The following is a 141211-nucleotide window of genomic DNA, read 5'->3' on the forward strand; positions in this document are numbered from 1 at the left end:
CTAAATCACAAATAACAAAATTGAGTGCATCTACCAAGTGAAACACCATTGTCTATACTAATGTTCTTGTATGCCTATGGTGTCAAACTCTAGTGAAAGTTTGAGCAACTAGACACAAGGTTGCGACCAAACGCTTGGGCTTGAATCCTATTTCACAACCAGGTAACTACTAATAGTAATAACAATCCAACTATAAAACTATATATATATATATATATATATATAAGGAGCATTACAATCCACTTGCTTTTAACAATCACATGACTAATTAGTTTATTGCACGTATTATAATCTTGTGACCAAATTTCTAGAGACTAGCAATTTCATATGAATGTTAAAAAAAAAAAGGCAATGACAATGAATATCACCAAGAAAGTTCACACAATGTCTTAAGTACTAACTCCTAAAACTAGACTATTTGAACAAACTCATCCATATCACAAAAACCAAACATTTTAGCCTTACATCATTAGCCAACATTTCTTTTCCTCACGATCATTTCAGTATTTTCCTTCTTAAACAAACATTGATGGTATTTAATCAACAATGGCAAGGAAAAAAAATTGTTGAGTCCAAGTCCAAATAGTATTAGAAATTATAGACAAAATTTAATTATGAATATTAAAATAAAAAAGGCCGTTGTTACAAAGGTGTAACCAAATTGACGAGGGAGTCTTGTCCAAGTCCATGTAGAACTTGACATGGTTTAAAGAGCTGCCAATTTATCTACCTATAAAAAGAGAATTGCTTCTCTTTAATTAATTCACGCAGCAAATGCAAAAATTGAGAAGAGATTTGGCCATGGCCCATCAGCATGTCCCACACTCTTGGTGTTGGAGTGTCAACATTTGGCCTTTTATTTCATAAGTGTGTAGTGGTGGGTTTGTGAGCAAGCGACAGAAATAATTAGTTGTAATTTATTCTTCTATTGATAGGAGTAAGATTTTGCCAAACCACTTGGAATCTTGTATTCCTCAATTTCATAATGTAATTTCATAACAAAAACATTATTATATCTTATGTCAACAAATATATAGCATAAGAATCAGCACGAAAATTAATACAGTTTAAGCAAACAACAAGGCCACCGCTAAGTGCTCAAGTAATAATCTACCCAACTCCCTACCAATGGATATATGAGGCTTTTGGAATTTAGAGACTCCATTTGTTTAATATTAAAGCTTCACGGGCTTCACCACTATGATTTCTCAAGTATAGGATCCAATACTCAAAAAAATAAGTATCATGATCAAGGAAAAAAATTGCTATTCGATTTCCCAAATCCTAAAACCTAAATTAAAGCCGAGGATGCGTGTTAGCGATGGCTTCTCTGATTTTGTCTAGAATAGTTCATGGCTGGATGTTAAAACCCTAACAAGAGAAAGACCTTCCTTTCAAATTCCTTTCATTTCACGTAAACGAAAACATTAAACACTCATGCCCAAATTAACAACCAAATGAAAATATGGCACATATGATATAGAAAGAAAACTAAAATCAGCATATGAAACTAAAATCTCAGTTAAAATCGAAAAGCAAGAAGCAGCAAACGATTGAAAAAAAGAAGCTTGCCTATCTCGAAATCAAAACGAAGACGTGTAAGAATAATGTGAAAATGGGGCTATTATCGCTCGAGTTCTACTGCGAATGCATTAACTAAACAAAACCAGCATCGGTGCTTCACTCTCTCCTCTCTCGTAGAGGTACTGCATCCAAAATCAATGAATAAGAGTAATCAGGCCTCCTTTTCTTCTCCCCTGAGTTTGGAGGGAAAAAAAGAGAAAATTGAGCATGAGAGGACAAGGAAAATGAAATAAAATGCTATCTTTATGGGTAAAAGGCAAAAAAGGGGGAAAAAATTACCGACATGTATAGTAGATTCAATCATAAATACGTTTCGAGAAGCAAAAATCATAAGTACGTTTCGAGAAACAAAAATCATAAATACGTGATGGAGTCCATATAAAAATAATATTATTTAAATTAAAAATTTTGTAAAAAATAATTTAATTAGTTTTTCATTAATCTTCTAATTTAAAATGATAAATTTTAATTATTTTAATTTTAAAATAAATTAAAATTATAAATAATTTTACAAGTTATTTATTTCATTTTTTTATTTTAGTTCTTATGAGCAAATCCTTAAAATAAAAAGTAAAAAAAATCATTATTTGAGATTTAGGTCCATCATGAATGTAAAAATTGTTTTATATATATTTTGTTTGGATGAAATACTAAATATGAAATAAATATATTTTTTAATAAAATAATCGTTTTTTATTTTTTAATTTAAAAGGATTTATTGATTATAATATAAATAATATTTTTATTTTTATATTTATTCTATTTCGCATGTTTTACATAAAGTACTTTAGATTAATTAAGAACATGTGAGAAATAAATTTGTATTCTATTATCTTCATTTCTGTTAATAATAAAATTAGAAAAATTAAACTTGTTTTATTTTTAAGCGACGTCTATATTTAAGTAAACGGTTTATTCCGACTAGATAATCTGTTAATTAAAAAATATTTCAAAATGAATATATTTACATATATATTTAATTATTATATTTTTTTTATTGAAAAAAAAAAGGAGAGAAAAAAAAAGGGAATCGAAGCGAAAACAAAAAATAGGAGAAAGAGAGAGAGGAAATCGAGGAGGAAACGAAGGGTTTATTCATTTCGATTTTGTTTTTTTTTTTTAATTATTTGTTTTTTTTTTTATATGAGTTTTATGTCTATTTTTTGCTTTTAGGTAAAGGCGATCTATAGTTTTAGTTGTGGTTCTCATCACTCGTCGTGGTCGGTCCTCTTTATAGTCGGTGGTTGTTATATTTTTTTTTATTTTTTATTTTTTTCTTTTTTGCAGATTATTGGTGCTTTTTAAAGGGTTCTGCTTGGAATCTGTAAGAAGGTGTGCTACTGCTTTGGCTTTCGAAGGAATTTTACCGCTGCGTCCAATGATTCACATTTTCATTAAGTCGTTAAACGGCTAAAATTTCTAATTGTCGTTATCAAAATCGTTTGGATTGCTTCTATCTTGCTTTATTTTGGTGCTTCAAGAACAGTAATTAAAGTTTTCATGCTGACTTCAATTGATATGGATTTGAATTGTTGCTTTTAAATCAATTTAATTTTTAATTTGATTAGTTTAATTTCATAAATAAATATTTTTTAAATAAAAATTGAGAATAAAAAAATAAAACTTAAAATTTTTTAAATTTATTTAAATACATTTATTATTGTACTATATACTAAATTTGTAAATGCATTTCATGAATAGACTTATAGTTTATTATATTTTTTTTTAAATTTGTCCCTGTGACATATGAAATGCAGCTTTTGGTAAAATATATATATATATATATTTTTTATTTAATTCAATTATGGGAAATTAATATTAATACAAAACAACTAATGACAATTAAAAAAATGCAATTTAGATAATTAACAGAATAGATAATTAATTTTATTGACGTGTTAATTGAATTATTAAATTAATTTTAAATTTATCATTTTATGCACAGTAACGGATTTTTTTTATATATTTAATGTGTTATGTGATTTAATATGTTAACATTTATTTTTTATTTGTATACAAATTCTAATTTTAAGTATTTTGTTATAAATAATCAAATATTATTATTACCACTCAAAAAATAAATATTATTAATTAATTTTTAAATTATTTTCCAAAAATATTTATATTTTTTTGAAAGCAAAAAAAATATTTATATTAATAATTAACCACAAATATATGAAAGTATTATTATAATAACCCATCATTGTTAATTTAATAATTTTCTTTTATAAATTGTGGTAATACATAAAAAATAAAGACAGTTTAATCTGAAATTATATTAAGCATAAACAAATAGTACTTCATTTATTTGCGAAAAATAATTTATATTTAAAAATATTTTTTATAAATATTTTTTGAGAAGATTATTTATTTTTGTTGTTTAATTTTAATTTAAAAAACAAAAATTTATTAATAAATTTAAATATAAATGTTTTATTAAAAATTTTAAAATATAAAAAATGATTTCTTCACTTCAAAATAGAAAATTATTTTTCTTAAAATAACTTTTTTTAATCAGGAAATTTATTTTTCTTAAAATAACTTTTTTTTAATCAGGAAAATATTTTTCATTGGGTAAATTTTTTTAGTGTTCAAATATAAAAAAATATAAAAAGTATTTTTATAAAAAATATTTTTTTGAAACAAACAAAAATTAAATTTAAAATTATGTATATATAATTTATTGTTATTTAAAAGAAAGTGAGCATATATTTCAAACCAAGGCATTGAATAATTTTGAACTAATATTTTTTTTATTAATATACACCCTCCATTAAATAATTTTTTACCATCATTATATTTTTAATTACTTTAAAATATTATTCACTTAGATTAATATATAAATTGATTATCATTATTTTATTTTATTTTTGATATATTTTTTATTAATTAATTATTTTTAATTTAATAGATAAAAACATATTATTCACTTGAAAAACTCAAAGTTCGAATTTTCATATCCCAATCTCTTAAAAAAAATATTTTAATTATTAATAAGTTGATTTGTATAATAAACAAGTTTATATATATAATTTTATTGAAAATATATTTTATGAGATATATACTTCTCAAAACGTATAATATTTTAAACCAAACAATTAAAAAGGGAAAGCTGTTAAAAATATGTATACATATTTATATATTATCCCATATGTAAATTATTTGAAAGTGTATTTCATGAGATATATATTTTTCAGAAAATATAATATTTTAAACCAAAAAAATCAAAGGGAGTAAAGCTGTAAAAAAACATTGAATTATATTTGTTTAATTGAAAATTAATTAATGAGATTGTTAATTTACATCAGGAATTTAAGATGGAAACTGAACAATGTCGAAAAAATAAGTTTATAGTTAAATTTTTTATTAATTAAAAAAATATTATTAATATAGTCAAAATTATAAATTTTATATGATTTTTCAGTACACTGTATCAATTTATTACTGATGTAACTAAAAAATAGAGTTGTGCTATGATTGGCTAGACCTATAATGAAAATAATGTGAGGTGGTGGTGGGTGTTCATAATAATCATTCCGACTCTCAAGTCAACATATTGAAAAATAGAGAAAATACAGTGAATTATGTGGAACTTGAATAGCGTAAGAGAATGATATACTTTTGTTTCTATGATCCTTTTTCTTTTATACCGTAAAAAGGTATAGATAAATATAGCACTTTCTAACAATCCAGCGATGATATGACTAGTTGTTTGATAAGGGATATCGCCAACTAATAGGTAGGTGATCCTGCGATTATAGATAAAATGAGTATACACTAGACCATGCCTGATAATGGTAACTTGGTGTCAAGACTCGTCCTATTCAGGGAAGGGCGAGTCTTGATGATGATATGGATGTTAAGGTGTGTGGATCTTTCTTTTCTCGGACGGGACCGCGTTACTTACTTATCAGATTCCTGCCACGTGGACCTGTCTTGTGATGGTAGCTCATGGCTTATTTTGGTGCGATTGTTATGTAGTATCAGAAGTCCCCCGCTAGTTTTCGATTCTTTAGGTTTGAAAGTGATGGTTTTACGGTTTGGGACACATGGCACGATTTGGTTGGTCTTCACTATTGGCGTCGTTTTGTCTGCCTTTGGTTATGATGGTTGTCTTATTTTTCGAGTCATATTTAAAGTTTTACTGCTTATGCCACTGCATAAGAATCTTCATTTCTCTTATTTTATTTATGACTGTCCTCTGTAGAAGAAATGAAAAGGGCTATTTCCTTTTCTGTTCCTGAAGATAACCAGATCCATATGGAGGATGACATCATGGTCTACGAAGAGCAGCTTAAGGCGGGTATTCATGAAAGTGCAAGCATACTGTTTAGCCCTGATGGCTGTAACCAGTCTGACTATAACGACTTTTCAGCACTCCGGTGTAACGACCCGAAAATCGGACCGCTACCGGCGCTAGGATCCAGGTCGGCTTAAGGCCGCCGGGACCCGTAGCAAGCCTGACATGCAACCTGAAAACCTGTTTAATCCCATACATGATCAACAACATACATAAAGATTAAAACTTTTCTTTCATGCAAACACCAAACTCAACCTGTGCATGCACTGAACATAGACATAATCATAAACATTGACCCCTCTGTGGGATCTCAACAATGCCCCAATGGGCAAATACAACATGTGTTGAGTTGATTTACATAAACATCATAAAAGATCTAGGATCATGTATTAAAAGGAATACATTACACATAGGTCAAGCACAACCTCTAATCCTCAATATCATTACATTACATAACTATTCATAACTTTACATTTTATCATGCCCACATTCTATCTATTACATACAAATGACTTCAATACTCTTGCTGACCTCCTGGTCTACCCTGTACCTGCAAACCTGGGGAATTTGGGAGAGGGGTGAGCTACTAGAGCCCAGTGAGCAGAATCATAAAGCATTTAAAACACATGCTATCATGGAATGCATCACATCACAACTAATCATATCAAGGATGAACTTGTCACCATTTAGCCCTCTACATAATCCAATCATGCCAGGGGCGTAGTGCAGGCCACACCTGGTCTTTCTCTTATACATAACATAACATACATAACCAATGGTGCCGGGGGCGTAGTGCAGGCCACATCCGGTCTTTCTCTTACATAGTGCCAGGGGCGTAGTGCAGGCCACACCTGGACTTTCATATCATATCATCACGTCATAACATATGAGGGCTAATGGATCATTCAACATTCATCCACATCAACAACATATTATGCAATGCAACATATTCGTGAGTTCTAATGCAAGCACCCTATTATATCTCATGGCATTCATGATGCGTGAATCATGCTAAAACTGATTTATTTATTTAAAAGCATAAGAGTTATTCCACTCACCTCTGGCTAGCTCTGACACTGACTAAGGCAACTGACTCACTGCCGGGGTCCTCGATTCCTCGGGTCCGAACCTACACAGGTAGACTCAAATGAGGGACCAAACAACTAGAACATAACTCTAGAAACATCCCCCCAAAACCCCCTAAAACATCATGAAACAACCATAGAAGAACATGCAAAGGAGGCCTGGACATGGCACTTTCGGCGGCAGGTTCGGCGGCCGAAAGTCCCTCCAGAGCCGAAAGTCAGGCAGGTTCGGCGGCACCTTCGGCGGCCGAAACTCCCAGACAGAGACGAAACTCATGCATGTTCGGCGGCACTTTCGGCGGCCGAAACTACCAGACAAAGACGAAAGTCTCCTTTCGGGGGCAGGCTTCGGCAGCCGAAAGGCTTGCCTCCCCAGCCATGTTCGGCGGCCGAAAGTCCTTCGGCTGCCGAACCTAGTTTCTGCCAAAGGGCAGAAACTTGGCTCCTTTTGCACATTTCGCCTCCAACCCTTCCAAACATGCATCAAACCTATTCTACAACACACAAACACAAGCATACATGTTCCTAGGGGCCACAAATCATCATAAGCCCCATCTACAACACATCAAGCATCCACATTGTTCATGAGCATACATTTATACCCATAAACATAACTATAACCTAAACATGCATTCTACCCCCATAGATCTACTTAAAACTTACTTAAAATATACAATGAGCTTAAGATCGGCTCTTACCTCTTGAAGATCGAGAGAGAGACGACCTAAAACTCGGAGGTGGGAGAGATTGGGTTCTTGAACCTCCAAGCTCCAAAACTTTGCTCAAAAGCTCAAATCTTCAAAACAAAGTCAAAACAAATGAAAAACTTGAAAGATCTAGAGGAAAAACATCAAAGATCGGTGAGGGACGGCGGAGAGCTCACCTGGACTTCCCTCACTTATGCCTTCGGGGGCCTAAGGCACACCCGAAATGCATGCATGTTCGGCGGCCGAACTTTGAGTTTCGGCGGCCGAACCTGAGCTTTCCTCCAAGGTTGTTTTTATTCAAAAACTCATTTCCTCTTTACTTAAAATCGTCAAAAACATTAAAACATTTCATGAAAATATGGTTTTACCTTCTAGAGGTCTCCGACATCCGAGATTCCACCGGATGGTAGGAATTTCGATACCGGAGTCTAGCCGGGTATTACATCCGACCCCAGGGAGAGGGGTTAGATTGTGCAAGATTGATTATGAGGGTCAGATCAGGAAGACAGTTGGAGAAGCGGTCCTTCATGCGATTTTTCCTACACAGACGACCTACTCCCGGAGGATGAGGTTAAGCGAGAGACTGAGGAGAATCCCGCCAACCGGGTCTCTACTAATGATATAATAGATGTTTAGAAAATTATGATATAATAGAGGCTTTGCGAGGGATACTAAAGTCCTCCTCTTTTTGATCTTTTATAATGAAAATACATATTTTGCATATCTATTCATTTATTTGTTTCGTTCGTGCCCTCGTTAGCTACCAATGATTTAAATAATTTAGCGACTGGGCTACTGCCTAACCAAACTATGAATCTGGTGAACACTGTTTTTTGCCAAAGAATGGAGCTAATGCACATTCTCCCGATTAATAGTTATAAAATAATTTGAAGAAATTATGCAAAATAAGATTAATATCTGGACTCGTAGCCTGGCGGACTTTTGCCTTTCCACCATAAAATGTCTTGAGAAAATTTTGTAATAAGGGACTTTCACCCAGTCACTCATCTTAATTATTTGACATAAGACTCGCCTTATCGACATTAGTATTTGAGTGACACCTTCATCTTTTGGGGATTGGTATATTCGCCTCATGTAGATGACTTGATTGGTGGGAACAAAGTTTAGATTATAGTCTGGCGGAACTCACCTTGTGACTGGCCTAACCAAACCCCCCTTGTGGCCTTGTTTAGTGGGAACAATGCTCAAATTATAGTTTGACGAAACCTGCCTTATGCCCTTGTTTAGTGAGACAACACTCAAATTGTGGTCTGACGGAACCCGCCTTGTGACTTGACCTGGCAAAACCCACTTTATGGTCTTGTTTAGTGGGACCAACACCCAAATTGTGGTATAGCGGAATCCACCTTATGGTCTAACCTAGCGAAACCCACCTTATGGCCTTATTTAGTGGGACCAATGCCCATATTATGATTTGGCGGAACTCGCCTTGTGGCCTAACCTACCAGAACTCGCCTTGTGGCATTGTTTAGTGGGACCAATGCCCAGATTGTGGTCTGACGAAACCTGACTTGTGACCTGGCCTAGTGGAATCCGCCTTATGGCCTTGTTTAGTGGGATCAATGCCCATATTGTGGTATGTGAATCCCTCTTGTTATCTGGCCTAGCGAAACCCGCCTTGTGGCCTTCTTCTTGTCTCCTTAAGCTTTTTGAGGAAGGAAATCCTATCGTTTCTAATCACTGAAGAACACAACATGTGAAATAATACCTCGTTAACTTGTTATTGATAAAACTTTTTCAGATTATAGATATCTCAGGAATGAGAAATGACTCGACTATCTAGCTTGACCAGCATTATATGACCCTAGACGAATAACCTTCAAGATCCTAAACGGTCTTTTCCAGTTCTCGAACTTACCAGACTCAGCACTACCACTTGTTACATCTGTTCTTTTAAGGACTAAATCTCCCATATTAAAAGTACGCGGTCTGACCTTGCTGTTGAACATTATAGATATTTTATTTTTGTAAACCGCCATTCTAGTTGCGGCCTTTTCTCGTAGGAATTTGGCTTGATCTAAATCGAATTATATTTTCTTAGGATTTTCTAAAATCTCAGGGTATTGTGTCCTAAAACTACTTATTTTGATTTTTACAGGATGACTGTCTTGACCCCATATACAACAAAAAATAGGGTTTCTTTTATAGCTGTCCTGGGGGTGGTCCTGTATGCCCACAGTATATGAGGTAACTCCTCGAGCCAGTTGCCCTTGGCTTGATCGAGCATTTTCTTTAGACCATGTAGGATGGTCTTGTCTGTCACCTCGGTCATACCATTGGTCTAGGGGTGATAGGTCGAGCTGAACCTCAAGTCAATTTCTCATTTCTTATAGAAGTTTTTAAACCTGGAGCTTGCAAACTGAGTTTCATTATCGGTGATCACTATCTTTGGTATTCCGAATCGAGTTAATATGTTTTTGCTAATGAAGGAAATCGCTTGTTGGGTGGTGATGGACTGCGCTGCCTCAGTCTCGACCCACTTGCTGAAATTATCTACTATCATGATTATGAACTTCCTTGACCCGGGTGCCTTAGGAAACAGGCCAAGAATATATATCCCCCATTGAAAGAAAGGTCAGAGACTTCCAATGGCTGCTTGCATTTCTCTTAGGGTCCTCTTGGGGTATTTGCATATATTTGGCATCTTTCTTCTGGATAAGTTGTTTTCTATCTTGCATTATCATCGGGCAGTAGTACTCTTGTCTGAATATTTTCTAGGTGATTGTTTGAGCTCCTTCATAGCTCCCGTAATCACCTTTATGGATATCCTCCAGGATTTCCTGGCCTTCCTCCTATGTAACACAATGCAGCCGTAGCTGTCTTGAGGACCTCCTATATAACCAATCATCAATTAGTGTGTATTTAAAAGACTTTCGTATTATCTATTTGGCTGATAACTCATCGGCTGGAAGATCATCTTGTGCCAAAAATTTATATACGAGTGTCATTCATGATTCCCCCTCCTCTGTGGTAAAAGACTATTCCACTTCCGTTACCGGAGTGTGTAATTACTCGAACTAAAATGGTTGAGTTAAGTGTTATTCACCCACTTTTGCCATCTTAGCTAGAAGATCTGCTTCTTCATTATTATAGTCTCGTACTCGGCTACATTGTTGGTGGCTTTGAAGGCAAGTTTTGTCGCAAACCGAAGCTTTATGCCGGTTTGATACTGCAATATGATCCCGATTTCAAAACTCACAGTCCCGCAAGCTCTATCTACCTAAACTTTCCACTCCTATATGGTTGATTCAGGGGACTCTAAAGGATCTAATGACAGAGTCATTTTCGCAACAAAATCGGCTAATACCTAGACTTTTATTACCTTTTTCGGAACATACTTTATATCATAAGCTGACAATATTACTACCTAAGTAGATAATCATCCCAACAACTCTGGTCTGTGTAGAATATTCCGTAGAGGATAATATGTTATGACTTCTATGGTGTGCGATTTGAAATATAGTTATAGCTTTGTGGCTGATATTAGAACTGGAGACACCAACTTTTCGAGAGGAGGATAATTCAGCTCCGTCTCCTTTAAAACTTACCTGGCATAGTATACTAGGCTTTACTCCCTATTATTTTTACGAACGATTACCGAGCAAACTGTTTTCTGTGTCACAAATAAGTATAGAAATAAAACTTCGCCTTCGATAGGTGGGCTTAGCAGTGGAGGAGATGATAAAAAGGTTTTCAGACTTTCAAAAGCCTCTGCACATTTTTTCCCCATTCAAACTTACCTTTGCCTTTTAAGGCTTTAAAACGGGAGACACCTTCTGGCCGAGCATGATATGAATCGAACTAGGGCAGTGACTTGCCCATTTAACCTCTGTACTTCACTAATGGTTTTATGTGCTTCCATATTTTGGATAGTGTTGATCTTCTTAGGGTTTGCCTCTATGCCTCTTTCTGAGATGATATACCCCATAAACTTCTCAGCACATTTTAGGGTTCAACTTCATACCCACCTTGTCCAGGACATCAAAGACTTTCCAAATATATTTTGGATGGTCTTCTAAGGACCGACTCTTTACTACCATGTCATCCACCTATACTTCGACTATTGATCCCATCATGTCTTTAAAAATTCTTGACACCAGTCTTTGGTACGTCGCCTCTGTATTTTTTAATCCAAAAGGCATTACCTTATAGCAGAAAACTCTTTCGTTTTGTTATGAACACGATATTCTCTGCATCCTCAGTGTTAATTATGATTTGGTGATATCCTGAAATGGCATCAAGGAAGGAAACACTGCATGACATGAGGTCGAGTCTACTAACCTATCGATGGATGGCAACGGGTAATGATATTTTGGACATACTTTATTCAGGTTAGTGAAATCCACGAACATCCTCCATTTTCCATTAGCTTTCTTTACTAGGACCGCATTGGCTAGCTACGTGGGATACTTGACTTCCTTTATCAACCCTGCACTCAAAAGTTTATCAACCTCTTCTTTGATCACTTGCTGCCTCTCTAGTGCAAATTTTCTTTTCTTTTGTTGAACTGATTTGACAGTCTTGTCAATAGATATCTTATGAGTGATGAGAGCTGGATCCACACCTGTTATATCTTTTAGAGACCAAGTAAAAGTGGTTACTCGGCTCTTTAGTAATTCTATTAGACGAATCTTTATTTCATTGGTTAACGCAATACTAAACTATACCTTTTGTTCTTTACCTATCTGAATCTCCTCTACCGGGTCTACTGGCTTCGACTTTACGTAAGATTCCAACTTCTTTAACAAGTCGATGGGCATTGTTGCTTTCCCAAGATTTTTTGCTGGGTGTCTATAACCTTCTTTGGCCAACCTTAGATTTCTATGAACCACTACTATTCCCCTTGGAGCTAGTAGCTTAAGACACATATCACCCATATTAATAATGATATTGTGACAGTTTAGGACTGGGCGGCTAAGTATCATATCATACGCAAATGAGATATTTACCAGTACAAACTCTGCATACAACTCTCGCCTATATTTTTCGTCACCCAGTAGTAGGGGGAGGTTGATGGTACCCAACACTGCTACGGTCTTATCTCCTAATCTTACTAAAGGATAGAAAACTCTGACAATATTGTTTTTATTCAAGCCTAACTTGTTAAAAACATTTAAAATGAGAAGGTTAATAGAACTACTTGTATCCACCAATACTCGCCTTACCTCGAACCTATTTAGGAGGATCTTAACGATCCGCAGGTCGTCTTGAAAGAATCCAATCGCTTTGTCAGGAGGACCGAACCTTACCTATTGCTTGACCCATAGTTCTTAATTAACTGACAAGACGTCTTCTGCTACACGCTTATTTTTTTTCTTTATCCATATCAGGTCCTCCCATAATGACATGTACAATTTCGGCAATTTCAAGAGATAGAGAGGAGATATTCCTTTTTTAGAGAGAAAGGGAACAAAAGATCGATTTTAATCCAAATGAACAAAGATAATTCAATGGATCTCCTCGCAGCGGAACCAAATGATTAGCCGAAAAAAAGAGTAGTGCTGTGATTGGCTAGACCTACAAGGAAGAGAATGTGAGGTGGTGGTGGGTGCCCACGGTAGCCATTCTGACGCTCAAGTCAATATACTAAAAAATAGAGAGAATACGATGAATTGCTTAAAACTTGAGAGTGTAAGAGAATAGCATACCTTTGCCTATGTGATCCTTCTCTTTTTATACTATAAGAAGGTGAAGATAAATATAACATTTTTTAATAATACGATAATGATGTGACTGACTGTTTGATAAGGGATATCACCGGCTAATAGGTTGGTAATCCCGTGATTACAGACACAACGAGTATATGCTGAATTGTGTAACTTGATATCGAGACTCGTCCAATCTAGGGGAAGGCGAGTATTGATGATGATTCAGATATTAAGGTGTTCGAGTTTTTTTTTCTCGAGCGTACTGCTATTTATTAAATTTTTATTACATGAATTTATTTTGTGGTGACAACTCATAATTTATTTTAGACGATTGAGGCGATTGTTACGTAATATCAATTACTAAATTGCTAGTAAAACTGATAAATTATATATTTTCAAAGCACATTAAAAATAAATATATTAAAAAAACTAATGAATAACTTATCATCCGAAAATTGTAAAATTATTTATAATTTGAAGATAACCATAGCTCTTGAAAAATAATTTACGATTAACTTGGCTGTTAATTTTTGTCTAAATTATTTAAAATTAGAATTAAAGATGATATCGTGATCTTGATACCTATATTTTTTATATCCTAAAAATCTGCTAAAAAAATGTAAATAGATTCAAGAATTATTTAAAAAGATTCACATGATATACGCCTTTTGGATTGTAATATTATTTTAATTTAATTTCTAAATAATTTAACATATTATCTAGAGAAATATTAGCAATAATTATTTTGAAGTAATTGTTTAATATTTTTTATTCTATTAATTATAAAATATTATTATATTATTTATTTTTATCATTATTGAATCATTAATTATTATATTTTTAATAAATAAAATGAAAAATATTAAATAATCACTTTCAAAGAGTGACTTCCGCTTGTACTCGCTGTGTGTATAATTTTTTCTTTAAAGTGCTAAAACCCGCTAGGGTTCACACCTGAAAATGGTGACGACCCCCGAGACCATTTCAATGAAGCCAAAATCAGCCCAAATACAAAAAGGGCTTTGTCTCCAGTCTCCCACCACCCATCCATAGGCGTTTGGCCACAGCCACCACCCAGAGCACAACACAAACCCTAAACTCTTAATTTTATTATTTTCCTCATTTTCTACTATATTCACTGCTTATATAAATTTAATTTATTATTATATTGCGGATTAGGGGAGAGGAGGAGCAAGCAAACAAGTCAGTAGGGTAGCCACAAGCCCACCTCTCTTCTTCTCTCCATTTCTTCTTGTATCTCTTCATAGCTTGCGCTGTATCTTCTCCTAAATAAAAATGTTAATTTCTTTTTTAATAAAAAAGACAAATCGATTATTTAATTAAATTAAACCAAAGTAACGTCAAAAAATACAAATTTTTCTGTTTTTGGGCTCTGCCTTTGGTCTCTCCTTCTTTCCTTTCTTTTGCTGCTCCTTGGACCTCTCTCTCAATCTCTCTCTCTACCATCTCAGAGCTTGGACATAACCCATTTCTCAAAGCTCAGGTTTGTATATCCATTCGATCTACATGTTGTCGTTTTAAATTCTCCTTCTGTCTGTGTCTTTTTTTTTTTTATATTTTTTTTACTTCTGTTTTTCTTTTGCCGGTATTTTAGGGTTTGGTTTTGATCGGGGTTTTGGGTTTTTTTTTTTGTTCGATCTTAAGTTACTCGTCCCAAATTGTTGAAGGGTTTTAATTAGCGTGCGTTTAATGCAATAGGGTATATGCGATGGCTTTGTTTTGTTCGTTTTGTTTATTTTTCCCCAATCTGTTTTATTTATTTAAGCTTATTTTTTTGTATAATTATATTGACAAATTAGGGTTTATTGCAAATTGATTTTGGGATGTGGGTTTTTGAATTTGAGGATTGTGTTTGTTGGGTTTGTTTGATGGCCGGAAAATCGTTGGATTGAGAATTAAATAGTTTATATGAATGCACTTGACGTTGTTTCCGCGTTTGGGAATTAAAACTCTGAAGCCGAATGGTTGTTTGAAGTTTGGTGAAGTGGATTTTTATTGTTTCATGAGTTCTTAATTGATGGAAGATTGAAAAATGCAAATTTTATCATCCTTTTCAGTTCCCTAAATTTCTGCAGCCAAACAGACGACTACTCAAAATATGGTTTATGCTGGATTTACACATTTACTTATTTTAGTAAAATATGTTTCGTTTGGGGATTTATTCATGCTTTAAAATGAACAAGAGAAGTAATCCTTTAAAACCAGTGTTTATTGTAACTGGAAACTCATGTTCTACAGCTAATTTTTACTTAATGGTTATGTTTGTAAAATTGAGCTGTGTTTTGCTGCCAAACAAATTAATACACGGGGGCTAATTTTATTCATTTTGTTTCTCATGAGGGCTTCCTGTTATGCAGTGAGTGGAGTTGAAGGATTGTGGTTGTGGGGAAAGGAGCTTTGGAGTGGGAAATGTCTGGGATTGTGAGCGAGGAAGCTGGAGTTGGAAGGTCTATAGAGGGGATTTCGAGTGGGCAGCGCTGCCAATCAGGTGAAGCATTGGCGGAATGGCGTTCGTCTGAGCAGGTGGAAAATGGAACACCATCAACTTCGCCCCCCTACTGGGACACTGATGATGATGATGATGGAGGTATGGTCTCTCTCTCTCTCTCTCTTCTGTGTGTGTTTTTCTCTTTTAGTAAATATGTTTCTGATCCATGAAGATAATTTGGAAAGTTGAAAACTAGAACAGTGTCAAAAACCTTGGAGATGTAAGGGAAAGGGAGAGATCACCACCTCATTGGTTTCTCCAGCTGCGGTGGAGATGCCAGAATGATAAAATTCAGCCTTTTGTTCGCATTACTTACTGAAGATGTAAAAAATTTTAAAAGTGGTCCTGTTGAAAAATCCTAACAATGAAATTTATTCTCTTCCACTTCAAAACCTGGGTTTGCACAATTCTTACGGAGGTGCATTCACTAAAATGGCTGGCATACAATTTTTTTTCTTCTTTTACTTCTTCTTTTTGAGATTCTAATTAATGAGGATGAGGAATAGATGAAGATTTCTTGTGTTAATTTAATTATTGAGAATAGAATTGTTATCAATTTGAGACTTGAGTTACAAATGTGATTCATAAGAAATGGCTGCTGTAAATGCTTCCATGTTTAATGTTAGGGTCCCTAGTTTGTTGTCTGGTTTGGGGTTTATGGGTGAGGGGTGTAGATGGTGTTTGGGTGTTTTTCTTGTTTCCATGGGTCATGAACAAACTCAGCTCATAAGGGAGCTAAAACCTTTTCTTTTGAGTTAAAGTACTCAAGAACGGAATTGGGTTTTGGAAGCATGCCCATTCTATTGATGATTATTGTTTAAATACAGGAAGTGTTAACTACTGCTTCCTACATCATAGGAGCATTACCTCAATCATGGAGGAACACCCTCCCTAACTAATTAACAATAAAGAAAGTGGAGGAACCCCCTCCTACAAAACAGGAATCATTTAAAAACAGAAATAACAAAACATAACAGAACTTTGACTAGTTCATAATTTCAATTTGTGGGCTTGGACTCTTGGTTCTGGTTCCTTGACGTGCATATACCTGCAAAGGCTTGGTAACATTACTTCCCTGCCCCACAGGAAGCTTGTCCGCAAGCTTAAAATCTGGGAATCTGTCGACCAAAGATTGAGCCGGCTCCCAAGAAGCATCAGCAGGAGAGGAATTACTCCAGTGGACTAGAACTTCAGGATTGCCCCTCTTGATACGATGATCAAGAATAGCTAAAGGATGAATAGGTGGATCTAGAGGAAAGGGCGGCAGTAGTGGAATTGTGGTGGACTGGTTCTCATGATACCGTTTAAGGTTGGACACATGAAATACAGGATGGATCTTTGAAGTTGGAGGAAGATCCAGCGTGTACGCCATGGAACCAACACGTTCCATAATGGCAAAGGGGCCATAGAACCTTGCCGAAAGCTTCTGATTGCTCCTGTTAGCGACTGAAGATTGGCGATATGGTCGAAGGCGCAACAAAACCTTATCTCCCACCTGAAATTCCAAAGGCCTGTGGGAAAGATCATAGGAACGTTTCATGCGTTGTTGAGCATGTTGCAGATTTTCACGAAGGGAACTCAACATCCGATCCCTTGATTGTAAAACAGTATCAACTGCGTCAATGGAAGAGCTCCCAGGTAAGTAAGATAACAATCTTGGAGGAGGGCGACCATACACTGTTTCAAAAGGAGTGGATTTGAGGGAAGAATGGTAGCTGGTGTTGTAGCAGAATTCAGCCCAAGACAACCAGTCAATCCACTTAGTGGGTGTAGAACTTGTGAAACAGCGAAGGTACATTTCGATGGTTCGGTTGACCACCTCCGTTTGTCCATCCGATTGGGGGTGATAAGATGAACTGAAACAGAGCTTCGTTCCACACAAACGGAACAGTTCTTTCCAAAAAGAACTAGTGAAAGTCACATCCCTATCACTTACAATAGTTTCTGGCAGGCCATGCAGCTTAAAGATGTTGTCAAAGAAAGATCGTGCAACACTTACAGCGGAATATGGGTGGGACAGTGCCAAGAAGTGTCCGTATTTGGAAAATCTGTCGACCACGACCAGTAAAACATTTTTACCCCGAGAAGCAGGAATCCCTTCAACGAAATCAATAGATATGTCAGCCCAAATCTGGCATGGAATCGGTAGAGGATGAAGCAGGCCGGCTGGTTGTAGAGTTTCAGTTTTATGCCTCTGGCAAGTATCACAGGCCTGTACAAAATCCCGGACAATTTTTTTCATACCAGTCCAAAAAAAATCACGAGTGATCCGGTAAAGAGTCTTCTGGTAACCTTCATGAGTTTGATTATGAAGAGCACTGACAACCAGCTGAATGGTTGGAGATTTCTGCGGAATGTAAACTCTGTTTTTGTAGAAGAGTAAATCATTCCGAAAACTCCAGTTGGCTGAAGAAGTACCCTCAAGAATAGCCGCAATTTTTTTCTGAACTTCTGCTGATTCTGTCTGCTCTTTCCTAATATCATCAAATAAACTTAATTGCGGCATAGAAACCGCCATTAGAGCAGCACTGTCAGTATCTCGGCGAGACAGAGCATCAGCCACAATATTGGATTTCCCTGCTTTGTATTCCACTGTAAAAGAAAAACCCATTAGTTTACTGACCCAATGTTGTTGCGTGGATGATAAGTGGCGTTGCTCCAAGAGATATTTGAGTGTATAATGGTCTGTGCGAACCAGAAATTCACGGCCCCACAGATATGATCGCCAGTGTTTAATGGCTTTCACTAACCCAATCAGCTCTCGTTCATACGCCGGAAGATTGAGGTGGCGCGCTGCGAAAGAACGGCTGAAGTAGGCGATTGGTTTGTTTTGCTGAAGCAGGACAGCCCCTATTCCAATACCAGAAGCATCGCACTCAACAACAAATGACAAATCAAAATTCGGCAAGACTAGGATAGGAGTATTTGTCATTGCCGATTTCAATTTTTCAAAGGCAGCCAACGATTCTGCATTCCAGACGAACCCATTCTTGCGCAACATAGCTGTAAGCGGCGCTGCGATTAAACCATAATTCTGGACGAACTTACGATAGTATCCTGTAAGCCCTAAAAATCCCCGCAAAGCCCGAATTGTGGTGGGCTTGGGCCATTCCATTATTGCTGAAATTTTGGTCTGATCAACTTGAACCCCATGCTGTGAAATAATATGACCTAAATAGGAAATCTGAGTTTGGCCAAAAACACACTTCGACCGCTTGAGGAACAATTTATTTGATGCCAGCAATTGAAATACCAGCTGAAGATGGTGGAGATGCTCCTCCCAAGACTTACTGAAAACCAGGATATCATAAAAAAAACGAGCACAAATTTTCTCAAGAAGGGTTGGAATACCTCGTTCATCAAGGCCTGGAAAGTCGAAGGGGCGTTGGACAATCCAAACGGCATCACCAAGAATTCAAAGTGGCCATGGTGAGTCCGGAAAGCTGTCTTTTCCACATCAGTAGGGTGCATGCCCACTTGAAAATATCCAGATAACAAGTCCAGCTTGGTGAAATACTTTGCACCTCCTAGTTCTTCCAACAACTCATCTATAACCGGAATTGGGAACTTATCCTTGATGGTTATTGCATTTAATTCCCTGTAGTCGACGCATAATCGCCAAGACCCATCTGCTTTTGGAACCAAGATCACTGGGGAGGAGAATGGAGATCTGCTCGGCCGAATTATACCCTGTTTCAACATGGCTGCACACTGCTGTTCAATCTCATCTTTTTGGCCATGCGGATAACGGTAGGGCCGGACCACCACTGGTTTTGCTCCTGGCTCAAGAGGAATACGGTGGTCACACGCTCTACTAGGTGGCAACCCTGTTGGAGCATTGAATAAAGGAGCAAATTCTGCCAATAATTGCTGCATTTGTATATCAGAAGCGGTGGAACCGAGCAAACTGTGCAGATCTGACCTTGTTGTATTAAATGAAGAAGTCAGCCCCTGAAGGTCAACCCGATGCCCCTGTTGGAAGAAACTCATACTCATGACTGAAAAATCCCATAAAATGGGTCCCAAAGTGCATAGCCAGTTTACTCCCAGGACGACATCAAAATCAGTTAGAGGAAGAACAAACAGATCAACCATAAAGGAGTTTGATTCGAGTAGAATCGGGGTGTCCTTACAGATTCCTGGACTGGTAAGTTGGTCGCCGTTTGCAACGTGAACCTTTAAGCCATTCTTTTCATTAACCTCGGCATGTAACTCTTCAACTTTTGATGCAGATACAAAACTATGGGTGCTGCCGGAGTCGATAAGAATTAGAACCCGACCACCTTTCCAGCTGCCATACAATTGCATGGACTGGGGCCCTCGAACACCAGTGATGGCGTGCAAAGATATTTCTGGCTGATTTAGATTGAGGTCTGGGAAAGTATCACCATTCTCATCTGGTTCTTCCAAATCAATCCAGAAAAGCTTCTTACATTGATGGCCGCGAACAAATTGCTCATCACAGTTAAAACACAGGCCCTTTTTCCGGCGCTCATCCATCTCGTCTCTAGACAGCCGTTTAACTGACCGATTGGAACGGAAATCAGATGGAAATGTGTTGCGACGAAGGTCTTTCACTGCTGCTGAACGGGGAAACAGCTTGCGTTCATACAGCCGAGAAATACTCATCGCGGTTACTAGATCCTTGGGCTGATGTAGTTCGACTTCTACTGAGATAGAATCTTGTAATCCGCTGAGATATAATTGAACCTTCTGCTGCTGTGTTAAAGTACCTGCGCGAGATACCAATACTTCAAATTGATTCTGGTAATCTGCCACAGTTCCTGTTTGACGAAGCTTAGCCAACTCGCCTAATTTATTGCTGCGAATTGGAGGGCCGAAACGGAGGTTACATTGTTGACTGAACTCATCCCAGTTGGGGTCTGGAAAATCATCCAGCAACTGGAGGTACCATAATTGAGCAATGCCCTCTAAGTGATAGGAAGCAAGGCTCACCTTCTCCTCATCAGGGGTTTGTTGATGACGGAAGAAATGCTGACAACGGCTAAGCCAGCCCAAAGGATCCTCCAGGCCATCATAGCGCGGAAAATCAAGCTTCGTGAATTTAGGCACAAACGAACTTCCTCCCGACTGTTCAGAAGTCGAAGTACCTGAAATTCCCTTATCTCTCCGTGATTTAGCTTGACTCTCTGCACTGGCAGAATGTAACCCCTGCTTTGTTGCGTCTAATTCAGCAGACATGGCAGCCAGTTTAGCGTGAACTTGAGCCATCTGATCATTGCGATCTTTGTTAGCTTGCTGTTCAGCTAGAAGTAACTCAAAGAGCTTTGAAAGCTGTTCCTGAACTGATTCACCCATAACAAATGGCTCTGATACCAAATTGTTAGGGTCCCTAGTTTGTTGTCTGGTTTGGGGTTTATGGGTGAGGGGTGTAGATGGTGTTTGGGTGTTTTTCTTGTTTCCACGGGTCATGAACAAACTCAGCTCATAAGGGAGCTAAAACCTTTTCTTTTGAGTTAAAGTACTCAAGAACGGAATTGGGTTTTGGAAGCATGCCCATTCTATTGATGATTATTGTTTAAATACAGGAAGTGTTAACTACTGCTTCCTACATCATAGGAGCATTACCTCAATCATGGAGGAACACCCTCCCTAACTAATTAACAATAAAGAAAGTGGAGGAACCCCCTCCTACAAAACAGGAATCATTTAAAAACAGAAATAACAAAACATAACAGAACTTTGACTAGTTCATAATTTCAATTTGTGGGCTTGGACTCTTGGTTCTGGTTCCTTGACGTGCATATACCTGCAAAGGCTTGGTAACATTTAAGTAATATCATTATGAGGTCTTCTACTTGGTGCACCATGGATCAAGTTTATCAGGTTGTGTTTGTTTGCTATTTATTTTATTAACATTTTATGTCTTCATACTGTTGTTATTGAATTAAGGCTTAGTTAAGTTGTGTGGTTCTACATCTGAAATTAGGAAAATGTGTAACCTGTAATACTCACAGTATTAATTTTGGTACTTTAACATTATAAACTTGAAGATGCTGACTAATGGACCTTAGTTTGCCTTTCTGTTGCTGGATATATCCTTGACTGCCTCTAATTTTGTTTCTAGAGTCTTTCTACTTCTCTGTTTCTTTCCCCAGAGATATGAACTGATACTTGTTTGACTTTTTTGCAAACTGATTTTTCTTCATTATAGGGCCAAAACCTTCTGACTTGTACGGGAAATACACTTGGAAGATAGAGAAATTTTCACAGATTAACAAAAGAGAACTTCGTAGCAATGCATTTGAGGTTGGCGGCTACAAATGGTATGGCTTTGCATACTCTTGTTTTCTCATGCTTTGTCTTTATTTTGTCCACTTTATGCATCTTGCTTGCTGAAAGTCAGTGTCACATGAAACAGTTGCGTTATGTTTAAGCCTTCTGCTTTGGCTGACAGGTACATTTTAATATATCCCCAAGGTTGTGATGTTTGCAATCACCTCTCTTTGTTTCTCTGTGTGGCCAACCATGACAAACTTCTTCCAGGTTTGATATTAATAGTAAGTTTGATATTGATTAACTTTCTCTGTCCTCTGTAGTGAAAATATTTTCTGTTCTGATTTGGAACCAGGTTGGAGTCATTTTGCACAGTTCACAATAGCTGTGGTGAATAAGGATCCAAAAAAATCAAAATATTCAGGTTAGTTGGTTACTTGGCTGAATGATGTCTTAATTGATAATGGAGCTCTTGATATATTATTGACTAAATGCAAATTGTGCAGATACGTTACACCGATTCTGGAAGAAAGAGCATGATTGGGGATGGAAAAAATTCATGGAATTATCAAAAGTGTCAGATGGGTTTTTAGATGCTGCTGACACTCTAATTATAAAGGCTCAAGTGCAAGTTATCAGGTGTCTGATAATTGATATATTTTTATCTGGTCTTCAGTGTTTTTTGCCACATTGCAATTTTTGTCAGTTATATCATTTTCCATTTAATCCTTTTCTTCAGGGTTTTTGTTAGAGTTTGTCAACCATGTCTTAGCATCTTCCTTTTTATACCTTTTCTTTTCCAACAAAAAATTTAGAGCCAGTTGCCAATGTTTTTCGAGTGGTGAAGAATAATGATTGCATTTGTGCCAATTTCTCTTTCTATCTGAAGTTGGCTCAGTAGGTAGGCATCCATTAACTTCTTCTTCCTCCTCCTGCGGCCTACTTAATTTCCTCTTTCACTTTCTGGGTGTGCCAATAAAATGGATCACTGTGATTTGTTTGAAGTTATAAATTCAGGATCATACCCTGTGCATCTGAGACAATGTTTTGTTCAACTATTTGAAATTTTTTGTTTAAGGAATTAAAGTTCTTTTTTTTTTTGTATGATTGACAATTATGCTTTTTAATTTATTGGTTTCTGGTGGTATTTTCACATTGTGATAAGAAATTTCTAACCTTTTACTTTTATTGTCTTTAGGGAAAAATCAGATCGGCCTTTTCGTTGCCTTGATTGTCAGTATAGGAGAGAACTTGTTAGGGTGTATTTGACAAATGTAGAGCAGATTTGTCGACGTTTTGTGGAAGAGAGACGAGGCAAGCTTGGGAGGTTAATAGAGGATAAAAATAGATGGTCAAGGTATTATATGTTTGAATTATAGAGATATTCAAATTGAACAATGAGTATTTCCTGCAAATCTACATGGTATATGATGAAAATTGTGATGTTTCAATAGCTATTCTATGTTATTGATATTATCTTCTACTTTCTCTTTACTATGGTTTGAAAATTTAGTGGTGCTTATGAGGTTGTTGGCTTGGGATGTTTGTTTCTAGTGTAAGATTTTTGTTGCCTGTCTTGATGGACTTGTAGCCTCATTTATAATTTTCTTCCTTTTGCCTTGCTTATTTGAATGCTACAGTTGTCCATTCTACACAGCATATAGTATTAATTAGATAACAGAATTTTAATTTTGCAGCTTTTGTGCTTTTTGGTTGGGAATGGATCAAAATGCTCGACGACGCATGTCTAAGGAGAGAACTGATGTAATTCTGAAAGTAGTGGTAAAACATTTCTTTATTGAGAAGGAAGTCACATCTACTTTGGTAATGGATTCCTTGTATAGTGGATTGAAGGCTCTTGAAGGCCAAAGTAAGAACAAGAAGGGGAGGGTGAAATTGTTGGACAATGAAGAAATGCCAGCTCCAATTGTTTGTGTGGAGAAAGAAATGTTTGTATTGGTGGATGATGTTCTGCTACTACTCGAGAGGGCTGCAATGGAACCATTGCCTCCAAAAGATGAAAAGGGCCCACAGAATCGTACGAAGGTGGGTTGGGATTTAGAACAGTGTTTTATGTTGAACTGTTTGTGGTAGACTCTACTCATATAAATGGAAATAGATGTTTAGTGGAGTTGTACAATTATATATTTTGTTCAAGTTGTTTGATGCAATATAATCCTTGTTAGAGTTGTCATAAGATTACTAGGCTGTGTTCATGTTTATGCTGCAGTGCAAAGTAGAATGCCCTCCCAGCTATTTCACAAATAGGATCATACGGTGCATATTTCATACATTCTCTATGAATGATAGTTGGTTGTTGTAGGTCTTTAAGCTTTAATACCGTAAACTAAAAGTGCAATGCAGGAGGAGGGGGCTCCTACTAGTGTTACTTGACCGAATTGAATCAAACAGTTACTCAGTGAGAAAAAAATTTAAGCTATTTCAACAGTGGAATGTATTTTATTCCGCTGGTTGCATTAGGAGGTTCACCCTTGCCGTGCCTGTATTGATGGTTCTAGAATCTAGAGTTGTGGTGCTACTATGTGGGTCATGGACTCGTGACAGCATGGAATTAGTGTCATGCAATTGTTTAGGAATGGTGTCTTTGCATTCATGTATTTGGGTGTGGCATCCTGTTAACATAAATCATAAGTTCAAAGGGCAATTCATTATCCTGAGCCAAAAGTGCACAAATATGAATAGCAATTCCATTAACCTATTGATTCAAGCGAATTAAATTACCAATAATGTAAATGATTGTGTCTTATTTCTATTGGGGTGAGCTAAGAGAAATACTTTAATGGTAGGAATTTTGGTCTTATATTCATACACTACTTCCACTCCTGTTATTATCTATAGCATTGATTATTGTGTGGTTCAAATCAATCTGAGGCTGATCAAATGACCATATATATTATTAGAGATTTCAATATTTATTTGGGAGGTATAGTGGAAAGAAAATTAAAATGCTTGCTCTTACCTTGCAGCATTGCAATCTCTTGGATTCCTAGTGGTCTCTGTTCTTTTGATAGTCATTCTTATTTATCAAAAAGCGCTTATGCTTGTATGCAGGATGGAAATTCTGGCGAGGACTTTAACAAGGATTCAATTGAGCGTGATGAAAGACGGCTTACAGAATTGGGTCGTAGGACGGTGGAAATATTTGTCCTTGCCCATATTTTCAAGTACTATATCTGATATTCTGATTATCTATGGATCTCTTATAATATAACATTCCAGTAGAGCAATTGCTTCTCTGGCTTAAGACCATTGATTTTTCCACACTTTAGAATTAGATGCACACTGAAGAGCGCACTCTCATTTACTCAGTCTATCTGGAAGTTCTTCCTTTTCAACAGGATTAACTGTCAGGCTAATATTATCATATTTTGTAATTGTTATTTTTTACTTGCTATTCGTTATTACATTGATATTTGATACTGAGCAGTTAGCACTTGCAAATTGTAGAGAGTTTGAATGACATTGAAAGAATGCGAGTTAAATGCTTTATCAGTTATTTGGGAACCTTCGTAAAATGTGTATCATCTATTTTCTGCGGAGCCTATGTTTAATGCTTTAATTCTGAAGAGGCTTTTTTATTTGTTATTAAGAATGAACTATCATGGTTAGGGTGACATGGTAGCTTTAAGTTTTAATAACGTTTCATATAGGTAGTAGTGATATTTGGCAAATAGGCATTGGCCCTGTTTGCTCATGGATTCTTCTTGGAGATGTGTACCTTAGAATAGAGATGGGAGTACTCTCCCTTCACCTGGCAAATAGGAAACAATCATTTGTGTCAATTTAGCAAGTCAGTATATTCTTGGACAATTGGCATTTCATTGTGAGAATTTGATGTATTTATTAACTTCATTATTATCTGACCTGCATCTTATTTTTGCCTTTCTTTTCTATGGTTGTAATTTCCTAGTAATTATGTTTGCAGGATGAATTTAGTAAACAGTTATGATATCAATGTTTTTTATTGCTTAAACAAGCTATTATTAGAGGATCATATGTTGCAATTTTCTATGTGCTTTGTGGTTTGATGATTAGAGATGAATTACACAGCTTTGTGCATGTATCTCCTAACTCGCAAGTTTATCTCCTTTACTGTAGCCACAAAATTGAAGTGGCTTACCAGGAAGCTGTTGCTTTGAAGAGGCAAGAAGAGCTAATCCGTGAAGAAGAGGCAGCATGGCTAGCTGAAAGTGAGCAGAAATCTAAACGTGGAGGAACTGAGAAGGAAAAGAAATCAAAGAAAAAACAGGTATGACATCTACCTTTATTTTCATGCAAGTACTTCATGCCTCTTATTGAATTGGGTGTCAATAGTTAAGAAGAAAGGAGATTTGGCAGAAACATAATAATATTTTTAAACCTTTGGTTGCTGAAAATTGATTTAGCAGTTTGATTCTTCATTATTTTTTGCTTTTTTTTTTCTTAGTAGAGATTATGTGACATATGTATGATCCATCATGCATATAATCTTGTGCTGGAGTGAATGAGATGGTTAAACCTTGTTTGGCAGATAGTTGCTCAGAAGTTACATTCAGTGTTAAAGATAATTAGATAAAACATTTGCTTACATGAGTATTGGTTTTGCTTATATAACTACAGGCGAAACAAAAGCGGAATAATCGCAAAGGGAAGGACAAAGGGAGGGATGAAAAATCCAGTGCAGCAGTATCAGACAAGCATCAAGAGGAAAATCCAACTAATGAGAAAAAGGATCCTATTATGGTAGAGGTGCAGCCTGTGGTAGAAAAGTCTGATATTCTGGAAGATGTGTCTGATGTGTCTGATTCGGTGGATGGTGTTCTTGAGGTCCTCCAGCCCGATTCAGAAGACAGAGATGCAAGTCCCGTTAATTGGGATACTGATACTTCAGAAGTTCATCTGTCTACAGAAGCCAGCGGCAGTGGAGTTGGTGGATTATCACCTATGCCAAATGGAACGGTTGAGAAAAGGAGCACATCTGCAATGGATGACAGTTCATCTACTTGCTCTACAGATTCAGTCCCGTCTGTTGTTAATAATGGCTCTTATAAGGGGAGTTCTTATTCAAGCTACCAATGTGTAAAATCGCCTAGCAGGTAAGATGGTAAACATATTTCCTCCACTTCTCCACTATCAGGATAGATCTGTAATGAATCCTATGCTTATTATTTGTAGAGTAATGAATCCTATGCTTATTATTTGTAGAGGGAAGTACCCGAGAGGTAAAGGGACAAGTGATGGAAGTTGGACAATTGAGATGGATAATCAGCTTTTTGTGCCTCCAGTAGATGCTGGGGATCTCAATGAGGTTGCTGAAAGTAGCAAGGCTGTTGATTGTGAGCCTGAAGCTATTGTTCATTCCTCACAAGATAGAATCATGTGGACTGAGCAGCACGCAGCTAAGAAGGTGAAGTTGTCGCATCTTTTTGGTTCAAACTTCAGGTTTTTGCTTGTTGATAATATTGAACCTATTTAGTGGGAAATTTAAATATCCAACTCCATTTACGTTGACTTCTCTTTCTTTGAGCATTCTCCCCATAGATGTCTACAACTGTTATCCTATGTGTTGAGATTCTTTGTATAAATAGTCTAGATTTGTAGTGATAATTAGGGATATAATTATGTGATATGATTGGGATTTGATTAGGCTATAATTAGGGAATTAATTGATTTGCTTAGTATGTACTCTTGTAAGTAGTATATATACCCCAATTGGCTTGAGGGGAATAATCAAGTATTTTCTCTTAAATTCTACTTTTTTCCATCATCGGTTTCATGGTATCAGAGCCAAGAAACTTGGTTCACTTGTGAGTGGCAGATCTGCCACCTTACTTTGGAGACTTTCTGAAAATCAGTTGGTCTCACCACTTAGCCCATCCTCCTCGCCCGCTTCCCCTTGAAGCACCGTCGTCAGAACTGGTCCCACGCGCCGCTCAAAGTAATCTATCTCTGGTACACGCACCGGCATGTGAACTGTCCTCCTGCGATCATTTCACGCTAGCGACTCCAACCCAGTAGGTTCGGTCACCTGCCCAGCCCGTCTTTACACGCCCCTTGTGAACAGTAGCGTTGATTTTACTGTTCACAGGCATAGATTTTCCTTGTTTGGCAAATTAAGGTCCCTGTTCTAGAATCTCTCTCAACATGTATGAGAAGCAGAACACCCTCAATACAGGTTCTGTGTCCTTTGAACTTTTCTTTTCAATTGCTACGGTGAAGTTGTAAGAAAGTAATAATTATGCGTCTTGAGTTGCATCCCTAGAATTATGATTTTGAAGATAAGGGTATGATGATTATTTATCAAAAAATGCCACTGATATCACTGCCACTGATAGAACCAACTCGATTTAGATTGATGCTTAATTATGTAGTCTTTTATGGCATTCGTTAGATCCAAAATTGCTTACTCTGTTTTAGTCTTGCAAAACTTGGTGTAAGGTTTGGACTAAGGCCAAAACATTGTATACTAATGACATACAACGCATCTATAATTTTGTATCAGATATGGCTCATTTATAACAGAATCATCAAGATATGGCTAGTTACTTGGGTCAAGTAGAAATTCTGAAAGATGAATTTAATTCTCTTATGCCTTTTACTGATGATGTTGATGCACAAGAAGAATAACATGATAAATTTTTTTTATGGTTTTGGTATCAATTGGACTGCGATCTATCATTTGCTCTGTGAAAGATCAAATTTTGACTTATTCAATTAATCTAACTTTAGAAGATGTGTCAGCTAGGCTCTTACGTATTTCCCTTAGTAAGAGTGATGCTATAGATATGGAATCCTCAGTTTTGGCTATGCAGTAAGGGAATCAAGGACAAGGAGGAAATCGCAAAGGTAAAGGGGATAAGTTTCATTGCTCCTGTTGTGATAAGAAAGGTCACACATGAGATGCATGTTGGGCATTGCATAGGCGACCACCATGGCCCAATCAACCCAATAATACTGGCAAGCAGCTCATCTTGTTCAATTTAATGAAGAAGGCCTGCATCCACGACCTACCAATAAATCTCAGGAACTAGATTCAATCACTTTAACTGGAGAAGACTATAAAGAATACTTGCAGTTCCAAATAGCTAAGAAACATCCTCCATCTTCCAGCATTGCTCACTCCGGTAATTCCTTTGTTTTTCTAACTAAGTCTTCACCTGTTGGTCCATGGATCCTAGACTCTGGTGCTCTGATTACGTCTCTGGTAATCACAATCTTTTCTCTACTCTTGTTTCACTTTCATGCCATCTAAAGTCACCTTAGCTAATGGTTCACAAACTCAAGTTAAAGGAATAGGAAAGTACAACTTCCTTCTATTTCCTTAACTAATGTCTTGTTCACTCCTGAATATCCATAAAAGTTAATTTCCATTAGCAAATTGACAAAAAATCTTAATTGTTCAGTAAGTAACTTTTACTTCTGATTCTGTTGTGGTGTAGGATCGGAGTACTGGGAGAATGATTGGAATAGGATCTGAGTCACAAGGGTTATATCATCTCTCTACCTCTCTAGTTGTTTTTGTTTCTACCACTTCCGCTGAGCTTATTCATAACTATTTGGGATATCCTAGTTTTCTCAAATTGTAGCAAATCGTCCCTAGTCTTTCTTCTTCGTCTTCTTTAGCATGCGAGTCATGTCAACTTGGGAAATAAACTCGGGCTTCATTTCCCAAGCGAGTCAATAACAAGGCCACCTTGATATTTGACATTGTTCATTCAGACATTTTGGAGTTTAAGTCGTGGCAGTACAACCTGTGGATTTCAGTATTTTGTTACTTTTATTAATGATTATTTTCATTGCACTTGGCTTTTTTTAACGAAGAATCGCTCTAAGTTATTATCCATTTTTCAAAAATTTTGTGTTGAAATACATAATCAATTTGGTGTTCACATTAAGGTTGTGCGTAGTGATAATGCACGAGAATATCTTTCCTCCTCTTTTTCTCATTTCTTGTCTACTCAGGTATTACTCACCAGACTTCTTATGCCCATATTCAACAAAATAGTGTTGCCGAGCGGAAAAATCGACATTTGATTGAAACCGCTCGCACCTTACTCATACATCATAATGTTCTGCTGCGTTTTTGGGGCGAGGCGGTCCTTACTGTCTGCTGCTTAATCAACCGTATGCCTTCCTCTTTTTTGTAGTATCAAAGTCCTCATTCGGTTCTCTTTCCTAACCAGACCTCCAACCAGTTGTCTGTGCGAGTTTTTTGATGTATATGTTTTATTTATAATCATACCCTGGTAAAGACAAACTCCAGCCCAAATCAGTTAAATGTGTCTTTCTCGGCTATTCTCGACTTCAAAAAGGTTACAAATGCTATGATCCTACTACTAACAGATATTCTTTCTCTGCAGATGTCACCTTTATTGAAACATCCCCTTATTTTTTTTCTAGTCCAAAGCACAAAACCTTTGTTCCTAGAGTTTTGCCTATACCTGCAACTCTTATCTCTCCTTGACCTCACGTCAGTCCATCTCCCACTTTTACACCACCTCTTCAGGTCTACACACATCGGCCTCATCCATCATTCATCTGCTACTAACAATGATACTTCTCTCCCTGATGCTGGTACTTATAATGACTCACCTCCAGTTCCATTATCACTTACTTCGGTCATGCGTTCAGTAGCAACAGCTACTATTGCTCTCCGAAAAGGTATTCGCTCTTCTCGAAATTCTCATCCCATTTATAATTTTGTGAATTATCATCGTTTGTTTCCTTCCTATTATACTTTTGTTTCCACCGTGTCTGTTGTTTCTATACCCAAGACAATTAGAGAAGTATTGGATCATCCTGATTGTTGTAATGCAATGGTTGAGGAGATGACTGCTCTTCATAATAATGGAACTTGGGAATTGGTCTATTTACCACCTAGCAAGTCCACTGTTGGTTGTCGATGAGTTTACACAGTTAAGGTGGGACCTTTGTAGCTAAAGGTTACACACATATTTTGGGGCTTGATTACAGTGATACTTTCTCTCCAGTAGCCAAAATAGCTTCTGTTCGCCTCCTTATCGCAATGATTGCAATTAATCGTTGGACCCTTCATCAACTAGACATTAAAAATGCATTTCTTCATGGTGAACTCGTTGAAGAAGTCTATATGGAGCAACCTCTAGGGGATGCATTTCTACTAGCTTAAAGGTTTTCATGAGAAGACATTTTATTAGGTTAAAGATTGAGTCGGGATGCATTTCTACTAGCTTTGTTAACTCAAATGATCAACTAACTGATGTTTTCACAAAACCTCTTTTGGGTTCAGACATCAATTATATTTGTAACAAGTTTGGAGCATATGACATGTATGCTTCAGCTTGAGGGGAGTGTTGAGATTGTTTATGTAAATAGCCTAGATTTGTAGTGATAATTAGGGATATAATTACCTGATGTGATTGGGATATGATTAGGTTATAATTAGGGAATTAATTTATTTTCTTACCTAGTATGTACTCTTGTAATAGTATATATACCCCAATTGGCTTGAGGGGAATACTCAAATATTTTCTCTCAAAACTTCTGCCTCTTTCTTCTTCTTTTCATCATCAGTTTCACTATGTTACCACTTGAGACATCTCCTAGAGGGGAAGTGCTTCCCCTATTTCACTGCTCCCTTTTTTTACTAGTGAATCTAGATTATTATTCATTTTCTCTGGTCCTTCATTATTGGTTGTTCTTCTCTGTCTCCTTCTTTGTGGGAGACAAGTGCTACTTTGGAGCATAAAATATATTTCTGTAGGTCTTTTCTTTTTGACAAAGTTTGAAATTAAAAATGAAACTCTTGAAAGCTGTTTTTCTAGCTTCTCTCTATATTTCTTTTATTTTGTAAAGCTTTTTGTTTTCATCTGATGAGCATTGTTTTTATTTAATTTTATAGTTTCAGAATCCATCTTGATAATCATTCTTTCTATGAGGTAGGTAGTGGAAGAAGTTTTGCCACAAAAGAAAATGAGCCCTAAAGACTCAGTTGATGTGGAAAGGTGCTCCAAAGAAAGGGCAATGACTATCCCATCCTCTTCTAGAAGCCCTCCTAGAAGTCCTCCCAAAAATCATCCATCCACGGTTTCATTGAGGTCGGGAAACAAGACTTCAGCTGGCATAGATCCTTCTGTTCAGAGTAAGAAAGCATCTTCAGATTGTGCACATCAGTCTGATAAAGCATCCTCTTCAATTATATGTCCCCAAAATATAGGCATGTGCAAACCTGAGACCCAGAATGCCTTGACTTCAAAACTATCTGAGAAGCCAGTGCTACAGCAAGTCTCAGTGATGTCAAGGCCCTCCAGTGCTCCTCTAATCCCTGGTCATCGGGCAGCTGCTCCTGTGGTTTCCATGGTTCAAACAGCCCCATTACTTGCTCGATCTGTTAGTGCAACTGGTCGGCTTGGTCCTGACGCTTCACCAGTGAATCATAGTTATGCTCCTTTGTCCTATCGAAATGCCATTGTAGGCAATCCTGTTGGCTCAAGTTCAGGTGGCTTAACTCATGCCAACTCTCCTAGTTTGGGAGTTCACCTGTCATCAGCACACACACAACAGCCTGCGTTGGTATCTTCATCAATGTTTTTGCTCCCGAGTTCTGATAGGGTAGATCTGACCTCTGCCCAATCTCACTTTCCTTTTGGGATGGCAACTCCGAATGCCTTACAGAATGGGGCCCAGCGGATGGAGAGCTCACAAGGTGTAGTAACAGATGAGTTTCCACATATTGATATCATCAATGACCTGCTTGATGATGAACATGGTATTGGGATGGCAGTTGAGGCAAGCAGCGTCTTCCAGTCTCTTAACAATAGACCACACTTCTTAAATAGGCAATGCTCTTTTCCAGGTGAAATGGGAATGTCAGGTGAATTGGTTTCCTCGAGCAACAGCTCTTGCAGATTTGAGCGTGCTGGGAGTTATCGTGATAGTGGGTTTCAGCGAAGTTATAGCTCTTTTAGCACGCAGTTTGACAGGCTAAGGGAATTCATTCCCCGGGCAAGTCCATTACCATATTCAAATGGGCATGTTGATGGACTGATTCCAAGCCATTGGCCGGTGGCTGGCTCTGATCTTTCTCTAGTGGGCATGACGAACGGAGAGGCTGATGGTTCTCCATATTTCAGTCCAGAGTATTCAAATTTGGCTTGCAACAGCAATGGCTACACAGTATTTAGGCCTTCAAATGGGCACTGAAGGAAATCCGGGCGAGACTAGCCCTCAAATTTGTGGGTCGTTGTCCATTGTAATAATGTAATTTGGGGAAATTGCTGGGTCGCAGAATTGGAGTGAGGTTGTAATCTTTTCATAAGCTTTAACATTTTATAGAGTGTTGCTGCCTTCATTGCCTACAGCATTTTAGTTTGAATTGATGAGTCTATCATGTATTGATCTGGGGCTTGGTTAAAATGTTCGAAATGTCCGAGTGATGAATTCAACTCAAGTCGCGGGGAGTTAAAAATACGGCTGCTCGTCCACCCATTGAGACGCCAAATAGCACTGGGTTCAGGCTGATGCTCATGTAAAGATGAAATAATTCATCAAAGCTTGGGCTTTTTTTTAATTCAATCTCTCTATATATAAGAAGCATTTTAAGATTTACAGATTTCTTCCACTTGACCTCGCAATTTTATCTAACGTTTGTGAGTTTTTATCCTGCGTATTCTTTCCGGGACAAGACGTTTTCTTACAAAAGTAAACTAGTATTATTTTAATATCGTATATATAAAATAAAATAAAATACAACCGTTATTTGGCATAGGATTATTTTAATTTGTGTAGCAATATTATGAAAATAATTTTTCATATATTTATATATTAAATTGTTTTTATACTAACAAATGGAGCATTTTTCCCTCCATTGCGGCAATTACAAATTTATGTTATACCATATTATGCTCTATCAATTCAAATAAAACCATAAATTTATATTCAGTATTTGTAAATATCATTATTAAAAAAATATATAACATGTCATATCTATACTTATTATTGTACTCCTTTATGAATAATTAAAATGGATTCTATTTATCTTTGGAAAAAGAAAAAAAAAATAATGAGAATTTACTTTTTATTTATTTTTTATTTTTTTATATCAATGATACAAAGCAATTTTTTCACGAACGCATGGTAGAATTGTACGCATGCCACTAATGAGATGAGATAACTGCTGATTTCATCTGCTTAACGTTAGATTAAACATTTCATATAAATGTCAGGATTGACCAAAAACAACCATTTAATCCTAATTAATCAACGGTCAAATTCAGGGTCCAACTAAATGCAATCCCAAGAAATTTCCTTAATCCCGCCCAACACCCTTAATCCCATAATTAATCATTTTCAGATTAAACCTTGACGCTCAAGTACAAAAAAAAAAAAAAAAAATCTTTTCTTGCTTATGACTAGTTCAATTTCTTGAAATTTTATACAGCAAAAAAAAAATAATAATAAAAAAATAGAGGAGCTTTGTAGTCAACAGTCAAAAACATTTTTCACGTAGAATAATGACCTAACTCTTCCAAGCATATCAATATAAATACCTCCCTCAAGCCCTACTCCTCCACAAATTCTTCATACTTCTATTCTTTTGGCCTTCAACAAAATGATGAGGTTTCTGATCAACATCGCTTTGGCCGCAATCTTGCTGCTTTCTTTGCACGTCCACTCATCCAAAGCTACCAGAACACTCTCTCAAGACTTCAACAGTAAAGAACTTGTCCTTCAGTCTCTTCAGAAAGCTCCTGTGCCTCCTTCTGGGGCCTCCGGCTGCACAAACATTCCCGGCACCGGAGGACCACCCTGCCCTAATACCATCAATGAGATGAACTTTGCTGGTAATGCTTTGTCTCGAGCAGCAACTGCTTTTCCTCGTCTCATGCTTGATTTTGGTGTAGCTACCAATAAAAAATGAAGCCATGGCTTGGAAACTTGAAGCTAATTTCAGGTTTCCTTAGCTGGTTGAATTTTACTAGAGAGACTACACAAGCATTCATACAACTCCAACCTTTTCCTCTTCTTTCATTCCTTTTTGTAATTTTATTGGAAATTTATCTATTCTTTTAATGTAAGATTACACATATTGTTATTAAACAATAACATATTGTAAATATTTCCAAGAATAAGTTTTCCGATATTGATAATACAGTATATGTAAAAGTCTCTTTCTCTCCTTGCTTGCCTTGTATTCTGTATTCGAATTTGAGATCTTACCATCTCAGAAGCAATTATCGCTGAAAAAGAATTCATATATATATAACTGATTTCGGCTAATTCGAGCTTAAGACTTGCTTGTAAAGGTTAATTTCTTGCCTAACCAACTATGGATTATGTGGAAGTTGTGTAGTAGTGGATACTGATGAGGCCATAGCTGGTTGTTTAGATGAGATCAAAATTGCGTATTGAAATTGAGGTTGGAAACTGGGAAATTAAAAAGATGGCTTCAAATTCAGCATGCTCTATATTTTTAAAGCAGCTTTTCTTTGACCAGTGATAAGTCAAACCACTATTAACAGTATAATCCAAGAAATAAATTAGTATTCTTCCTTTTCATCTACAAGCTACTGTGGGAGATATCAGACTTATTAAATTAACTTGATTAATTGTGATTAGTTAGGCAATTATCCAATTCAATTATTAAATATATTTTTCTCCTACTATTGTTGATCAGATGTTCAAATTTGATAATTGCTTTAATCCTGGTGTTTATAGTTATTAATTATTGTTTACTAAAATTAATTATAAACTCTTATTATATCGGCAAAATGATTCATGACAAAAGGAGAAAAAATTTTCTACATTCAAAGGCATAATTTCTCGCATGGAAATAAAGTCCTATATTTTGTTGAATTGAAAGTTTGAAAGGAAAAAATATATAAATATTATATTACAATTATGGGATGATCACTTATCCATGGATTAAAAAAAAAGAAAGTCTTAAGATGAACATGCATTTATCAGGTGGAATTTTACGTTAGTATTGCAAGGAAATTGTGGGACTTTGAATAAATTTTATAATTTTGACTAGTTTTATAAAAATTCTGTCCAGCAATAATTTTTATAATATATAGTATTTAGTAACTAAAAGTCGAAAATTTTAGTTAAGGGATAGGATGAGTTGGAAAAGTTTGTTGGGATAGGATGAGTCAACCAAAATTTGATGAGTTGGGATAGGATGAGTCAACCAAAATTTGTTGGAGGGTTGGGCTTCAAGAAGTTAAGGGAGTTCAACTTGGCTATGGTTGGAAAGCAAGCTTGGAATATTGTGACTAATCCTTCTTCTTTGGTGGCAAGGTTAATTAAATCTCGTTATTTTCCAGATGCTAATTTTATCACGGCTCGTCTGGGGTCCAATCCGAGCTATTTTTGGCGAAGCATTTGGGAAGCACAATCTGTTATTAAGGCCGGTATGTGTTGGAAAGTTGGAAATGGACAGCAAATTCGAGTCTGGGAAGATCCTTGGATCCCAAATTTGCCTTCCTCCTGGGTGCAAACATTGCAGCCTGTTAACTCACAGGTAAACTTTGTTCATGATTTGATGATTAATGGTTTTTGGAATTTGCCATTGTTACGTTCAATTTTTAGTATGGAAGAGCAGCAGGCCATACTGTCTATTCCCCTCCCTCGATTTGCTGCTAGTGACAGATTGATCTGGAAGTTGGAGCCAAAGGGTCAATATTCAGTTAAATCAGTTTATAAATTCCTAACTAATATTGGGGATGGAGTTGTGGGAGGTCATATTAGTGCGATGTGGCGGAAATTATGGAACGTCAGGGCTCCTCCTAAGTGTCGCGACTTAGTGTGGAGGGCAGCCAATAATGCCATACCAGTTTTGCAGCTGCTTCAACAGCGACATGTTCCTGTGCATAATTCATGTCCTTTATGTAATTCTGTTAGTGAATCTGTGCTCCATGTGCTGGTTACATGCCCTTTTGCCAAGAGGGTATGGCTTGCGTCTTCGATTGGATGACTTTTTCCTCAGTCGGCGTCATTTTTGGCATGGTTGTGCTCAGTTTTGCAGCTGGTGAGAAAGGAAGACCAAGCTATGGTGGTAATGATCTGCTGGGCTCTTTGGCAGGCACGGAATGATGTGGTCTGGTCTTCGAAGTGGTCGAGCCCTGCTGCTGTTGTGTATCGGGCTAGGACAATCCTCTACGATTGGTGTAATGCGCGACACGTTGATGACAGTTCTTCTGATGCTGTGCCAGCTCCTCCACCGTTACATTTCTGGGTTCCACCGCTTCAAGGATTCTTGAAAGCTAATGTAGATGCAGCAGTCTTCCCTGATGGATTCATTGGAGTTGGTGGAGTGCTTCGCTCATATGATGGCTCTTTTGTTGGCGCTTGTCAACATAGACTCCTTGGTTACTTCTCTCCTAAAACAGCTGAGCTAATTGCTATTAGAGAAGTTCTGAGTTGGATTAAGAGGCTGGGTTATGATCAGATAGTGTTGGAATCAGATGCTCTTACGGTAGTGAAGGCTTTGCTTTCTTCTTCAACTTCTGATTTTTCTAGTTTTGGGTCCCTTGTTGATGATTGTAAATCTCTAATAGCAGAGATGAATTCAGTATCTGTGAGTTTTATTCCTCGATCTGCCAATAGTGTGGCACATCTTATAACTAGAGCTGCCTCTACTATTTCAGACAGGATGGAGTGGCTGAGCACCCCTCCACAATTGATTGTTCATGCTTTGATGTTGGACTTCCAAATTTGAATGCAATTACATTTTTAGTTCAAAAAAAAAAAAGTCGAAAATTTTAATTATAAAAAAATTATTTATTGTGATTTTTGTTTAATCACCATCGATAATAGCTACCGTTAATATTATTATCCAACCGGCCAATACAACTTAAAAATTAAAGTAATTAAAAGCGATAACTTTGTCAAATTCAGTGAGAGCTGCATTTTGTCTTGTGATGTGTGTGTTTCCCAAGTACCAGCACAGTCCACGTATTGAATTTTTCTGTATCAGAAATTATATATATATATAAATTCATCATATGAATATCCATGAAAATACTTTTATTATAAGTATGCTAAGCTTATTACAAAATCATCATGTAGCAGCATACTTTTTACTTATTTTTTGAGAATGAAACATGATGCATGTAAATACAAATGAAACATCCCAGCAGTGAACTCAAAGTTATTTTAAATAATAATTAAATGTTCTTAAGTATGATTAAATTCAAGAACTGGGATCTTGATTTTTAGTCTTAATAACCCCCAGAATTAGCTGGGGTGGAGCTAGGGAAGGAAGGAGGTGGAGGCGGTGCACGGTTGACATGGCGGCCAGTAAAGTCCATCCCATTCAAGCTAGGGCAGATGCTGGCTTTCCCAGGAGGAGGAATATGCGAACACGGGGAAGGACCTGATGTTGGCACTGGAACTTTCTGCAGCTTCAGCCATTGCTCACCATGCAAAGGCCTTTTAGCTACCCCAACTTGTAATGTGCTCATAGCCAACAAAATTGCCAGTAAAGAGAACAAAACTCTTACGTGACTGGTTTTTATACTGAAACCCATTTGCGTGTGATCAAGTTTTGATTAATTGATGGTTTTTTTTTTCCAAAGATAGGAATTAAGGTTGCTATCAATGATCGAAAATGAAAATGAGAAAGGAAGTAGATAGATATATATAAATATATGCATATATATAGAGATTCATAAGATGGGTATGGTAGGACTTGGAGGCAAACAACTTTTTTTTTTTTTCATGTTTTTGCTTGCTCAACTTGTGAACATGCTGCCAACTTATTGACTGGTACGAATTGAAAAGAATTCTTACAAATAACAATTGACTTTGGCTAATATTGAAGTCTAATTCTGAATCAAACACGCATGCAGTCTTTGAACAGTTAACAAACAGTAACTTCTATGAAAAATGCAGGCAAATCGATGACTTAAGACTGGCAGATTAGACTTAATTAATTCAGTGTGATTCTTGACAAAGCTACTAAGAGAAATTGAAATGGGAACGCTCTTAAGCTTCCATCTGTTGTTTATTTGCTATGAAAGATTTTAAAAAATGGTATTTCAAAATGGCCAAACATGTGAATCATGTTGCCATGAAACATTTCTTAGACATATTATGAATCATGCAAAACACTATTTAACGGTTTGTCCAAATCTCATAAAAATTTCATCATAATCAATTATCGATATGTTTTTATATTTAAAAATTTTAATTTATATTTAAAATAAACATTGATTATCTCTATTAGAGAAATTAAAAAAAAATGCTAATTACGAGTAACATCGATTAATAATTAAAGTCGACTTGAATTTTTAAATTAAACTCATAACATCTTAGCAAGATGAGTGACGGACGTTAAGGAGTAAGTTCAACTATAAATTGTTTAGGTACAACTCATTAAATTTTTGTTATATTAATTTAAAGTGTTTAGAACGAGTATTCGATATTTTTTTCCATTAAGCTAAATGTTGTATTTTAGATTTTGTTTGTTTGTGAAAAATAATTTATATTTATAAAATATTTTTTATATTTAATTTTAATTTAAAAAATAAAATTTATTAATAAATTTATATATAAAAATTTTAATAAAAATCTTAAGTATGGAAAATAATTTTATTTTTAAGAGAGAATCTCATTTTTTTTAAATAATTTATTTTTTACTTTTAACAAGAAAAATATTTTTTATTAACTAAATTTTTTTAATGTTTTGAATGTTAAAAAATATAAAAAAATATTTTTTATTTTTCATGAAACAAAGAAATCCTTAATTTATTTTTTTGAACTTGAAAGCCCAATTAACTTATTTATTAAACATATAAACTCGACTTGTCTAGGTTAATTAGTCAAATTATTATCTAAGACATAGAAGCTTAATAAATAATAATAACTAAATTAATAATTATTACGACACCATTAATTAATCAAACTTATAATTAACGGCTATAAATTATTCGTTGATATGTAACAAAAATAATCTACAATTATTAAAATGTAAAAACAAAAATTATTTAATAATTATTATTATATTTATATAATTTTATACATTCATAGGCTTAATCTTCTGATGATAAATATATCTGAATAAATATGAGGATTTTTATATTCTACTCTCTCGATCTCTAAATCCCTATTTCAAAAAAAAAATATTTATATAATTTTATAATTTTAATTGTTTATAAAATGAATTGGATAAATTATATGAATATAAAAATCAAAATGGATAACATCTGATTTAGCATATGTATTGTAACTTCATAAAAAAAACCTAATTCAATCTTATTCTATCAGTTCAATAAATATATTTATTATTAGATTAAATCGGTGTGAATGTAAATTGTAAATTAATTTGGTTTAATTATATATGTTATAATATTTAAATAATTTTAAAATATCTGGAAAAAGAAAGGAGGTTGTTTTGTTTTTTTTACTAAAAATTTAACTAAAACAAATTTTAAGGATTAAATTGTTTAATATTTAAAATATGTATAGACTAAATTGTGGTTAATGATAAATTTAGGAACTAAATTATAATTTTTTAATCAAAGTAAGATATTATAAACGGTCGTTAGAGAGAACTTATTACATGAGATTACAAAGTGTGTGCGTCACCTAGTTTAGAGGGTATTTAGATTATCAGTATTTTTGTGTTTAATTTTTATAAACATTTAAAAATTTCAATTAACTTCGTAATTAATTAAAATATTTATTTAAATAATGGACAAATAGTTGTTATGTGTAGGAAAAAGTAGATATAAACATATTATTATTAAAATTATTTTTAAAAAAATTAAATAAAGTATATAGTACTTTAAAAAAAAGTATATTAAATTGAATTATAAATAAAAAATTGCTTTTGAGCAGCAAAATAACAAACTAATGTTTATATTTTCTCATAAATAAATAAATAAATTTATTTTTAATATTTATAAATCGATTAAACCAGCTTATAACTCATCGCAAACCATTTTGATTGGGTAAAGCAAAAGTTGAAATCCTTAGACTACCACTAGGTTAATTTGAGAAACTGAGAATTCCTTTTATTTGAAAAGAGATTGGCAAAGAAAAAAAAAACAATGGTGTATCGGTTTATGATATGAATGCTTACTATATTACCATCAAAGACGCCAAACAAAACACCGTAAAAGGCCAAACTCTTAACGTCGGATACGCACTTGCGATGGTCGGAGGATAAACTCGTAAAACATCAATTAATAATTGCGATCAAGTATGCATAATTGCATATGGTCCATAAAATTTTTGAGACTCAGACTCCAAGGACATGTCTCTCATCAGATTCTATTGCTCCTACTCCCTTCTTCTCTTCTTCCTCTTCCTCTGTTCAATCTCTGCAATTCCTACTCAAGTTAATGGGGATTCAACAACCAAAACCATGGAGGATTTCTCTGGTTATCCTATTCATGAACCATCTCACTCGTTTAGCCCAACCTTCCTACCTTCTTCACTTTCAGTGGACGCTCAAACTCTGCAAAATCAGGTACTAACTCTAATTGTTTACCATTCTTCGGGCATTTTGCTTCCTGTTTTTTTTATTAGTTCGAGTATCTGTTTGTGTTGTGGGTTAAATTTGTTGTTAAAATGAATTTTGTTTTTCAGATTGATGAGCTATCCACTTTCTCTGATACACCTGCTCCATCAGTTACTAGGGTTTTATACACTGAGAAGGATGTATTAGCTCGCAGGTAATGGATTGATTATCTCTTTTCGCGGATTGTGATTCAATTAATTGTGTGATCATTTTGATCGCTTTCATTTGCACTTAATTTTATTGTTAGTTTCATCCCTACTATTTCTTTTATATTTTCTTTCACCTACAAATACAACATTGGATTGATAAAGTTGGTATATAAATACTGTAAACGTCAGGCTTAATGTTCTCTTGTTCCTATTTTATGGGAGCACTGGTTCACCTATCAAAAGAATATGTTAGTGTGTGGTTGAGCAATTCTAGACTGAAGGCTGGAAGATCTCCAATAGCTGAAACTTTTACTTTTTTTGCATATATTTCAAAAATATGGTTTTGATTTAGCTTCTTATATTGAGAAAATACTAATGCTGCTGCAACTGTGTTGGAAAATCATTTGGCTTTGTAAATTCTCTGTACTTCATGTTTAGAAACAATAGGAAACTTGTTAAATTAAATCATATGTAGGGACTACTCCAGCTACACATTTTCCTGGTTGTCCCTTTACTTCTCTCATGAAGGCACTTCCTTATATCATTGGCAATCACTAATATTTGATGACAGGTACATCAAAAACTTGTTGGGACTCTCTGGTTTATCTGTTAGAGAGGATGCTGTTGGTAACATATTCGGTCGGTGGTGAGTTTTCTTTACGCATATTTACTAAACCCTTTAAACCCTTAATCCTGTTTACTTGAGGTATTTACATGAGTACTCCATCTTTCCTTTTGCAGGGATGGCTCTGAGCCAGAGCTCACTGCAGTTGCAACTGGTTCTCACATTGATGCTATTCCATATTCTGGGAAATATGATGGAGTTGTTGGTGTCTTAGGTGCAATTGAAGCCATAAATGTGCTGAAAAGGTTTGCAATTACCTGTTGATGTGAATATGCATTTTGGCCATACTATCCGAAAGATGCTCTACCATCATATTGAATCTACAATTTTGTATAGGCATAGTAGCATTGCTTTGGAAGATTCAAGCTCTACAAACCCATTGCTGTAAATGTAAAATGTTGATGATTACTTAGCTTTATACACATAGATATTGAAGACTGTTGTCTTAGATCAAGTCTCCTTTGTAGCCGGATCACAATATGTTGATCTAGAAGACATCTATGCGGTCCTTCTTTTGAACCAAAATTGAAACCACTTGATGTCTCATGCTAAAACAGTGTTAGTAATAAATCAACAGGCATTTCCAAATATATTACTCAAAAGAATTGACATAATACACCTAGTCGATTGAGAGTTTATCACAGAACTGTCACTATTTTCAAACTACTCAGAAAGAGAATTACAAGCATTAGTCATCCTGAATGAAACATAGGTCATCTCAAGTTGTTCCAGTTTATGATATGGACGCCTATACATGTATATGTTGGACATAATTTTCTAGTTTAAAGTACTCTTTTATGTTGCATTGTTTGGCAATGAGAACGTTAAACAATCTGCTTGCCTGTATGAATTCTATCAAGTGATAAGTTAATGGTTTCAAAAAATACAAATTCATTCTTATGATACTATGATGATTTCTAATTAATCTGTGCAGTCCCTATTTTCCATCATTGTTGTGCTGATTGGGACTATAACAGGTCTGGGTTCAAACCTAAAAGGTCTCTGGAGGTAATCTTGTTCACCTCAGAAGAGCCAACTCGCTTTGGCATCAGCTGCTTGGGAAGGTGAGGACCAGTATATGCATGGTGACATTCATATGAATCATTAATGCACACAATAGTTGCCTCTGTTTCATTTTTGTATTCTTTTTTATCTTTGCAAGCTTAGAAGCTGTTATTGTTAAGTGGCCATTCTGGTCTCTTATAAGGTTTATGTGGTGTAATCAATATGCAGCCGCTTATTGTCAGGGAGTGAAGCACTTGCAGAAGCTCTGAAGACAACAGTTGATAGTCAAAACATATCCTTTCTGAAGGCTGCTAGATCTGCTGGATATGCAAAAGATCAAGATGATTTGTCAAGTGTTTTCTTAGAGAAGGGAAGTTATTCTGCATTTGTGGAGCTGCATATAGAACAGGGGCCCATTCTAGAGGCAGAAGGTAGGCTATTTTCCACATGTAATCTTATTCCAGTATATGCACAGATTCTTTACTTTCGTGATAAAATTTTAACTTCAATTTAGGTCTACCAATTGGCATAGTAACTGCAATTGCAGCCCCAGCAAGCATAAAAGTAGATTTTGAAGGCAATGGCGGTCATGCAGGCGCTGTCTTGATGCCAAATAGGTGATCCTTGGCCTATGCAAATGCTTGTTGACTCCAAGCTTACTTCCTCTTTATCAACTTTTTAACCTTTTTTCCTGTTGCTATCAAGATGCAATTGTTTTCTCATGGAAAAATAGAATTCTACTTGCTTGTGAGTGCTTGCTCATGCACGCATTTTAACAGATGTTTCTGATGACTATTTTGCATTTTGACATTTGAGGCTCTTGTTTTACTCTCTCTCTCTCTCTCTCTCTTGTTTCCCTTTTTTATTGGTGTTGATTGACCATATCCATTTCCTCTTTGGAAAATGCACAATCTCCTATATTTAGTATAACTTTATTTTTCTTCCAGATTGTAACTATGACCTGATAAAGCAGCAAATCATTTTATCACACCCGTTTTACTGCGTGATTTCAAATGTGTCTGGAGTGAGCATATTTTTCAACATGTTTGGTTTTCTTGCTCAGTCAAGATAAGGTTCTTAGATTTTACATGCCCAATTTGGATCAGAAATGATGCTGGATTAGCAGCTGCAGAATTGGCTTTAGCTGTTGAGAAACATGTTCTGGATTCTGGTTCAATCGATACTGTTGGTACAGTTGGTGCGTCATGTTTTCTTTTAACAAGCCTCAAATTATGGTTTTCATTGCATTTAATTTCGTTTACATTGTTGAATTTCTGCCTTGTTTTACATACCTACATGTCTCATATATATGTGGTAGAAATAATACTTGATGTTTTTCAAGGTATTCTGGAGTTGCATCCTGGAGCAATAAACAGCATCCCAAGCAAATCGCACCTAGAAATTGGTACGGATTTTACTGTGATTAAGATTGCTAAATGAAATTGCCAATTTGCTTGAGAAGTTTATCCATTGTCTTTTGCATACATTAAGTTTGGTGTTAATACTTCCAGGTCCCTTTTAGATATTTCTACTTGCAGATTATTAGAGCTATTTCAGGTTCCTGAATAGCATATTCTTATTCTTTGTTCAATATTTTGGCAGACACTCGTGATATTGACGAAAAGCGAAGGAATAATGTAATTGAGAAGATTCAGCAATCTGCAATGACAATAGCCAAAAACCGTGGGGTCAAGCTATCAGAATTCAAGATCATAAATCAGGACCCACCAGCCCTCTCTGATAAATCAGTAATAGAGGCAATGGAAGCTGCATCAAAAGAGTTAAACTTGACACACAAGTTAATGATTAGCAGAGCTTATCATGATTCGCTGTTCATGGCTAGGTGGGAAATGTTGATTAATTGATTAGATGCTGGATTTAATAAACGTAGTTGATATCCCAACAAAAATTTTGCCATCATTTCTCTTTTTCTTGAACCTCTGCGCAAACATAGGTATAAGGACATGTTTTTCATTTCATGTAATATTCAACTTATGCTAGTGGTTGCCTAGAATAGGTTCACCTTTTTACAGGGTTATGCAATATGCCTTCTCAATATGGTTATATAAAACTAGGACACTGCTCTTCTTGTTGTTTTAACTAGAAAATAGCAACTGATCTCTGATCATGCAATATGACAACCTTGCAGGATATCTCCAATGGGCATGCTATTCATTCCATGCTACAAAGGTCTGAATTTCTTTTACTTTACTAACAGTTAAGACATCTTGTTTCTTAGCCTTTGTTTGGGAGGAGGTTTGGATTTGGGTTTGAAAGAGCCCATAGTTTTTTGAAGTAAGTTTTTTTGTGTTTTTTCAAAATCTGTTCTCTCTACCAAATCAGTGGGTTGAGGATGTTTTTTTTATAAAACCTCTAACAACCTTAGAAAGCTTTCCCTTCCTCTCAAACAATAAAAAATTTATGAAAGTTCAAAAATAATTGAAAAATCTTATTTTAAATAACTTCTCAAAAAACCTTTAATAATTTAATGCTGTCATTGAAAAAAAAAGGTATTATTAGTGTTGAACACTAGTCCTTCATATCTTTTAGTAAGTTTTATTTTTTATTGAAGCATGCCACAAGCCTCTAAATTGTCTTTACTTCTATTTCGAGTTTCATCAATTGCCAATTGTATGCTAGTGCTGCACTTAGTGTAGAAGCAAAGACAGTCGTTGTTTTTGGCAAACAACTTCGTGATTAATTAATACTATTCAACAATCGCTTTTGCAGGATATAGCCATAAACCTGAAGAATATGCTTCCAGTCAGGATATAGCAAATGGGGTAAAAGTATTAGCGCTGACCCTTGCCAAGTTGTCCTTGTCCTGATGTAATCTTTGAAATTTTTCATAAATACTGCTTTTCTGGTGAAAATTCACAACAAAAATATTGATCAAGGAATAAAATTAGATCCAGCAACAAAAGCACTCAGCAAAAGCCTCACTGCCTATGTTTTTATCTTCCTTGATGTCAACTGTGGAGGTCTTTATATCTGTTGCATTTCTCAAAACATAGTTGGCACTGATAATTATCAGTTGTCTACAAAAGATCTTTGTAAGAATGACATAAATGTATGCTTCTTCCTTTCTTAATTGCATGTCCATTGTGTTTCAAAATATCAGAAATTATCAACTGGGTTAGATAACCACAAATGTCCATATGTAAATATCAGGAGATTCAATAGGTGATCTGAATGAGAAATTTTATAGCTCAACTACCAATCTTTAGAAAAAGGCTCCATTAGGATAAATTTAAATTGTAAATGATGAGGTACAAGAATGATGTAAGACTGAAATTTTATAATTTTTTACTTGAAATATGATTCTAACTTTAAGTGCGTTTCTAAAAGATTTGCAAGAAAGTCCATAGAATCAAATTTCACCAACAACATTTAAATCTAGAAAGAATCGAATGCAACAGAGACACATCACCAGTCGAGTGATGTGGTACAAACTGCATTTGACTTCTGAGTCTTTAAAGACAGATTTTTATTTGTTTAGCAGGAAAGAAAACCACAGATAAGACATGATGCTGAACATCATCAATCATGGCCGTTGGCACATTCTATCTTTTGGGATGTGTGGGTCCAACTGATGATCAATCATTCACTTCAGAATGAAGATTAGTGGCTTGATCCTTGATAAGAGGAAAGATAGATAGAGAGAATAAGGTGGGGTCAATTGTAAGTGATTCAAATTGATGGTGTATACTATTAAATGGGTACACTTCCTTTTACTCTACTCACAATTTCTCAACCAACGAACAAAAGTTATAACCTCACAGCTCACAAAAGACACCCCACGGCCTCACCTCTGTCCTCCCTGCTTGGCTGCTCCATGGCCACAACCTTTCTTAAAATGCATTATTGCCCTTCAATCTCTAAGCAATATGTTCTTTACTTTGTATGATAGAACCTAAAAGCTTCCAATTTTGATCACTTTCTCCTATTTAAAAGAATTTCTGATACATAAAAAATGATATGTCATCAACTACTATAATTTATAAAAATAAACATTATTAGAAAAATCATAAGTTGGTTTCTTGTTGATATTCCATATCTTATTTTATGTTTTTCTATAATAGATGATACATTAATGAACATAAATAAGTTGCTTGGACAGTGATTTGAGCAGACCTAGCTGTTAAAAGAATTGGGACTTAATCTGGAAATTAATTAGCTAATAAAACTTAATTAGTTGGTGAGGAGACATGATTGGTGATATAAGAAAAAATAGGGCAAAGGGCAAATTGGGAAGTATAGAGATTAATGGAGTTGGTAATAAATTAATTAAGAGGGTGTTAGGGCTTTTTCAAAAGGGTTAAGCAGGAATAATCAAAGATGGGGCCTTTAGCAATAATGTGGATGCAACATCTCCATCTCTTTTATTGCTTTCTGGTTAAGATATGAACTTCTTCTTCTTCTTCTTCATCTTCTTCTGGATGATGATATGACAAACCCTAGGATGTCTCCTAATCTCTATTTTTTTGCCTAAATGTCTCAATTAATTTACCCATTTACGTTAAAAATATGTATCATGATTAACTAATGTTTAATATCATGAAATATACCTTTTCAAAATATACTTAAAAAATTAAATTGATTTATTATCTCGACTGAATTTATTTAAATTGAATTTACGTAAATTGAATTTAAATAGATCTAAAATATAAAATAATATGAAATCTCATATAAATATAAAATAAATTTATATAAATTTGGTCTAAAACTACCCATCATGTTAGAGTGATTGAATGTACTTTAATTAAGTTGAAAGATAAGAATCTCAATTAAGGAAAAGGGTGGCTATTTTCTGAGAAAACCCTAGGGGCAGTTCTGTCCTTTGGTGATTGAGAGGAAAAAGCAATGTTATTTGCTTTCTAGGTTACCAAGCATTTTCTAATTAATATCGTCAAAATTTTCATCTCCCTATAATTAATAAAAAAATTATGAATTATACTTTTATTAAAATATAAATAACATTCATTATTTTTTTAAGTCACATATTTTATTAATTTGAAATAATCAAGAAAATATAATAAAAAGATATTACGCCTGGTTTAATAAATTCTTCCCATAAAAAAATATTTATTATAAAAATATGAACTGAGAATAAACAATTCTTATTATTAAACTTATTGTTCCTTGGATAAATAATAATTATAATTAGAGTGCTGAAATTAGTATTATTATTTCAATAAATAAATAATATTTCTTTCATATTTCGTAAAATATATCTATATTTTATCCAATGTTTTTCTTTCTAAAGATAATAATTTATTTAATAAATTTTTAATTTATTTTTTTTTAAATAGAAATTTAAAGTTGGTGAAGTAAAATATGAGACCTGATAGTGAGTGTATCTATTTAATAATTGAAATATAAAATAATAAATTATTTATTTATTTTCTATAATTTTAAATAAATTAACTATTTAATATTATTTATTTATTTTCTGTAATTTTAAATAAATTAACTATTTAACCTTTTTAACTGAGGATAAAATATTTTGATTAATAATTTTTTAATAAAAAATTAAATAATTTAATTTTATAAAATATAAGTAAATTTTAATTTAATTTAATATACGGATGCATTATTAAATTTTTTAAAAAATTAAATATTTAATAGTAATTTTTTTTTAAAAAAATATTTTTTATTCTAAAATATAACATAATTAATAAATTTAACATTTTATTTTTAAAATTCAATATTTCAATTCTAAAATTTGATTATGTTAAAATTAAAATTCATCAAAATTATTCGTGATAGAAAAAATATCGAATTATTTCTTTTAAAATCTAACATTTTATTTTATGAATTTTAATTTCCGCAAATTTATAGTTCTTCTCTTAACGAATTATATTAATAAAATTTTATTTATAAATTAAAATAATAAACTAAAAATATCAAATTTAATCTCTAAATACAAATAAAAATTTAATAAATTTAAAATTTAAATTTAATAAATATAATAAAAATTAATAAAAAAGTATTTTTTTCTTGAAATATAACATAAATAATAATCTCTATTTTTTGAATTCTAATGCTTTAATCTATAAAATTTAATTTTATCAAAATTGAAAAAAAAAAAATTCAAATTCAATTACCACAAACAAACAAAAATTTTAATAAATTCAAAATTTAAATTTAAAAGATATAATAAAATTAAAATATATAAAATTTAAATTATTAAACGTAAAAAATTAAAACTTAAATAGAAATTATATTTATAATCTGCTTCTATAAAAAAATTTATTTGTTGGTTTATCAATTTTAAAAATGCATTCAAATATTTATAACATTTTAAAACGTCTGCTAATTAATCATTTTGTTAATTTTAATTTTTAAATATTATAAAAAAATTTAAAATATCTCTAATACAAAGAGACTAATTAGTAAATATTTTAATAATTTAAAAAAATAACTAATAAATTTTTAAAATTATAGAAACTAAATAATAAAATTTTTAATAATAAAACTAATAGAAAAATTAATTAGTAAAATTTTTAAAATATCAAAAATATTTTAATATATTTTTAAAAATTGAGAGATTGGCTAACTAATTTTTTATATTATAAAAATTAAATAATATTTTATTTATTTATTATTAATAAAAGTATTTTTAAATTATATTTAATTTATTTTTTTAATTAAATATAAATGATTTATTTAATAGAAATTTTTAATGAAGGAATTTTAAATTTTAATAAAATTGAAATTGAGAGATGAAAATTTTTAATGCTAAAAATAGAGATAAATTCATTAATTCTAATGTATCTCAAAATTAAAAAAGTAATTTTGTCAAAAAGAATTCAAAGTTACAAAGAGGAGTTGTCGCTGTTGTCGTTTAAAATTTCAAATTTTTACTAGACGGCGTGAGATGACACCGTAAACACCGACGTGATGTTACTTACTGTATAATAGTATAAAACAAAGAACAGAAACAAACGCGGAAGCAACCGCACATAAAAACGCAAACAGCTCGATAAGGCAGATAAAACAAACAAGAAGAAACTACCAGCTCACACTGCACCTCTTCCATTTCTTCTCAGATCGGACCAAATTCCGTGAGTTCTTTTCCCGATTTTCGTTACCTTACCTTCAGTCCTTCTCTCTTCGTCTTCTAGATCTCATCTTGCATTGTAATGTAGCTTCAAATCCTTATGTATCTACTGCTATATTGATCTGTTTTTGCTTTTCTTCTGCTATTTGATCTGCCTATGGATTTTCTTTTAAAGGTTCTGGGTTTGAATTGGAAAATGTGGGTTTTATGTTTGCAAAAAGTTTTTACCAAATCAGGTTTATATATATATATTTGAGTGTTCAGGCTAGCCAACTGTGTTGCTAGTCGGGAAAATGCAGGATAGGAAACTTCTAAAGTCCTGGTGAGCTGAAAGGTTACACCTAATTGTTCTTTTTTAATTTCCCAGCAACAACTGAATGACGGTTTGTGATTCCAGCTTTGAGTTATGCTCCCCCTTGTATCTGGTGCTTTGAGCTGATTCTTATTGGTTTTTAGAAAATTACTGCCTTTAGCTCTTAGTTTGTACATCTGAATTCTAATATAGGTCATTTGAAGTTCAAGCGCAATTTCGAATGTGTTATTCGAGTTTTTGAATCATCTATGCAGTTAATGAATTCCGTGGCTTTCATACCCTTCGAGAAAAAGATTCTTTTATTTTGCAATTTCGGATGTTTATATAACTTCAGTGTGGGTCTTCGCTTTTGCTTGCTCATAAAGTGAATTTTTTGTTTTTTTTGGCTTGCTTATGTAACTTGGCTGTTAACTTGGTTTTTTGGGCGACTTACTGGACTGGGGTTTGCGCATCTCTTCAAGTGTTCTTTAAGTTCTTATCTTTAAAATTATTGATATTTGCCTTGTCTGCTCCGGCTGCTAAGGAAAATGATACAGTTTACTTCTTCCATTTTTTCTGAAACAATCAGCACAACTTTTCATGCTTGTCCAAGCCATCATGTTCAGTATTTCATGTTTTTTCATCATTCTTCCACTCTCCATCAATCTTCTTTTAATCAAACAGAACGCTTTTATGGTCTATGGTCCATCTTTTCTCCTTCTCCCCGTTAATTATTTCTGGTCCCAAAAAAAGAGAATAATTTTTGGTTGTGATTAATTAATAAGCAAATCATTATTTATTTCCTTGGTAAGAATTATGTTGCTTGTTTATGTCACAAAAGATTTTCATCTGCTTGGTTCAAAGTTCAATCAATAATATTATCTTGCATTTTCTTACGGTGCAGCTTTTAATATATTTTGCCGTCAACATAATTTTTTGTTTCACAATAAACTACATATTCCTCCAAAATGACAATTAAAGGACTGAGTATCTTGTCCTAATCATCCCTTTTCTTGTTCCCCTAAATATCGGTTACCTTCTTACTTAGAATTTAATTGGCTATCACTATGAAGTTGCAGCATCTTCACTTGTACCTTTCCCCTCTCTGGTTATTGGTTAAATGTTGTTTCCCCCTTAAACACTGTTATTCAAAATCTTACTTGTGCTTTATCATAAATGGATGTAGTTCTTGTCTTGTTTGACAAATATACCTCCATAATGAACTGCTTCAAAATGAGCTCTAGCAAATAGCAAAGCACTTAGTTGAGCCGATGGGAATAAAAACAACTTTCCAGTGGATTACATGGTTTTTTCGGTATATGTGCTCTTTGCAATGGATTATAATATACTTCTTGCTTCTTCCATGCTTTGTTTAAGGAGCTGTAGAGCAGAGTTAAAATTATTATGATAGCAAATCCATAAGAAATTAAGAATGGAATGAAATTTATTAATATTTGCTGGAGAGATCAGGGATTATCTAGCAGTAGATGATTGGTAGTTATTTAACAATAGTTTTGAAAGGAGCCTTAATGTTATAGTAAGGTTGCTTCATTATTAGGTCCAAACCATAAGGTAGCCTTCTTGCAAAGGACAAGTGAAAGGTTGCATACATTTAGCCCTTGCAATGTAGGAAGCCTCATGCATTGGAACAGGCTCTTTTATATTGACCCTGATTTGAGATAATTTACTAAGAAAAGAAAACTACGAAAAATAGAAAGACTTTTTTCATGCAAAGATGTGTGAATGATTCCCAGTTTTGTTTGACTGTGATGCTTGTGTTTCTGGTTGCAGTGCAATGGGAGTAGATGTTACAGATATATGTATGGACAAGGAACCAGATTGTGTCATAGTTTATGCAAATGGTGTTTCCCATGATTCCAATCACGAAAATGTTCCCAATCATCATGATGTTTTGGAGTCCTATGAGCCTATCAATGGGGTCCCTGAGGTTCAGAGTTCAGAGGAAAGCTCTGAAGCAAAGGAATATGAAGTGAAGGAATGTACAACTGAAATCTCAGTTGAGACTACTGAAGTTCCTCATGACGAGAGAAGTAAGGACTCAAATGTAATAAGCTCAAAATTTGAGGCTGGCTTGAAAAAGGAAAAGGTAAAATCAGAAAAAGAGAAAACAAAGGATACTAATAAGTCTCAACCATGTAAGAAGCAAGCATCAAAAGCTGCTCCTTCTGGAGTAGTTCGAACAAAACACACTGTTCCACAGCCATTTGCTTTAGCAACTGAAAAGCGTGCTTCTTGTGGAACTCGTCCTACTGGACCTGAGCTTGATGTCCCTGCTGGTATGAATAAATCATCTAATGCAAACAATGTGCTACTTCCAAACACTATAAAACAGAATCAGGTAATTGCTACAACCAAGACTGGATATCTAATTGTAGCTTATTCCAAAATCCAATGTAACTTCATTGTAGCAGAAAGTTGTAGCACAAATTTGAGAGTAGTTATCTCTCAGAATATTTAACGGAACAATCAAATCGTTGGTAATCATAATGCTAATATAACATAGTGCTTAAAAAACTCCCGTTGTTGAATGTTGATCTTAAAAATAAAATTTTCATGTTTAACTGCAGCCACTTGGAGTATCAAGAAAACCATTGCAACCAAACAACAAGAAGCATCCTGATGAGGAGGATACTTGTTCCGTCACTTCTATGTATCCTCTTGCTACTGGCAAACTATATATGAATTAGTGCTTTCTACTTTTATGCTCCTGCCACCTCTATGGTTCACCCTCTCTTTTGAAATTGACTTCATTCCTTGACTATTTCTAGTACTGCAGCATCTGCTCGAACTAACAGGTCAAGAACAACAGTTGCATCAGCTCCAGTATTCAGATGCTCTGAACGCGCTGAGAAACGGAAGGAGGTACTCCCTTTATAACCGTGTTTCATCTGGAGTTGAACTTTGGGTTAACTATTTTATACAATTGTTTGTGTTCTAAACACACCTGAATGTAAGATGCAATGTCTTTGTCATGCTATCAATTCTTAGTTTTATTCAAAGTTAGAGGAGAAACACCAAGCATTGGAGGCTGAGAAAACCCAAAGTGAAGCAAGGACCAAGGTAAAATATTCAAGCATCTCAAAGTAAGGGTATTAGAACTCTAAATCTAAGTGTTAATCTCTCTTTCTCTCACTCATGGTTGTGAAGATATATGATTCTGACATGTTTTCCTCACTTCATCTTTTTTTTTTTTTTTTCTGTTCATTCCAAAATTTAAGGAAGAGAGGGAGGCATCTATCAAGCAACTAAGGAAAAGCTTGTTGTTTAAGGCTAACCCAATGCCAAGTTTCTACCATGAGGGACCACCACCTAAGATTGAACTAAAAAAGGTATTGGTGAGCCCGAGACGTTCATCTCATTCTTTTTAGCTGATGTTTTCAGATGCTTGTTTTTGCAATCCTATTTTAAGTATTAAATTCTCAATGTTGACAGATATTGAAGGTATAGTAACGGAAGCAAGTTACTAAAGAATATCAACACAAAATTTATAGTGTATTTCTGATCAATATTTTTCTACTAAGCTTTCTATGTATGCCAGCTTCCACCAACCCGTGCAAAATCACCAAAGCTTGGCAGAAGAAAGAGCTCCAATGATACAGTAAATCCATCTCTGGAAGACAAAGTTAAAGGAGCTTGTGGTGAGGGAAATTTTCAGAGCCTGGGTAGTTGCGTTGAATAAACCAGGACTCTAGTTTCTACCAACATAAAAATCAGCAGGACCTCCTAAATGATCACGCCATTTGCAAAACTAAAGATGAACATGATCAAGTGGAAGAGGTAAACATGTCAATCCCAGCTATGGTAAACGGACGGATCAGTGTTCAATATTAACTTATAAAGTTTGTGTTGTGTTCTTAATTTATAAGAGTCAAACCCTCGTTTGCCTGTTGTGAATTATGTGAAGAATGTGTCTCTTGTTCCCTTCTTAACAAATGCAAGGACTTGTTGCTGCATTCAATATCTTGTAATGTATGAAGTGTAAATTTCCTGTAAGTTATAATATCTATATAAAGCTTCCTCATTTTTTGTGTAAGCTTATTGCATTTTGCACTCTTGTTGAGTAATCTTATTCTTCTAATGAAAGAACCGGATAGATCTTTTAAATAGAGAATGTACACTGCAGTAACAGTGGCAAATTGTTTAAATCAGTGGAGATTGTGTTGGTTAATTGTCTGTTTGATATACTTTAAATCATCAGTAAGTAAGAGCGGATATAAAGTTAGGGTAGATGGTTCAGTTATGCTGAGCTTTATTAGGGTTGAAATTTGTGATATTGTTAACTCTCTGTTCTGCATAATTATGATAAGGGTCATCATGAAAAGTTCCTAAAGCAAAAGAAAAAAGAAGATACCCATAGAGAGATAGAGCGTAAAGCACCAGCTGTTGAAGTGTTTTTTAGCTATCAAACAGCAAAAGATGACTTTCTAACACCCAGCATGCCCCCATTTGTGTTAGCAAATTTAGCTAAAGCACTTGCATTAAAATTGACTCTACTTTAAGCTCTTTGATGTCCCAATGCATTTTCCCCATAATATATTATTATGGCATTCACACTACATGTGTTTCCTACACGTCTGAAAAGCCATATGTTTTTAGCTGCATTTGCATTTCTCTTTTCTTTTTCTATTTCTATTTCTTAAAATAACTTACCACCGTTTGATATGAAACGCTTTCTAATTTTATACTATTTTATATGACATAAAATTAGGGTTTGGTAGGTTCGATTTAGAATAGAATCGAGCCGAAAAAATTAAAAATTAAAAATTTAAATATTTTGAAAATCGAATTAAACCAATGGAGAAATTAATTTTAATCAAATTGATTTGATTCGATTTGATTTGGTCGGTTTAACTTTCTAATGAATTTTTTATTCTTTAATATTTTATTTTTAGTATTCTAAGATTTAATTGAATTATTTTAATTTTATATTAATTTAACAAAATTATATTCAACTGAAATAATTAAATTTTTTGAAATTTAAAAATAAACAGAATACAAAAAAAATATAAAATCAAACTAAAATTTTAAATTAATTAAGTTAATTGATTATTTCAATTTGAATCAAATATTTCCTTACCCCTGCATAGAGTTGTTATTAGAAAAATTGAAATTGTAATGATAAAGAATTAACAAAGTGAGTTTTATATTCTTTCTATCCATATAAGTATGATATTTATAATACAAAGTATTCAATTTCACCCATGTACTTATTGAGATTGTTTAATCAATCCATTTGTTAATTTTTTTTAATATCTAAATTAGGTCAAACTTTTCAATTCAATCTTTATATAGCTCCAAAATGGAATTTTTAGTCTAAATTTCTGGATGTATTTAGATGAAAAAAAGACAATAAGTTCATTGATTTTTTGGACCTGATTTCTTGATTTAGATAAAGATAAAAAATCAACAAGCTCAATTTCTTAATATTTGGACTTGATTTCTTGATTTTACTTAAAAATCAAAAAGCTTTCTTGGACTAAGTTGTGCTTAAATTGAAATTTTTATACTAATTTACATAAAAAGTTAAAAATAAATTATATTAAACTTTCTCAATAAGGATAAGGGTGAATTTGAGCATTAATGCATATTTACAGTCGCATTAGATGTTGAATTTGAAAGCTGATCGTAATTAAATAAAAATAAATAAATGCAATACCTACTTTTGATTTGCCAATAACCATGTCAAATTCTAACCCACATCCAAATAACAAATCACAAACATTGATAGCAAAATCCAATCGAGTTTAAAAAGAAGAAAAGGTGCTGCCCAGTTCATAAAATGGCAGCACACTATCAATGGTAATGTTCATAGAATAGAAAGGATAATTGATATGTTCTCATGACCATTCAACTTGGAGTTGAAATATTTATGTAAAATTCTGGTACTGTTCGAGGAGAAGTGTCCAACCCCTTACAAGGGCATATTACTCTATCATAAATTAACATGGGATTTAACAAAATATTGAAATTTATTAGATGAAATCTTCCCAATGGCATGAAAAGGTATTAATTGAAGAGGAAATTTCAGATTTCTCTTGTTCAACAAAACAGCTATTCTCTATGCACTCTGGTTATCCAGTCAGCGATTTACCATTTCAGCTTTATTGCTCTTCAAGCAAGCTCCCAATCTGTTAACTTTTTCATAAGAATATTTATGTTTAATGACCAGATCTAACTCTAGAGAACAAGCTCTCAATTGCAATTCATCAGTAAGTATATATGCAACTAAAAATCATAAATGACAAATGTCAAATACTTCAAAAAATCAAGTTCAAGAAAGAGATAAGTGCTCCTAACACATATCATGACAATTAAAATTTAGCAATGCAAGTGATTACCTTTTATTACAGTAGTAGAAAAGGCACTTGAAAACACTGTAAGATCCATGCTATACAGTGTGCATCACTTAACTTTTCTTTTCCCCTGCTTTTTTCCTTCCTATGCCCACTTCAATTCTTCTTTATGCATGCTAGTTTCTGATCAAAGCTTTGGCAGGCCAACCTGTATTTCTTTCCATTTAAGATTGGAATCCCACTGTTTATGGCAATCTCCCTCATTGATGAAGCTTCTCCCTCATTGATGTGCTAATGACCGATGACTCCCTTCTTTAGTCTTATCTAATAGGACATTTAAGAAATCATCAAAGTTACAGCTTCTTTTTATCCAAATTTGATTTAATCAACATTAAAATCCCATCTGCTAAAAACCCATTTATTATTAATGGGAAATGACTTTAATTTCCTCCACCAAACTACGAGTCTACATCCTTGGACTAAAGGGTGTATTTTTGGTGGTGTGTGATTCCATTAAATGTCCATTATCTTAAAAGTTGTGGTATTTGATTTTGTAGCCAATAGGGATATGTCAATTTGAAGACAACAAGCAAAGTGAAAATTTGGCTACACAACACAAGCAAACAAAGCCAAAGTTTCCTTGTTCATGACTGTGTGAAAAGCATGATATAGAGAAAGAGAAAGAGAAGCTGTAGAAAGTGGGACTCCATGTCAATGTGACCCACTTAAAGATACTCTCACTCTATTAACTCCTCATGTATATAAGGACCCATGAAAATACAATGCATGGCCAAATCAAAATGAAACAGTCTCTCTCTCTCTCTCTCTGTCCCTCTCTGGTTTATGCACAGTTGAGGGGAATGCTGTCTGGTTCGAGACCATTCACTTGGAACTTTACTCAAACAGCTTCTGAATGATCTCGGACCAGGCTTCATTCCCCCCAACTCAAAGATACAAGAGAAGCTCGTTATGGAGATTAATTTTCTTCTTTCTCAAGTTTTTCCAATCTTTCATGTAAGTTTATGTTCAGTTCTTCTTTTTCTTTCTTTTCCTTTCAATCTTCAACTCATTTTTCTTTCTTTTTTCCCCATTTGCAGCTTAAGCATGCCCTGATGAAGATCAAGAATACACATGCATATGCTAATTAAGCTAATCTGGGGAGAATTAACGTTCTGATAACCCAAAATTTTTGAAGATAGCACATGCATTCCTCGGAAATTGCAATCTGAAGGACCTTGAATCTTACACCAAAAAAGCTTAGAAAAGAAGTTATATATCTCTAGCATACTTGGTCTTTTTTCTGAATGTTTGTAATGGAATTTAGCCTACTCTTGAACAGAATTAAGAAAGTTCTGCAGCTGATACTTAATATTTAATAATGTAGGAGATTTGGTGAAAGAATACGTGGATATGCCTCCTGGGTTTATGAGAAGCTAGTCAAAGGGAAAAGTATATTTTAGTTAGAGGATTTCGTCATACACAGTTCTACTCTGATGAAAAATGGAGACATGTAACAGACCATAGAAAAATCAAATTTTTCTTGGAGTTTGGTTTCAAAATGCCACCCAACCCCTTTAGTCTCCACTGTCTTTTCTTGGTTTTTACCAAAAATTCGTTGAAAAAACAGAAACGGGAAGGAGTTAAGTGTGCGAATCTGACAGGGAAGTGGAAAATAAAATGATAAAATAAAGCTATGTTCCATCTTTTTGTGGTATTTTTGCCAGTTTACCTTTGCTTGCAGCGAGTTGCAAAGAATATTAGAGCATAGTTTGCTTGTTTGTATCTTTCGCTTTATCATATTTGTTGCATGAAAGAGGAGGAGGAGAGATAATCTAAGAGAGCACCAACCATCAAAGTGAGCTTTGAATTTACTCCTTTTTCACCTTAAGACTGCAATCATGATCCAGCCCCTCAGTCTCAAGCCCATCTTCACTTTTTAATGGCTAGTTAGTGGGTCAAGCATCCTACACCAAATGTGGGTCAGTTATTGTTTGCATGAATATAACGATTCTTTCATGTGGGATCATCTTAGCTCATGCAGTGATCACTCACACGCACCCACTTAGAAATCAACACTTTGTGGCTCAGATTGTGTTTTCCCATGTGGGTTTGATCTGCATGAGATGAATAAGTGCATGTGGATGAATTTATAGCTTTGGCTAACAAGTACAGACACAAATAATAATAGATGATACCACATTTGTTCAGTTGAATTTCAGTGATGTGTATTATTGGAATACCATCTTTTTGTCTGATATACTCAGAATTCGCCATTTTGGCTGTGCTTGCTCGCTCAGTCACTGGTTCAAAAATGGAAGACAACCCACTTATACATGTTCTTGTTCAAGTACAATATGAAATCTTTCATTTATGACTAATTAAGCACTGCAACAGAAAACTAGTAAACAACATATCAATTAATAATAATAACTTAATTAGTGGAGAAATGCTAGGTTTAGGCTTTTCATGGAATTTAACTAACTACAATGAAACCGTACAAGAGAATAGGAAAATGACATCATTTTGTTGATAAAGCAGTGATAAGAAATGACATCATTTGAGATTCTATTGGCACTTAGCACTTTGCAATTTGATCCCTTCCAATATTGCTCCATGGCTAAGCCTGAGACTAAGAGGAGTCAAAAGAGAAGAGAGACATATTGAGTGTGTATGCCAACAAAAGTTGATCCCTATGCTCGATAAAGCCATCTTCAAATTTTCTTTCTTTACTTGCTTTTATTTTTTTGCCACTTGAGGATGTGATATGAATTTTGTTTTAACCATAAAGCATTCAACAGCAAAATTATTAAAAAAAGTCCATTTTAAAAGAGTGAAAGACATAAAGGTAGATTTTGTTGGGCATCACAATCACTTACCATGAATCCCATTCAATTCTATTTTACAATTGCTTCAAGTTTCGAGGAATCAAAATTCATATTGTCCACTAACTATAATTTTCTCACTAAACATAAAAAATTAAATCAACCCAATAACAATAATGACTTTATTGAAAAAAAAGGACAAAATTTGGTTATGAAGACTGCACAGAGCTAATAATAAAAGATAAAAAAAAAACATTTGCATCATAATTACAAGCATACAAAAAAGAAACAGTTTGCAGAGAATAAATCCAATTATCCAAAGCCCAAAACTCAAGCCCTTTGCTGTTCATTCCATGGGCTGGATTACAGAGCCCAACTACACGCACCATGTCTCACCGACTAGCATTCTTCACATATTAAACTTGTATTCCACTAAAATCAAATCTTTAATGATAAGAATAATAATAATAAATATTTATAAAAGTTTAACATGTGGAAAATATTATTATTATTTATTTCTTTTTTCATTCACTATTGTTATTATTAGAAAGTAAAATTTGCTCTTTTTTTTTTTTTTTTTGAAATGGGTAAAATTTGCTTTTTTAAAAATAAGAATATCTTAAAATTATCTATTTATAAATTATTATCTATTTATAAAATTTGCTATTACATATCTCTAATCTAATATCACATATTGCAAAACCGTGTGATAGAGTAGAGGGGAAATTCTTCATCACTAGCATTACTTTTTAGTCAATTTCTCTGTATAATTCTTTATCTACTTATTCGGTTAACAATTTTTAGGTCTAAGGTTTGGATATATTAGAGAGACATGTGGTCTAGATTTAATTTGAATATAATATGTTATGGTTTTTTTTAATTTAATTAATAAATTACTTTTAAAAAATAACTTAATAAAATTTAAAAGTACTAGTAAATTATTTCTTGTAAAAAATTTGATAAATATAAAAATTATTAAAAACACTATACAATAAAATAAATATTTTATAAGTGGATTACAATGATTTTTTGAAATAAATTAAAATTAAAAAATAAAAATAAAATAATCATAAATATTTGAAGACATAAAAATTTTAAAAATTATTATTTAATTACTATAACATTTAAAAATTTATTAATTAGTTTATTGATTTAAAAAATATATTAAAATATTATATTTTAAAATTTTTATTAATTAATAAATTAATGATATACAATAGTTCACCTCTCAAATTTAAAAAATTTATTAATTATTTAATTTATATAAAATATATTTTTAATTAAAAAAAATAAAAAAATTATGTATTTATATAAAAACAAACACTATTTTTCTCGTTATTAATTATACATGAAAATTGTTAAAAATATTTTTTTTATCGTTACACCAATTTATATATATAATTAATAGCTAAAATTTTCAACTTCATATAAATTGTTTGAAAATTATTTATTTTATTATATGAAAAAATTAAATGATAAACTTAATAAAAAAATAAATAGTAAATTTTTTAAAACATTACGGTGCTTTTAACATGTTTTTCAAAATTGATCATTCAATTAATAAATTTTTATAAACTTCAGGATTAAATAATAATGTTTCTTAAAAATTATCCAACACCAACGGTACCAAACAACAGTAACTGCTGCTAACGCTCCCTGAATTTAACCACCTTTTGCATTGGCAATTGCCACCCAAGGCCAAGACCAAAACCACTGTCCACGTCATCTCTTCGTAACATCGATATCGACTCTTCGCCTTTAGCTCTCTTTCTCTCTCTAAATTCTCTGTTTCTTCTGGATCTGTCAGAGAAAATCTTCAATCCACAATCCATGTAAAGCTATACTCTCTTGGATAAGAGGATTGATTAAGTCTAATTTTCCTGGAAAATCGTATAATTTTCCCGGGAAGTTAGAGAAGTTTTTTACGGAAATGGACGATACTCTTTTCGATCTGATGGAGTTTTGGAAGAAACCCTCGATCACCGAAACATTTGTCGACATTCTGCTCTGTGCAGTGCCTATATGGCTCGCCGTCATGATCGGTCTCGTCATTGGCTGGTCTTGGCGCCCAAGGTGGACTGGGTTGGTTTTCCTCGGCCTGCGCAGCAAGTTCAGGTTTTTATGGACGGCGCCGCCGGGGTTTGGAGCTCGACGGCTCTGGTTGGCTTTTACGGCTCTGTCGGCTTTCTCTGTTTGCCGCACTATTTGGTCCAATTTCAAGGGTAAGAACGGAAAATCCTCGGCGACGGCTGCCACTTCGGCTTCGACACAGCCGGCCTCAGCCAGAAACCCGGGGGAGGGAGGCGGTGATTCAATTAGGTGAGCGTGGGTTCTATTCTTGTCAATATTATTATACCTTTTGTGGCAAAATTTCAACTTCTTTTAAAAGGGGGTCGGCATTTTGATATTCCGTTATTGATTGCGGACTTTTCTAGTAATTAAAGTGGTGAATGCGGTTTCTATGTGTTTTGCATAACGAAATTTTGCAGTGAGTTTGTTCTTTAATGTAATTCTAACGATTAAGCAAGTGAAATTCTAGCATTGACCGAAATGAATGTGGCGCTGCTTGCCTATGTATTATTGTCTTCAATTCTCTATAGGTGGTGGTTCTGTGTCTTCTTATGTTTGTGTTGTCGATATTAAGTGATTTTTCTGTGTCACAGAGGTAAAGGTCTGGTCCAGGTTATTGGGTAGATGTTACTATTCCAATCTTGGTAAGGTGAGCTTTCATAAAGCACTTCTCATTAGAGTGAACACTATACCTCAAGTTTTACCTTTTGGTGAACTTTTTGGATTATAGGGGGAATTATGGTTGAATGCAATAGGCTATAAACATTGAAGATTTAATTAGTGGTTATTCCATAATGACATATCATCTAAGTTTAGTTACTGATCTAGAAATTATGATTGTATTTGGGCGCTGCGCAATTCTCGGCTGTATTTACATAGCATCTTGATTGGGAAGCTGGTTTTTGGGGCACATTTTCCAAGAGCATCAGTTTTAGTTGATGCCAAGTCGTGATTCTTCCTTTGGGTCTTTTGCTGCGCTTCCAGATACTTTAGATAGTTTAGTCATCCAGTTTCCATGGAGGAAACTTTTCCATAGCTAACTCGCAGCAATCGTTTGTAATGGATTATCGCATTTGAAGGATTCTTTGCTTTCAATGAAGGCCAATAGTATGCAATTTCCAATGAACTAAGGAGGAGAGGCTGATGCTAATCTGGGTTGAAGGTTTCTGTGTTATGAAGTGAAAATTACAAATATCCATGGCAATGTATGATTAGGCATGACAGATAGGTAAAGAGCAGACAGTACTCATTTTAGTTTAATCTTAAATTCTCAAGAAGTCAGGATCTTCTGCTTTTCATCGTTTGAGGTGTTATTCATTTTTGGATTCCTATATGATGATTATGGAATTTTTTTTACTTTGTTAATCACTTTCATTTTTTTGGTAATTCTCTTATGATTATTACTGTTGATTACCATAGATGAGTTGGTTTATGATACCCCTTTTTCATGCAGCTCCCATGGTGAACCTGAGGAGGGAGAGAAAATTGTCACAGAGAATGATTTAGAACACCTGTTGCACCTTCTTGAAGGTAAGGATGGACAGATGGAATGGCAATCTATGATGGAAAGGTCTACCACAAACATGGCATATCAAGCTTGGCGCCTTGAGCCTCAGGTATATTCCAACAGCGCCTTTTACCAGCTGAAACTGCTTCAAGAATTATAGGCACTCTCTCTCTCTCAAATTGAATGATTTTTTTTTAAAAACTTTTTTTGTTGTTGATTGCATAATATGTATAACTGTTTGTCTTTATATCAATCAATTCATAATCATCTATTAAGCACGTATGTGCCCTCCAATTGCTTGTCAGGTTAACTTATGAATATTAGAGAATGCCTCCCTCATATGACTCTTGGCGTTTTCTGGTTTTAGTTTGCACTTTGCAGGCATTAAAGTGTTAGTGCTTTTTGTCATTTATTCACATGCCAGGATTTTCAGCTTAAGGGTGCCTGATGTTTGGTGGCTCAGCATGTTGCTTGATATGTTCATGTGCCTTAGTTGTCTTCTTTTCTTCAGATATTATAGCCATGCTGTTTAATACCTCTGTGAGTAACCTGTATTAGTATTTGGTGGTATTTTGGTCATCAGACAGGTCCTACTGTATACCGTAGTAGAACTGTCTACGAGGATGCAACTGCAGAACTGGTTAGGGATTTCTTCTGGGATGATGAGTTTCGACTTAAGTGGGATCCAATGCTTGCATACTTCAAAATATTAGAGGAATTCCCTCGTACAGGAATAATGATTGTTCACTGGATAAAAAAGGTTAGTAGAATGAAATATGTGCATAATTATATTTTATTGATGTGATGGTTTCTTCATGCTACTTGATAGTTCTGTGACATGTAATGTTGAATGACAAAATTTTCTTCCTTCAATTTGCAGTTTCCATTTTTCTGCAGTGATCGAGAATACATCATTGGTAAAAGAATATGGGAGGCTGGGAAGACATATTATTGCATTACAAAGGTATGGCTTGAGACATTTGACAATTCATGTCCTGCAGTTGCTTCTTTTCCCTGCTTTTCAAGTAAAATGACGTGGTTACTAATAATTGATGCGGACAATGAGTACTGATATGCAAAGACCAACGCATTACAGGGCGTTCCTTATCCTGGCCTGCCCAAGCGTGACAAACCAAGGCGTGTGGAGCATTATTTCTCAAGTTGGGTTATCAGGGCTGGTAAGATTTGTTAAGAATCAAATCACTTCAGTATATGTTTTCTATATATTTGGCTAACAACTGAAAGGCACGTCTCTGTTGACCAATTTGATAAATGAATGCAGTGGAATCTCGTAAGGGAGATGGACAGATGTCTGCATGTGAAGTTATCCTTTTACATTATGAGGACATGGGAATTCCCAAAGATGTGGCTAAGTTGGGAGTGCGTCATGGTATGTGGGGAACTGTCAAGAAGATCCATTCTGGAATGCGAGCATATCAGAATGCTAGGAAAACAGAAGCTTCATTGTCGAGAAGCGCACTTATGGCGAGTATCACAACAAAAATTTCCTTTGATGAGAGCGCGGATCCTTCAGAGCCTACAACCCATGAAGAGGATAAAGGTGAAGTGGTAGACATAAAAAGGGACAAGGATCATGGCATTGACTGGAAATGGATAGTCGTAGGAGGAGCAGTAGCTCTGGTGTGTGGACTTCATTCTGGTGCAGTTGGGAAGGCCTTGTTACTTGGTGCAGGGCAAAGAATTGCTCGGAGATGAGAGTTTTTCTAGTTGAAGGACATCTTAGCTCTATCTGATTTTCGAGGACTTTTTAAGATTATATTCAACCAGATGAGGTATCAGTTATCATTATCGGGAGATAATAGATGCTTTATTAAATTTTCTATGTTGGTACTGATTAATTACACTTTGTCTCTTGTCTATTTGGGGTTGCAACTATAATGTTTTTCCACAACAGCAATTAGACAAACTCAGCTGCAGAGGGCTTTGATCCGAGCCCGCATTTATCTATCTTTGATTCTAAATAATCAAACGTAAAATTCTGTTGAATCGGCATCTTTATTTTTCTAGAATATCAGCGAAAAAGAAAATAAAATAAATATTTTCATCTGTCACAAATACAGATTTTATTCGTTTTAAATTATAGTTATTATTTAATCATTGATTTGTTAATTTATTTAATTTGTCTCTATTTGATTCGTTTTAAAAATGCAAATATTAGTTTCATGAGTAGCTTAATTACAAAAGTTATTTATTTTTTTTTTTAAGAAAAATAATTTTAACTATAATATGTTTTTAGAGAAATTTTCAAGTAGACTCTACACACTAATACATGTAATTATTATATATATATTTTTTTTGTGATGCTCAATTATTTATATGTTAAATCAACAAATCTAGATAAATATTCTCCTGTATTTTTAAATCATATGAACCTGTTAAACTTAGATTAAATTGGCCGGTTGAATTGAGTTAACCGAGAAGTGAAATTTAATTAGGTTTTTTTTTTTTTTTTAATTTAACTCTGATTATAATTTAAACTTAAAAATGATTTTGATTTTTTTCCAAAAAAAAAAAATGCAACTCAATCCTAGCACCTTTCACTATTTCGTGATTGAAGATTTTTCAGGTTAACCTATGTTTTCTATTGGTATTTATCTACAATCACATTTATATATTACATAAAATAATGATTATACATAATTATTTGTTTTATTAAATTAAATTATATTAATATAAAATATGTCCAATAAAAGTGAATATAAGATAAAAACACATCTAAGTGTTTTTTTCTAATTAGTCTTTTATTAATAGAATAAACGCCCTTTTCAAAAATAAATTAAGCCAGTTATTATTATTATTATTAATTAATAGACCAGTTAATTTAAAAAGGCTCCTGTATTTATATTTTAATTTTAATTTTTTAATTTTTATTTAATTGGTTTAATTTTTACATTTTAATATAGTTTTATTCAATCTTTAAATTTTTAAATTTAATAGTTTATGTGCTAATTTGATAATTTAATAGACATGCCATGTATATTATTATTATTTTTTTATATATATAAATTAATAATTAAATAATTGAAAAAGCTCAACTTTTACTTTATTTTATATTTTAATCTAAATATTTAAATTTTAATTTAATTGATTCAATATTTATATTTGTGTGTAATTTTAGTTAAATTTCAAAAATTGAAATATAAGAATTTACTAGAATATCAAATGTAATTTTTTATTATTAATATAAACTAATTCTATAAAAATAATATTAACTTATACATTAGATTTTATTTTGCATTAATAATTATAAAGATTTTATAATAAATATATTATTTTTAATTATTTTTTATATATACTGCTATTTTAAATTAAATAATATATTTATTATAAAATATTTATAATTATTATTATAAAAATAAAATTTATCACTATTAAAAAAAATATGAATTATATATTTAATAATTAAATTATTTATTTTTAATTTTAATTTTAAAAACTAATTAAAATTACATTCAAATATAAACTTTCGATTAGTTTATTCAAAATTTAAATATTTAAATTAAAATATAAAATGACATAAATATTAAATTTTTTAATTAATTAATTAAAAAATAATTATAATAATATACATGATATATTAACTAAATTATTAAATTATCCTATAAATTATCAAATTTTAAAATTTATAAATTAATTAAAATTCATCAAAATATAAAAATTAAACTAATTAAATTAAAATTAAAATATTTATATTAAAATATAAACACACGTATACATTGAGTTATTTTAATAAATTGATCTAATTAATGTGGGAAATAAATTATTAAATATAACACAAATGTAAATTCGGGGGACAGCGGGTCAGGCGTCCCTCTTTGCTCAATTGTAAATTCACCCCTAACAATGTTGAATTTAAAATCTTAGTATACATCTAAATATAAAATTCAATAATTACTTATTTGACATCCTTAAATGGTAATTCAATTCAAGAGTTTTTAGAAAATAATGTAAAATATTGAACAACAGTATTTTCTATTAGTTTCATGAAAAAAAATTTATTTGTAAGAAAAAAAAAAGAGATTTACAATTTAGTCTCTAAATATTGTTATTATTAATAAATCAGTTGTATTATTTTTAAAAATTTATTAAAACGTCCTTATATTTTATTTTCATTAATAAAATAATCATTCGGTCCTCTTGTTCGTTAAAATTAGATAAAGGAGGAAATAGAAAATTTTTAAAATCTAATTTTACCCTCAAATAAAATTTCTTATTTAATCATTGGATATTATTATTATTAACAAGTCTATATTTTTAAAAATTTATTAAAACGTTTTTATCATTTTTCATATCTATTAAAATGTTCCTATCGTTTATTTTCATCAATCAAATAGTTCATATCTTTTCTCATATCTATTAAAACGTCTTTATCATTTTTTTCTCTCAATAAAATAGTCATTCCGTCCTCTTATTCGTTAAAATTAGATAAATGACAAAAGAGAAAATTTTTAAAATCTAATTTTACCCTCAAATAAAATTTCTTATTTAATCATTGGATATTATTATTATTAACAAGTCAGTCCCTACATTTTTAAAAATCTATTAAAACGTTTTTATCTTTTTTAATATCTATTAAAACGTTCATATCATTTATTTTCATCAATGAAATAGTTCATATATTTTCTCATATCTATTAAAATGTCTTTATCGTTTATTTCCGTCAACGAAATAGTCCCTCTCATCGTTTCTTTCCGTCAATAAAATCGTCACTCCTTATATTTTCAAAAATATATTAAAACGTTCTTATATTTTCTCATATTTATTAAAACATTTTTATCGTTTCTTTCCATTAATGAAATAGTCTCTATCTTTTCTTACATCTATTAAAACGTTCTTATCGTTAAGAAGAAGAAGCAGAAACAGAAGCAGAAGTAGAAGAAGAAAATAAAATTGATAAAAGAGGAGGAGAAAAAGGAGGGTAATTTGATTTTTTATTATATTTTTAATAATAAAAATAGATAAAATAACTATTTTATTGATAGGGAGAAAAAATAAAAATATTTTAATAAAATTTTAAAAATATAAAAATTAATTTATTAATAATATTAATAAATCTTTTTTTCCATAATAGATCTGATTTTCTTCTTGATCCATCATATGGGTCCATCAAATGGGTCTCTCAATGTTCTATTTGACGAAGGAACCTGCAAAATAGGGAAAAATGGTCAGGGATCTACCGGGGATGCCTCCGGTGGAGACCCTCCAACGCTCAAGTCAGATTTTATGAATTAGAGTAGTATACTTAGGTAACGTTTTTATCTTTTTTCATATCTATTAAAACGTCCATATCGTTTATTTCCATCAATGAAATAGTTCATATATTTTCTCATATCTATTAAAACGTATTTATCGTTTATTTCCGTCAACGAAATAGTCCCTCTCATCGTTTCTTTCCGTCAATAAAATCGTCACTCCCTATATTTTCAAAAATATATTAAAACGTTCTTATATTTTCTCATATGTATTAAAACGTTTTTATCGTTTCTTTCCATTAATGAAATAGTTTATATCTTTTCTTACATCTATTAAAACGTTCTTATCATTGAGAAGAAGAAGCAGAAACAGAAGCAGAAGTAGAAGAAGAAAATAAAATTGATAAAAGAGGAGGAGGAGAAAAAGGAGGGTAATTTGATTTTTTTATTATATTTTTAATAATAAAAATAGATAAAATAACTATTTTATTGATAGGTAGAAAAAATAAAAATATTTTAATAAAATTTTAAAAATATAAAAATTAATTTATTAATAATATTGATAAATTTTTTTCTCCATAATAGATCTGATTTTCTTCTTGGTCCATCAAATGGGTCTCTCAATATTCTATTTGACGAAGGGACCTGCAAAATAGGAAAAAATGGTCAGGGGTCTACCGGGGATGCCCCCGGTGGAGACCCTCCGACGCTCAAGTCAGATTTTATGAATTAGAGTAGCATACTTAGGTAACGTTTTTATCTTTTTTCATATCTATTAAAACGTCCATATCGTTTATTTCCATCAATGAAATAGTTCATATATTTTCTCATATCTATTAAAACGTCTTTATCGTTTATTTCCGTCAACGAAATAGTCCCTCTCATCATTTCTTTCATTCAATAAAATCGTCACTCCCTATATTTTCAAAAATATATTAAAGCGTTCTTATATTTTCTCATATGTATTAAAACGTTTTTATCGTTTCTTTCCATTAATGAAATAGTCTCTATCTTTTCTTACATCTATTAAAACGTTCTTATCATTAAGAAGAAGAAGCAGAAACAGAAGCAGGAGTAGAAGAAGAAAATAAAATTGATAAAAGAGGAGGAGGAGAAAAAGGAGGGTAATTTGATTTTTTTATTATATTTTTAATAATAAAAATAGATAAAATAACTATTTTATTGATAGGAAGAAAAAATAAAAATATTTTAATAAAATTTTAAAAATATAAAAATTAATTTATTAATAATATTGATAAATCTTTTTCTCCATAATAGATCTGGTTTTCTTCTTGGTCCATCATATGGGTCCATCAAATGGGTCTCTCAATGTTCTATTTGACGAAGGGACCTGCAAAATAGGGAAAAATGGTCAGGGATCTACTGGGGATGCCCCCGGTGGAGACCCTTCAATGCTCAAGTCAGATTTTATGAATTAGAGTAGTATACTTAGGTAAGAGTTGCAGAGAGCAAATAAAAAAATGGAGTCCAGGGAGGAGGAGGAAGAAGAAGCCCCCTGCCTCCAGAAGAGAGAGTCCCCTTGAAAGAGAAGACCCCCCAGTCTATAGTGCTACCTGTCCATGTCACTCAAGCTTGTACATACGGACGTGTCAGACCCCTTCTCCATGCCAGGTGGCCATTTAATTCTCCCTGTCATGCATGCGAACAGGGTTGGTGAGTGACTGGGCCTGCTTCCCTATTGGGCCTGTACTCGTATCTGATCCGAATTGCCCTGGGTTGCTGGTCCCGGGCTTGTGAAATCGGGCCGTCTTTGGAGCGTATGGTCTGACGGGCTTTGGACTTGTGGCCTTCTTTTGGACTTGTGGCCTTCTTTTGGACTTGTGGCCTTCTTTTGGATCCGTCCTTATTCCTGGGCCAGGAAAGCCAGGTGGTTATCAATTGCCCCTTTACCTCCTCGGCAGTTATTCCATGACTGGCGAGGGGGTAAATCCTTAAACCCTATTCATGACCGTGTGGCCTGAGAACTGCTCTTGTCGAAAGTGTCCTTTCCTTGCCTTTTTATTTTTTTGTCTCTTTACTTTGATGTTTGAACGTAGGGCGATATGGAGATGTGTATTCGATGATGAATGATATTTTATCTCGGCATGTACCTCATCATTATTTTTCACTTAGACTGTCTTCTGGCTTTGTCAATTTTACTTAATTGATGGATCAGGCCGGCTCTACTGAGACTTTGCTAGTCGAACTGATCCGGGCTAAGAGCTTGGAGTCTGGTTAAGCTTCTGACTTGCGAGTTTTTCTTATTCTCATGAGGGCATTTCTGTTTTTGACTCACGGTCTCGTTAGTGTTGCGAGCTCGGAAATATAATACCTAGAGAAATGTCTTATTTGTATGAGTGCCCCACTTTAGACGATTTTAAACCTTATTCTTGTTACGAGCTCGGATACCTTGTTCCTCTTGAGATAACCTTCGGGCAGTCAGTGCGGTTTGAGCTGTGTGCTCCACTGGGATAGAGGGCTCGTTCTTTTGTCATTTTCCTCTTCCTGGGTTATTCTTGCTAGATGTTTATTTATTGCAAATTAATCCGAGCTGTGAGCACGGTCCTTTGCCTTCGTTTATCCTTTTATGCGTTCTTGCATTCGTGGGCCTTTTCATAGAGGGAGCTCGATTCTTTTGTATCCTAATGAGTCAGGGCTTTCTATTGCCCCATTCGGTCGTTCAGAATGGTTTATTTGGCTTTTTACATTGCTCCTGTCTCCTTGATTCTTTATCTGAGCATTTGGCTCTCGTGTATGTATCGGTTAGTTGGGTTTTTTGCCCCCGAGTGTTCTCTGGGCTGTCTACCCTCGAGCGTTTTGCGGGCTCTTTGCTGCTTAGGCCTCTCTCTAGGCTAGTTGAGCTGGTTTAGTGCTAGCGGTCAGTTTTCAAGGTCGGTGCCTCTTATGATTGCCCCTGATTCTTTGTTTGGTTCTGTATTTTGGTATGCATTTTGCTTAGGATTCGCCTCGCCTTAATTCGGTCTGCCTATTGGATTTACCAGTACCGGGCTCATTTTCTTGAGATCGGCATGGTGCTTTGGCACTTAGCGCCGTGAGCGTTGCATCGGCCTTTAGTAGGTCGCATTGTTACACGATACAGGCGTTGGGGTGACTTAGTTTAATTTCGTTATATGCTGGTTACTTTGCGAGATCGGGGTCTTATTAGCCTGTAATCCGAGCTCTTTCGAGAGGTTGGATTCAAATTCTTTTATTTCTATATCGAGGTCTTATTAGCCTGTGATTCGAGCTCTTTCGATGGGTCGGATTCAAATTCTTTTATTTCTATTCCAGCACCCTCTTGAGGTTAGCACGGCACTTTGGCGCTTTTGGTTGTGGTGCGAGATCAAAGTCTCTTTACCTTATGACTCGAGCTCCTTTGGGAGGTCGGAGTTTAGCTTTTCATTTATGGTCCCATGCCCCAATCTTTTATGTGAGTTCGGAACTATGTTCTTATGAGTTATTTTTGCGTGTTGTCATTGTATACTGCTGTTTGCTGTGAGCATGTGACATCGGAAGATCTTTAGGGATCCCGGTCTTTGTTGCTTCGGGAGATCTTGGGGATCTTGCCTGCCATTTTTTGCTCTGGGAGATCTTTGAGATCTTCGCCGGCCGTTTTTGCTCCGGGAGATCTTTGAGATCTTCGCCGACCGTTTTTTGCTCCGGGAGATCTTTGAGATCTTCGTCGGCCGTTTTTGCTCAGGGAGATCTTTGAGATCTTTGTCGGCCGTTTTTTGCTCCGGGAGATCTTTGAGATCTTCGCCGGCCGTTTTTGCTTAGGGAGATCTTTGAGATCTTCGCCGGCCGTTTTTTGCTCAGGGAGATCTTTGAGATCTTCGCCGGCCGTTTTTTGCTCAGGGAGATCTTTGAGATCTTCGCCGGCCGTTTTTGCTCCGGGAGATCTTTGAGATCTTCGCCGGCCGTTTTTTGCTCCGGGAGATCTTTGAGATCTTCGCCGGCCGTTTTTGCTTAGGGAGATCTTTGAGATCTTCGCCGGCCATTTTTTGCTCAGGGAGATCTTTGAGATCTTCGCCGGCCGTTTTTTGCTCAGGGAGATCTTTGAGATCTTCGCCGGCCGTTTTTGCTCCGGGAGATCTTTGAGATCTTCGCCGGCCGTTTTTTGCTCAGGGAGACCTTTGAGATCTTCGCCGGCCGTTTTTGCTCCGGGAGATCTTTGAGATCTTCGCCGGCCGTTTTTTGCTTCGGGAGATCTTTGAGATCTTCGCCGACCGTTTTTGCTCCGGGAGATCTTTGAGATCTTCGCCGGCCGTTTTTGCTCCGGGAGATCTTGGGGATCCCGGTCTTGTACTTGCCTGAGGTCTTTGAGCGAGATTCAAGATTTTTCTGCAAAATAAAAGCTTGCACAGAGCGTATATAACGAGGATGCTCGTTGTTAATTCAATAATATTCATCAATAATATGTCGCACGTGTCACTTAGTTTCATATTTCAGATGAACGTAAATATTTGCTCTAACTAACAATATTAACTCATGCCATTCAAAAGTTCAATAAACAATATTTGCATGCATAAATTTCTCCAGGATTTTTCAATCTATAAAATGTAAGCTATTATCGGGGTATCTAAACTCGTAGAGGTATATTTTAATTAAATAATACCTCCTTCCAATGTTGGGATAAAGGCTAGAGATGATCATATCTTCATCATTAGAAAAATCTCCATGTTTGATGTTGGGTCAGAGATGGTTTAACCACTTTAATCTGCAGTTTTTCCCACATCCTTTAAGACCAGCTTTATGAGGGAGAACCTGCTAAAATATTTTGGTTGTTTCGAATCAACTGATGGAACCTTCTTCAGTCGGTGAGACTGTGCCATTGGAGTAACAGCTACAGAAGGCAAAAATTATGAGTAAGGTGGAGATGCAGCTGCTGATGCAGCAACTTTAGCAACTACTGCTGTAGCAGAAATCATTCCTTGAGATCCTTCTTAAAGCTGAGCGTATTCATCCTCAATTAAAAGTAACTGAAATCACAACTTGAAATTCTCAGATATGACAATGACAACAATGCAACATATAATTGCAACAGAAACTCATTTCTTGGTGTCCAGCCACAAACTCGTCAAGCTTTCCATATTTTTTCTTGTAATAATACCAATGTAAAGGTGCAAGCACCTTGCCCAGCCTATTCGGTAGCTGTACTTAGACACGAAGAAAACTATTTCAATTGTTGAAAAATGTTAAACAAGTTAAGATGAATAATATATAGTTTATAGACAAACTGTTGAATTGATCGGAATTCTACCGCCGGCTGAAATTGTGCAAGCTATGCAAGCCAAAAGTGATCTTTCATCTAACAGGACAGTTTCCGAAATATTTCCTACTATCCTCGCATTTGTCTGCTCAGTTGAGATCAATACCTCAGACAAAACTACACCACTACCATTATTAATTATGGCTTTGCTGATATTAATTGAATGCATTGATGTTTCAGACAATGATGCATAGGCAGCAGAACTTGGTTCTTCCGTCAAAACTTGGCCTTCTAACCCCTGATCACTCAAGTCAAAACACTTCGCTTCTTCTCTAGGAGCAACGGGTGATCCATAAAAACACGATCAACTCATTTGCAGTAGTGAAAGAAGCGGACAGTTTCATTTCTCTCTCCACCCCTAGTCTAAACGCAGAAAACTAGCAACGATGGATTTGCTAAGACCGACGGCATTACGCGAACCACAGCAGAGAGCGGCGACTGGACACGACGATCATTTTTATCCGACCTGAAATGTGAGCCTAATCTCCAACACGGCTCCGACCTCGATCACAATTCTGAGCTCGAGCACGGATCCGACCTCAACGAGTAATCTAACGCTGTGGTCGTCGAATTTGCCGAGTTCCTTTCTGTCTTGCTATTCCGACCAACCAACTTGCTGATTCAAATCTTGAGGGCAGTCTGGCCATCCGACCAAGAATGCGGGATCGTCCTCAAACATGGCTTTGACCTCAAGCTTACATCTATCTGACTTCACGATTTCAATCTCAAGCTTGGGTCCGTCGACTATTAAGCATGGGCTGGTTTATTCATGTAGTTCAATGCCCAGCCGGGTTCGTGATGTTTACTGGGAATCTCTTGCTGGTTTGCTGAAGTTGTTCTTTCCACATTTGCTTTACCGACATGTCTGAGCTTTTCCTTCGACCCGTTGAGCGTGGTCTGCTAGAACCTTCCCACTCAAAAGCTGATCGTCTGGTAGCATCTGTTTTAATTTTTGAAAGTTGCAGTTTCTCCATTTGCAGACGTATGGTGTTGGCTCCATCATGTCCACCCGTCTGCATTGACAAGTGGCGTCGTGCCGACCTCGCTTGTTAGAGTTCGGCTAGGCTAGCAATCTTCTTTATTAGCAACTTCTTCACTAGGTCGACACATCTTTGGCAGCTCGGGCTTTTTCCAACCTTGCTATCCCAACCCACCGACTTCTCGGTGCTCCGATCTACGAACTCTGCCGAAGTCCTCAATCAAAATTTGTGCTCGGCAGAGTTTGAGTTTCTTGCTCAAAGCCTTCCATACTCCTCCTCTCTAATTCATAACATATATGCTCCTCTAACTTTTATAATATATGTACTGTTGATCTCACAGTTTCAACAAATATATACATCATCTGAAGTTTCACTTGGTCAGATCTCAAAGAAAAAGTTAGTAGTAATAAAATTCAATAAATGTTAAAATAAACTATCTAAAAGACTATCAAGATATTCTCGAACCAGCTGGATCTTTCTTTTCAGCTAGGTTATTCAGCTGGGTTATTGTAAATCTCCAGCTTTCTTTTCGCATAAGCTTTCATACCTTCATGTGGATCTCAATGGGTGGATTTAGGAACTCCGGTGACGAAAAGATCTTCTTCATTCCCACAGACGGCGCCATTTGATAAATCTTTTTCTCCATAATAGATCTGGTTTTCTTCTTGGTCCATCATATGGGTCCATCAAATGGGTCTCTCAATGTTCTATTTGACGAAGGGACCTGAAAAATAGGGAAAAATGGTCAGGGGTCTACCGGGGATGCCCCCGGTGGAGACCCTCCGACGCTCAAGTCAGATTTTATGAATTAGAGTAGTATATTTAGGTAAGAGTTGCAGAGAGCAAATAAAAAAATGGAGTCCAGGGAGGAGGAGGAAGAAGAAGCCCCCTGCCTCCAGAAGAGAGAGCCCCCTTGAAAGAGAAGACCCCCCAGTCTATAGTGCTACCTGTCCATGTCACTCAGGCTTGTACGTACGGACGTGTCAGACCCCTTCCCCATGCTAGACGGCCATTTAATTCTCCCTGTCATGCATGCGAACAGGGTTGGTGAGTGACTGGGCCTGCTTCCCTATTGGGCTTGTACTCGTATCTGATCTGAATTGCCCTGGATTACTGGTCCCGGGCTTGTGAAATCAGGCTGTCTTTCGAGCGTATGGTCTGACGAACTTTGGACTTGTGGCCTTCTTTTAGACTTGTGACATTCTTTTGGATCCGTCTTTATTCCTGGGTCAGGAAAGCCAGACGGTTATCAAATATAATACTAAAGAATTAAATTGGAAATTTTCAAAAAAAATATTACGACCCGCATGTCAATAATTTTTGAAATATTATAAAGATAAATATTGACAAGTTATATTTTAAGTGTTAGAATTATAGACATAAGATTGTCAAAATCCATTAAATGTGATGACTGTGACCTTCCAACGGCTGAATGACCAATGACCACATAGTGTCCCTCTGGAACTTTTGAGGAGCTGTCGTTAGCTTTACCTAAACTAACAAGTAAACCAATTCCATCCACACATAGTGCCATTTCACAACTACATCACTAGGATATACATATTAAAAAATAATATATAAATTATTTCCATTTTGTTTTATTCTTTAGAATTCAAAACATAATTATGATACTATCATAAATAAAATATTTATAATATATATTTTCATATTTTTGAAATTTTCGGAATTTACACACTATATTTTTATTATTTATTTTAATAATAATTTTTTATAAGAAAAATCCGCATAATCCACGGGCAGATGTGCTGGGGCTATGGGATCATCAATTTGTAGTCAAATGGAACACGACGAAGACGCAGAATTCCTTTAGCATGACGTAAAGAGTAAAAAATAATATTAATAAAAAAATCTTTTAATAATTGCATAAATCATTCTTGCTGCTACCTAAGCTTAGCCACTTCTGTAAAGTGCAAAAAGCAATTTTTAATATAAAAACGTCTTCAAGTTTATATTAATTTAAAAATAACAGAGTATTCAAAAGACGATAAAATGAATGATTATAAACAATTCAAGAAAAATGAAGAAATTTCATTTGACAAACATCTGATAAAAAAAAAAAACCTGGTAATTCGTGTAGGATGCCAAAAACAGATACTATTGGCATGCATTGTCTCCACGTGGCAAGTTCTGGACCTCATACCTGAGAATCTAAGCAAAAGCTAGTCTCCTTCATGTAACAGCTGTTGCGGGAACCATGGCAGCCACTTCGTTCAACTCTTTGCCTCTGTTCTCTCTCTCTCGCTCCGGCCACCGAAACTTCATATACGATCCAGTATCCAGTTCCTTGTGTTGGGTTGCACACTGTTTTGAAAGTTCTGATTTTTGCATGATTCAGGAGTAACGGAAAGAAGGAAACTTTAAGGAAAATAGGTATGGGGATCTTGTTAACTCATTCTTTTTTCCATTGGTATCTCTTAATTTTCAAAATTTTTACATTTTTTTTAGTGGACTTGCTTTCTGTTTCAATGGTCTTGGTGTTCTTTGCATAATTCTTCCCCAAATTTTCTTTGGCTTCACTAGATCCTCATCTGGATGATTTTAAATCCTTTTTTCTTTCTCTGGACGGAGATCATGTTTCATGCAACTAGCAAAGAGACAGTACAGGGCTAGAAAAATTATAACAATTTCAAAGCTTAAAATAACAAGATTTCTAACATACTTGGTAAACTCTGCATACAAAGCTTGAAGAAGGGAGAATTGTTCCAGATTCTTCTTTTTCTAGGATGCATTTTTGGAAAATATTGCAGATCAAATATCATCAGCCTTGTACCTTTGCTGTTGATTTTGGAAATTGTTTTGTTTTTCCGAGATGATTTATCTAGATTAAACCAATGATATTTTGTGTTTTCTTTGTATGCCGTGCCATGCAATGATAGATTCATTTTATTAGGGTTTCTTGCCAGGAACTGACAAGTCTTGGCTCTTCTTGACCATAGTGGCCTCGTGAATTAAATTATATATCACTTGGCTTATGTAGGACTAGGGAATGTTTTATATTCAAATACATCTGAGAATCTGTTTAATTTTTTAGAGTTCAGCTATGGAAGTAGTAGAAAATAGTCACTGGGCGCTAATTTTATAGAGCCAAATATGAACCGTTGAGCAGCATAAGCTATTGAGGTTGGGTCAGGTGAGGAACAGGCCACCTGGCTTAAAGGGGAGGGTGCCTAGGGGCTTATTAAGCTCTCACCAAAGTTGGCCCTTAGCAGTTTGTGATCTTAGCCTTATTCTTTGCTTGGACAACCAACTTTCTTGTTGGTCACGCTGGCATCCTACATATTGGACCCTGATTTGAACTGTTGAGCACCAATGCTGTTGTGATTCGGCAACATGAGAAACAAGCCACCTGGATTGAACTTACCCTTGAAAACTCTCTTGCTAGGGGAGGATGCCTTGGGGCTTATTAACCTCTCACTAAAGTTGTCCCTTAGCCAAGTGAGATTGTAACAAATCATTATGCATAGGTGACCAAACCCACCTTATTTATGGTAATTGGGGTTTCTTCTATCATAAGCAAATTGGCCATGAACCGAGTGTTGGGATTTCAAGTGAATCTTTTGCATTCTATAACAGAACGCTACCCTTGAACTCAGACATAAATACAAATTGAAATTTCCATCTCTTATCTAAAATCAATACTAACTAACTCCTGCTGGTGAAAGCAGAAAAGAGCAAGACACCACACTCCATAATCTTGTCCAATACAACTAAACAACCTCCATTCAATTGGTGGGCAAATACCTTTAAAGTGACTATTTTACTATTATTATGTTTTGAAAATTTAGGTAAAATTATGGTGGCTACAAGATCAATAATGGAAATTTTGTGTGAAAGAGTTACTTCTGTATGAAAAAAGAAAAATGAAAGTTCATCCAATTGTTTATGTTTGCATGAAAATTTAGGTATTGTGTGACATCGGACTGCATATTGGATTCCTGTGAGCTTGGACTCAAATGAAATGATACTTTGTGAAGAAAGTTCAGCATTACATGCTCAAACCTATTTTGATCAGATAGTGAAAATAAATAGGACATATGAGAAATAGATAGTATTGACTAAAGTGCAAGATTGGGGTAGGGGCATAGTGAAAATAAATAGGACATATGAGAAATAGACTTAAGTATTGACTAAAGTGAAAGATTAGGGTAGGGGCATAGTGAAAATAAACAGGACATGTAAGCAAGCAGATAAGTATTGACTAAAGTACAAGTTAGGGGTAGGGGCTTATCTGGTGTTTTCAGAAGTATCAATATGCTTTTTTGCATTGCAATCTGGAGGAAATATTTTGTGTTGCGGTTAGTGAATCTCTTCCTTCTCCACTACTTTATTGTGGAGTTTTTACATTCAGTAGGGCAAGGTCCAAGGAATGATTATATGTTGATATTTTTATTTTATTGTTGAAAATGAGTGGCCATGATGTTTATATTTTGTTAGACAGATGTTCAACCATTTTTACATAATTTTGTGATCTCTGGTGTCGTGTCTGTTGTCTAACAGTTAGTTGTACTTCTAGATTTCACATTTGAAGCCATGTCTATCAATATTTCTCTCAAAGACAACTCGCAATCTTCTTACAGATTTCATGTTTCTCACTACAAGTTTTTTTCAGTTGGGGGCCTTGATATGATCTTCCAACTGCAAGGGAAAAAGCAGCATCTGTCAGATTGTACTCAAACCTGATACACAAATCAGAGTTACGGCAACTTGGCTTTTCCAAGTTGTCTTAAAATGAAAAGATCTTTTTCCTTAACCAAACTTCTTCACTTGTTTGGTGTTTCTTTATGTGCATTCAGAATTACTCTATGTTTCTGAAGAGTTTCTTATACTTAACAGCAGGCTTATATTTTAACGTACTTAATTGAAGGATATTGCTAAATTAAACTGAAACTGCATAAAGCATTACATAAGCATCACCAATGCAGTAGTGGAAGAAGACTCAACTTAGACATCATTTTCATTACAGAATTAAGTTTTTCTATTATTTAGGAATTTATAAAGTTCTATTAGGTTTAGTATTTTGTTAGTTTGGAATATCGATTCGGCCATTTGAGGTTGCCTAAAAGCAAAGTTTATATCAGGATGGTTTTCAACCTGAATCTTACCTTAGTTTCCCTTAATCTCTATTGATTCCACATCAAGTTGGTAATCAGAGCTCGTGCTACATCAGTTTGTTATAAGAGCTTGTTCTACATCAATTTGGTATTGAAGCTTGTTCTACATCAATTTGGTACCAAGTCTTGTTTTACATTAGCAATTAAGCTTTAAACTAATTGGGGTCACAAACCTTGTTGTACATCAGTCACAAATCATACTATTTATTATTACAACGCACAAGTGCATTGCACGACTTTTTGGATAACTTGTTAACCTGTAAATATACTTTTCTGGTTAAACGACTTGTACATTAATTATAAATAATAAAGCGATTCTTAGAACCATATTTTTTTTTTCTAAGTAGTTCTTGTTGAATAGAACTTAGATGATAATTGCTACAATTGCTACAAATGTAAATATAATCAATAGTAGATTCATTATCTATTGAATGCAATCCAAATGTTTTCACGCTATTGTATTATAATTTCTTTTGTGACTTCTTGAGCTTGTCCATTGAAATATATTGATATCTTATTTTCATTATTGCATTCTTCTATATAAATATTGATTGAAATGCAGTGGATAAAATAAAATTAAAAGGGAAAACATTCTGAATAAATCTAGTACATGCTTATGAGAAAAGGATAGCATCTTATGGTTCATGCACTTTTTATTTGCTACTGCACTATTAACTATTTCTTTGCTACTGCACTATTTAAATTTTCATGCGCAAAAGCATAACTTATCTTGAATTTCTGAAGTTTTCTGGGGGCAGTCAAACTCCATAATTACAGAAACATGAATGTTATATTCCTGGTGGCATGTGGGTCACATCCACATTAAGTTCATATGGACACGAGTTACTTAAGTTTGGAGATTATATATGTAAAATTAGCAGTTGGAGTGGTTTATATCTGGAGTCATCCAGATCCTATTAATTTCTGTTATCTGAATGGAGAGGGTGGTAAAATACTCATTGTCCAAGGCAGATGGGGAAGATGAAGCTGATGCCATTTGGCTAGTAAAGAAACTGAAAATCCAACTTCTCAAACCCCAAGGACTGCAACTCCATTTCCGTGCAAGTTGATATTACCTTTTAATAGAATTGCTTAATCTCCGTTCTTATACATTAATCATTTTACAAATAGAAAATTTGTCTCAAAATTTCATTTTATATCCTGTTTTTGAAACTTTGCTTCCATATCAATGTATATTGATTCTAATGTTTTGTGTAGACAGAGTTTTCGTGTTTAGCACCATGGAGAAGTCTGACTTTGACCTGGACCTCATTGGCATTTCAGGATTGCCCACTGGAGAATTTTCCAACAAAGATGAATGATGATAAAAACACTGAACCAGTGACTAATTTAAGCCTCGCTCAGGGTCATTCCAATCAGTGCATTCAGAGAATTTTGAACAATGAGGATCCAGGTGCAGGTGCAAATGCAGCTTCAAGGGTAGACATGACATTTGTGGCCACCGACCCCCTGTCCGAATTGGTTTGGTCTCCCCAGAAAGGTTTGAGTCTTAGATGTGCCGATGGAAGTTTCTCCAACAAGAAACCCTCTCTTTTATGGGGTGTGGGATCTACCAAAATGGGAAGTGGATCTAGTTCTGATATGCCTACCTCTAATAATAACAAACCTATCAATGAAAAAGATTTTATGGGATCTCTAGCAGCACGAAATATTGGCAGTGAAGTGGCAGGAGGAGATAATTACATTATATCTCCTACAAGCAATGCAGGTATCATGCCATTGAGTGGATCAAGTCATGAACTCAGGACAGGTAATGATGTATTGTTTGAAATGCCCTCAGAAGTATAATGCCAACATATTTAGTACGTTCCAAATCTTTGTCTTAAATTACTCAACATGTCTCATGTGACGGCAGCTGGTGATCAGGCAGAGGAAATGAAAAATGCAACGGACATTTCTTTCCTACAGAGAGAGGATCGAAATAATAAAGGTGAAGATATATATGATTCAGTTGATCTTCAAATGGCTGAAATACATGGGCTAAGAGAAAACAAATTTGCATTATGCCATCTTTGCAATTTCGTTTAGCAACATAGGAAACTGTATCCAGATGATAACTATAGATATGCCCAACAGTTCTTGTAGCTGGAGTGGTAAAAACACTTGCTTGTTTGGAAATGAATTATTCTTCTTGTTCTGGAAATGGACTAAGCTGAATGAATGCTTTATACTTCCAGTAATTGGGAAAAATTCTTGAGAGTTCCTAAATTTCTACTAATGCAATACCAATGCTAGATTTTTTATTGTCTTTTTCAAGCAGCTTGCATCTGATGTAAAGCAAGCTAAGATTTGTTTTTCTTCGTCTTATATGTATCTTAGGCTCTCAGTATCAGAAGATAATGTAGCTTTGCCTTTTGACTTTCTCTTGCCTGACTAAAATGGCATTGATTTCTCCTTTTGTCAATTGAAACAGACAAAACCGGACTGGAAGTGGTACAAAATAATCAAAAGGAACCTATTGGCAGCGCTACAAATGTTGGTGATAGGAATCATGCTTTAGGAATGGAAATTGTTTTGGCCTCTGAAATTCATAGTGTAAAACAATGTGAAGCTTATGATACTAAAATGCAGAATAAAGGAAAAGGACTCGAAGAATCAACTTCAGTTATAGGCAAAGAAAGCAAAAATACAATTGTCATTGAGGCCCCTGGAACTTTTCCCTTGGAAAGATTGGAGTCGACTGCTGAGAATGATTTAGAAAGTCCACTTGGTGAAAATGTTTATGATCGGACAACTAGGATTGTACCATTGGAATCTGCTGATAGAGGTGAAATTAACACTCGGCAGAATAATGAGTTACTTCCCATAGACCTGGCAGTTAAACAGTCTCCCACTAACAGAAGAATCCAAAGGGACAAGAAAGGCAAATGTAAGGCCTTATCTGATGGAGATGCAAATGAAATCATGTTAAATGAGGAGGATGGGAGCCACGAGAGTGTTGAAAGCTGCAACAGCGCTGGGCTATTTTCAACTGGAAAACGGCCATGGAACTTTGAGCAACAATTGATTGTAGGGAGCAAAAGAGTAAAAAGGCAAATCCAAGAAAGTCCTAGTTCTTCATTAATCATCAAACAAGATAGCTCATTCATGAATTGGATCTCAAACATGATGAAGGGTTTCTCGAAATCAAGTAAAGGAGAGGTACCTTCTCTTTCTCCTGCCCTTGCAAATTGCAGTAACAGACATGATAATCCTGATCAGAATCTTATTACATGCAACAGAAACGAAGATACTGGGTCCAAAACTATAGGATTCCAGTCCATTTTTCAGTCCTTGTATTGCCGAAACACAAAAGTGCAAGAAGTTGCCTCATCAAATATTGATCATCCAACAGAAGGATTGAAAGAACAGGAGCTGGATAACAAGATATGTGATTTGAATGCTACTCCAATAGCTTGTCGTTTGAAGACTGGTAATGTTTACAAACGGTTTCTGCCATCAAATGATAGATTCAATGAGTCTGCATCTGGCAGTCAAGCAAGTCCAGTGATCCATTGTAAAGATTTAGCTATGAACTTTGCTGTCATTCAGGAAAACAACAGGAGTAACTTGTTAGTGAACAAAAGTTCATGCAATTTGGCAACTGATAAGGGGAAAGATGGAACAAGCTCCAATTCTTCTCGGGATAAACATAAGAAATACAGTTTTGAGAAAATTGATTGTGGACCACCATTTGAAGGAAAGACAGCCTGTAACTTTGGTCCCAAAGGTGATCCATTGGAAAGTTTGTGGATAGCTCGGTTTACTCCAAAAACTTCTGGTCCTTTGTTGAACCAGGATCCTTCCAACAAAAGTACTGGTGAGGCTCTTGACTGCTCTTCTGATGACCAGAGGCAGAAACCTCAAGTGCAGAACCCTCTTTGTTCGTTTGATGAACATGAAAATGAAGAGCCTCTGCATGAGGGAAATAGTGGTACTGCTGCTGAGTCTTTATTTGGTCCCTATAGAATCAAAGAATTCCATGATGAGAAGTCCATGTATAAACAAAACCCTACCAAACCTTCTCCAAGCTTGAAAAATTCAGAGGCAATGGCTTCTGTCTTTGCTAGGCGATTGGATGCCCTCAAACACTTAACGCCATCAAATGAACCAGATCATGCAGCTCATGCAACTGTGATCTGCCTTTTTTGCGGCGTAAAGGGTCACCAATTGCAAGAATGTTCAGAGATAACTGATACGGAGCTTGAAGATATTCTGAGAAATATGAATTCATATAATGATGTAAAAGAACTGCCTTGTGTTTGTATCAGATGCTTTCAGCTCAATCACTGGGCTGTTGAATGTCCCATTGCATGCTCAAGAGTGAGGAATCAAACAGAATGTGATGCATCTTTGGTCAACCAATGCCGTCCTAGCAAAATGCAGCTTGATGCAAGAAATGAAGACCATACAAAGATAAAAGAAATTGCTGCTGGTTCACTTGCACTTTGTGATAGGCATGATTCTAGAATGGAGAAAGATCTGAATTTGGCCTGGAAATTGAATGAAGCTGCTAATTCTGGAGAAATGAAATTGAATGCAAAACTTGTTGGCAAAGAAATTGCTTCAAGTTCCAGGGAGAAAAAGTTGAAAGAAAACCTAGTGGCACCTTTATATGAATCTAGCAATAGCCAGATATCTGATGTACCAAATGGAATCTTTGATGCCATAAGAAAGCTTCGTTTGTCCAGAACAGATATTCTCAAGTAAGTAGATCATATTAATCAATCTGTTTTTCCTACCAAATTTTGGGAACTTCACCTAGCAATTAGCTTGTAAGCATTAAATGACGTATCATTCTAAATGAATTCCAAAAATGGTAAGCTTGGTTAGTTCTGTTCCTTCTGAAATTATTTGCATCATAGATGATTGGAAATGGGTAAAACTTTTCTAACCATTGGATTGATCTTTCTGTTTAATTTTAGACAAACGGATAAGAAGACATTGCTTTGAGACCGTTTAATAGATATGATGCATCTTTACACACACCAGGAAGTTGAATTTACTATCCGAATAACTCAGAGTGTCTTTCACAGATTAGTGAAAAATTGCTCATGTTTATGAGATACATTGCTATGGAAAATATTAGATGAATTGTCAATACAATGCTAAAGCTTCAATCCCCACGGTGAAGAGTGAATTTGACATTAGCACCTAAAATAATTAGCAACTCAAATATTCGGATGCTTTAGGAACATCAAGCATCTATTCCTTTTATTTTCTAGAACCTTCTGAAACGATTTCATTTTTGCATTTTAAGCTCATAGCCATAAATCACTTCTTATATCTTGATGATTATGTTGCATGGGCATCAGATGGATGAACTCCCACATGCCACTCTCACATCTTGATGGTTTTTTCCTGCGCTTGCGGCTCGGAAAGTGGGAAGAGGGACTTGGGGGAACTGGATATTATGTAGCCTGCATTACTGGTATGGCTAAAATCTTATACTCTGTACCCCTTCCATTGAGTTGAATTGTTGACGATTTTCACATTTATTACCTCAATATTTTGTTCGGGTGGCAAACCACCTGTGCTAGTGTTTCGCAGTGGCTAATCAAGCAATTTTTTTTATTGTTCGAGTTGACAGGAGCACAAATGGATAATTCGCCACAGAAATCCAAAAAATCTATCGGTGTTGATGTAGGTGGAATCAAATGTCTAGTTGAAAGTCAGTATGTCTCCAACCATGGATTCCTTGAGGTAAACAAAATGGACTTTGATTTTCCGGCTTGTTGCTTCAAATGCTCATTCTGAATTTATGTCTAAGCTAACAGCTTGAATTAAACTTTGATCTATTTATTTCTGTTAGAATTCATGAGCTCAAAACCATTCGTGGGCTGCAATAAATTTATTTAAGCTATTTCTTGTAGCTTATCTTTTCTTGAACTTGTGGCTGAATCCGAAACTGAATTTTGCAGGATGAGCTTGTGGCGTGGTGGTCTGCTACCTCAAGGAGTGGCCACAAGTTGCCTTCCAAAGAAGAGTTAAGATTGAAAGTTGAAGAGAAGAAAATGTTAGGATTTTAGGCAAAACTTATTTGCAGATGATAGTTCCAAGTAGTTTGGAGTCAATTCTTACACAAATGTAAAGTTACAAGGATGTCAAAGGTGAGCCATGTTTGATCAAACATTTAACAGTTGATCCAATGGCCGAAGGTTAGTATGCATAAGCTTAAACAGTCGACAAATCATCATCGTTGCAAGACTGTCCATCAAATCAAAGCTATGAACCCAAATCAAAGAGACAACGACTAGAATCGAAAACAACGTACGTGCATATAGAAGAAAAAAGCCAGAAAGTAGATATGAACATGTTAAAATATAAATATATGTTAAGCTCTAAGCTGAATAAGATTTGACAGATATGATGATGGTGATATTAATTTATCATGTATAATTTATTAATCATTGTTCAATATTTCTATTGAATAAAAGAAAATCCCTTTTTCTTGAAACACTGAGTAGGCATTTTAATATTATATATGTCAACTAGGGTTTATAGGATGATGAGTTCTTACCTTGTTTTTCTGATTATTGTAAAATATACCTTCTCTGTTGGTCCATCTCTTTTTCACCATGGAAGCACAAGTTCAAGCCAAGTCCTCCATTTGTTTATCTAAGAAAATATTTTCTTTAGTCAACTAAAAATATTTTTATATTAAAAAAAAAATTAAATCATTTTAAAGAAAACAAATTTCTCTATTTCCATATTCAAATGATTTATCATTTTCTATATTTTGAAAAGTTTATTAATACTACTATATTTAAATATAAATTATTTTTTAAAATAAATATAACTAAAATATAATTATTTAAACAAAGTTGAATAAATCATTAATCAAGAATAATATGTTGTACAAATTAAAATTAAAATTAAAATTCCAATAATTGCTCATTATTTCTCCAATAAGAAAAATGTTTCTATTCACGATTGACACAAACACGTATGGAATATGTGCGTATCACATGAATAGTTTATTTAATGAAATAAAGCTAAATGTGCAATAAATTATTAAAATAATTCAAATAATTCTTCCACAATCATACATAAATTTTACTTCTTTTAAAATATTTTAGATAAAAATAATTAAATTCTTTCATTTTAGATATGAGAATTGATAAAGAAAAATCAATATAATTTTATTTTTATAAACTTTTTTACTCTGAACATGGATTTAAAAGGTTCAATTTAATTTATTTTATTTTTACATCCTTTAATTAAAGCACATCAACAAGGCAAAAGCCAAGCTAAAGAAACAAAGACAGATAAAATAACATTCTCTTCTTACTCTGATCTGCCAGAAAAGCAAATAAAAGGAAACAAAAATAACAAATAAAAACCCCAAAACCATCACATCACATAAGCTAAAAAAGGAGAACCCACCCTCTAGCGGAAGAAACGATGATATTTCCCCCTGCCCAAATGAGGCAGGGAGAAATTGGCGAACAACAGGTAAAAGGAAACGTTCCCAAAAGCAGAAGTCTCTAAAGAGAAATTTCTCTCTCTAGAAAGTCTAGAAAAAGAAGGTTAGCAGGACACCCTTTCTGGCTTTCTATAATTTAAAAAAAAAAAAGAAAAAGAAAAAAGCTTGCTATAATAACCCAATGAGTGTAACCAGTCTAGTCATCAAGAACTCTAACTCCAATTCAACAAGATGGAGCATGGCGAGCCTCTACCTACTCTCTCTCTCTCTCACACACACACACAGAGCCATTTATATCACTAACAGAGATTTCTTTGCTTTGTTCTTCTCCAGGTTATGGGCATGGATTAATCCCAAAGCTCGACAGAACAGAATCTGGCCATGTTGAAAATCTTGAAAGTTTCTCTCACTATGTTGGTAATTATTTTTTTCTTCTTTGTCCTTTTTTTGTGTTGTTTATCAAAGAGAGTCATACTATAAATTTTGAACGTGGCTGCAGCTAGGCAACTGGGATTTCCAGATCCAAATGAGTGTCCACAGCTATGCAAATTGGCTCATGATTATTTGAGGAATCCCAAGAATTGTGAGCATAACTTCTATGAGTTTTTTGCTAATAAAGCTGAGGCTGAGTCTTTGTATGTGAAGCTTATAGAAGAGTTTGAAAGATGCATCCTCAGTTACTTTGCTTTCCACTGGTCTCAGGCTTCTCGTTTGATCACTCAGGTAAACACACACACACACACATATGCTCATCCATCATCTTTCATATTATAAGCTAAAGGACTATAAGATAATTTTATATGGCAGGTGATCGATGATGATGAATCAGAGAAGAAGCCAAAGCTGAAACACTTAATATTGGCAGCTACTAGGTAATTGCTCCATCTCTTATTCTAATGTGTTTGCAAATTTTATATTGCATCCTTCTCTGTCATGCTCCTCTTCTTTAATATTATATTATATAACTTATCCTTTTTAGCAACTTAAATAAGAAATTTTCCATCGTACCAGTTCTAAACCTAAAGAAATGATTTGGAAAAAGCTTTCAGATTAAAGCTGAATTTCATCGCCTTTGGACTAAATAAATCAAATGAATCAAGAAATTTATGTTCTTCTTTTTTTGCCATGGTTATGTCAAAATTTTTATTCTCGGCTAAACTGTGATTAAAAGTTAAAATTTTGGATTAATTTGAACAAAAAGTTGAAAAATAGGTGAAATGAGTATTTAGCAAAAACACTTCTAACAATTGTACATAAAACTTTTTTATTTTTTTTCTTAACAAGTCTACTCTCTAAACTATAGTCTAGTTTGCTGCAATTTTTCTGTAAGGATGATTTATAACCGTTTGATTAATTTCTGAATTTTTTTTCCTACGAGGACAAAAAGGTTTACTATGATTCCATTAATCAATTTGTTAAACTTAATTAATACACTACCATACCAGCTCCACTTTTTATCATAAAATTAGCTCTGACCTGAAAATTGATTGATGTTTTATTTTCTATTATAATATAAATTAAATAAAAAATTATGATTTGGTTTTAATTTAAAATCAGTTTTTGGATTTGATTTGATAAAATAATATTAGTTTGATTCATGCATTAAAAACAATTTTTTAAAAAATTAAGAAGAAATAAAATTATTTTAAATAAATTTATTATGTATTCTTTCTCTTATATATATTTGGTTAGAAATTAAATTTTTAATTTGGGAATTATAATTAATTATGATATGTATTTAATTAATTTTTACCCAAACAGCTTCCAATATAATACTATCACAAATTTAAGGTAATTTTATGTGAAATTCAGCTGTGGAAATAGTAATATATAAATTTTAATTTAATATTATTAAATAATTTATATTAATTATTTTAAATCAAATAAATAAAAAATTTAAAAATTATTTGAATTAATTTAAATCCAACTATTACTAATTGGTATCAGCGCTCTCTTAAATTGAAAAAATTATATAAAGTTAGTGTATTTGTAAGGAAAAGACTATGGGTGTGGGAGCGAAATAAAATGAAATGGCCTGGAATATTAGCAAACCACACAGTATTTATAAATCGGAGCAGTCCAAAATAAGAGAGAGGAAAAATTATCAATATTTAAATAATTATATTATATAAAACAGTTATCAAGATGAATTTACGAAGCATATAGATAGCATGTCCTAGGTGGCTTAAAGAATTTTGAAATTAAATTACGTGGCTTAAATCCTCCAACGTCATCATCTTTGTCAGATTCCTCCATCTCCTTTCTCTTCGAGACAATTTCTCTCTGTACATCTTCCACGGTTTTATTAGCCTGACGAAGAACACCGTTCAATTCTTGATTATTGCTCCTATTACTATGGTTTATCTCATTTGTCGCCGTTGTCACTGCCGGAGACGTTTGCGGGGTAGTGTTGCCGGGAGGAGAGGAGCAAGGGTATCAACAAGAGTAATTTGGGCGTTTAGGAGAGTAGACTCAGCAGGAGTGGGGTAGACGTTACGCAGGATGCCATTGACAGTCATTGTAGTCACCGCCGATTAAGACAACAATGGTGTAAGATTATGAAAGTTGCTTTTAATTTGATCAGAAGAAGCAGAAGAAAAAGAATTTAGTGACTTTGTTGAAGAAGAAGCAACAGATACAGAAGCGGCAACAACAGTAGTAAAAGAAGAAGAAGAAGCGTATGGAGATTGAGCTGTTGCTGATGATGATGTCAGATCTGAACTCATCAACCCATTTCTTCAACTGCTTATCCATCTCAAAACCTTTTGAAAAGTGCATAGGGGAAGTGAAAGGCATCTCTGATTATATATACAAATCTATCATTGTTCGGATGCGGGGAAAAACCCCAACATGAACATCCCTAATAATCTGCATAATTTGAGTTGGTAGGAAACAAAGATTTGATAGGGTGACCAAGGACTTAAAGTTGACAAGGGTCTTCTCTACGCTGGTGGAGGAGATGAAGGCAATCAGCATGGATGATTCATCACATACTTCAGATTTGATGGTACCGGTGGCCCTCGGTGAGAGAAGTCCGGTGCTTCTCCTCATGGGTGGTGGTATGGGTGGTGGCAAGAGCACTGTTGTCACAAACATTCTCAAAGAGTAAATTATTTTAATCTCTATGATAATAGAATATAAATTGAAGAGACAGCTGAACTCAGTGGAAGCTAAATTCAGAATTTGACAGGTTATTCTGGTCAGGAGTAGAACCGGTAGTAGTAGAAGCTGATGCATTTAAAGAATCAGATGTTATTTATAGAGCCATAAGCGCCATGGGATATGAAGATGACATGCTTCAAACAGCTGAACTGGTACTGTATCTCTCTCTATCTCTCTCTCTCTCTTTCTCTTGCTTATCAGATGTTAAATTAGCAGTAAACAATCTGGTTTATTAATTAGGTGCACCAATCATCAACTGATGCTGCATCATCTCTGCTAGTAACTGCGTTGAACGAGGGTAGAGATGTGATCATGGATGGTACACTCTCGTGGGAGCCTTTTGTTGAGCAGACAATTGCAATGGCACGTAACGTGCACAAGTACAGGTATCGAATGGGGGTTGGATACAAGGTGGCTAAAGATGGAACCATTACTGAAAAATACTGGGAAAGAGAGGAAGATGATGAAATTCAGGAAAGGAAACCATACAAGATAGAGATGGTTGGAGTTGTCTGTGATGCTTATCTTGCTGTTGTTAGAGGCATCAGGTGTAAATCTAAACAGTCGCACTTGAATCACATATTTTGTAGAGAATCTAATTGGAAAGGATAATTTTATTTGGAAATTGAACAGGAGAGCTATAATAACCAGAAGAGCTGTGAGGGTTAGTTCACAGTTGAAGTCTCACCAGAGATTTGCAGCTGCATTTCCAAGATACTGCCAACTTGTTGACAATGTCAGGCTATACTGCACCAATGCAGCAGGAGGACCACCTCTGGTAAGAATTTACCATTTTTCTTTTTTGTTTGCTTATGGAGATTCAGATTGGTCTTTCATGCTTTGCATTTCACAAAATCCCAACAATCTCCATTTTAGCCTACATTGATTTATGCAAATGCATGCATGCAGCTGATAGCAAGGAAAGATGGAGGTGGCAAGTTGCTAATTGATCCGGAAGAAATAAAATGCTTGACAAATGCGAGCAGTTTGAATTCTGAGGCAGATTCTATCTACGAGCTTTACTCAGATCCTAGCCCAATGTATGAATCCGGCACAGTTTGGAAAGAGACCATCTTAGCCCCTTACAGGGCTGCCCTGCAATTAGAGCTCAAAATGACAATTGGAAACGATTGAAAATCAGCCACCAACACGCAATTATAATAGCTTTAACTCTTTGTGAGCTGTTTGTGTATTTGGTTTTTCAATCGAAGAAGCTTACATGTGGTTATTATTTATTGTTATTAGGAAGCTAATAATTTCATTCAAATATATATATTTTTTGAAATGGGATCGATTATTAAGAGAGTAAAATTCGATACTTTTCAAATTTATTCAGATACACTTATCACTGAATTAAATATGTGAGTGTAAATCTAACTGATTTATTAATATATGATATGAGCTATTTGATATTAGAATATTCAACTATATTTTAATTTCCAAAACCTTAATTAATCTCATTACCATTAATATAATCTTTAAAATTTTGTTAAATTGATTCTTCAAATTATTGCTTTACTTTGATTTTGTTTTTTCCCATTGAGACAATAAATTACCACATTATTTTATATTTTTTCTTATCTCTATTACCATAAAAATTACTTTGTTGTCTAAGGAGAAAGTTGTATTCTTAATTTATTTAATCTCCATAATATTATTCAAATTCTTAACGTCACCCTATAATAAAATTCAAATATTTATTGAATTATTTTTTTAAAACCATTATCTTGATTCTAACATTTAAACTATCATTTTATACTTATATATATATATATATATATATATTAATTTATTTTTAAAATATATTTAATGTTACATAGCATATTAAAATTATTATTATTATTATAATTTTCAAGTTTTATAAGGTGAAAGTACCTTTTTTTTTCAATTTTAATTAAATTATAATAAAATAAATATTTAATTAAAAGAATTTAAGTACAAAATGATTAAGTTTCTTAAATTTATATAAATTTTATAAATAATTTAAAATTAGTTATTTTTTTTTTTGAAATAGGGGTTGAGGGAGTCGAACCTTAGACTTTTCAAAGCTACAGGATGCACTTTCCATCAGGTTAAGCTTTGGAGTGCAATTTAAAATTAATTATTAAATTTAGTTTTATTTTAATAATATAATACATATAACTAAAAATATATTAAATTTTTATTAATTTTTTATAATATTATCAACTTTTCTCGAAAAATATCAATTAATAATTATTTAATTTAATTTTCAAATGAATTAATATTTCTTTTAATAGAAGTCACGTTTTTAATAATTTCATACTTTTTCAATTATTTTTATAAAGTTTTATTTTGAATTGAATTTTATATTAATAGCACTAACAACTTTTGCTTTATATAAAATACTGAAATGAAAAATTTTAAAGTTATTCATAATTATAATTTTTAATAACTTATTAAAAACGAAATATATTTTTGATAATCCATTGTTTCTCTTCCGTTTCCCATTTATATATATATTATATGAATTGTGTCTATATATTATAAATCAGCTAATGGGATAATCATATCAATTAAATTAATTAAAATATAAATTTGTAATTAATTTATTATTTTTTAAATAACAAATAATTAAAATTACATTATTTTATTTATTAATATCTATAATAAATCGCTTTAAAAATATCTTTATTTTTTTAGTTAAACTTCTTCAAAAAATATCAAAACTTCTTTAACATATGTTTTCCGTTTTTAATGTTTTTTAATATAAAAATCGGTTTAATTTTAAAGAAATTAATAATTGTAAAAATAATTTATAATTTAAAAAATTTTATTTTATATAATTTATTTAAAATTATAATAAGAATAGAATTTAAATACATAAATAACTAAAAATTTTAAAATTAAGTGGACTCTAAGAATATTGTATATAATAAATTTAAATTAAATTAAATTAATAGCCAATTAAATTACATTTACTATTAAAGATATTATTAGCAATTTTAATATTCCTCTATTTCTTCCCACATATATTGGCCAAAGCCCAATTTCGAATCGGACTGAGATTGGCCCATAAGGGCCGACAGCGAGAGAGACCCAAGATTTCCAGGGGGGACCAAACATGAAATAAGAAGCTATGCAGACCCTTATATGCAAATATCAAATAATACTGGACTTGCTACTCTAGATTCTAGGGTTACGATGAGCTAATTCTCCAATTGGATATATATAACAACAATTTTGCTCGTCCTCTATTTCTTCTACTGAAAAACCCTAGCGGTGACATATCCACCGAGCTTATTCCTCCAGTTAGGCTTTTCTCATTCCTTTTTCCAACCAGCTAGCATGGTAATCTCCGATATCTCACTTTCTCTGAATATATCTGTGTGTGCATTTACGTGTCTGAGGACATTTTGCCTTTGTATGTATCTGTAGGCGGATGTGGAGACAGAGGTGGCTGCAGGACAGCCAAAGAAGAGAACGTTCAAGAAGTTTAGCTTCAGAGGTGTGGATTTGGATGCTCTCCTTGACATGTCAACTGATGAGCTTGTCAAGCTCTTCCCTGCTCGTGCTCGGAGAAGGTGATTCGAAATTCTCAGTGCACTTGTAATTTCTTTTATTGTGCATGTTGTTTTGTGCTTGCTGCTTTATCTTTAATATTATTGGAAATCTGTATTACAGGTTCCGGAGGGGACTGAAGAGGAAGCCCATGGCTTTGATTAAGAAGCTGCGCAAGGCGGTAATTGTTCATGATCTTTTTTTTTCATTTTATACTCGTTTAGACAAATTGCAACTTCTGATTGGATGTTGGATTTGTTATCTCGTTTTTTTATTACATGTATGTTGGACGTTGTGTCGGTTGTTTAACCCGTGATGCTTTCAATTTTGGTGTTAAATTTGTGAATAATTTTTTCATTTTTTCGTTTTAATCCCTTGATTCTTTTAGATGGGGAGCATTAGATTGTAATGTTGATTATAATCTTACATGTTTAATCAAGTAGCTCCAACAGTGACTGTTGTCTATAATACAATAAGGTTTTGGTTGAGTACTTGAGTCTACAGAAAAATGAGTGCTTACTTAAGTGAAGATGTACTATGTTTTCTTTAACAGTTAATTGATTTGATTTTTGTTTTTTGGGAGATAAAAAGGGATGCGATCTGAGTGTTTTTTTTAACATAGCTAAATTTTAGCTGTTTCCAGTTTATTTGTTATTATTATTATTGTTTCAGGGAGAGTTGAAGAATCTAGTGGCCATATATTGTTTATTTGCCTACAAATTTGTTTGATAGCCTACAAGGAATTTTTTCTGCTTATGTTGGCTTTTCCCTTTGGGTATTACATGATTATTAAAATGGGTTGAGCAAAATTACTCATTTAGTCGGATGACATTGCAACCCTGAAGATTGTGTCTATCTTATGGCAGTACCTTGTTCCATAAGTTGTTAATAGATAATTGGATTAGTTATTTATTTACTCCTTTGACGTGACATGCAAATAAGTAGACTTTAATTGGCCTACTGAAAGCTGATATGCAGTTTATTGTATCTCTGGTTTGTGGTCAACCCTTATTGAAGCTCTTAATTCATCAAATTTTTGGGGGTTTGGTGGATTAGAATTGTAGTAGTGCCAGGTGCTAAATTGTGTTACTCTGTTGAGTTATTTCCATCTTTTGATCGGGTTTGCACCACAGCACAGGTGGTTATTATTAATGTTATAAGTTATAGGAAGTAAATATATTAATATAGGAAGTAAATATTAATAGATGGATTAGTTACTTCAAAGACTTTTCTTCCTGTTTAGATACGATCTCTTATGTATAAATAGGTTGTAATCTCTATTGAGAACAACAACAACAAATATTATACTTCTACATGGTATCAGAGCTATTCTCGTAGAGATTTAATTTCTGTCTTCAGTAGCGAGCGGTTGAGACAGGTAAAATGTGATTTTGGGTTATCCATAAAGGGTAATATTTGGAGACGTTTGGAGACTTAGGACTCTGTTCATTTTGGGTTACCTATAAAGGGTAACATTTGGAGACTTACAGTAATATTTGGAGACTTAGGCTCTTTTCATTCGGGTTATCCATAAAGGTTAACATTTGGAGATTTAGGGCTCTGTTCATTTTGGGTTATTCAGGGTAACATTTGGGACTTAGTGCTCTATTCTTTTGGGTTACCCATAAAGGATAACATTTGGAGACTTAGGGCTCTTGTTCATTGGGATTACCCATAAAGAGTAACATTTGGAGACTTAGTAACATTTGGAGACTTAGGCCTCTGTTTATCGGGTTACCATAAAGGTAACATTTGGAAATTTAGAACTCTGTTCATTTGGGTTATCCATAAAGGATAACATTTGAAACCTTAGAACTCTGTTCGTTTGGGTTATCTATAAAGAGTAACATTTGGAGACTTAGGGTTCTGTTCATTTGGGTTATCCATAAAGATTAACATTTGGAGACTTAGGGCTCTGTTCGTCGGGATTACTTACAAGGGTAACATATAGAGACTTTGGATTCTGTGTATTTGGGTTACCCATAAAGGGTAACATTTGGAGACATCGGACACTCTGTTCATCAGGTATTGTTCACGGTTACTGTTCACGGTTACTGTTCACGGGTTCTGTTCTTCTGATTCTTTGTTTATGTTCACGGCTACTGTTCATCGGTTATTATTCACGGGTTCTATTCTTCTGATCCTTTGTTTATTTTGATCGTTTTGGGTTGGTTGTTCTTATGGTTGGAATTGATTATATATGTAACAAGTTGGGTATGATTAACATTTATGCTCCAACTTGAGGGGAGTGTTATAAGTTATAGGAAGTAAATATATTAATATATGAAGTAAATATTGATAGATGGATCATTTACTTAATCTTAGGATTTTATAATCATAGACTTTATTTTCCTTCCTGTTTAGATACGGTCTCTCATGTATAAATAGGTTGTAATCTTTATTGAGAACAACAACAACAAATATTATCCTTCTACAATTAATAACTTTGAAGTCGTGCATTATTATACAATTATAGGTTGTAGAAATCGTAAATTGAAGCTGTAAATTGAAATTATCTATGAAATTTGGAAGTTGCTTGCTTCTATTTATGATTCTTTTAGTGGTGGTGGTTATTTTATTTATTTATTTATTTATTTTTGGGGAGGGGGTTGTATGTTTGATCCTGTGTAAATTTTGGAGGTGTAATAGCTTTTATTGAATGAGATGGTTTCAAACTCATTAATATGTAGGGCATTTTACACCCGTTAATTTGGTGTGCATCAAACAGTAGATGATAGTTTCTTTCTGATGTTTTGGAGCAGAAAAGGGAGGCCCCTCCTGGTGAGAAGCCAGAACCAGTTCGAACCCACCTTCGCAATATGATAATTGTACCTGAAATGATCGGAAGCATTATTGGGGTGTACAATGGGAAGACCTTCAATCAGGTTGAAATCAAACCTGAAATGATTGGTCATTACTTAGCGGAATTCTCAATCTCATACAAGCCTGTTAAGCATGGTAGACCTGGTATTGGTGCCACCCATTCATCTAGGTTCATTCCTCTCAAGTGAAATGTTCGGTTGCAGCTTGGTTACTCTCTCCCCTCCCTATTATATGTAAGCGCCGCCGTTTATCAAATTTGTCTATTTTAAGTTTTGCAATTTTAGGACTTTAAACTCTATTATAGAGCTGGTGTTATGGATTCGTTTATTGTAGTCTATATATATTGTTGGATTTCGCAATTTTGCAAACTTATTTTTGTTAAAATTACATTTAAGTACTTGATAAATATTTTCTTATTCTATTGCTTGAACACAACTTCATATGATAAATAACTACTGTGTCTAGAATTTAAACCCTTTTCGGTGTTCTATTGATGATTTAAATAATAGATTGAATTTGGATGATAAAGTCTTTCCAGTCGTAATAAAAATTAACGACGAATTGTGATATAGTTTTTTAAGATTTTGATTGATTATATTAGTCATTTAAATATAGCATAAGGATATGATTTGTATTTGATGATAACAATAATGTTTATGATAGACATTAAAAATTATGTTTATTAAATGACAATTTTTTTGGTTTTAATAAGATTTTTTTAAAATTTTATCAAATAAAATATTTCACAAAAATAATGCTGTAATGTGAGATTTTTATTTTTATTTATATTTATTTTTTAATTTATATTTCTTTCAAGGGGGCAATTGAATTTATTCCCATATCAGAACTCCTTGTTGAGGGTTAGGCCTCTGGATGTGTGGCTAACCATGGGTGGATATGGTTGCTATTATTTTTTTCACTTTCATATTCAGATTCCAGCAATTTAGTGCAAGTTATCTTTTTTTTTTTTTACGGGGAGGAAAATTTTAAAAATGAATAAATTATATTTTAATTTTTAAATTTTAATATAATTAATGGATGAATTTTTTTATTTTTGAAATTAAATATTTAAATATTTATATTTATTTTAGTATAATTAATGGATGATTTTTTTTATTTTTAAAATTAAATATTTAAATATTTTTATTTTTATTTCGTTTAAATTAAAAAATTTTCGTTTAAATTGGAGGTTTTCATATGAGAAATAATTTAAATTTTATAAATATTTTTTTTTAAATTATTTTTTTCTTCCTCGTTTAATCTTTTCAAAATCAACAAATCCTCTTTTGAGAAAGAGGTGGAAGAGAGTGATACCTTATCCTAAAGCCTTAACCTCATTTCTATTTAACATTCCCTCTCAAAAGCAAAATGGTTGCAGCCCTTGGCCGCCCCAACCTCACCTTTGCATGTCGCTGCAGTTTCTCCTTCATCACTCGGTGGTCCAATTTCTCCGCTGCAGCTCTTCCACCGCAGTTGCTTCTCTCTCGGTCACGCCGCTGGCCTGCTGCTCCACCATTGCCACTGGTCAGTGCATGTTTACTTTAAATAGTTTGTGGATGGATTTTCTTTATATAGCTATTGTGGATGGATTTGTTGAAATATTATTTCAGAAATTTTAAGATTTATTGAAGGTTATATGCTTTATATGGATGGTTCTGCTTGAAATAGTATTTAACATTTGTTGAAAATTTTATAAATTGTGTATGGATTTATTGAAATTTATATAATTTCTGTTGTGTTTTATAGTTTTTTAGAGTAGAGGTTTATGGGTATGATTTGACGATGCTCACTGGTCTAAGAATATAAATAAATGAGAAATTGATATTAAAATTAGAAAATTTAAGAAAATGAAACGGAGAAAAGAATGAGAATTTAATGAAGGGTGTTTATAAAATTTAAATTATTTCTCTTTTATTTTTAATAAATTTAGAATAAAAATATAAAAATTTAAGGGTTTAATTTTAAAAATAAAAAATTTAGTCTATTAATATTAAATTGATTTGAATTAATTTTTTTTTAGTATAACCAAAATCGTTTCCTTTTCGATTTCAAACCCTCAATTTTGATACAAAATCAAATTAAGTTGAATCAACCCGCTGATCTCATCTAATAGTCATACTAGAGTCTTTCAATAAAAAAAAATAAAAATAAAAAACAGAAGTCCAACCATAATAAAGAATCCAAATTGACAGCCAACTAGTTAATATTTCTTGAAAGGTCAAAACGTGTAAAGTACAGGCAGACTGACTTTTTCTCACAACTCCATATTTCTATGCATGTTTGATATACATATATATTATTGTTTTTTTTTTTTAATTCTGCCGCCTACTGACTGTATACTGGTTCAATATAATTTTAATATAAAATTTAAATTTTTTTAAAATAATTATTTAAAACATAATAAAATTTATATATTATTTTAAAGTACATAAATCAAGAAATATGCCTAAAGGTTTTTCTTTTTAATGATTTAGGTTGTGAGTGTAAGCTTGAGGCAAAAGGCGGCGGAAGTTTCCTTGCTGTGTTTCCTTTGAACATTCTGGAGTGTCGTCTGCACTGCCTTTCCCATCTCAGCATCTGAAATCTTCCAAACCATTTTCAAACGCAATTAGAATATTAAAATAAAAACGTGCATATATACAAGTGCCTGCACGTGCTTTTTTCTACATTTATGCAGTGATCAGTTTAATTTTAATATTAAAATCTTAATTAATAACTCATTACGAACTAAACATACTACTTCAAAGTCAAAACTATTATCTAAAGAAAAAAAACAAACTAGGGTCTTAAGCAATGGATTCACTTATTATGTTTGCTTTATTGAATTTATTATAAAAATAGGGTGTTAGGTTTGGAAATTCGTCTCCAAAAGTTTTAGCAACAGAAAATTAACTTTTTGAAATTCCATCACTAATTTTCTTCCTTTTTTTTTTGTCAAATAATTCTATTTAGAATTTACTGATTAAATAATATTTAGCTACTCAATTTTACTATAAATATGGATATGTTTTCATATTTTGAAAATCAAATGCTTAAATTAAAGGTTCATTCTATCAAAATTGTAAAATATAAAACATATATAACAATTCAAAATATAATTATTTATCAAAAATTAAAAGCTGATTGGAGTTTTCAACTGAATAGATACTGAATGAAAAAGACTGAAAGAGGCAATTATGTGGGGCAAAAGATCACAAATGGAGAGATGTATTACCTGGGTTTCGATATCCATTACTGCCACAAGTTCCTCATCAGAATATCGCGACTTAATGCTTATGAGTTTTGATCCCAAGCTGTTCAGACACTTAAGAACCTCCACCATATAATCAATCCCCGATGTCGGATTTCTTACTTTGAACTCAATCTTCCTACTCCTCGCATTTCCACCCTTCTCTTCAAGCTCATAGTTTCTCCTCTCCAACACCTCCTTATATCGCTTCAGCTCATCAATTCTCTTCGCCGCCATTTGCATAATTGAGTTCTTATCATTCTGCAATCAAAGATCAAATAAAAAAAAAAGAAATCAACTTCGCCATCTTCATCATAAATATTCATTGCAATTCATTTGTGGGTACGCATGACTAACCCTGGTGCCGAGAGGCAGCATAGCATGAAGGGCTAAGTAGCCGTTCTTCTCCTTCTCTCTCCGCATTCTTTCGCTAATCTTCCGGCGATAACATCTTGCACTATCGGATTCTTCAGTTTCAATCCTTACAGGCCAACTTCTTCCCATGAAACCTATCATTCGCTTGTTCATGTTAGTAGAATTTGATCCATTGAAAGAACAAGTCGCCGGAATTTCTCTGGTGGGCGTGCTCGTATAAGGTAGAAAAGCGCTTTGGTTGAGTGGAACGAGATCATACCAGAAGGCATCTTCACTCTGAAGCTCCTGAAAGAAAAGATCCATCTTCGTCTTTGGCTTACCGCTGTTGTTTGTTTCTCGGAATTTCAAATTTTGGTTGAACGGCTATATATATAGCGGTTTTCTCTTTATAATTAAAAAACATAAGTAATTAAGGCACGTTTCTAATGCAGTCAAATTTGCGGTCTGGTCTACCATTGGTCAATGGGAAGAAGTCGTGTTCCTGAATCAAATCCTGTCCATTGGATTTGAAAACAGGAGTTGTTGTAAGGTTTAATTTATTTTAATAATATAATATTATTGTTGTTTGAGTATGGAAGTGAAAGAATTTTAGTGGGTGAAATAATATTTATATCAATTTCTCTATTCAATAACAATAAATAATTTGGTTTAATTAAAGTTAGTCTATTTCAAATACAAGAAAATTATTTTATAAGACAATGCATTCTTATAAAAAGTGACATTAGTTTTTATAAAATAATCTCACCATCTCATACAAATATTTTTTTTTATTTTTTTATTCATCTCAAATTATATGTCATTTATTTTATAAATGATAATTTATTCATTAATTTCTCTATTTATCTTTCAGATAATATATATTAAAAAAGCAAAATTTATTAATTTTTTTATTTTAGTAATAAAATAATATGATTGAAGAGTATAATGGAATAAGTTATATATAAAATTTAGTTTAACTATGTTAAATATATATATATATATATATATATTCTTAATTTATGTAACTTTAGATTTATATTTGTGATGGATAGTACTTGGAGACTTAAAAAATAAAAATATTTTTTAAATAAAAAATTATTGGTGGCATTTTTATATAGAATAATAAAAATATAAATACCAATCACTATTAATAATTGAAACTAATATTTATTTTAATAAAAAATATCAAATGTTTATGTACTGATTTTAGGAAAAGCAATCATTATCATAGAGATGAACATTGTAAGCAATGGCTCCGAGAAGGTGATCATATACTTCATTTCAGGGAAGGATTTCCAAGAATTACATGGATAGATAGTCATTTACAATTTTCGTCTCTCCATGACCATGATATCCCCAAACTGGAAAAGCTCTTAATTTTAAGAATTGAAGACACCAACTTACAGCCGGCGGGGGGGCTATGTGTACATGCGGCTTAAAATAAATGTTCTAACGCAGATTATAGGGATGTGCAGTTGGTCAGAGACTCATGCTTTAATCCTGCTGCATGTTCTGACAGCTTATGCATGTCTCTTGCAAACCTCAAGTTCTTTTAGAGCCTTCACAGTGAGAATTTGCAAGGGTATTCTCAACAGATCATCACTTTTGTTATTTTCAAACTCACGAGCGTCTTCATATGCCTCATGTCTGTTCTCCTATTGAAGTGGATGATAAAGGGCGTCAGGTCAGTGGATTTAACATAAAAGAAGTCGTGCAGAGTACTGCTTATGCATGCCCATTATAGACCTCAAACATCGATTGGAAAACTTGTATGCTAATTTTCGGCCGAGTCATCACATTCGAAATCATCCTCATCATCACTTTCACCATCAAACATCTCAGGGTATCTTTCCCCCTATTCAAATGGATAAAAGGGAGGTGTTAGATCAGCGCACATAGCAAAAACAGCAGAAATGGAAGGTTATGTAAAGACCTCTGTTCCCGTCTCACACTCTTGGCCCTGAACATAATAAGGAAAATTTGTTTCCAGACGGATATTTTGAACTAAGTTGTCCCCAGTTTCATCATCATCATACTTAGCGTCATTGTCACTGTTGTATGCACCAAGGTATGCTTCCTCCCCTTCATCCTATAGAAAGGAAACAAAGGAAGGTGTTTAAATGCAGATTTAGCACATAAAAGAATATAAAGAATATTAAATACAAAAAGACCTTGTTGTCATCATCATCTGTAGGATAAGAAGCATCTAATCTTTCATACAACTCCTCATCCCCTTGGTCTTTCACACTCGCCATTTGTTCCTATGAATGTCAATATGAAACAGAAACATATAAGGTTTTATTAAAGTTGAAGGAACATTGCAAGAACAAATAGATATATGAAGCCTTACAATTTCAGATCTGATTTTGTCCACTTTCATCTGCAGCGCTGAAATATGATTCATGAGCGCCTGTTTGACAAGATACTAGAAAAGTTAACCACCCATAATTGTTGTCTGCAATTACCAAGTCACTTGAAAAAGATTTCATGATTGCATTAATCATCCTGGTTTTATATCAAATCTTCTGTCTTATATCATACCAACTTTGGGAACAGAAGGGTGATTCGTGACCGCAATACTCTGGATTTCAAAACATAAGGCAAATGCATGTGCTCTTATCAACAACATACAGATTTGTAATCATACCTCACGCCTTTGCATCTCTACTGAACGAGCCAAAGCTTTCCTCTTTGTCAAGAGATTTTTTGGCCTCAGAGTGGAAGGTCGCTGATAGTTCTTTCCCCGAAATACAATTATAGCATAACCTTTGGAGATTTTGTCTACTGAAACCAAGACACCCCCACTTTCAGCCTCAAGTGCCAAAGCAATCTTTTTAACCTGTTCAATATTTTTGGCTTTCAAAATGATCTTAACCAATTCACGGTATTTCCAGTGCAAGTGCATGTTCTCCACCGTACCATCAAAAACACCACGCCTACCTGAAGCCAAAAAAACACCTCGTCATAGAATAGTCTCAAACAACACCATGATTAATTCGTCACATAAGGAGTTCCATTATACCAAGAAGTAAGAACGCTTTCATCCTCAAACCAAGCTTTCTAAACATAAATCTCTCCTCATCAGTTATGCTATCCGGGCTAGCCTGTCTTTCTGCTGGTTTTAAAAACTCTTCCACCTTAGATAAGGCTCGTTCAGCTTTCATTAACTTTCGCTCAGCCTAAAGAACAAAACATCAAAGAGATAAGCTATGAACTTCTTTAAGACCTAACACATGGTACAGTACACCAATGAGGCATTATGGTATGATGTGTTAGAACTGATGAGATTCTATGCTCCAATAAGAAGGAATGTCATAAAAAGCTATTCCTATTTAATGCAGGATTCATATTCTTAAAAAGGTAGTATAATTTATGTTTATAAATTTAGGAATACAAGTTTCAAATCTTGAACAACAGTAACATACATATTCATATTTGAAGAGTTTATAGGATGTTAAACTTCCTCAGTCCCACAAAGATTTTTTTTTTTTTCATCCATCTCAAATTATATACCACTTCATTTTTGAGATGGTAATTTATTTGTCGACTTCCTAGTATACTCCCAATTAATATCCATTGATAAGTAAAATTTATTAGTTCCAAGTATAATTTTATAATTGAACAACAAGAGAGGAAGACATATTAGGAAAGACTATAAAATTTATTGTTTTAACTATATTAACTATATTTCCTTAATACATGTGAGAAAACAAGTAAGCCTATCTTTGTAAGATGGAGGGAGTAGTTGAAAACACTACATGAGACCACCCGATAAGGGTTTGCATTATTTGGTTATAGCCAAATAATTGAACCCAGATGAAATTAAGTTATTCTGGTATGAGGTCATTTGGTTTTCAGTTCAATTACTATTTTCTAAATTTTCAGTTTTGGGTTATTGGTTCAATTATCAATGATAATTAAAATAACCAAATTGTTATTAATTAAATATAAAATATAATTTTATTAATAACATATTATAATCATTGTTTTATTAAGATATGTCAAATTATTTTATAAATAAAAAATAATTATGGACATATTTTATTGATATTTTATAGATTAATAATGTAAATTATATCTGATAAAAATTTTCAGTTAGCTTCAGTTTTCTCTGGTTTGGTTTGCTTATTATGTTTGAGGTGTAAAATTTCGGCCAATTGAAAATTCAATTCGATTTGGTTTGGATAAACCAAATACACACATCTAGACCAAAGTTTGAAAGAACTCACAAAAGCAAGCTTGCTCTCAAGCTTCCTGACAAGTTTGGCATGCCTTTCTATTTCAATTTCTCTCATAATTTTTTCCCTGTGATTGTCATCCAAACTCTTTCCCCACTTTGCATCTGCATCCAAAGTTTCCTCGAGAGTACCAGCAGTTCCTGACTGCTCTATTGTTCCAGCACTCTGTATAACCAAGGCTGATGCCCTCAATCGTGCCTGCTCCTCTTTGTCCTGTAAGGACTTTGCCAATCTCTCCCTTTCCAGCAAAGCTTCAGAGACATCTGGCGATAAAAAATCCTTTCCCCTGTAGAATACCAAGAAGTCCTTGTTTCTAGAAAGCAGCATACCCCCAGTCAATTTCTGCAGCCAGTGAACAAGATCACAATCAATCTACCATGTAAGGGATGCTGTACTTGTCATGATTTGATAATATAGCTCGGGATCCAAAATGAATGACAGAACTATGTAAATATAGTGTTAAAATCACAATAAGGAGATTAAGAATCATATAGCAATACTGAATTTCAGGAAGGCACTAGCAATCAATTGCAGTTACATAGAACACTAGAGGCCAAAGGTTCTAATAGGAATTTCTCTACAGTAGATGCTTGTTTTGGAGCCTCTAGGGAGGAAGCAGGGTACCAAAAAAGACCCACCCTGTAAACACTAGAACAAATGGTCCTCTAGCTTCCTTAATAATTTATTTACAATTCCATAATTACCCAGTAGTTCCAAACAAATGGTTAAAAGAACTTAGAAAATGTCATTATCACCATAGGTACACAATATAAAGCTTATTTTCCCACCAACGGTTGAAGAAAAAAATTATAGTTGCACAATTAAGTTATCACTATAAATTTTTAGTTCTATAATATGAATATGCATGAATCTCAACTCTAATTCAAATTTTAAAAGTTAAATAGTTCTTTATGGAATAAAACTGGCTTCTCCAGAATCTTAACTTTAATTGAAATTTTAAATATTTGGTTAATATGGAATAGCTATTTCATATATTTGTAGAATATAAATTTCTCATAGGTGAGGATATCATTCTAATGACATGGAATAGCTATTCCAATTCTACCCTAACACTCTGTGAGCCAAATAAAGCCAAAGTTGACGATATAAAAGTTGCAAAAATACAATAAAATCATGAAAACATGTGGCGGCAATTACATGTGGAAACAATTATCACCCAATAGTTCAGATATTCGGTGCCATTTAAGCAGCTGCTGGATGTTTCATTACCTTGATGTCCTCAGCCATCCTTTCACTAGTAGTTAGTTGTACACCACGTTTAAGAGCAATCTTTGCAATTGAACTTTTCTCCCATAATTTGATCATAGCAACAGCCAAGCCCTGGAGCTGCCTGCTTCTGCCTGGAAAAGGAAACTTGCATGCACAGTTATAAAATGAATTTGAAATTGCAGAAATTACTAACAATGAAAAAGTGGCTACCTAATGCAAAGTGTGGGGGAAGAACCCTGGCAATCCTTCGTAAGGATGTTGCCTCCTTTTGTCCAAGAGTAGACCTAACTCCATAAGGAAGTATCCGGAATGGAGGTTGGTAACCAGGAACAGTGCCAGGAAGCAGATCTGCATCCACAGGTAATGGATCCAATCCTGCCCAATCAGTGTACCTGGGACCCAGACCTTCCAAGAGGTTGTTTACTTCATCTTCATACTTTACTTCTTCTTGCATTCTTGTTTCTTTCTTCTCCCCACCCTCAGCAGTAGCATCTGAGCGTGATTGAGGCATATCCAATTCACTGGAGGAAGCAACTTTAGATGGACTTCTAATAATTTTACTGGCGGTAGTTGGCAATGAATCAGTAGGTATCTCATTTCTCTTCACAATCCGCTGGTTCACTTGCACAGAGGGAACCTCATAGCTCACACCTCTATATAAAGAAACAGAAGTGCCAGACCTCCAAATCACCAAACCACCGGTTTTTCTCTGAAAATATTTTATATTTAATCAAGATAAAAAGAAGAAAAGACATGATAGCATTGATCAATGGATTCAAAAGAAATATCTATTCAAATGCCCTAGTGAAATAATCTTCTCACAAATGATTACTGTGATACCTTTCTTCCCTTCCCCTAAACCATGGAGGCTAGATCACGTCACATGAATTCATAGCAAGATATAGAAGAAAATGGTTTTAAAATTGTTATGCATATTCCTTTCTTTAGGAATGGATTGTACTAAAATCATTATAGCTTACCTCTTTTCACTGGCCAGTCTATAGTACAGTCTACTACACCTATAGTTTATTTCATCTCTACAAAAGTGGTAAATGTTAGCGCCATTAACATGCCATTCATTAGCCAGATGGTTACTTCAGGACAAAAAAACAAAAAAGCTTGCTTGTGGAAGTTGTTGATACCTAGCTGTTGCCTGGATATAACCTAGTTATCAACATTTTATCTCCTTTAGATTTTGATTATATTCTTATTTATGTGAAATCAAGCAAGAAGAGTTTCTCATTGTACTGAGATATTCAGTTCAGGGTGAAATGATGAACAAAGTCAGCTTTAATAGACTATGGCGTGGAAACAGTGATAAGAGATGACACCTACAAGATAATGACATACAAAACCTTATGCTTGCTGGTAAAATAGCACTTGTGAGTTTATTTTTCATTTCAGTAAAATTGACAACCACGAGAAACTCCAGTCTTGAATACAGACTCAAACTTGTATCAGTGCAGGCTCTATTTCACATCTACACTTACTGATTTAGTTTTCCTTTTCTCTAAATTAACATCCAATTATGAATCTAGCAAAAAAACCTAATAAACTAAATTATAACCTAGAACAGAAAATATAGAAAATAAAAACAAATTACACATAAGAATGATGACCAAAATCAGAATAAGCAAACCTCAAGTATCTCATGCATCCTCTTCATATTAAGCGCAGGTGCTCCCTCAACTTTCACCCTTACAATCTCTGAAGCCTTCCACCTCTCATGAATGGTATCCACCACTTCCTGAGTAACTCCAGCACCCTTAACCCTCACCTTGCTCTTTGTTTGATACGTCAAGTTCCTCAACCTCCTCAGCTCTGACTCTGGCAATGTCAACTCTGCCAACGATGTCCTACTCTTGCTCCTCGCTGTCCACTTCCTCTCATCCTCATTCTCCCCGTTTTTAGATTTCTCCCACGGAAACCTCACCTCCCCATTACTCTTAAACAGATCCTCTACTCCTAATGGCGACTCCCTGGAAAACCCACCTCGTGAATTTGGCAGGATTCCTTCTTCCGCATAGAATATATCCTCTACACTCCCTTTCTCTATCATTCTCTCTGGTGTTTTCGCTTTCTTCTCACTAGCATCACCATCTATGTACCCATGTTTCTTCAACTTTTCTACAATTTTTTCCATTGTACTACCACCAGTACGGCTATTGTCACCATTTCGATAATTTAAGACGGCTTGAGGGGGTTTTGGGTGGTTCTGATTATTGGGTTTGTTCCATTTAGAGAACCAACTGCTAGTCGTTGAACTTTTGTCAATCGGTTTCTGCTGAGGAACTGGTTTAACAGTGGAAAGCAAACTGGACTTTCTTGGTGGGTTCTTGTCACACAGTGAGTTTGCGTAGAGAGTGCGTGCCTTTAGAGGAATTGAGGAATTGTACCTGAAGAACGGAAGAGGAGTGCCATTGAACTTGGAGAAGGAGGTTTGGAATGAATCAAAGTGTAATTGGCGACCAGGAACCAGAGCCATTGTAGCGCGATTAGAGAGGGTGCATAGACTCAGCAAAGAAGGTATCTGATAATTGAGTCCAATTAGCGGAAAGCGATAGGCTCAACTGAAGAAATTTGGAAGATTTTAAGGATTTTGCTGGGGTTTTTCAAGATAACCTGTACCAGGCACCCAGTCTACATAATATCTGTGAAACGTTTGGTCACGCGAGACTTGACATTCCCATTCGGATGAGGAATTTCGTATCCCAGTTTAAAGAATTGTACATCCCGTATACGTGGCAACCATCGATTAATTCCTGGCTCATGTACAAATTGAATGCAATATTTATAGTAAATAATTAACTTTGCCTCCGCTAATGTAACTTGGAAAAAGAATGTCTTTTAATCTATTTTTTCATAAAAATTTTATTATCTAGCTAAACTTTAATATTTGCTTGGAAATCTTTTCTGTGATTAAAAAGCGAGACAATTTTTAAATGTAATTAATAAAAATATTAGATCTCAGTGGAAAAATCAAATGAATATTTTTGGAATGTTAAAAAAAAAAAGTAAATTAAACGATTTATTATTATTTTTTATTCTGATTAGGATTTGAAATATTTTTTGAGTCATTTGCACAAAAAAGAAAGATAAAATAAATAAATAAAAACAACTGCTAATCAACTTTTTATTAGACATTGTAACCAACTCATTATATCATCCAGGAGTTTACATATATTGTAGAAAGAAAGAAAAAAGCTCAATAGTTTGCTGCCATGGATAGAAACTTTTTAAAGCTGTTTGCTGTAAAGCCCATAAAAGAAAAATTCATGGCAATGAAACATAATTTGGGGATTGCTATGCTAGGATGAAAGAGGGCTTCACAAGCGGATTTTAATCCACATTCTGGAAATACTCGTCACAGCTTCTAGATAGGCTTTTTCTAGATGTTTGATATATAACCTTTTCAGCATGTAAAACACATAGATAAAGAAACTAAGGCCAATGAAACAAGTGGCAATGGCAAGCCCCAAGGAAGGTGATAAAACTGCATATGTGCCTGTGGCAAATGCAACCACCATAGCTCCCATTGCGAACATGATGAACAAAAGCGCTGATCGGATTAACCACCAGTATTTTTCTTGATATCCAAGTAGCATCACAATGAAATGAATAAAAACAGAACAAGTGGACAGAACCATGGCTATTGAATCTGATATAACAAATACTTCAAAAGCTGCATTTTTGCTTAGAATTGCAGTGCCTTGATCTGGGTCTTTTTCATCGCTTTTGTAACCTCCTGGTAATGTGAATGCTGCTGCAAATGTTACGGTTGCTACAAGTCCTGACACTACCAAAAACGAGTCTTTTGATTTCTCAAATTCAGCAAGGACTTTTGCCTCCTTTGGTCCGCTTCCTAAATCTTGTATTTCCCAACTGCGTTTCTTGTTTATACAAATTTGGCCCATTGGTCCATCACCCAGATCTTCCATCCACTCTAAAATTCTTTCCTGCAAGCTAATTACTGAGTTAAATATGCATCACTGAACTTGCTAACAGTAACAGAGGCTAATATGTGAAGGACCAAGAGCTAACCTTCGGGTGTTGAAGCTCTGCAATTAAGTTGTCTCTAGAGCGCACATGCTGTTTGTAAAAGGCATTGAGATCTCCTTCTCCATCACAAATGAAAGAAGGCAAGTAAGGGCGAGAAACAGCAAGTAGATGGAGAGGAGTATTGCCCTTGCTATCTTTCTCATTTATAAGTTCAATCAGCGAAGAGACTCGGAGGACTTCTTGTAAGGCTTCATCACTTTTGCTAATCACAGCGTAATGAAGAACATTCCAGCCTCTATCGTCGATGAGTTCACAACAATCTGTGCATTTAGAAATAATCTGTCTCATTATGCGTGCATTTCCTCTGCAAGCTGCAATGTGAAGAGCTGTCCTTTTACTGACGTTGTCCACAACGTAGGCAGCAGATCTACCATATTCTAATAGCCTCTGCACAATAACAAAAGCACCTAAATCATCCTTCCCATATGCAGCATAGTGAAGTGGAGTCCATCCATTTTCATCTACTTGGAAGGCCAATTCCCTTTCTTTTTCTAATATTTCCCACACAATCCCTGAAGGCGATCAAGGATACAACTTGGTTCAGTAAAATTCATAATTTCCCCTGTTGGAAGAAGTTTGTAGTAGCATGAAATATGAACATACCTCGATTGCCGCTCAATACTGCAGCATGTAAAGCCGTTTTGCCTTTGGGGCCAAGATAAGACAGAGACTGACAAGTTTTCAACATTTCAATAACCATGTAGAGATGCCCTTTTCTTGCAGCCAGATAAAGTGGAGTTTCATCGCAATCATTTGCAGGATATTCAAAATGAGGGTCCAGATGGGTCAATAATTTCATCACTTTAAGGTGATGATTTCGAGCTGCTTCATGTAAAGCTGTGTCTTTTTTAACATTCAGCATCCTCAGCATCCGTCTGACAGCTCCTACCCCGCTCTCTAGATCTTCATTAGGAAGCTTGGCGTGTTCAATTAGCAATTTCACTATCTCGAAATGCCCATATCTTGCTGCAATCTGCAAGGGGGTATCGCCATTGAGATTGATTTGCCACAGCAACTTGGGACACATTTGAAGTGCCACTTTCACAAAGTGCGTACATCTCTTACTGGGAGAGGTTAAATGGATATGCAAGATTGTGTTCTTTTTGGGAGTCAGTGAAAGATCAAGACTTTCTGCATATGTTTTTAAGGCATCAGTGTTGCCCTCTGCTGCGGATTTGTACAATTCAGCATCCATGTATGCCATGGCCTTCATTAAGCTCTTCGCTGCATATGCATAGTCTCGGATTCAAGTGTTTAACTTGGAAGGAAACCCGTTGACGAACTCTCTGTAAAATAATGGAACGACGAAGACGAAGTCAAGTGCAACGGGTGAGATATTTTATTGAAGGACGTCCGCTTCCTTCTTTCTTGGAATATTTTATATAAAAAAAAAATATATTAGAGATCAATTTATAAATAATTTTTTTATACTTCTTTTAAAATAGAATATTCAATTATTGATTCGATGTGTACGATGTTGACGTGCATGTTTTTTTTTTTTTTAATTTAAAGGACAAATATAATAAATATTGCATGAGTCACATTCTAATTTTTTGAAAAAAAAAATTATTGGTAGATTTTTAACAACAGATTCTCTGTTAATTAAATAAAAAAAAACAATCCAAAACAAAAGAAAAATAGTCACAGGACAGAAAATGTCCATTAATGATGTAATTTATTTTCATTAAAACATGGAAATAGAGACAATGAAGTAATATTCATAGTTGCCTCTTTTTTATTTTCACAGTATTGAAGCTGAAAATACAGAATTTATCTCATTGATTTCAACATTTGCAATGGCAGTGATTATTCTTGCAAATGCCTCCATTAGTACAATCAGCAACGCAGAACACCCAACACTTACCATCATTCTCCGGATTATCATCAACGCCGGCTTTGCAACTTCCGAGTTCATAATGCTCTGCACAACATTTTGCTGCGCCAGTTACTCCATTCAAATTCCCACATAACATCAATACTACAGTCATCATGCATAGCATAACTTTAACTCCAGACATTTTCTTCTCTATTCTTATGAATCTAAATAAATAAATTTAAGACTAATACTGATTTTCTAAGCACACAAACATGTCTTTATATAAGCACTACATTGATATCTAATTAGAAAGCAATTAATTAAAATTAATAACGATTATTTTCTCATTAATATTTCATATCATAATCAGAATAGATAAGTAAATAATTAATCATAATTCCTTTTTTACTTTTCATTCTAAACATTTAAATATAATTTTAATTAAATTTTTAAAATTAAAATTAAAAATAAATAATATAAATTTTATTTTACTATAATAATTATAAATATATTATTATAAATATGTTATTTAATTTAAAATAACAACATATATAAAATAATTAAGAATAATAAATTTATTATAAAATCTACATAATTATTATTATTAAACAAAATACATTTAAGATTAATACTGATTATCTAAGCATAAAAAAAAATCTTTATATAATCTTTAGGTTGATATCTAATTAGAAAGCAATTAAATAAAGAATAATAACGATTATCTTCTCATTAATATTTCATATCACAATCTAAATAGATAAATAAATAATTAATTATAATTCCTTTCTTGCTTTTTCATTCTACAAATATTTCATTTAGTTTCATATCGAGTAATATTGCCAGTTATGTTATAAAGAACTATTTTCTTTTTTTTTTAATTATGTATCCAAAATTTAAGTTAATTTTCATATTAATTTTTGGATAAACTGTAATTTAATCCCTCTAATTTAGTAAAATATAATCTTTTGTCCCTCTGCTTTAAAAAATCATTAATTTAGTCACTGTGATTTTTAAAAACTATGTCATTGGTTCCTCCTGTTAAATTTTCAGTTAACTCTCCGTTAATCTTCAATTTATAAATTGGTCAATAGAAAATTAAATATAAAATTTTTAAATTATCCTTTAACTAGCGGGAGGATGAATATTTTTCCCTCCAATTACAAAAGGGGCTGAAATGCTGATGAAGATGACGGCTGTTTGCTATCAGTCGTATCACCCGTCAAGGAAGAAATAAAGGAGTTCTCAGCAAAAAAATAAGAAAAATTAATGGTGGTAGAGGATTCTTTCCTCTCACTAATCATCCCATTATTCTTTAGCATCATCCCCATAGAAAAATAATCATGGTAATGATTAGGGACCAGAAGAGGAGGAATCTGCTGGATCGACATAGCATAATAAACCTTACTTTCAATAAATTTATTTTCTTGGCTAATTTGGGTGTGCCTTAGAGTAGCAGCTATAGCCACCGCCACATGAGCTTTTCTAAAGCGAGCATAGCTGGTTCTGGTTCGACCCAAAAGAGAAATTACTTTCTTGAATTTAAAAACAACAACATCAGCGACTGTCTTGCAATCCATATCTATATCCATAGACGATCTTGAGGTCGCAGAAGGTGAAGATGAAGGTTGAATGGTTTTTTAATTCTGCTGCGACAGTAATCTAATAAGCTTATTGACACAGAAGAAGAGAAGAAGAACGAATCCAAAAGAGCAGAAGAAGAAGAAGCTAAGAGAAAGTAAAGAGTTAAAATTTATTATATTTATTAATAATGGGTATTTTAGTTTTTTAACTAAGACTAACGGTGACTTAACTGAAATTCTAACGGGAGGGATCAATGGCATAATTTTTAAAAATCACAGCGACTAAATTGATGATTTTTTAAAATAGAGGGATGAAATATTATATTTCACTAAACTAGAGGGACTAAATTGCAGTTTATCCTAATTTTTATTATAAAATGAATAGAATATTTTTTAAATTAATTTTAAAAAATTATAAAACGAAATGAAGAAGTGGTGGAGCTCAAATAAAAGAATGAAGTTAAAATGCTTCACATTAGGGGTTAATTTAATGTTTATGCTATTTCGTATTTTAATTTAAATATTTAAATTTTAAATAAATTAATAAATATATATTTAAAATGTAATTTTAGTTAAATTTTTAAAATTAAAATTAAAAATAAATAATTCAATTATTAAATATACTGTCTATGCTTTAAACAATAATTATGAATATTTTATAATAAATATATTATTTAATTTAAAATAACAGCATATATAAAATAATTAAAAAATAAATTTATTATAAAATTTACATAATTGTTATTATTTAAAAATAATAAATTTAAGACTAATACTGATTATCTAAACATAAAAAAAGATCTTTATAGAAGCACTACATTGATATTTAATTAGAAAGCAATTAAATAAAAAATAATAAGAAATATCTTCTCATTAATATTTCAAATCGTAATCGGAATAGAAAATCAATAATTAATCATAATTTTTTTTCTTGCTTTTCATTCTAAAAATATTTCATTTGATTTCCATAGTGAGTAATATTTTGCTTACTCTATTTATTAATTATAATTTTTTATATTTTTAGTCTAAAAAATAAATACATTTATTTTTCTAAAAGTTATGTATTTCTATTATAAATTTATTTAAAGTGATTATTGCCGTTGAAAAATAATGATTTTTCAGAAAAAATGTTAAATTAATTAAAATTGTTGCTTAAAAATATAAATATATTTTTGTAAGAATCAAGACAATAAAACTATATTAAACTAATGATGTTATTATTAATTGAAAATATATTATTACCTTTGTATTTTAAATATTAATATTTTTTATATCTTTGAAAAAAATCTATAAGATTACAAAAAAAAAATCAATTTAAAATAAAATATAAAATTTTTATAAAGTATGAATAATTTATGTAACAAATTATTTGTTATTTTGTTATGATTTAATAATCATATATCTAATTTCCGTGCTTTTCCTTTTTTGGAATTAAAGATTTTATCAACATTTATTTTAATTCAATTTTTTAATTAATTTTTTTATTTAAAATGAAAGAAATTATTTTATTTTTTGTTTATAAAATTTTTATTTAAAAAAAATATAAAATCATATATAATTTTATTGGAATATATTTATTTATTTTTTACAAAATAAATAATACCAGCAAGAAAGAATTTATGAAGATTTTTACTTAAAATTGAGGAAAAAATGGAGAGACATTAACATTTCCTAATTTGACTAGCTTTTATTATGTTACTTTGGTTCCAATTTAGCAATAAAAATAATTATATTAGGTGTTACCATTTCATTTGATTAAATTCCAATTTAGCATCTACCGTTGTTTTTCTTTTATTTGTTCTCAGATTTAATAATTAGTTTATCTATTTTATTTTTTTTATAATGCTGAATAAACCTTCACTTAATTAATGAAGGTTTTTATTAATTATTATTTTTAAATTATTTTAAGAATGTTTAAATAATATTAAAAACACCATTAATGTTTATATATAGGTATTCATTAACCGAATTTATTTATATAAATAATTAATTTAATATAAAAAAATATTTTACAATAATATTTATAAATTTTTTTATATTTTTTCATTTAAAATTTTTTTAAAAACATTAAATTTATAAATAAAAATTATTAATTAAAATAGATGAAATTTAATAAATTAGAATTTTCTTCGAGTAATAATAATTAGATTTGAATAAAATCGATTAGTTTAAATTAATTTTAAATTAAATTTAAAATGAATTAAATATTAATAATATAAATTAAATTTAAATCCAAACACCTACTTGGAGGTGAATATATGTATATGATTTATTTTTATTTTTATTTCTTTATACATATTAAAATTTAATAAAAAGAAACATTCAACCATAACTACAAAGTTAAAGTAAATTATATATATATGATTTATTTTTATTTTTTATACATATCAAAATTTAGTAAAGGAAATATTCAACGATTAAGAGAACAATTGAATAGAAAAACAATCCAAAAGAAAAGAAAAACAGCCATATAAAAACAAAATTTCCATTGAATGATGTAATTTATTTGCATTAAAACATGAAAATAGAGACAAATTCATAGTTGTCTCTTTCTTATTTGACACTTATTGAAGCTGAAAATGGAGAAATTAATTATCTCATTAACTTCAACATTTGCAATGGCAGTGATTGTTCTTGCAAATACCTCCGTTAGTGCAATCAGCAACGCAGAATACCCAACACTTACCATCATTTTCGGGATTATCATCAACGCCGGCCTTGCAACTTCCGAGCTCATAATGCTCTGCACAGCATTTTGATTTTCCAATTACTCCATTCAAATTTCCACATAACATCAATACTACACTCATCATGCACAACATAGTTTTCACTCTAGACATTTTTTTTTCTCTACTCTCTTCAATCTAAATAAATAAATTTAAAAGCAATACTAATTTTCTAAGCATACAAACATGTCTTTATATAAGCACTATGTTGATATCTAATTAAGAAGCAACTAAATAAAAAATAATAACGATTATTTTCTCATTAATATTTTATATCGTAATTAAAATAAATAATTATAATTCCTTTATTACTTTTTATTAAACAGTATGCCAATCTTTACGTATATTTCACAATAAATGTTAAATCTCAATATTAAAATTTAAATAAATTTAAAAGTTAAAGAGTTTCACATTAGTATTTAAAAGTAGGCCGAAAAAATTACAAATGTTTATTTTAAATTAAATATTTAAATTTTAAATAAATAGATCAAACATTTATATTTAAATCCAAATTTTAAAAATTAAAATTAAATTTGTTTTATAGTGATTATCTTATAGTAAATATATTATTTAATTCAAAATAATAGCATATATTAAAATAATTAAGAAAAATCTATATAATTATTATTATTGAAAAGGTATACTATATATTTAATAGTTAGATTATTATTATATTTAGAATTAAATATATTATTTAATTATATACAAATATAAATTAATATCATTTTCATATCTTAAATTAATTTATATTTAAAAGTAACAAAATATTATATTTTATACAATATCTAAATTCTCATATTTGATTTTTTTTTAAATTAATCAAAATTATATTTAAATACAAACAATAAATTAATTTATTTAATATTTAAATATTTAAATTTTCTAAGGATGTCTTTATATAGGCAGCACATTCAACACTAGGTTAGGAATTACATAAATAAAAAATAGTATATATATATATATATTCAAGTGAAAAATAAAAAATTAGTGATATTTCCTTTCCTGCATTACATTTCAAAAATATTTCATTTGGTTTCCATATTTAGAAATATTGCCTAATCAGTTATTATTTAAGGAAGTTTTTTTTTTTTTTTAATTACATATCCATATTCCTGATTTCAACATGAACATTTAAAGTTCAACTTCATAGTAATTTTGATTTAAAATTATAAGTAGGATATTTGAAAAAAAAATAAAGTTACTTAATATATGATTTATAAAATATTTAATATATTAAATAAAGTATGATTTATTTGCTTTAAACAAAAAATTCAAATTTACTCCACAATGTTTGTACTTTATTATACCTTATTTCTAAAATTCAATAATTTTATTCATTACTATTAATTTAATACTTTTTACTATATTTACTCATAAAATATTTTATTTTTATTTCAAAATATTATTAAATTTATTAATATAATCATTATATTAAAAATAAAATATTATTTTGATTTAAAAATTTAAGATAAAATATTAAAATTCATAAAATTAAAATTATTTTTATAAGAAAATAATTTTACAATGTTTTATAAAATAATGATGCAAGGTATCAATGATTTTCTTAAAAGAAAGAAAGCTCCTTTTTCTATTGTGTTATATCAAGCATATCACAATAATAAACATTAAAAAATAATAAACTTGATGACATGATATTCAAAACAGACTGAAATTTTGATATGTATGAGTGAGGTTAGTCTCTTTTGGTTCACTTTTTTTTCTATATCTCTTCCTATTTATTTTTATTTTTATTTTTATTTTCGGGTGATGTGTTATTATCATGCAGAATTATACGTAAGGACGTCCTTTTCTTTGTCAGAGCTTGATCCTGGATACATAAGAGTTTATAGATATGCTGATCCATTAAATCGAGTAAGCTGAATTTTGATTTCTCAGACTTGACCGTGTTAGGTCTATTAGTTTAAAATCCGGATCGCGCCTAAAAAAATGAATCGATATGTAGAGTTATTATGAGACTCTGGTTTAACTCTTTTTTATGGATTTAATAAGAATTGGGATGTTTGAGATCCGATTGTTATTAAAAATATTCGCAACAGATTTTGTGACGGATAAATAGTTATGGCAAATAAAAATAATTGATGTTGAATTTGATGAAATTTTAAATTAATAAAAAACATAATTAAGACAAAAGCCATAAGAAACAAAATTTCCATTGAATGATATAATTTATTTGCATTAAAATATAAAAATAGAGACAATTATGTAATATTCATGGTTGCCTCCTTAATTTTTTTTTTTTTTTCATTTATTGAAGCTGAAAATAAAAGATTTGTCTCAACAATTACAATGGCAAAGATTATTCTTGCAAGTACCTCCGTTAACACAATCAGCAACGCAGAACCCCCAGCACTTACCATTAGTACTGGGATCATCATCAACACCTTTCTTGCAACTTCCAAGCTCAGGATGATCTGCGCAACATTTTCCTGCCCCAATTACTTCATTCACATTTCCACACAACATCATTCCAACTATCATCACACATAGTAAAATTTTCACTCTAGACATTTTCTTCTTTTACTCTTTTAAATATATATATAATAAATAAATAAATTTCAGAGCAATATTAATTTTCTAAGCTTGCAAATGATGTCTTTATATAGGAACACTAGTTAGGAATTAATTAAATAAATAAATAGTAAAGAGATATCTTCTCATTAATATTTCAAATCCTAATTGGTAATAGAAAAATAAAAAAATTAGTCATATTGCCTTTCTTGCTTTACATTCCAAAAATATTTCATTTAGTTTCCATATTGAAAAATATTGCCTAATAAATTATATTTAAAAAAAAATTTCTTTTTTTTTTTTTAAAATTACATATCCAAGATTAAAGTTCATTTTCATAATAATTTTTTATTAAAAATTAATAGATTTTTTAAATTACTTTTACAAACAAAGTCTCATAAATATTTGAATCATGTTCTCCCACTATTTTTTTTTCCTTTTTACCTTCTATGTTAGGGCTGAGTAGCAATGATAAGAATTATTAACAAGAAAAATTGAAAATGAAATATATTTTTAATCCATTCAACTATTTGAAAATTTAATATTATTAAAATGATATATCAGAACAAAGAAGTGTTAAAAATCAATTTTTTTTATTATATTGAAATAAAATAAGTATAAACAAATTAATTAAGAAACACTTTTAAATTACGAATGAATAAATTTAATTTATTATTAAAAATTAATATATTTTAAATTAAAATTCAACATATCATTTATTTAGATATTTACAAGGTGACTCATAATTTAGTTTCTTATAATTTTTAAACTAAAAGTCATTCAAATTATAAATAAATCATAATTTATTAAGTTTATAATAATAATTAGAGTAAATTACATTAATTTTTAAATTTTAATATAATTAATAAATTAATATTTATATTCTAAAATTAAACACTATAATTACTCCGTCTAAATTAAAATTTCTCCATCTATTTTTACTTTTAATAACATAAAATTATTTTTATTATTTTTTAAATAGATAAATTATATTTAAATTTTTAAATTTTAATATAATAAATTAACCTCTATATTTATAAAAAGTACGCTTAAATCTCTCTAATTAATCTGTTTTATTTATTATTATTTAAATATTTTGATATTTTATTTTTATTTAAAAAAATAATTAAATTTCTATTAACTTTTATTTATAATATCTTATTTAACTAATTTTTAATAATTTTTTCTTTAATTTCAATTCTTAAAATACTTCAATTCATATAACATTAAAATTTTTTAAAAAATACTTACAATTTTAACTATTTTTAAATAGTACTAAATAATTTTTAAATAAATAATAAATTTTTATTAAAAATATTTTTTAAAAAAATTATTCAAAAAAATTTAATCATTCATTAATTTTAAATTAATATCTATAATAAATAAAAATTATAATTTTAAATAAATTAAATATAAAAAATTTAAAAATTTAATTTTAAAAATATAAATTAATTCATCCATTATACTGAAATTTAAAAATAAAATATAATTTACATAATATAAAAATATTTTAAATAATTAAAATATTTATTTTAATTTTGACCGACTGACTAATAAAATATAACTATAAATAAAAAATCTTCAATTTAAATGAATTATAAAAATTAATTATATAAAAATTTAAATATTTAATTTTAAAAACAATTCAAAATTAAAATATTAATTTTGAATGATTGACTAACGAAATAACCTTTAATTTAAATGAATTATATAGAGATTTAAATATTTAAAAATTAATTGATTAATTACGTTAAAATTAAAAAATTAAAGAATTAAAGTGTAAATTTAGCCTAATAACTGTATAGACTAAATTCATAATAATAACTCAAGCTCTGAAAAATTTTCGAGCGAATTAAACTTAAAACTTTTCAAAAACTCTTGCTCAACTTTTATCCCATATACCTAGTCGAGCTTTCTTTTGTTTCATGGATTCGGACAGTAACCAAACCAAAATCCGCATTCTCCTTTTCTGTCTTTCTTCTGTATTTGTCTATAATTTCTACTATTTGTATACCCTTTACTTACAAGCAAAGTTGGAAAGAAAGAAAAGGACAGAGAAAAAAAAAAAAAAAGAATCCAAGATTGCAATAGCATGGGTTATGGGCCAAAGGTCATAGTACGCTGAACCTGTGCATACACACAATCGAAGACTCAAAATTTGGAGTGAAATCAGTGAAGCCACTGAAGGGAAGCACGTTCATGGAGGTTGAGTTTTTCTACCATATGACAGAACCATAACAAACTCTTTGGCTGAGCTGCCAACGGTCGTCTCTATTCTCTCAGATGATGGTGCCATGTGCAACCACCACTCCACCAAATGATGCAGCTGCAAAGTAGAAAGCACCGGCTGGCCATGTAGTGAGATCTCTACCTGTAACAATTTCAAGCAGCAGCAGCTATAGAATCAAAATTACATATTCATCACTCTACCATTACATGTAAAAATAACCTTTTGATAAAGATGCAAGAGTGCAATTACCTCAGCCTCGCTAGCAAGACCCAGCTTTTGCACCAGATACTTTTTAATAGATGAAACAGGTAAGCTGCCATCCCTGTGACAAATTGAAACAGATGATCAAATAAAACTAAAGTTGGAAAAAGAAATTCAGGAAAAGTTAATAGAAAGTTCTTAAACAAGATGACAATTCATTTAAACATATATACAGCAAACACATTTAAAATAAGACATCACTATCTTATCGTGCATGTAGCTAGGAAACGAAATAAAAATTGAAGTATAGCAGACCAAATTTGCACCTAAATTTCAAATGTTGCAAACCTGGAAAATTCTATCAAAACTAAAGAATTGTAAGCGTAAATTTAGCAGAGAGTATGGTCTTCAAGTGGATAATAGAACTCACTTAACCCTCAAATAGCATGAAGATATCTGTGGCAAGGGTGCATCTCCTTCCCTGAAATTAGTCATTAGTCAGAATGGCATAACTCAAAATATGACATGGTGATTATAATCTTAACTTCAATCATTCAACTCTCTAATATAAGGCAAAAGAAGCTAAATCTCACTGATCATCAGAAGCAACTAATGAAAACCAAATTGGACTAAATCTTCCTTCGTATTTACTGCTTGCATCAACAATAGTTTGTGGTGGAATAATATTCAAACCCTCAGTGACAATTGCTCTTTTTTGCCGTACGCCTTGCAACTTTCTAGTCTTAACTGAACCTACTGGTGACAAAGATGAGTTATTTTCATCACCATTAACTTTTGACTTTTTACCATGCTCCTTAACAATAGATTTAAGCACTTGATCTTCATTCTCTGCAGGACCAGGCAGCTGCATCTGGACAGTAGCTTCCTCTATATCAGGCTTATTGTGCTTCGATTTGCTTGCACCTTCAACCACAAAATTTAAGGTTTTCCACGACTCGGTTTTGCCTTCACATGGTTCAGCACTTTCCTCTGTATCCTTGTTTGTCTTGTACTGTTTGGATGATTCGGGAATGGAATTCTGAACGTTGGAAATGATTACACGTGAATAAAACTATCATACCAGAAGTACATCGATAATTTTTTAAGGGATGAATAATCATTAAGAAAAATGCAACATAGTACATAAACCGAATCTTTGCCTCCTTTACCTGCCTTTTAGCTTGTAAGATTTTGCTTAGAGTTTCAGGTGAGCTTAAACTCTCATGGCAACAATCATCCACTTTCTTAACAAGTAATTCCTCAGCGAGAATCGATTCTCGTAAAGCTGGACTCTTCCTTGCAATGGATTTCAATCTTTTTCTAGGCAGAAGAGACTTTGTTCCTATTTTGGGTGTGCTGATAACCAAAGAAGAGAGAGATCTCTCCTTTCTTTTGCCTTCTAATGGGAATGAGGGTATAGCTTCTGCGACTGAGGAAAAAACTGCAGGTGCCTGAGTCTTTTCTCTTTTAGAACCGAAGAGCTTGACCTTTAGATCTTCCAAGCTGTGGTCTGCCCTGTGAATTAGCATAGATAAGCCAGTTAAGACAATGTCTATCGAGATCAAATTAATGCCCATTTTCGCAATCTTCCTTGTCTTTCAAGTGGTCAGTACAAAGGACCCAAAAATTTGACCTTTAATTCTGGAAAGCTGCAGGTCAAGAATATTTTGTGCAGAAACCAAAACATCAGTTGCTTGATTCAAGACATGGTTCTAAACTATTTAAAACCACAAATTGGGCAGCTTGACAGTTCATTGGGAGCATAGTACTGTAGGCATTATGTTAAATAATTTATGATGCTGTCCCTGAAGTAATTAATTCACAGGATAATATAGACAAACATCTGTCGTACATGCATACATCCATCATTCATAACTGCAGTGGGATGAGCTTTTGCAATATGTATGGGAGAAAAAGGATCATCAAATACCTGAGCTTCTCCAGTGGAGCACAGCCTAAGTCGATATTGCAAACGGGACAGCAATCCACGTCCTCATCAGATATCTTGTCATATATGCATTTCCTGCAAACTGTTTAGTTTACAGAGACATGATGAGATGTTTGCTTGTTTGAGGTAAAATATATAGTACATACATATCATATACGTATATAGCTGCTCATGTACTTGAGGTAAAATCACAAGGTGACACCATATTAATGGTGAGACGAAAGAAATTTTAACATAATAAGATCCCAAATCACGCATTCGTAAATAGCAAAGTGGGTCGCTAAATCAAATTCAAGCAAGCATAATAGCACTCCAAACCAAAAAAGCTAATAAAATGGATACAGGAGAGCAAAGTATACCTTAATTTGGAAAATAAAGGAGAGATGCAAATAAGAAGAAGAAGAAAAAATATTAGAAAGATTACGTGAAGTAATAGGCAGCCACAATAAGAAACAAAGCAAATAAACCAAAAATCACAAAAATTGAATAGAGGGAGGGAGAGAAACTCACAGGTATGGAGACATTCAGAGACGGTAGTGGCGTCTCTAAACAGCTTATTGCAGAGAGGACATGTCATGCATGCGGCGAGCTTCTTTCTTTGAACCTTCACCACCTGGCTTAACATCTTATTCACTGACGACACCGCCTGCCCACTATAACTCGCACACATCAAACACAAACACACACATACGTACCCCACATGGACATGGTGCATGTAACCAATGCGCAACAAATCACGAGAATTCTTTGCCGTTATTGATGAAAACCCATGAAATTTATTAATCCTTTTAAAAGGAAATTAGCAACAAAACCTACCCAATTTTTCTGTTTGGTGAGGGAGAAAAAGAAGAAAGAAAAGGATCGAAAACCAAGAGAATGGCGTGAGATTTTTTGGAGTATTCGATGTGGGTCTTATTCGATTCAGACAATGGCACCCGACCCTTGATATGATCTACCTCGAGGCTTCGAAAGAAATCCAACATCAAAACTCAAAAACAAAAAATAACAATAATAATAATAATTTATGAAGTAATAACTTGAAAGAGGAGAGAATAAAATTTTCAGTTTTATAAGTAGGCATAGGGGCGGGGGGCCTAGGGTGCGCTGGCTTAACCTGCGCACCATCTCTGGCAATAGCTTCTGCTGTGATTTCCTCGTGTTCAACGATTAGTCGTTTTTCCGTAGTTGTAGTTTTCGATGCCTGGCAATAGGCATAATCGTTTTTGCTGCAGATGGCGTTGCGGCGCGGCCGGTGTTAGCGTAACGGGTTATTTAACTGGCGCAGGTTAGCCTTTGCCACGTCAATGTTTCGGTTAAAATAACAAAATACTTAATTTATTTAACATTATTATTTTTAGAACATAATTTATTTAACATTATTTTTTTTGAATCAATTTATTTAACATTATAAAATGTATTAAATTGATATAAATAATTAAATAATTAAATTTATGTATTTATGTTTAAATTAGAATTTGAAACAAATAATAGGAAGTTAGTTTAGGACATTAGAAGTGTACTTCCAAGATTTAGTAGATTGATAAATGATGGTCTTATTAGATATGAGTGACATTACTTTTCTTTAAAATATTTATTGTTTAAGAAAAATTTTTTAATAATTTTTAAAAATTAAATATAATTTAAATTTTTACATTAAAAATATTATAATTAAAAAGATTTAAAGAAAAAACATAAAATTTCAATATATAATGAATAGCTTGAAAAATTAATATTTATATAAAAATGTGTTTTCCTTAATCTCATGGTCGGAAGGACAGGGACAGGGACAGGGACAGGGACAGGGACGGGTGTAGGTCACCTGAAGAGAGTCAACTTGTGCAGGGTGTATATGATTGTGTTGTTGAAAGTGGAAATGGACTGAGAGAGAGATGGAAGCACCGTCCCTGCCATTCCCAAAAGCCCACAGAGTTTTTTCTAGGCAGGTGATTTTTTTTTTTACCAAATTAATTTAGCACTTGCGGAAGTGAACTTTGCCCAGAAAGAATACTTTTCACGAGAAGTTTATGGACAGTTGACCTCTGGAAAAGTTCATGGGCTCTTTAACGGGGAAAATTGAAACATTTTTAGGGAAAAAAAAAAAGAAAATTGAAGAGTAAATTTTTTATGTTTACATAAAAAATTTTAAATATTTTGAAAAACTAATTTGTAATTATGATTTTTAACTGTTTTTCACATTAAAAACAATTACCTTTTTGTAGCTAAAATTACCATATAACTTTTCCTTAACTTAAATTGATAAGCCGGCTAAAAATAATTAAATTACAATAATAAAAATTAATTTATTATTATACATAAATAAAATAATAAATAATTTATATATTAAAAAATTCAAAGTAAAATAAAATTTAAAATATATTTTACAATGATTTTCAAATTTTCTTAAAAATATCAATTATTTTTAAAATTTTTGAATTAAAAAACAGTTTTTTTTTTTGTTTATCTTGATAATAAACACGGTTTTATACTCTCTTCTTTCATGAAAGGAAAAATATGGAATTTCTTAAAAACATAAATAGTCAAAAGAGATTACTGTAAGCATAAAAACTTTATTTTCATTTTTCTTCTTATATGCAATGGAAACAGGTAGATTATTGGCATTTCTTTTTTTTTTTTTTTCCCACTCCCATTGTCCATATCCTAAACATAAAAAAAAATGACTGAATAATGATAATTTTAAAGAAATGGCAATTAAGCAAAAAAAAAAATCTCAATAAGTTAATTGTATTTTTCTTTGAGATGATACCAATTTTTGTTTTGAAAATAATAATGGATAAACTATGCTTATACCTGTAAGGAAAAAAAAAAGGGGGAAACAAACAATGAATCACTGTGAAGAAAAACTGACAAGTATATCTCATCCTGTATTGTTTTACAATTATCATTTTTGGTGCCAGAACCAGTTGATCAGGCTTTTGACAGCTAATGTGAACTTCCTCCATTCCATAGTCCACAATCCACTATTTGAGTAGGTCCAGCATCTGACCTGAAATTTTAAGTGCGCAGGGAATGAGACTTCGACCTCACAATTATCAAGCAGCAAACATATACAAGGAAACATGTCAACTAAGCCTTATAATACCTTCCCATCAAGAATTCTCAGTAATCTGTGTCTAATGAGAACAAGGAGAATCTTATCATTCAAGATCCAACCAGACCTTTGTAGCGAGCATATGACATGATTAGGAAGAAAAGAGCTGCACAAAATGCTCCTGTTACGATTACCACCTACCAATATGTTAAAACAAAAAATAATTCAATACACAAAAATCAGTCTGAAATTGGCTGCCAATGTCACCAGTGGGAAGTATTTGTTTACCCATTTAAACATGTATCCATGGTGTTCATTCCATGTATATGGGATATTCATGCCAAAGATTCCAGCCACCAAAGAATAGAAGGATAGACATACAGTTCCCGAGCTTAGAAAGAGCTCTAACTGCAGCCAAAGGAGAAAGAAGAAAACAAATGTATAAATGATCAGCTGGCACTATTCTGACACCCCAGAAGATTGAGAGAGCTATGAGAACATTGTACAGATAGAAATAAATCACGCACCTGAATCAGCTGATTTCGATGATTGTCAAGCTGCAGACACAGACACAAAAATCAAATGAAAATAAATGCACAAACACCGGAAAACTTAACCAATAAATTTCATGCATTCAGTTTCAACATCGCCTACCTGAATATTAATGTAATCCTCAGTATCATCAATATACTCACGCAACTGCATTTTTTCAAATGAAACAATGTGAATTAATAATAATAGTAAGAATAATAAGAATCCATTCACAACAAGGGTACATCCTCTGCATGAAGGGGGGAAAAGACACATACAGTGTTTAACTTGTTCAAAGTGCTATCAATTTGCATGAAATAGGCCTGCAATAATATTTTACCATCCATTTTAGACACACTGACTTAACCCACTTCAAATAGGCAAAAATAATGAAAGGTAAAAGACTTAAATAACCTCTAGTAACATTTCAAGCTCCTCAACATCATTCTCATCCAAATGAACAGTTGCCATACTTGCTCTACTTGCCCTAGAAATTTTTGAACCTATGGTAGGGGAAGCTTTAAACCAATAGGCACCACCAGATCCACTGACTGGAGATACACCAGCTAACTTTCTTGACAAGTAAAGATCAGCCATATCATCATCATCATCCAGCAGTTGCTCAAGTTCATCTCTCACCTGCAACAAAATAAAAATAAAAATAACAATAATGAGCAGGTATTACTTGACTTCCTGTCGGATTTTCAGAAGTCTTCTGGTGATGCTTATGAGTATCTTTCACCACTATTGAATAAACTAAGCTTGTCAAACTTCCAATTCCCCATGAAGGAAGTTCCTAGTGCAGTGAAATCCCTTCCTACCATCTATAAACTTTTTCATAAGTTAAACACCTTCCCAATTGGATTTTGATTAATGTTTCCCAAGACTACACATAATCATCAATATATAAAAAAAATCATGTAAATAAAAGAAGAAAGTCATATTGCAATTTTTGGCAAACCACAACATGTTATATGCATACCTTCTGAACCCGAGCAGTCAACCTTGTCATTGCACTCTTCAATTTTCGAACTCTGTCCAAATTACGGCTACTAATCTGCACATTTTTAGCAAGTGGAGAGAGAGAGGGGGGGTTAAATTAGTAGAAGACAAAATAAGCTTCTACTAGAAAAGAGAATGAAACTGAAAGATTTTACCTTAAAAAGAAAATTTTTATGAGTAATTTATAAAGGTCACAAGGTTTTTGCAAAATAAAACCATAACTGAAGCACACAAAGGAAAGCTCACTACTAGAAGTTTAAAAGAAAAGATTTTCACATAAAAATTTCAACAAGTTCCCCAGTTATCTGGAAAGAAAAGTGAAAGAGGTAGCTAACCCTCCAATACTTGATAGATCAAGCATCAGAAGCCCCAAATGTTGAAAAAAATTAAGCGATATCATCCTGATTCTTTTAAAAAATAGAGAAGGATAAGACGTCACCCTAGAGTGAATAAGCCAATGATCTACTACCTTTAGAATCCATCTATCCACAAAGTCTTATTTTGAACTTGTAAACTTGCATTTCATCAGTTGGTCATGTGTTAAAACTTATGGCTGCAGTTTGTATCAGAAAGTTGTACTCGGTAATGAAAAAAGAAAAGGAGAAAATCAATCATTAAGAACCTGCATGATAAAATCAACAATTGAATACAACATTGGAAGTTTCAGCAAGAAAATAGCTCTTTCAATACTTTTCCCAAGGCCTCTGCCAAGGCGGACTGGTCGAAATCAAGAAAGAAACCAACAGATGCGATTTTGAAGGTGTTCTTCCCAGTTCAAACAGATTGAGTTTTCATCAACATGAAAGATAATAACAAAGACGGTGATCTGCTTCCTATTAAAGGTCAACCTCAAACAGCTAATATAACCAAAACCCTCAGGAAACTTCTTTATAGAAAACAAGGAAAACCAACAGTGAAAACAAAACCAAGAGATAAGCTCATCTAAATAATCACCAAAGAAATTCACCTTCCAACATAAGTAGTTTCTTGGCAATTCAATAGGCATACTGTATGCATTTTCACCCAATTCCTCAATCAATGCGTCAAAAGTTTTGTTTTTTTTTTTTTTAATCTTTTCATTCTCAAGAGATAAGCAAGGCATGAGAGAGCGTTACAGCAAGATAAAGAAAGCTTAATCCCCAATAATATTAACTATGAAAGTACTTACTTTGGAGGTAAGCTCATCCAAAGCAGGATAAGCAGCAGTCTCTAGTTCTGTTGTGCGTGCAGCTAGAAAACTACAGATGGCTTCTAAAGCTACCTCCAATGCCCTGAATTCAAATGGAGACTCTGCATTGAATAATTCAGATTATTCAAAAACGAAAAGCAACAAATATTTCCAAAAGAATCATCTTTGATCTTTTTTTGATCGAATAAATATTAGCTCACATAGGAAGGGGGGGAAAGGATAATGGAACAAACCATCCTCTTCACCAGCTTCAACATCATTTTGTCCACTGGGATAACCTTTCCCATCTCTTTGGCCTTGGACAATGTGATTTGCAGGAGGTAATCGCCTTTGAAGTTCCTCCACAACCGGGATGACATTCTCATCCAGTGGATCTCGAAGCAACACCTATAGCATATTAAAATAACAATCACATAAGTTATTACAATCACGTAAGTTATTGATCTCAAGTCATGATAACGTTATTCCATCATCCATGAACTCATTTTTCAATTATGAGCAATAGCCAAGTAAGTTCGCTTTCAATCCACATAAGTTCAATAAAATAAATTCAAATTCTTCAACTCTCCATTATCTCCCAAGTCCCATCCACAACAACGGACCTCTGCTGAAACAAGACGAACTGGTTCCGTTAAACTCAATCCAACAGCTTTCTACATTTCCCATATACACGCACAGAGATACAAAGAGAAAGGCACTAACCTCTTCAGAAGTGATAATTGCCTTGATGTGCTGACAAAAAATAAAATATATCAGAATAAGATAAGCGCGAAAAACAAAAACAGAAAAAATAGACAGAAACGGATGCAAGCAAAATAAATGGAATATGAATAATTCACCTCCAAGTTCAAAACAATAGCCCTCTCTCGTCCAAGAATAGTTGAAGGATACGACAACAATGGGTCGAGAATCCGGAGATCACGCGCGTGAATTTGCACGCGATGCATGATAGCCTGCTTGTCGGCATCAAGAATGGTGCCTTGTCCAGAAGCGTCGACGAGAATCCAACTCCTGGCAGGCTGAGTCTTCTTCTTGACAGCGGCGGCGGCAGCCACCTGAGGGTCGGCAGGTACCACGCACCCGTCCCTCGCCATGTCGCGAAATACCATAATCCAATCACATCTCCCCCTCTAATGGCCTCCTCAGTACCCTAACGAAAAGGAAAAAAATGCAAAGGAAAAATGGTTGGGGTGCAATTCCAGAATCTGATACCCAAATGGAAAATTTTTGTAGCAGCGGGTTTTATGGGTTGATTTTTTGAAAGAGACGGACTGAGTTAAGGAGCAGGAAAGGTCGAGGGTGGGATTCCCTGCGTTTTGGCTGTTTGGATGGTTTGATAGTTGATGAGTATATAAGAAAATTGAATTATTAATTTTGGTGTGAATTGGATGTGAGAATCCATATGTGCTGATTTCATTTTATATTATGATAAGATTAATATTTTTTTTCTTATAATAATAATAATATAAAGATTAATATTATATTAATAAATTTTAATTAAATATTAGTGTTGAAGTTTTTATAAATTAACTAATATATATATATAAAGTTAATTTACAAAATCTAATATGCATTGATTTTTTCATCCGCCTGCCTTTGCATTATATGAAAAACAAAACTTATATGCATATATAAATAATTAAAATGATAGTATATTAATTTTTAAATTTTGTAATTTGATTGGTCACATTAATTTAAGGTGAATTCTTCTGATGTGTTTCCCTCCTTTTGTATAATAATAATCATAATATATGTTTTTGTCTTTGTTTTGTTTTTTCTTTTTTCAGTTAAAACAAAGGATAATGGAAAGCTTAAGAAGCACGCGCTCAATCCACAGGGTTGTTTGTTAATTTAGAGTTAAAAATAAAATAAAATAAAATATTAATTTATAATTAATAATAAAATATTTATAAATTTAAGGTTTCACCACTAAAAATTATTCTATCCAAGTTTGGCGTTACTTAAAATGGTGTAGACCGTTATTTTTATTATTATTATTATTTTAAGAATATATTAAAATATTATAATTATATTAATTAATTAATATATTATTTTTATATTATATTAATTTAATAATTTTATTTATATTATATTTTTTAATAAATTTTATTAATTTTAATATGTTATTATAATAATATTATAATTAAATAATACTAATTATAAATTTATTTATAATTATAAATTTATTAATACGTAATTATTATATTTTATTATTTTTAATATATAAAAATATTATAAAAATTAATGAAAAAAATTGAAAAAATATTTAAAATTATAATATTATTCTATTATTAAATATATATACAAGAGCTTTAAATTAAATAATTAATAAATAAATAAAATTATAAAAATTAAATTTATTTTTTATTACACTGTTATTATGTTGTTATTATGTAGTGGTATATAATTACAGAAAACTAACCGTATATAATCACAGAATAATATTAATTTTATAATACTGAAATTATATAAAATTAATAATATTTTTAATTTAAATATTAATAATAAAATATATTAATATTTAAAATTATATAATAAATTATTATGTAATTAAATATTATGTGTGATTATTAATTATTTATAATTTATAAAATAATAAATTTAATTAATTTATTTTATAATTAAATTAATTAATTTTTTTTGATAAATTATAAATAATTCAGCGTTCTTATATAATAGTTAATAGCATGATAAATAATAATTCTAAATATTATATGTGAATATTGAATTATTTATAATTTATTAAAAAAATAAATAAATTAAATAATTAATTTAATAAAATGATTTTATATATAATTAAATAATATTATAATTTTAAATATTTTTATATACAATTTATTTATAATTAATTTTTATAATACTTTTATATATTAAAAATATTTTTATAAAATATAATAATTATTTATAACTGTTATTGATATTTTATAGAGTTATGAAATAATATTATTATGTGATTAAATGTATATAAAATTATTGGTATTATTTAATTATAATATTATTGTATTAATTTATTAAAATAATAAAAATTTTATTATTAAATAAATATATATGATATTATTGAATTATTTTTATATATTTAATTATAATTAAATTATTTTTATATATCTAATCGTAATATAATATTAATTTTATAATTTTAAAATTATATAATAACAATAATTTTTTATTTAAATATTAATATATTAAAATTATAAAAATATTTATTATTATAAAAATATAATATAAATAATATTATTAAATTAATATAATATAAATATATTATTGTAATTTATTAATTATTAAAAAATTAAAAAAACAACTGTAAACTAACGGTATGGTATGCACTATTTAGAGAGCGGTGTCAGACTATTATTTAATAAAAAAAAATTAGAGCCTTTTTATAAAGGAGTGGGTAACCTTTTTAATCGCCCATTTAAATCTTAATTTCATAAATATTTTATTTTTATATTAAATTAATAATTTTTTCATTTTCAATTGCAAATTGACAAAAAAATCCCCGTACCCACGCAAGCAGCATCCTCACTCAAGAAAGGAACCAGCTCCGCGGGCAAAATTGGAAATAACTTTACTACACTTAGAGTATTCATTCAAATTTTATTATTTAAAAATTTTAAATATAATTTGAGTAAAATTCTTTAATTCTTAAAATTTATAATACATAAATGATGAACATAAAATAGAAACTTTATATTTCAGTAATATATTTGATGTTAACCAAATATTTGTATATTTTCATGATTTTATTTCAAAAAAACGTTTGTAAGTTTTTTAGTGAATCTTTAAACTACTATAATTTATAAAAAAAAAAAATTGATAGAAATTTCAATTTTAAATGAATAATTTTCACACAACATAAAATAGATCAATTATTAAGGGAATGCTATACATTTAGAAGAAAAGGAAAATGTTTACAACATTTTTTTTCTTACTTTTTTTTATTACATATACACGTTAAAAATAATATTAGTTTTTTATAATATAATAATAGTTTTTCAATGATTAAAAGCATTATTATTTTATTAATTGAATTCTTCTTTCAAAGATTTTAATATATTTATTTATAAATTATATTAAAAAAAATCAATTGATGAGGTCTCTACACTAAGATATGAATCCACGGGCCCAAAGTTGCAGGTCCAGAAGTGAAGACCATAATTCGGGAGCCCGTACGTACTGAACATCCTTCAAGAAGTGCCTCTTAGAGGGCGATGGCCTAGCATGACTTACTGCTAAGGAACAAATTTCTTCAATAGCAGTAGTTATATTGAACTTATATTCAGATATGGGTAGCAAAAATCCCTGATTCTCAACAAATGGGTTTCTCCAAGTTGCTGCAGTTTGGTACGACGTACACCAAGAAATTGTGGTATCTGTGCGATTAAAGGAAAAGAAAGAAAAGCGAAACATCTAGTTTAGGCAAATACTATCATATTGGATAGGTTACAAGTACTTACAAGTAAATGGAATATTTGCAGCTATCACTAATAATCATCCCAATTAAAGCTGCTTCATCTAGTTTTTATTATTCTTTTTAAATGAATAAACTACATTTAAATTTTAATTTTTATATAATTAATGAATTGATTTTTATATTTTTAAAATTATAAATTTAAATTCCATCATCACTAATTGAGTCCGTAAACTTTTATCCATAATATATCATTTAACTAATTTTTAATATTTTTTTACTTTTTAATTTTTATTCATTAAAATACTTCACATTTCAAAACTTTAAAAAAATCACTTATAACTTTAATTATTTTTAAATGGTATCGATTAATTTTTAAATAGGCGGAAAATTTTTATAAAGAATCTAATAATTTTAAATTAATATTTATAATAAATAAAAAATTATAAATTTTAGATAAATTAAATATAAAAAATTTAAAAATTTAATTTTAAAAATATAAAAATTAATTCATCAATTAAGTTAAAATTTAAAAATCAAATAATTTATATAATATAAAATTATTTAAATATTTATAAATAACTTTCTACTTGACTAATAAAATTATAAATAAAAATATCTTCAATTCGTATAATCAATAATTAATGAAATTATGAAGGAAAAGGAGCTATAATTTATAATAGTAGAAAAATTTTAAAAATATAATATTTTACATATTTAATTTTAAAAATATAAAAATTTATACATTAATTAAGCTAAAATCGACCGAGTAAGGTGTAATTTAACCTAACAAAATACATACCTGCTCAGGCGAAACCTCGAGTTCAGCATGAAACACCACCACCCTCCAGCAGTCCGAGCACTCAATAAACAATAACAATCGAATCGAACGCAATTAGCGCATTCTCTGGCAACTGCTCAATGGCCACAGTAACTTATTTTTAACCGCCCTTAGCTGTCCTTCGCCGTACAGGCGTCCACCACAAACACAAACGCAGGTCCAACCCACTTCAACTCCCCACCACCGCCAATACCAACTGCCCCTCTAGGAGTTCCCAATGACGCCATCGATGACAAGAAAGTATTAGATGAAGACAACCCATTTACTCAACTACAACCCAGATGAGAACTGGAAGCAAATTTGGCATTCGGCCTTATTGATTTTGTACTTCACAGTGCTATAAGAATTTGGAGAGCCCCAAATGCGAGACTGGTAATCGACTCGATGTAAGGGTTTCAGATAGCACCGCATCGAGTGCAAATAAGGGATTCGCAGGGAAGAAATAGAAGCTGATTAACGCTGGATTTCTTCAGGGCGGGCTGTTAAACAGAAAGGATAACTCTTCCCGAGGCCCCGCCGACGTCTCCGGACTCCCTAACGTCGCCGTCAGCCGCCACGTCCCGGTTCGGGAATTTTAACCCGATTCCCTCTCATTGAGACTATGAACCAATTATTACAACCTCTATGAGTTTTTATCTATTTTATCTCACATTGCAAAAAGAACACGAAACAATATGTTGTGGTGCCAGGCACATGGTACCGGTCTATTAGTTGGAGGCTTTCATTCTCCCGCATGAACCAGGTGTGGTCCGTTCAGCTTTAAGACTGGACTCCAGTTATCTTTCTCAATCGGACCGACCCAACCCATACGGTTCATCGAGCAGACCCTTTCTAGGTTCGATTCAGTTTTAATCTTATTTTTTGGCCCGACTCGAAATTAGGAAGGAGTTCAGCCCATTCGTCTTATGGGACCATCTGCATGCGCACCCGGGAAAAATTAGAGACTGTTACGTATGAAGCAGAAATCTGATATTCTCGTACGATCGTATCAGTATGGCAGGTCCGTTACACGTCATTGGCAGACAATGAACCAATGACAATGGAAAACATTCTCTTGAAGCTTTTTGGCTAGTTTTACAAAATTTTTGTAAAACCCTATTTTTTGAATATCATATCATCCGAAACTTTAAAAGTTTGTGTTAAATTAAAATTTTAAAAAACCAATGAAAACTATTTATCCTTATAATCCTTATAATTTCATACATTTCTATAGCTAAATTTTTATAATTTAATTACATGTACCGAATTAATATTTAAAAAAAATAGTAATGATGAGTTAGTGCATAATTTGACAGTCGAAGCAAGCATGCTAAAATTATTTCAATTGAAGATACAACAGGATTCTGTCATAATTAGAGCCAGATCCCACAAAACTTTATTTATTGCTTAATTAAAAGCTAGTGCAGACTGCACAGTAGAGAAAGAGAAAGAGAGATTAATTAGTGATCCCTTGACATTGAATTAATAATAGTTAATACAAGACATTTGCTGCTGCTAACCACCATTACCATCCAAATTATTATAAGAAAAAAAGCCAACCACATTCAGTCACCACCCTCCTGCTGCTACCTAAGCCTACATTCACCAATATATTTTTATTCTCCCAAACCTTATAGAATAACAAACATGCATACACAGCATATACAAAGTTATTGGCCATAATTGAAAGCCCCCATCAACAATTCACATGGCCTTGTTCCCCTCCCCCCTTCTCCCTCAGCCTCCTCTTCAATTCCTTCTCAATAATGATAATAACAATAATAATGAATAAAAATAGTCAAATGTCAATTGGGAATCTTTCTGATGAAAAAGAAAATAATACATATAAGCATTTAACAACTATGTATGAAGACCATTACAACAACAAACAATAACCAAGATAATAAGCATTAAGCAAGCTATTAGTAATAAACAAGCCAGACATTAGGGGGTTAAGTTTATTGCTTCTTGTCTATTACAAATGTCTAAGTCTTTTATATTGCTATATACCATCAAATTAAAAATAACATACACATTCATCATGCACACATCCAAAGAAACACCATTTTGGTTTTGCTTGCACAAGTGCCCTTGTCGTCTAACTATAGATGAACCTAGCACCGGTGCTTTCATTTCAGCTTCTGCTCTTGCATTTCTCCATAGCTTTTGGTGCTGAAGAAAAACGGGTTATATATTATTTATCATTAAAAGAAAAAAAAAACAAACAAGTGAAGGTGCATATATATAATTTATACCAAGTCCAATAGCTTCAGATCCTTTCATGATGCGTAAGCGCTTGCATGAATCAACAAACATCCTGCATGAGATGTTCCCATGTAAATTATAAGTGAAAAGTTTCTTTTAACTAATCTTTGAGTTCTTAAATTTTGTTCATACTACAATGCTATGCCAGACTATGCAAGCTTATTAAATTAGTTTCATGCATAGGATGAGGTTCTATATAAACTGTGTCACCATTTTGCTCTTTTTTTTCTCTTCCTATTACCGTTTAATTAAAAAAAAAAATTGATTATTTATACGAAGTATGGAGAAATAATAAACAACTTACTCCCATGGAACGTCGCCCACGAGCATCCAGTCACCATCCTTATCTTCATAGGTTGGCACATACTCAGAGCTGTTGAGAAGATCCATCAGCTTGCTTCCGTTCATGAAATCTATCAGTCCTTGGGCTCCATAATTACCTTCATAATTAATCAAGTTGAAAAAAATCATTCTGGATAAAATTACTTCTGCATATATTGTGACATATATACATATATAGCATCCTCATACTACCATATATGCATGAACTAGATCTAAACAAGGATTTTTTAAAAAAGGAAGAAATATACAATGGAGTTTCTTTAAATTTCCACTTGATCTCTAATGAGTGCCGTCGTTAGCTATAGCTAGCTGGTTGCTTTCTTCAGCAGGCAAAAATATTAATTAGAATTTGCAGTTGTTGTCTGTCCTTTAAACTCAACAGGCATGCAATTATTTTTGCCATGGCATTCGGCTTTGATTTCTCAAAACCTTTTTATACTTGCAGAATAATTAGATCTGTTAAATCCATCATCTTCAGTAGATATATACTTACCCACAGTGAAGGAACTGAACATTTTGGCCAAGGCCTCAGATAGCTCCTGGTAGCTTTTGTAAATTTTCAGGTCTACCTTACGAAGATAAGGTGCACCATCCATGCAAACCTTCACAAATGCTGCACTGCTGCCGCTCGCTTTCTCAGCTTCCTCAGTGGTGGTCTTTTGAGCCATAATGTTCTTTCTGAAAGATCTAACTGGTGGCCAACCCACAACTTGTGCCCTGTAATCGAGCAAAATATATATGTTCACGCATATCGCTTACACCTTCACTACCAGAAAATAAAAAAATGGACCCAAAACAGAAAATTACATATGATCTTTTCTAAACTAGTTTCATTACGTAATAATTAAAAAGAAAGGTATGATTGTTTTTTGATTAAGGAGCTTAATTACTTGGCTGGTGGCTTGGCCGGGTCCTTGACGGTAGCAGCAGAAAGCTGGTTCTGATCCTTTGAAACATTCTTGATCTTATCATTCAGATCCATGATACCATCCTTAGCCTGAATATTAAGCTTCAAATCAACAGTCTCTGCAAATCCTCTTTTCCCAGTAGCCTTTGGTGTGGTGGTCTCCAACTCAGAATTTCCACCACCAGGCAATCCCAGACACAGCTCAGTCTCCTTGTAGTTCAGATCTCGGTCGACGCCTGCTAGCACGCTCGCCATTTCTTAGCCAACCTTGACAATGGTTCAGTGGGCTCCAAGATTTTTCCCTTTTTTCTTTCTTGTATTAGTGCTTCTTTTTTGCTTGTTGTAGTTGTTGATAGCTTCCTCTTCTCTGTTTTGCAAGATAGCTAATAGAGAGAACCCAATAATATAACTGGGCTTGGGAGTCGGTGTGGTATGTATAGCAGCTGCATGTGTATGTCCGTATCAAGTTTTTGATCTATGATTTCTCGACACGTGGACACTCCTGCCACGTTGATTTTCGATGAGATAGCCGACTACTTCTTCATCAATTAAGGTCAAACCTTCATCACATGCAAAGCATAATCTATGGCTGGTAACAAGTAATTTAATTACCAAGACTTTGAGCAATTAAAATAAAATATCACCAAAACTTATTTTTCCTAAATAAAACTCAATAATCTTTTTCAATTATAAAAAGTCATTATTATACTCACAAATTTAGTCTAATAGTAAGTGTATTTGAGTAAATCCGAGAGATTTCATATTTTTAATCTCTAATTTTCAATTAAAAAAAAAAGTCTAGTGCCTTTCATAATTAGACGGAGGCTTCTTTTTATTTTTTAAGTCAACAATTGTATATAATAAAATGCATCAATTATGTTCAATATATAAAAAATACAAAAAATATTTAATTGAAGAATCTATCATGTGAATTAATGTATTTAATCCTCTTTTTTCTTGTGAGGATGCAATGATTATGGTATTTTCTCATCATTTATCACAAATTACATTTTTTTTAATGAAGAGGGAGAGGGGGGTGAATGTTCAGCTTCAACCTTTTTCTGATCATGAAATCAATGGGGTCGATCCGATGGGCGAAGAAGAAACCAGAGTGGGTCATATGCCATTTTTATCATAAAAAATTGTGGATGCACATTGTTAGTTTATGGTAAGATTCTTCCATGAACCTTCCAATTGTGCATCTACTCACATGAATCAATAATTCATGCATCACCCAATGCCAATTTGATATTATTAATATATTTAAACAATTTCTTCTCCTCTTCTTGTGCATTTTTGGCTAGGGAAAAAAAAACACTAGAAAAATCAGAATCTATTGATTGTTATACTCATTTAAATAATAATTGTAAATTATTTTATAAAAATTAAAAGAGTTATTTCGGTGAATATATAAAAATAATAAGCCGATCACGAGATCTTCATAATATAACAGAATAACTGTTTGCACTGTTAGTTTTCATTGGCTTTAATTTGCCAGCACACCATAATGAGACTATGTAAAGAAATAGTAAAATAAATTATTATTTTTTATTTCCAAACAGGGAAATGAATGGCAGTTGTTCTGTAGAACGCATGAAGATGAAGATGAAGAACATCGATCAATCAATAGCAGTAATGATTCTAAAGCCATGGGACCATGGTGGTGACTTGGTGACAAATCACATCCCTTGGAGATGGAAGCATCCTTAACCCTAGCTGTGCCCTTGCCCCATCAACATCTCCCAACCCCATTCTTGCTTTTTTTTTTTTTTTCTTTCCCTTTTAATCATCAACTTCTATTTACATTTGAAAAAAAAAAAAAAAAAAAAAAAACTATCCAACGTTCTTAGCCACTCCCAACCACATAGTCTTCTCTGCAAACACTCCATTAAATTCAGAAAGAAACACAAGCTTTTCCATCTTTTAGATTTAGGCAAAGTCAAAAGCATAAAAGATTACATTTCTAATTCCTTATCCGGTAAAGAAAGTGACTTTAAGTCTATTTGGTCATTTTATAGCCACTAAAATCCAGATGTAAACACAGGACTGGATACCCTTAATTTTGATATTTTCAAAAGATCCTTAATTTTTTTTTTTTCTTAAAAGTGGATACATAGGTAAAGTATTTTCTAATTAATTTTCCCTTTTCCCCTTATTTTTGTGGGCCAAATGACAGGCGTAACCATTATGATGATAAATACATAACCTTTGCAATTTCAAAGACGATAAAGTTAAAAAAAATTTAGAATCTTTTAATTCTAAAAATAACCCTAATTCATTTAACAATAGAGTCGGATATTAATTAATTTAATTAGTTATTATGGGCAGCTGCCACCATGGTCCTACCAATGCATTAAATGAGAATCTTCCCCCACAATAATATTATTCCACATGTTGGTTCAACCTCAGACATATTGGGGCTGACCACCCCTCCCATTGTACACTTTCGCCAATTCCCCCAGTATTAATTATTATTATTATATATAAATTAAATTTCTTCTTTTTCAATATTAGTTTAATTTCATCCATTTAATTTTTTTTATAACACCACTCACTCTGTATTATAAATATTTTTTTTAATTCATATTATTAAGCGCGAAAAAACAGTTAAATTAGTGGAAGTTAATAAAAAGAAAATCATATATATATATTTTTAATTTTCATAATAATATTTTTCCTTTTTTCGTTGGCTAAATATTTAATTGGATTGAATTTAATTTTATCAATCGAATTTTAATAAATTTTTTATTAAAATCAAATTAAATTATGTAAAATTTAAAGTTAAATTTAAAAAATATAAAGTATTTTAATTTAAATTGAAATATGACTGATTCCAACTATATTCTCTCTTACCAACACTAACACATTGTGTGTGTAATACCCGGCTAGACTCCGGTATCGGAATTCCTACCGTCCGGTGGAATCTCGGATGTCGGAAACCTCTAGAAGGGTAAAAGTATGTTTTTATGATATGTTTTCATGTTTTTAATAATTTTAAGAATGTTTTTACATGAGTTTTGTATGAAAAGTCTTTGGAGGAAAACCCAGGTTCGGCCGCCGAAAGTCAAGTTCGGCCGCCGAACATGCATGCGTTTTGGAGGCACGTTAGGCCCTCGAAAGCATGAGTGAGGGAAGTCCAGGTTCGGCCGCTGAAAGTCAAGTTCGGCCGCCGAACATGGCATGCATGCGGAAGCACTTTCGGCCCCCGAACGTGGCCTGGCCAGCCACCTATAAAAGGGGCACTTAGCCGAAATGGGGGAGCTTTCTCCCATTTCCGGCCACAGCTAGCTTCCGACCTCCCTCTCCCCAAATCTTGTGTTCTTTCTTCAAATCTCCTCCATTTTTTCTTGAGTTTTAACCTCACATTGCAAGTTTTGAGCATTTTAAACAAGTTTGGAGCTTTGGAAACTCAGGAGCTCATTTGCTTGGATCTCCGAGTTTTGGTCGTCTCTTTCTCGATCTTCAAGAGGTAAGAGCCGATCTTAAGCTCAATGTATGTTTTAAACAAGTTTTATGAAGTTTTATGGGGTAGAAATGCATGTTTAAGTTAGTTGAGCTATGTTAGGTTTTATGTGATTTATGGACAATGTAT

General features: G+C 32.9%; 15 protein-coding genes and 2 long non-coding RNA genes across 42 annotated transcripts in view; 9 read left to right on the forward strand and 8 right to left on the reverse strand.

Annotated features, from left to right (window-relative positions):
* The window catches only part of LOC110611445, a 12614-nt gene extending 10780 nt beyond the window's left edge, over nt 1–1834 (reverse strand). For all 11 annotated transcript variants that reach the window (XR_002487368.2, XR_002487367.2, XR_006350235.1 and 8 more), the window contains exon 1: nt 1573–1834. The gene's annotated coding sequence lies outside the window, so the exon portion shown is untranslated. The remainder of the gene's footprint in view (nt 1–1572) is intronic.
* A 12671-nt stretch (nt 1835–14505) lies between these two features.
* Nucleotides 14506–33444, forward strand: LOC110612047 (TNF receptor-associated factor homolog 1b). 2 transcript variants are annotated; one of them, XM_021752688.2, is made up of 13 exons: nt 14509–14849; nt 15724–15953; nt 22030–22141; nt 22273–22361; nt 22447–22515; nt 22598–22730; nt 23290–23448; nt 23789–24137; nt 25164–25276; nt 26211–26361; nt 26712–27187; nt 27297–27498; nt 32013–33444. In XM_021752688.2, exons 2-13 carry the CDS (start codon nt 15776–15778, stop codon nt 33270–33272), a joined length of 3291 nt encoding a protein of 1096 aa, XP_021608380.1. In that variant the 5' UTR covers nt 14509–14849; nt 15724–15775; the 3' UTR covers nt 33273–33444. The 2 variants fall into 2 exon arrangements, with proteins under 2 accessions (XP_043811073.1, XP_021608380.1); XM_043955138.1 differs by lacking the exon at nt 23290–23448 and having other exon boundaries at nt 14506–14849.
* Nucleotides 33445–41151: 7707 nt separating this feature from the next.
* Nucleotides 41152–46465, forward strand: LOC110612063 (ureidoglycolate hydrolase). Its single transcript, XM_021752716.2, has 12 exons — nt 41152–41544; nt 41664–41749; nt 42316–42390; nt 42486–42614; nt 43347–43433; nt 43603–43805; nt 43889–43991; nt 44481–44572; nt 44717–44779; nt 44977–45217; nt 45524–45564; nt 46105–46465. The coding sequence occupies exons 1-12, from the start codon at nt 41329–41331 to the stop codon at nt 46200–46202; spliced, it is 1434 nt and encodes a 477-aa protein (XP_021608408.1). The 5' UTR covers nt 41152–41328; the 3' UTR covers nt 46203–46465.
* Nucleotides 46466–50549: 4084 nt separating this feature from the next.
* On the forward strand, nt 50550–54783 carry LOC110610354 (protein WVD2-like 3). Of its 6 annotated transcripts, none has more exons than XR_006350306.1 (7): nt 50550–50759; nt 52521–53088; nt 53318–53400; nt 53519–53612; nt 53739–53833; nt 53969–54079; nt 54272–54478. XR_006350306.1 is itself a non-coding variant. In XM_043955506.1 (7 exons), the coding sequence occupies exons 1-7, from the start codon at nt 50731–50733 to the stop codon at nt 54350–54352; spliced, it is 1038 nt and encodes a 345-aa protein (XP_043811441.1). In that variant the 5' UTR covers nt 50552–50730; the 3' UTR covers nt 54353–54783. The 6 variants fall into 6 exon arrangements, 3 of the variants coding, with proteins under 3 accessions (XP_043811441.1, XP_043811442.1, XP_021605925.1); XR_006350307.1 differs by having other exon boundaries at nt 54183–54412; XR_006350305.1 differs by having other exon boundaries at nt 50551–50759; nt 54289–54783.
* A 1536-nt stretch (nt 54784–56319) lies between these two features.
* On the forward strand, nt 56320–58596 carry LOC110610312. Its single transcript, XR_002487198.2, has 2 exons — nt 56320–58057; nt 58141–58596. It is a non-coding gene; the product is annotated as an uncharacterized LOC110610312 (long non-coding RNA).
* A 2946-nt stretch (nt 58597–61542) lies between these two features.
* On the forward strand, nt 61543–65449 carry LOC110612046. The gene is made up of 6 exons (XM_021752687.2): nt 61543–62184; nt 63389–63551; nt 64026–64202; nt 64323–64406; nt 64539–64620; nt 64725–65449. The coding sequence occupies exons 1-6, from the start codon at nt 61796–61798 to the stop codon at nt 65156–65158; spliced, it is 1329 nt and encodes a 442-aa protein (XP_021608379.1). The 5' UTR covers nt 61543–61795; the 3' UTR covers nt 65159–65449.
* An 11615-nt stretch (nt 65450–77064) lies between these two features.
* On the forward strand, nt 77065–86493 carry LOC110611301. 5 transcript variants are annotated; one of them, XR_006350237.1, is made up of 7 exons: nt 77065–77295; nt 81255–81807; nt 81913–81987; nt 82471–84742; nt 85352–85467; nt 85627–85846; nt 85882–86045. XR_006350237.1 is itself a non-coding variant. In XM_021751529.2 (7 exons), the coding sequence occupies exons 2-7, from the start codon at nt 81351–81353 to the stop codon at nt 86063–86065; spliced, it is 3141 nt and encodes a 1046-aa protein (XP_021607221.1). In that variant the 5' UTR covers nt 77075–77295; nt 81259–81350; the 3' UTR covers nt 86066–86493. The 5 variants fall into 5 exon arrangements, 4 of the variants coding, with proteins under 4 accessions (XP_021607221.1, XP_021607222.1, XP_021607223.1 ...); XM_021751529.2 differs by having other exon boundaries at nt 77075–77295; nt 81259–81807; nt 85627–85739; nt 85958–86493; XM_021751530.2 differs by having other exon boundaries at nt 77075–77295; nt 81321–81807; nt 85627–85739; nt 85958–86493.
* A 1139-nt stretch (nt 86494–87632) lies between these two features.
* LOC110611680 (calmodulin calcium-dependent NAD kinase) lies at nt 87633–91946 on the forward strand. The gene is made up of 9 exons (XM_043954689.1): nt 87633–87703; nt 87796–87879; nt 87962–88185; nt 88270–88334; nt 90352–90567; nt 90653–90776; nt 90865–91172; nt 91258–91402; nt 91534–91946. The coding sequence occupies exons 1-9, from the start codon at nt 87694–87696 to the stop codon at nt 91756–91758; spliced, it is 1401 nt and encodes a 466-aa protein (XP_043810624.1). The 5' UTR covers nt 87633–87693; the 3' UTR covers nt 91759–91946.
* Nucleotides 91947–93772: 1826 nt separating this feature from the next.
* LOC110610439 (40S ribosomal protein S15) lies at nt 93773–97385 on the forward strand. The gene is made up of 4 exons (XM_021750360.2): nt 93773–93933; nt 94021–94166; nt 94267–94324; nt 96906–97385. The coding sequence occupies exons 1-4, from the start codon at nt 93931–93933 to the stop codon at nt 97152–97154; spliced, it is 456 nt and encodes a 151-aa protein (XP_021606052.1). The 5' UTR covers nt 93773–93930; the 3' UTR covers nt 97155–97385.
* Nucleotides 97386–98143: 758 nt separating this feature from the next.
* On the forward strand, nt 98144–99698 carry LOC122723206. The gene is made up of 2 exons (XR_006350163.1): nt 98144–98490; nt 99441–99698. It is a non-coding gene; the product is annotated as an uncharacterized LOC122723206 (long non-coding RNA).
* On the reverse strand, nt 98912–100906 carry LOC110611681 (transcription factor bHLH92). The gene is made up of 3 exons (XM_021752071.2): nt 100553–100906; nt 100181–100456; nt 98912–99550 (listed from the first exon to the last, which is right to left on the reverse strand). The coding sequence occupies exons 1-3, from the start codon at nt 100871–100873 to the stop codon at nt 99437–99439; spliced, it is 711 nt and encodes a 236-aa protein (XP_021607763.1). The 5' UTR covers nt 100874–100906; the 3' UTR covers nt 98912–99436.
* An 893-nt stretch (nt 100907–101799) lies between these two features.
* On the reverse strand, nt 101800–108671 carry LOC110611335 (CRM-domain containing factor CFM3A, chloroplastic/mitochondrial). Its single transcript, XM_021751596.2, has 10 exons — nt 107657–108671; nt 106228–106726; nt 106018–106148; nt 104779–105129; nt 103572–103728; nt 103197–103489; nt 102900–102959; nt 102721–102810; nt 102483–102638; nt 101800–102404 (listed from the first exon to the last, which is right to left on the reverse strand). The coding sequence occupies exons 1-10, from the start codon at nt 108500–108502 to the stop codon at nt 102324–102326; spliced, it is 2664 nt and encodes an 887-aa protein (XP_021607288.1). The 5' UTR covers nt 108503–108671; the 3' UTR covers nt 101800–102323.
* A 451-nt stretch (nt 108672–109122) lies between these two features.
* LOC110610828 (protein ACCELERATED CELL DEATH 6) lies at nt 109123–111432 on the reverse strand. Its single transcript, XM_021750904.2, has 3 exons — nt 110680–111432; nt 110059–110588; nt 109123–109973 (listed from the first exon to the last, which is right to left on the reverse strand). Exons 1-3 carry the CDS (start codon nt 111287–111289, stop codon nt 109344–109346), a joined length of 1770 nt encoding a protein of 589 aa, XP_021606596.1. The 5' UTR covers nt 111290–111432; the 3' UTR covers nt 109123–109343.
* A 1617-nt stretch (nt 111433–113049) lies between these two features.
* On the reverse strand, nt 113050–113481 carry LOC110611682 (probable WRKY transcription factor 7). The gene has a single exon (XM_043955123.1). The coding sequence runs from the start codon at nt 113479–113481 to the stop codon at nt 113050–113052; it is 432 nt and encodes a 143-aa protein (XP_043811058.1).
* A 7106-nt stretch (nt 113482–120587) lies between these two features.
* Nucleotides 120588–124325, reverse strand: LOC110612293 (E3 ubiquitin protein ligase DRIP2). 4 transcript variants are annotated; one of them, XM_043954777.1, is made up of 8 exons: nt 123617–124325; nt 123089–123188; nt 122328–122673; nt 121752–122197; nt 121589–121639; nt 121207–121279; nt 120948–121098; nt 120588–120854 (listed from the first exon to the last, which is right to left on the reverse strand). In XM_043954777.1, exons 1-8 carry the CDS (start codon nt 123819–123821, stop codon nt 120745–120747), a joined length of 1482 nt encoding a protein of 493 aa, XP_043810712.1. In that variant the 5' UTR covers nt 123822–124325; the 3' UTR covers nt 120588–120744. The 4 variants fall into 4 exon arrangements, 3 of the variants coding, with proteins under 3 accessions (XP_043810712.1, XP_021608733.1, XP_021608732.1); XR_006350175.1 differs by having other exon boundaries at nt 120788–120854; nt 120948–121123; XM_021753041.2 differs by having other exon boundaries at nt 120788–121123; nt 123617–124324.
* Nucleotides 124326–125815: 1490 nt separating this feature from the next.
* On the reverse strand, nt 125816–130248 carry LOC110610641 (magnesium transporter MRS2-I). Of its 3 annotated transcripts, none has more exons than XM_021750664.2 (12): nt 129717–130248; nt 129580–129609; nt 129111–129264; nt 128857–128978; nt 127669–127743; nt 127101–127325; nt 126965–127009; nt 126810–126854; nt 126683–126712; nt 126444–126563; nt 126207–126321; nt 125816–126110 (listed from the first exon to the last, which is right to left on the reverse strand). In XM_021750664.2, the coding sequence occupies exons 1-11, from the start codon at nt 129984–129986 to the stop codon at nt 126307–126309; spliced, it is 1131 nt and encodes a 376-aa protein (XP_021606356.1). In that variant the 5' UTR covers nt 129987–130248; the 3' UTR covers nt 125816–126110; nt 126207–126306. The 3 variants fall into 3 exon arrangements, with proteins under 3 accessions (XP_021606356.1, XP_021606354.1, XP_021606355.1); XM_021750662.2 differs by having other exon boundaries at nt 126207–126352; nt 129717–130245; XM_021750663.2 differs by lacking the exon at nt 126965–127009 and having other exon boundaries at nt 126207–126352; nt 129717–130247.
* Nucleotides 130249–135927: 5679 nt separating this feature from the next.
* LOC110610670 (auxin-responsive protein IAA14) lies at nt 135928–138027 on the reverse strand. The gene is made up of 5 exons (XM_021750707.2): nt 137603–138027; nt 137206–137429; nt 136675–136810; nt 136361–136422; nt 135928–136277 (listed from the first exon to the last, which is right to left on the reverse strand). Exons 1-5 carry the CDS (start codon nt 137872–137874, stop codon nt 136240–136242), a joined length of 732 nt encoding a protein of 243 aa, XP_021606399.1. The 5' UTR covers nt 137875–138027; the 3' UTR covers nt 135928–136239.
* Between the last annotated feature and the right edge of the window lie 3184 nt (nt 138028–141211).

This window comes from Manihot esculenta, chromosome 3 (assembly GCF_001659605.2).
Source record: "Manihot esculenta cultivar AM560-2 chromosome 3, M.esculenta_v8, whole genome shotgun sequence".
In the NCBI taxonomy this organism is placed as follows: Eukaryota; Viridiplantae; Streptophyta; class Magnoliopsida; order Malpighiales; family Euphorbiaceae; genus Manihot; species Manihot esculenta.

Coding starts and splice junctions, on each gene's coding strand:
- LOC110611335 (XM_021751596.2), bottom strand. CDS start 108,502: ATGGCTCTGGTTCCTGGTCGCCAATTACACTTTGATTCATTCCAAACC. Junction 106,149..106,227: donor TCCCCCACACTTTGCATTAG/GTAGCCACTTTT, acceptor TTCCTTTTCCAG/GCAGAAGCAGGCAGCTCCAG. Junction 102,960..103,196: donor TAGAGATGCAAAGGCGTGAG/GTATGATTACAA, acceptor CTTGTCAAACAG/GCGCTCATGAATCATATTTC.
- LOC110610641 (XM_021750662.2), bottom strand. CDS start 129,986: ATGGTATTTCGCGACATGGCGAGGGACGGGTGCGTGGTACCTGCCGAC. Junction 126,855..126,964: donor CTTTGAACAAGTTAAACACT/GTATGTGTCTTT, acceptor GAAAAAATGCAG/TTGCGTGAGTATATTGATGA. Junction 126,353..126,443: donor ATGGATACATGTTTAAATGG/GTAAACAAATAC, acceptor ACATATTGGTAG/GTGGTAATCGTAACAGGAGC.
- LOC110610354 (XM_021750233.2), top strand. CDS start 50,731: ATGCAGGATAGGAAACTTCTAAAGTCCTG. Junction 53,613..53,738: donor GCGCTGAGAAACGGAAGGAG/GTACTCCCTTTA, acceptor ATCAATTCTTAG/TTTTATTCAAAGTTAGAGGA. Junction 53,811..53,968: donor AAAGTGAAGCAAGGACCAAG/GTAAAATATTCA, acceptor CCAAAATTTAAG/GAAGAGAGGGAGGCATCTAT.
- LOC110610828 (XM_021750904.2), bottom strand. CDS start 111,289: ATGAAGGCCATGGCATACATGGATGCTGAATTGTACAAATCCGCAGCA. Junction 110,589..110,679: donor AGTATTGAGCGGCAATCGAG/GTATGTTCATAT, acceptor GATCGCCTTCAG/GGATTGTGTGGGAAATATTA. Junction 109,974..110,058: donor CAGAGCTTCAACACCCGAAG/GTTAGCTCTTGG, acceptor ATTAGCTTGCAG/GAAAGAATTTTAGAGTGGAT.
- LOC110611682 (XM_043955123.1), bottom strand. CDS start 113,481: ATGGATATAGATATGGATTGCAAGACAGTCGCTGATGTTGTTGTTTTT.
- LOC110612047 (XM_021752688.2), top strand. CDS start 15,776: ATGTCTGGGATTGTGAGCGAGGAAGCTGGAGTTGGAAGGTCTATAGAG. Junction 22,142..22,272: donor GAGGTTGGCGGCTACAAATG/GTATGGCTTTGC, acceptor TTTGGCTGACAG/GTACATTTTAATATATCCCC. Junction 22,362..22,446: donor CCATGACAAACTTCTTCCAG/GTTTGATATTAA, acceptor ATTTGGAACCAG/GTTGGAGTCATTTTGCACAG.
- LOC110610670 (XM_021750707.2), bottom strand. CDS start 137,874: ATGGCGAGCGTGCTAGCAGGCGTCGACCGAGATCTGAACTACAAGGAG. Junction 137,430..137,602: donor CCGGCCAAGCCACCAGCCAA/GTAATTAAGCTC, acceptor GCTCGATTACAG/GGCACAAGTTGTGGGTTGGC. Junction 136,811..137,205: donor GTTCAGTTCCTTCACTGTGG/GTAAGTATATAT, acceptor TTAATTATGAAG/GTAATTATGGAGCCCAAGGA.
- LOC110612063 (XM_021752716.2), top strand. CDS start 41,329: ATGTCTCTCATCAGATTCTATTGCTCCTACTCCCTTCTTCTCTTCTTC. Junction 42,391..42,485: donor GGTAACATATTCGGTCGGTG/GTGAGTTTTCTT, acceptor TTCCTTTTGCAG/GGATGGCTCTGAGCCAGAGC. Junction 43,992..44,480: donor GCTGTCTTGATGCCAAATAG/GTGATCCTTGGC, acceptor AATTTGGATCAG/AAATGATGCTGGATTAGCAG.
- LOC110612046 (XM_021752687.2), top strand. CDS start 61,796: ATGGACGATACTCTTTTCGATCTGATGGAGTTTTGGAAGAAACCCTCG. Junction 63,552..64,025: donor CTTGGCGCCTTGAGCCTCAG/GTATATTCCAAC, acceptor TTTGGTCATCAG/ACAGGTCCTACTGTATACCG. Junction 64,203..64,322: donor TTGTTCACTGGATAAAAAAG/GTTAGTAGAATG, acceptor TTCAATTTGCAG/TTTCCATTTTTCTGCAGTGA.
- LOC110612293 (XM_043954777.1), bottom strand. CDS start 123,821: ATGCACCATGTCCATGTGGGGTACGTATGTGTGTGTTTGTGTTTGATG. Junction 123,189..123,616: donor CTCTGAATGTCTCCATACCT/GTGAGTTTCTCT, acceptor TAAACTAAACAG/TTTGCAGGAAATGCATATAT. Junction 121,640..121,751: donor TTAGTTGCTTCTGATGATCA/GTGAGATTTAGC, acceptor GACTAATTTCAG/GGAAGGAGATGCACCCTTGC.
- LOC110611301 (XM_021751529.2), top strand. CDS start 81,351: ATGAATGATGATAAAAACACTGAACCAGTGACTAATTTAAGCCTCGCT. Junction 85,468..85,626: donor TTATGTAGCCTGCATTACTG/GTATGGCTAAAA, acceptor TCGAGTTGACAG/GAGCACAAATGGATAATTCG. Junction 85,740..85,957: donor CCAACCATGGATTCCTTGAG/GTAAACAAAATG, acceptor TGAATTTTGCAG/GATGAGCTTGTGGCGTGGTG.
- LOC110610439 (XM_021750360.2), top strand. Junction 94,167..94,266: donor CCTGCTCGTGCTCGGAGAAG/GTGATTCGAAAT, acceptor TCTGTATTACAG/GTTCCGGAGGGGACTGAAGA. Junction 94,325..96,905: donor TTAAGAAGCTGCGCAAGGCG/GTAATTGTTCAT, acceptor GTTTTGGAGCAG/AAAAGGGAGGCCCCTCCTGG.
- LOC110611680 (XM_043954689.1), top strand. Junction 87,880..87,961: donor AAGTTTCTCTCACTATGTTG/GTAATTATTTTT, acceptor ACGTGGCTGCAG/CTAGGCAACTGGGATTTCCA. Junction 88,335..90,351: donor TTAATATTGGCAGCTACTAG/GTAATTGCTCCA, acceptor TTGAGTTGGTAG/GAAACAAAGATTTGATAGGG.
- LOC110611681 (XM_021752071.2), bottom strand. CDS start 100,873: ATGGATCTTTTCTTTCAGGAGCTTCAGAGTGAAGATGCCTTCTGGTAT. Junction 100,457..100,552: donor TGCTGCCTCTCGGCACCAGG/GTTAGTCATGCG, acceptor CTTTGATTGCAG/AATGATAAGAACTCAATTAT. Junction 99,551..100,180: donor TAATGGATATCGAAACCCAG/GTAATACATCTC, acceptor ATGGTTTGGAAG/ATTTCAGATGCTGAGATGGG.